This window comes from Trachypithecus francoisi, unplaced genomic scaffold, assembly GCF_009764315.1.
Source record: "Trachypithecus francoisi isolate TF-2019V2 unplaced genomic scaffold, Tfra_2.0 Lachesis_group9, whole genome shotgun sequence".
NCBI classification, from domain to species: domain Eukaryota; kingdom Metazoa; phylum Chordata; class Mammalia; order Primates; family Cercopithecidae; genus Trachypithecus; species Trachypithecus francoisi.
This window is the reverse complement of record NW_022681474.1, coordinates 3,841,521-3,984,134: the sequence shown is the minus strand read 5'-3', so window position 1 is coordinate 3,984,134 and position 142,614 is coordinate 3,841,521. Positions and strand designations below refer to the sequence as shown.

The window sequence follows — 142,614 nt, the reverse complement described above, 5'->3', positions numbered from 1 at the left end:
GCCATCCTCCTGCCTCAGCCTCCAGAGTAGCTGGGACTACAGGCACATGCCACCATGCCCGCCTTATGTTTTTTAATTGAATTTTTTTTTCTTTTGTAGAGACAGGGCCTCGCTTAGCTGCCCAAGCTGGTCTTGAACTCCTGGCTTCAAGTGATGCTCCCACTTTGGCCTCCCAAAGTGCTGGGATTACAGGTGTGAGCCACGGTGCCCAGCCTGAGCCTCAATTTTTGAAACCATGAGCTGGAAATTACAAGACCTGTCTCAGAGGCAGATTGTGAGGATTAGGTGGCCCCTTACAGTGCCTGGCAGAGCAAGGGCTCCAGGACAACAGCTTCTGGAACTGCATTCCCCAAAAGCCTGTGTTTTCTCCATCTGTGTGGGCAAGACCTAAGGCCTCCTGTCTCCCTCTCCGGTAAGAGGACCTGCAGGTGCCCAACCCTGCATCCCGCATTCATCATGAAAGGGAAAACAGGGAACGTTTTTCCATCGACATGCTGGAGTTTTGGACCTAAAACATTTAAAACTGCTCAAAATAGAATAGTATTTTAATAGTATGAGTCCAAATCACACTGAAGGAATTTTGAAGGCCACATTTTCAACTTTTTTTTTTTTTTTTGAGACGGAGTCTCGCTCTGTCACCCAAGCTGGAGTGCACTGGCCAGATCTCAGCTCACTGCAAGCTCCGCCTCCGGGTTCACGCCATTCTCCTGCCTCAGCCTCCCGAGTAGCTGGGACTACAGGCGCCCACCACCTCGCCCGGCTAGTTTTTTGTAGTTTTTAGTAGAGACGGGGTTTCACCGTGTTAGCCAGGATGGTCTCGATCTCCTGACCTTGTGATCCACCCGCCTCAGCCTCCCAAAGTGCTGGGATTACAGGCTTGAGCCACCGCGCCCGGCCTTACATTTTCAACTTTTAAATGCTTCTCCCCAAGCTGCCCACCAAGATAAACACATCTCTAGCAGAAGTGTGTGCTTCCAAGCTGTCACAGCCTGAAGTTTTCCCAGTACGTTCCTAAGGAAGTTTCATTTGCCAGGACCCAAGCCTAACACCTGTTTGCAGGGCTCAGCCAGGTGCCACCTGCAGGGCAATGGGCACAGCCTGCAGCACTTGAGCAGGGGTGATTTCCTTTTCACTAGGAAATGCCTTCCGAGGGTGCTGCCTCCCCAGTCCATCGGAGCAAACAGCCAGGAGAACTGAAAGAGCTGACTCTGTCCAACAAAGGCGACCTAAACTGGGGCCTCACGTCCAAGTTCACGTGCACCCAGCAAGTACCAGGTGATTTTCCTCAGGAGTATTACTATCTTGAAATTTGGAGAAAGACCAAATAAACAAATAAATAAATAAATAAACAGGGCTAGGTGCAGTGGCCCATGCCTATAATCCCAGCACTTTGGGAGACTGACATGGGCAGATTACTTGAGGTCAGGAGTTCCTGACCAGCCTGGCCAACATGATAAATCCCTGTCTCCACCCAAAATACAAAAAATTAGCTGGGCGTAGTGGTGCACACCTGTAATCCCAGCTACTCGGAAGGCTGAGACAGGAGAATCTCTTGAACTCGGAGGTGGAGTTTGTGGTGAGCCGAGATCATGCCACTGCACTCCAGCCCGGGCAACAGAACAAGATTCCGTCCCCATGAAAAAAAAAAAAAAAAAAAAAGGAAAAGAAGTAAACACACACGCACACATTCTCTAGTATACTGGTCTGATCCCCATTAAATGGTCCTAAGGATGTTTGGTGTGGGTGACCCTTGAGGGTACTTCATAGACAGCAAAATTAAATTCCACCCCGTGGGAGGCTGTGGCTCAAAGGCAGGGCATCCACTATCCGTGTCCCCAGCCGCACCATCCTCCACTGAACCCTGGTGCAGCCAGCACTTTCTGAGAGCAGACAGGAACCCTGTCTACTGAGGGGCTGAGGGCAGGAATGAAGTGTGCAGATTACCTGGCCAAAGACACTGGTCTCTCTGGGCCTTTTTTCCTTTAAGACAGAGTCTGGTTCTGTTGCCCAGGCTGGAGTGCAGTGGTGTGATCTCAGCTTACTGCAACCTCCGCCTCCAAGTTTCAAGCAATTCGCCTGCCTCAGCCTCCTGAGTAGCTCAGACTACAGGTGTGCACTACCACCCCTGGCTAATTTTTTTGTATTTTTAGTAGAGACGGGGTTTCGCCATGTTGGCCAGGGTATTCTCAAACTCCTGACCTCAAGTGATCCGCCCGCCTCAGCCCCCGAAAACTCTTGGCCTCCCTGGGCCTTTCCTACTCTTTATTTTTTGCTAGTAAACAAAAGACCAAGGCTTAGCAAAGAGCATACAAATAGGAGAAGCATAAAGCCACAAGAAAACCGTACAAAAATTTTCAGGGGATCTGATGTTTTTGGATGAGTTGGAGCCTGAAGATGGGCTGTAGATGTTAAGGCTGGGGGTGGGGTGAGAGGGTAGAAGGCAACGTGTTTTCTGAGTTCAGTTTTCCTGGTTTGCTTCTGCCAGTAAGTAAAGATGCTGAGTACATTGAATAGGTCAATGAAGGCCTTGATTTTCCAGGACGGAGAAGGACCTGGAGCCAGGACATTGACATGGATATAAGGCACCTGTGAGTGAGTTTGGAATCTGCCCAATATGATCCTACCAAGGAACTGAAGCCTAAGTTCTCGTGCTTAGATGGAGAACACAGACTGGCACGGTGATGCCCAAGTAGGAGGAGGGAGGGAAAGGAGTTTTATATCCACACAGTCAGCAAACAGTTGCCCCATCCCCACAGTCCCCAAGCCTATGGGAATAAGGGTATTCTGTCCCCTTCCACACCTTCCAAGTTCTGTGTAGCCATTTTTCTCCCTTCTTTTTTTTTGTGGGGGGGGATGGAGTTTCACTCTTGTTGCCCAGGCTGGAGTGAAGTGGCGCAATCTTGACTTACTGCAACCTCTGCCCCTGAATTCAAGTGATTATCCTGCCTCAGTCTGTGGAGTAGCTGGGATTACAGGCACGTGCCACTACACTCAGCTAATTTTTGTATTTTTAGTAGAGATGGGGTTTCGTCATGTTGCCCAGGCTGGTCTCGAACTCCTGACCTCAGATGATCCACCCGCCTCGGCCTCCCAAAGTGCTGGGATAACAGGCACGAGCCACTGTGCCTGGCCCTCCCTTCTTTTCAAGGCTCTCGTGGATATGAATTGAAAATAGACCTTCCCTTTCCTCCCTCCTCCAATTAAAAGTTCAATACCAGCCTGACCAACATGGAGAAACCCTGTCTTTACTAAATATACAAAAATTAGCTGAGAGCGTCTGTAATCCCAGCTACTCTGGAGGCTGAGGCAGGAGAATCGCTTGGACTTGGGAGGTGGAGGTTACAGTGAGCCAAGATAGCGCCACTGCATTCCAGCCTGGGCAACAGAGCAAGACTTTGTCTCAAACACACACACACACACACACACACAAAAAGTTGGGTAGAAGAAGAGAAAACAAACCATGTGATTTCTCCCCAAAGCGCCACCCTCCCTGAAGACACTGGCTGAAGAGCTCTTACCATCGTTTTGTTCCTCCACAAAGTTCTCAAATTCATTCCTTTGTTCCTCGTAATATTCTCTCCGCAGCTCATCAGCCCGAAGCTTCTGCCTGTTTTCCGCTGTGAAAGGAAAAGAAGCAAGAGTTGCCCCCCAGGAATGAGGACGTTTGGGGCACACACTTAGGGGAACACAGTCCGTCTGAGAAGTCACATCTGGTTGGGGGTGAGTGGTTTGTGGGGGGTTGTGGTTGGAGACTTCCCTGAAATTATTTACTCCTGCCATAGACTTTAAAACTTTAAGGTGATTGTCGGATCCAGCTGCCTCATTTGCAGGTGAGAAGATAGAGGCCCCAAAGAGTAAAATGATTGAGCTCTGCTGATAAAGCTGGTGGTGTGTCCAAGTATACCAGGCCACTAGGAAACCAGAAATCCTATGCTGAGAAATGAATTCCGTAAAGGAATAATCCAGCTTCATCTCACTACCATGCAACATTTTCAAACACTTATCACGGCCAGGATGTAGGCTAAGCACTGGAATTAAAAAGCCAAGTAAGAAAGATTCCATCCCTCCAGCCAAGTATGGTGGCTCACGCTTCTGAGCTTAGCTACCAGGGAGGCTAAAGCAGGAGGCTAAAGCAGGAGAGTTGCTGGAGGCCAGGAGTTCAAGGCCGCAATGAGCTGTGATCGCACTGCTGCACTCCACCCTAGGCAACAGAGCGAGACCCTGCCTCAAAAAATAAATAAACGAAACCCTTCCCTCTGCTTAAGAGACCTATAGTTCACTAAGGAGAAAGATATAAGACAAGTAGTTACCAAGCATTACAGCTGTTGGAATAAAAATTCCCGGTTGTCTGGAGGAACCAATATAAAGGTCTCTACTTCCCAGGTATTTCCCTCAATGCGAGCTTCAACTGCAGAAACCCAAGAGGCCAGGGAGGCCACGTCTAGGGCAAGAAGAACCGGTGCCTCAGCACGCCTCACAGTCTCACAGTGGGATTCCTCTCACACCAAATGGGGCAGACGGAGGTACTGTTTTTTTGCCCCATCAACTCTGATATGCAAGAGGAGGCTGGGGGGTGATGAAGGAAGCAGAGAAACTGGGGAAAGTCATGGTTCCCTATCCCCCTACCCACAGTACAGGGGTGCTGGGAGAAACAACGAAAAGTCTTTGCAAAATGATAATATTGGAAGCCATCTCAGGCCAGGCGCGGTGGCTCATGCCTGTAATCACAGCACTTTGACAGGCCAAGGCGGGCGGATCACCTGAGGTCAGGAGTTCAAGGCCAGCCTGGCCAACATGGCAAAACCCCATCTCTACTAAAAATACAAAAATTAGCTGGGTATGGTGGCAGGTGCCTGTAATCCCAGCTACTTGGGAGGCTGAGGCAGGAGAATTGCTTGAACCGAGGAAGTGGAGGTTGCGATCGCGCCACTGCACTCCAGCCTGGGCGACAGAGCAAGACTCTGTCTCAAAATAAACAAACAAACAAACAAACAGAAACCATCTCAAGTCCTCCTTGAAAGTAAGACGCTTACATTAATTAATGAATTATATAAATACTAGTTATTTCTGTTACTTTTTTATTATTTAAGTTAACTCAGATTAAAAATCAAGTTAGCTGTGAACTGGGCTTAGTACAGATTCCAGACGTCTGGAATGTTTCTTCCCAAACGTCTGCCGTTACCTACTTAGTTGTGAGAAACTTGAGTCTGTCAGGAGGGGTTGGTTATCCCATCCATACCCATGCCCCACCTCTCACTCGGCATCCACACATTTCTCAGAGGAGATTCAGGCTCAGAGACATGCATGACCTAACACAGGTCACACAGCAGGTTGGGGGAGAGCGAGGATACCAGGCTCCCACACGCCACTGCCGGCTCAGCTTCCCTCTTCCCATCCACTGTGGGTCCTGATGTTGCTCCAAGTGCCAGAAAGCCGCTGTGGGAGGTGCGGGGGCTTAGGGTTTAGGAAGCGGGTACTTAGTAAGTCACTGCCAATTCCTAAAGAAGCATTCTCTGTCCCCTGTGTACTCAGGACAGGAAACAATCTTCCCAAGTGGCCTTTTCAGAGGTGCCACAAACTGGAGCTTTGAGGTTATGAAGAGTAACAATTTAATCCTCAGGACAAGATAGTAATTTTATACTATGCGTCATTCTGTGCATTGTGTACGTTCCTTCTCAAGAACATGCATTCATCACACTCTCTTTTCACCCTGAAGTAACCTTCGCCTTTATCCCAGAGGCGTAGAGATGTCAGATGCCTGTCTCCTGGTTCCAAATTCAAGTTGATTGAAGTGTCTGTCACCTGCCCTTTATCCAACCTGAGGGATCGCTGGGCACTGCCCTCCTGCCATCCACAGAAGTTGACCGGGTGACAACAGAGGCGTTCACACATCTGGGTGTTCTCCAGGCTGTCCTGCACCTCCCACAACTAACAGACACACCGAGCTTCTGTTCCAGGTGAGGAACTTCAGGTTAAATGGTGTAGCTCATTGTTTGGAGTCAGCTTAAGGGGATAGAAGAGGCTGTGCGCGGTGGCTCATGCCTGTAATCTCAGCACTTTAGGAGGTCAGGAGTTCGAGACCAGCCTGGCCATCATGGCAAAATTCTGTCTCTACAAAAATACAAAAATTAGCCAGGCATGGTGGCAAGTGCCTGTCATCCCAGCTACATGGGAGGCTGAGGCAGGAGTATTACCCGAAGCTGGGAGGTGGAGGTTGCAATGAGCCAAGATCCTGCCATTGCACTCCAGCCTGGGTGACAGTGAGACTCCATCTCAAAAAAAAAAAAAAAAAAAGAGGACAGAAGCTATTTGCCTGGCCTAAAATCAGGCCTGTTTCTCCTGGAAGTCTGTCAGAAGATTCCTTCTCCAATTTTGACCAAGAACAGTCCAGCGTCCCTCCCAACCTTTCAGTGCTTCTTGACATTGACCAACTTTTAAATATCAAGTTTTATGCGGCCTGGAGGTTTTCCTAGCATTGTTATGCTTATCAAATTTTTTTTTTTTTAAAGAAATTTCATCTCCAAGCATTTCTATCTCTGTTCTTCCCATCATTTGAAAACAGTCCTGTTATTTTTACCAAGCAAATCACCTTGCTGAGTGCCGTGAAGAACACAAAGAGTTCATTCACGCACAGGCACGAGGAGGAAAGACTCAAGCCAGAGACTTGGGCGGTAGGGTCTGAGCTCAGCGTCTTAGAAGAAGCAGATTCAGGAGTAGAAACTCAAATGCCCTCAGGGGTTGACAGGTCAAGGGCATGAGGACCCTGAAGCCGGGACTCCACAGGCCCTACAGCAGGCTGTGCAGCAGACAGGCTCACCCCAGTGCACTGAAAATGAAAACTTAAAAAAAAACTCTGCTGGTTGAACACAGCTCTTTCAGAGGCTTGTAAATAAGGAAATTAGGACCAGAGGGAGGAAGTAGCCAAGGCCACTTAGCAGCACAGCTGTCCCCAAACCCATATTTCTCAGCACCCAGTGTCCTGTGCCTTCCCCTTGTGCGAAGCTGTTGCTTTGACACGAAGGTGTGCTGTGCCAGTACTCGCAAAGCCCACACTGATGTGTGGAGCTCCTCCAGACCGGAACATAGATTTCCCTCCCTACACCTTTCTGAAACCGAATGCATTTTATCCCTGTTAGGTGCATTTAATGTAGTAATTTAACATAGCCAAGAAGTGGGACAAGAGGACCTGTCTCCAAGTATCTTTGCAGACGTGGGGCCTCCTTACCCTGACAAAGTATTCAATCCAATGTACGACCTACGGTCAGGAAATAGGGTGTAATTTCTCCTTCAGAGCTGCAGTCCCTTTGAAACCCGAGGACCTGGGGTGAGCCCTGGGTGTCTGGTTGCATCCTACCGCCTGGCTGACTGTGGGAGAGGAGGAGCCGGGACGCGCAAGCAGAGGTGGTGATGGGGGGTCCCTCCAGCATCCTTACCATTGACCTCATCTCGGGGCTTGGGGGACCGCTTGCTGCGCCTCTTGAGGAAATTCGAGGCATCTGATTCCTGCATGAAAATCTTCTGTTTTGCATCTGAAACCCAGGAGAGGCCTGTTACCAGCAGCATGGGGATGCTGGGGCTGCTGCTTCACTGGCTGCACCTGCCCTGCCCCGTGGGTGGCCCCTGCACTCACCTTCACTCGCCTCTTCTTCCATCACCTGTGTGGTGCCCACAGATGCACCGGTTCCCTCTCTCAGCACTGCAGGACAAGGGCACAGAGTGAGGCTGCAGCGTCAGAGGGGAGCCCAGACCCTGAGCTGAGCCCCCATCCTGCTTTCCAGGCTAAGCGTCCTGCCAGGCCCTGGCAGGGGGCCCGTGGTGTCTCACATACCAGCTGCAGAGCCAGTCTCCCCAGAAACCCACCAAGCAAGTTAGCTTGGGTTTTTTTTGCTTTATTGTTTCTTTCTTTACTTTTTTTTTTCTGTATTACATTTGTGTTCTGCACACACACACACACACACACACACACCCCTTAACAATAAGCATACCCCTTTCTACCTGCATCTCCTGAGCAGCCCTACCTGTGCATGGGAAGGTCTCCCTTACCATGTAACTAATACCCTCTGCCTTGACGCTCCCGTACTCACTAGACAGGAGCACCACGGCGGAGAAGCAAGACAGCAGGAGGGCCTGTCTCCAAGTCATCTTTGCAGAGGTGGGGGCTCTGTCCAGGACCCACAGGGCAGACCAGGCGTCCTGCACCCTCCCAGGTCCTTACTTCTGAGGCAGGCAGCCCAGGCGAGAGGGAGGAGTGGGGAGGGAAGAGAGAGAGAGGCAGGAGGCTGGGATGCCAATAGGGGAGAGGAGGAGGGGGCCGGGCTGCCCTCTCTATTGGCTGCTCCTGGACAGAGCACCGGAGATGTTTTTGGCACCTGGCAAATGTCTCCAGAAGCAGAGCTTGTAGTTAGGGCCCTGGCTGAGACGGTCTTGGAGTGGCCTTTCCAATGTCCGTGTCTGGGGATCTGCTGCTGAGAAGGCTCGCCCTAACAGTCAGGGTTCCAGAGACCAAGGGCTGTGTCAAGGAGGTCCTGGCACCTGCTCCAGGGACATTAGTGCCCTGGTCCTCAGGGTTGAAGCATGGGTGGGGGTGAGGAGGAAGAGGGGATCAATGGAGTTTTGATCCAAATGTCAGGCAAGGAGGGCCCATAATGACTGAAACACCCACCAGGGCGACACACAGACGTGTGGGTCGTGCTGACAGCGACCAGAGAACAGCTAACCTGAGGCACTGCTCCCAGCTGATGCTCACTGACAAGCCAAACACAAACCCCTGGGGCCACGCGTCCCAGAGCCCTTTAAAGACAGCAAGACCAAGAGTCAATCACCTTCCTGCAGTGCCTCACGCCTGGAATCCCAGCACTTTGGGAGGCTGAGGCAGGCAGATCACCTGAGGTCAGGAGTTTGAGACCAGCCTGGCCAACGTGGTGAAACCCTGTCTCTATTAAAAAATACAAAAACAAAGGTTTTGCTTGAGGTCAGGCATCAGACTAGACTGGACAACATGATGAAACCCTGTCTCTGAGAATTTTTTTTTTTTTTTTTGAGATGGAGTCTCACTCTGTAGCCCAAGCTGCAGTGCAGTGGCACTATCTTGGCTCACTGCAACTTCTGCCTCCGGGGCTCAAGCAATTCTTGTGCCTCAGCCTCCCAAGTCGCTGGGACTCCTGACCTCAGGTGATCCACCCGCCTCAGCCTCCCAAGTGCTGGAATTATAGGTGTGAGCCACCATGCCCAGCGTCCTCATCCCTTTTTATGGCTGAACAATATTCCATTGTATGGATATACCACATGTTTATCCATTCATAAGGTGATGGACTTTGGGTTGCTTCTGTCCTTTGTCGATCATGGATAATGCTGATGTGCACATTTGTGTACAAGTATTTGTGTGGACATATGTTTTCACATCTACAATAGATATTTTCATTTCTAGAGTAGATATCTACAAGTGGAATTCCTGGGTCATGTGTAACTCTATTTACTATGTTGAGGAACTCTCACATTATATTTATTTATTTATTATTTATTTATTTATTTATTTTAGATGGAATCTCCCACTGTTTCCCAGGCTGGAGTGCAGTGGCAGGATCTCGGTTCGCTGCAACCTCCACCTCCCGGGTTCAAGCGATTCTCCTGCCTCAGCTTCCCTAGTAACTGTGATTACAGGTATGTGCCACCACACCTGGCTAATTTTTGTATTATTAGTAGAGTCGGGGTTTTGCCATGTTGGCCAGGCTAGTCTCGAACTCCTGACCTCAGGTGATGCGCCCACCATGGCCTCCCAAAGTGCTGGAATTACAGGCATAAGCCACCGCGCCTGGCCTCACATCATATTTAAAATGTTCATTAATTCACCCATCTCCTTCAGTGCTGTGGTATCTCTTTGAGGAGATGCTGCCATCTTGCTCATACCTAATATGGTGCTGGTACAGACCAGATGCTTCGTAAATGTTTGCTGAATTCATCAGCCAAAATACTCAGGTATGAAAGCATTGAAAGAAAACATTTATGAGCTCATTTCAATGGGCTCGTCATAAGAAAGCACACATCCAGGAGCCTGACATTTGCAAGTTTATGTATCACCGGGCTTAAGGTCTTTCTCAAGCAGAAGAGTGAAATTTGGGGTGCATTGTGAAGAACTGACTTAGATAACCAAGATGACCTTACCATTCTCCCTGGTCTGGCTAAACTTTAGAAGGCTTCTTCCCAACTGTAGGCCCCTGACCTCCCTTTTCTTGTCACAATCACTTTAGAAAACTTGGAATTGTAGCCAGGCATGGTGGCTCATGGGGGTAGTCTCAGCACTTTGGGAGGTCGAGGCAAGGAGGATTGCATGAGCTCAGAAGTTTGAGACCAGCCTGGGCAACATAGTAAGACCTCTTCTCTTATGAAAAATAGTGATTTTTTAAAATTAGCCGGGCATGATGGCATGCGCCTGTTGTCCCAGCTACCCGGGAGGCTGAGGTGGGAGGATCACCTGAGCCCAGAAGTTCGAGGCTGCAATGAGACCTGATTGCGCCACCACACTCCAGCCTGGGGGACAGAGTAAAACTCTGTCTAAAATAAAATAAAATAAAAAGAAAGAAAAAGAAAAAAGAAACTTGCCATTGCAAATTCTTTCTCTTACCCTTTGAAATATACGCAGCTTCTTTCAGCTTCACAAGCCAGTAAATGTCTTTCTCAAGGATCTACCTAAGGATAATTTTTTTTTTTTTTTGAGACAGGGTCTCACTCTATCACCCAGGTTGGCGTGCAGTGGTGTGATCACAACTCACTGCAGCCTCACCCTCCTTGAGGAGGTTCAAGTGATCCTCCCACTTCAGCCTCCTGAGGAGCTGGGACTACAGGCATGTGTCACCATACCCTGCTAATTTTGTGATATTTTGTAGAGACAAGCTCTCCCTATGTGGCCCAGGCTGGCCTTGAACTCCTGGGCTCAAGCAATCCTGCTGCCTCGGCCTCCCAAAGTGCTAGGATTACAGGCGTGCACCACCACAGGTGGCTGGGGTCATGTTTTGAAACGTAAACATTGAAGGAGGTAGCACCCTATCTCCTGATCTCTGTGGAAAGGTAAGGGCATAAATTCAGCAGACACCTTACTCTGAGTTGTGAAGACCAATTAGCAAACATAGTGGCCTATGATTACCTACTCCTGCAGCTCTTTAAACCACTCCAACTCCTTGATTCAGCATAATTGAGCCCAGGTTCTCTCCTCTATTGCACAACTCTTTTATTATTATTTTAAAAATAGAGACAGGGTCTCACTATGTTGCCCAGGCTGGTCTCGAACTCCTGGGCCCAAGCAATCCTCCTGCCTCGGCCTCCCTAAGTGCTGGGATTACAAGCGTGAGCCACCATGCCTGGCTGATTGCACAAGTCTTGAATGAAGCCTTTTGTGCCTGTTTAACTTTGTTGAGTGCTGACGATGGCATTGACTCAATACACCACTTGGTCTACCAGGAACTGAGGGCATAACTCACGTAAAGTTGAAATGACTCTTGGGGAGAGGTGTTCATGTAAATAAGGTCGCAGAGGATGCCACGGCCCACTTATAAATGTTAACCTGAAACAAACATTCAAAAGGCCATTAATATACCTCATATTATGAAGATATAGTTGGCTGGGCATGGTAGCTCATGCCTATAATTTCAGCACTGTGAGAGGCTGAGGTAGGAGGAATGCTCGAGCCCAGGAGTTTGAGATGAGCCTAGGCAACATAGGGAGACCCTGTCTCTACAAAAAATGTAAAAATTAACCAGGTGTAGGCCAGGCATAGTGGCTCACGCCTGGAATCCCAGCACTTTGGGAGGCCAAGGTGGATGGATCACCTGAGGTCGGGAGTTCGAGACCAGCCTGACTGACCAACATGGAGAAAACCCCATCTCTATTAAAAATACAAAATTAGCTGGGCGTGGTGGTGCATGCCTGTAATCCCAGTTACTCAGCAGGCTGAGGCAGGAGAATTGCTTTAACCCAGGAGATGAAGGTTGCAGTGAGCCGAGATCGCACTGTTGCACTCCATCCTGGCCAATAAGAGTAAAACTCCGTCTCAAAAAAAAAAAAAAAAATTAGCCAGGTGTGGTGGCATCTGTAGTCCCAGCTACTCCCGAGGCTGAGCAGGAAAGGATCACTCGAGGCTGGGGAGGTGAATGCTACAGGGACCTATGATTGCAACACTGCACTCCAGCCTGGGCAGCAAAGCAAGACCCTGTCTCAAATAATAAATAAATAATATATTTGCGTTATTTCATTTCACTTCATTCTCAGAGGACTAATGATGTCCCTGAGAGTCCCCCATTTGGTAGGGATGAAGTAAGGGTTGTACCAAAGGGCAAATTGTGATCTTGGAACCAGGGGACTGTCAGAACTCCGCCTCCAGGAGCCTCGTGGAGAATATAGATGAACATCCTTCCTCAGGTCTCAGGAGCAATAAGAAGGAAATGCTGTAGATATGATGTGAACGCCTGTGTGTTGGGCAAGAGAGTGACAGTTTTAAAAAAAGTTTTAACTCCTTTGACATCCCTCGGAGCTGACTATGTTGACACAGATGTGTGGAAAGTGAGAGTCCCGTGAGTCAGGACCACATTTCTGAATTTTTCTCTGGTTCCTTATTTCCCTGTGAAAGACCCAGTTCTCTAGTGCTGCGCCAGAGCATCCTGGAGCATCCAGAGAGCATTTCTCCTCTCGGGCCACAGAAATAGGACCTGTCTCCATAACAACGGTGTCTAGAAGTCCCCCCATGAGATTAAGTCTGACAGGAGCTGTCCACTTAGCAAATACCAGGTCTCCATCCAGACTGAATCAGCATCATGAGCCGAGTGTCCTGTTCCCAGCTTGACCAATGACTTCCTTGGGTCTATAGGGAAACTTGTAAACTCGCTGGCATATCACCATTGCCCCCCACATGCCACACAAGGAGGCCATAAAACATTTGTCCTCCCCCATCACAACTAGGATATAGAATGTGCTCGCTGAGAGGAGCTTTGAAAAATCTAGAACGGGACGTTGTACCACTGCAGGGAGTATTGCCATGAGATCCCCCACATCTGGGTTGAAATTCAGGAGGTGAGTGCTGTTGTGGCTATAAAGGTTATTAATATATTGAAGACTGGGCGCGGTGGTTCACGCCTATAATCCCAGCACTTTGTGGGGCTGAGACAGGTGGATCGCCTGAGGTCAGGAGTTCGAGACCTACCTGGCCAACATGGTGAAACCCCGTCTCTACTAAAAACACAAAAGTTAGCTGGGTGTGGTGGTGCAGACCTGTAATCCCAACTACTTGGGAGGCCGAGGCAGAAGAATTGCTTGAACCCGGGTGGCAAAGGTGGCAGTGAGCCAAGATTGCACCACTGCACTCCAACCTGGGCAACAGAGTGAGACTCTATCTCATAAATAAATAAATAAATAAAAGTAGGGTGGAGGAGAGTAAGCTAGTTATAAAAGGGGAGAGTAGGTGGCTCCGTTGTCCTGGAAGATCACCTGGAATGGATAGGATTTAATTGTCCTGAAAAAGATTCATGGAGCAGGTCTTGGGGAAAGAGCATAAAAATATCATTGGCTCTTTTACTCTTTGAGTGACAAAAAATAGCCTCACCCTTTGGGGGAGGGAGAGGGTCAGGAGGGTTGAGGAGGAGGAGGAGGGATGGAGAGGTGACTTCAGCCAGGGGTGAGGACCTTGGGCAGGTCTCCGCCAGGACTCACTGGGATGCTTGCCCATGGAACCGGAAGGAGCTCATCACTAAGACTGCTGACAGTCCGACACCTCAGGCTTGAGACTGTGAACTGGGAGTCGCCTGGGGCTTCTCTCTCCCCAAAGAAATGCAGTGAAAGTCTTTGCCCTGCAGCCCACGCTGTAACCACAGCAGAGGACCCAGCCCCCTCTATCTCACCTTCACCTCTGAGGCCTGCTTTGCCAACATGGCGGCCTGTGCCCTGGTGGCCTGAGTGTCTGGCTGCGACCCCCATACTTCCCCACTGCTCAGCAGCTTCTGGCCTTTCGACCCAAGAACCTGAATCACTGCCAATTTTCTGAGCTGCCCCAGGCCTGAGAGTGGTGCTCTGGCGCCCAGCTCTACTGGTCCACCACTGCCCTCATCTCCATTGCTTGGACGTAGACCCGTCAGGGACCTAAAGAGCATCTGGGCCCAGTGGGCCAGAGGCCCGCTCCTGAAGATGACACTCGAGGGTGAGAAGCCCACCCTAACGGCTCACGGCTCTAGGATATGAGGACTGGCCAGATGCAGTGGCTCACAGGAAGCTGAAGCAGGAGGATCACTTGAGCCCAGGAATCCAAAACCTACCTGAGCACCACAGTGAGACCACCCGTCTCTCCCTCCTGGTCTCTACAAAAAATTTAAAAATTAGCTGGGCACAGCAGCTCACACCTGTAATCCCAGCACTTTGGGAGGCTGAAGAGGGCAGATCGCTCACACACGGGAGTTCAAGACCAGCCTGGGTAACCAAGTGAGACCACATCTCTACAGAAAGTACAAAAATTAGCTGGGCGTGGTGGTGTACACCTGTAGTCCCAGCTACTTGGAAGGCGGAGCAGAGGATCACTTGAGTCTGGGGTGCAGAGGTTGCAGTGAGCTGTGATTTCACCATGGCACTCCAGTCTGGGTGATAGAGCCAGAACCTGTCTCAAAAATAAAAAAAAGAAAAGGAAAGGAAAAGAAAAAAAGGCCTGGCACGGTGGCTCATGCCTGTAATCCCAACACTTTGGGAGGCCAAGGCGGGTGGATCATGAGTTCAGGAGATCGAGACCATCCTGGATAACACGGTGAAACCCCGTCTCTACTAAAAAAAAATACAAAATATTAGCGGGCATGGTGGTGGGCGCCTGTAGTCCCAGCTACTCAGGAGGCTGAGGCAGGAGAATGGTGTGAACCTGGGAGGCGGAGCTTGCAGTGAGCTGAGATCGCACCATTGCACTTCACTTCAGCCTGGGCGACAGAGCCAGACTCTGTCTCAAAAAAAAAAAAAAAAAAATTAACTGGGAATGGTCACATGTACCTGTAGTCTTGGCTACTCAGGAGGCTGAGGCAGGAAGATCACTTGAGCCCAGGAGTTGAGGCAACAGGGAGTCATTTAGGCCACTGCACTCCAGCCTGGGCAATGGGGCAAGACCCTATCTCAAGCAAAAACAGACAAAACAAAAAGCAAAAACCACCAATGCCTGGGACCCAACCTGTAAAATTCTTACCCAACTTGTCTGGGATCTGGACATCAATTTTTGTTACAAACATTTGAGGTGATTGGAATGAACATCTAAGCTTGAAAACCACTGGTATAAATGTACACAGATATTCACAGACTCATCTGTTTTTTGATTAAAAATTACAGCCGGGCATGATGGCTCATGTCTATAATCCCAGCACTTTGGGAGGCCAAGGCCAGGGGATCACCTGAGATCAGGAGTTCAAGACCAGCCTAGCCAACGTGGTGAAACCCCGTCTCCAGTGAAAATGCAAAAAATTACCCAGGTGTGGTGGCGTGTGCCTGTAATCCCAGCTACTGGGGAGGCTGAGGCATGAGAATTGCTTGAACCTGGGAGCTGGAGGTTGCAGTGAGCCAAGATCGCACTACTGCACTCCAGCCTGGGCGACAGAGCAAGACTCCGTCTCAAAACAAGATAAAAGAAAAAATGCACATACATGCATTAAAAAAAAAAAAAAAAAAAACTTGCAGTAGGGATGATCTTTATTTTCTTCTTTTTTTTTTTTTTTTGAGACGGAATCTCGCTCTGTCACCAGACTGTAGTGCAGTGGCATGATCTCAGTGGACTGCAACCTCCACCCACGGGCTCAAGCGATTCTCCTGCCTCAGCCTCCCAAGTAGCTGGGACTACAGGCATGTGCCACCACTCCAGGCTAATTTTTGTGTTTTTAGTAGAGATGGGGTTTCAACATGTTGACCAGGCTGGTTTTGAACTCCTGACCTCAAGTAATCACCCACCTTAGCCTCCCAAAGTGCTGGGATTACAGGTGTGAGCCACCATGCCCGGCCATTTTATTTGTCATATTGTTAAGTTTTATGTAATTATCGTGCAGTTATTTTACAATTAGGAGAGAAAATAGCCAAAACAGATATTTAAGGAATTATACTGATCCTTCTAGATTCTGCTCAATTCTCTCTGCAGGAAGCTTCCTGAGGGCTCCAATGCTGCTGTCTCTCTCCTCTGAATTCCTCCTGGCTTGTGGTCACCCCAGGGAACGCAGCACTTCACTAGTAAGTGCTTGTACTTTGTTTTAGGTTGGTATCACACCATTTCCTAGCCTGGAAGGCAGGGACTGGCATACCTTTGCAGGAGGCAGGGCCTCCATACAGATGTGTTATTGATAACCCAGGCCTGAGCTGGCACCTGGAGAAGTGGCCATTTCTCTGATCAAAGGCTCTCTCTTTTTCTCTCTCTCTGGAGATGAAACACAGAGCTGCTTTCTGGTTTCACGATTAACTTTATAGGGAAATGAAAAGAAAAAAAAAAAAAAACGCATTGGCAAGGCCTGTGGAGGAAGTGTCGGCCCAGCTGGCTGGGGTCCCTGGCCGACCAGGAATCCAGTGAATGTATGGCTGTGTTCTGAGCACCTCACAGCCCTGGCAGCTCTGCCAGCGCTCAGCCAGGGCTGTGTCTAGGTACGGCTTGAGGTAGGCCCATGGAGCACAGGAACTGAGCCACCTCAGGAAGCCTGAGTTGAGGCTGAGCCACGCCAAAGGAGGCCAGGCACACAGGCCCCAGTCTCATCCTCCTCGTGGGGATGGCTTTGAAGGAGAGCCTTGTGAAGAGGCTCTGTTATGCTAAGTCCTAAAAGATGGGCTTGGAGAACCAAAAGAGCTGTAGAATGGCAAGTTTGACCCCTTCCTCCACTACCCTTCTACTAAATACCAAAATGTATCTTCCTGGGATGGAGTATCGTCCTATGTGAATTCCCAGTTGCTCCTCAGCCCTGGGGGATACATTAGAATGTCACTTCCCCAAGGTTTGGAGTGAGTAGTACAAGATGCTCCAAGGTGAAAGGGTTCCACGGTCAAAAAAATTTGGGAAATACTACAGAATCGATTCCCCTTTTCCCTACCAGAACCACACTGCACAGCCCTGTATTAAAGGCTCTGATGAGTCCTGCTGTTAGACAATCTGACAAGTCATGCAATTAGAAAATCTGTTTACTTTTGTTTTGAACTTCCCAAACTTTATTGACAATGCCATCTTTTATACAGAGGCCCCATTAACATCTCGGCCTATCTGAGGGAGATCTGAGTTGGTCATTTGGTGACAAGAAATTCTACATTCAGAATGGCCTTTAATTTAATTCAGTTTTCAGGACAAAGCATGTGTTAGTCTGTTCTCACAATGTAATACACACATACCTGAGACTAGGTAATTTATAAAGGAAAGAGGCTTAATGGACTCACAGTTCCCCATGGCTGGGGAGGCCTCACAATCATGGCAGAAGATGAAGGAAGAGCAAAGGAACGTCTTACATGGTGGCAGGCAAAAGAGCATGTGCAGGGGAACTGCGCTTTATAAAACCATCAGATCTCGTGAGACTTATTCATACCACAAGAACAGTATGGGGGAAACTGCCCTCATGATTCAGTTATCTCCACCTGGCCCTGCTCTTGACACTTCAAGGTGAGATTTGGGTGGGGACACAGCCAAACCATATCAAAGCATGATTTAATAGGTATTATAAAATTGAGTCTTTGCCCTCGAATAATAGACAGTCCAATCAGAGAGCAAATACTCACTGGGAACAGTGTTTTTTGTTTTTGTTTTTGTAGGTTTGTTTGAGATGGAGTTTCACTCCTGTCACCCAAGCTGGAGTGCAGTGGTGCAATCTCGGCTCACTGCAACCTCCGCCTCCTGGGTTCAAGCGATGCTCCTGCCTCAGCCTCCCAAGTATCTGGGATTACAGGCGCCTGCCAGCATGCCTGGCTAATTTTTGTATTTTTAGTAGAGACGGGGTTTCGCCATGTTGGCCAGGCTGGCCTTGAACTCCTGACCTCAGGTGATCCGCCCGCCTTGGCCTCCCAAAGTGCTGGGATGACAGGCGTGAGCTGCAGCACTCAGCCTGGGAGCAGCGTTTTTATAATGACAATGTAGTATACTGTAGGCACCAAAATCAACACAAAAAACTGTCTAAGGAAGAGAAAGGCAGGAAACCTGAGTGAGTTCTGGTGTAAATGCAGACTCAGGGATGAACTCAAAGTTCAAGGAAGGATGAACACAACGTGCCTCTGGAGTGAGACCAGCGATGCCTCTTAAACTAGGGCTATTGATCTGCTCTTTTTTTTTTTTTTGGAGACGGAGTCTGGCTTTGTGCCCAGGCTGGAGTGCAGTGGTGCGATCTCAGCTCACTGCAACCTCCGCCTTCTGGGTTCAGCGATGCTCCTGCCTCAGCCTCCCGAGTAGCTGGGATCACGGGCGTGTGCCACCATGCAAGCTAATTTTTATAGTTTTAGTACAGACGAGGTTTCACCACGTTGGCCAGGCTGATCTCGAACTCCTGACCTCGAGTGATCCGCCTGCCTCAGTCTCCCAAAGTGCTGGGATTACAGGGGTGACCCACCACACCCAGCCGGTCTGATCTTTAAAGAATGCAAAAAATCCAGGAAAAGAAGGCAAGATGTGGATATAGATATATAAAAGAAGAAAGGTCATCTCCCTCATGTGTCTGACTTGGAGTCAAATTGGAAAGATTGTAAATGCAAGTCCATTTATTCTGAGCAAAGGAAACTTCAGGAAAAAATGGCTTCTTGTCCCATGACCTAGTTAGACTTTGATTGGCACCTTTGTGAAAAACAGCCCAATTTACGGCACCACAAAGGCTGGTTGCTTTCCAGCGTAGGAGCTCAGCCATTGTTTTGTTTTTATTTGTTTTTTGGTTTTGCCAAAGGAAAAAAGGAATTGGCAACTCCAGAATCTTAATGTGTCTTAACAGCATGAGATTCTGGTAAAATTAGTGCAAATTTAACAAATTTTTTTTAGCCGTGTGCAGTGGCTCACGCCCATAAACCTAACACTTTGAAAGGCCAAGGTAGGCAGATCACTTGAGGTCAGGAGCTCAAGACCAGCCTGGCTAACATGGTGAAACCCCATCTCTACTAAAAATACAAACAAATTAGCTGAGTGTGGTGATGTGCACCTGTAGTCCCAGTTACTTGGGAGGTGGAGGCATGAGAATCGCTGGAACCCAGGAGATTGCAGTGAGCCAAGATTGCACCGTTGCACTCCACCCTGGGAGTGCAATGTCTCCAAAAAAAGAGAAGACTGTCTCAAAAGAAAAAAAAAAATTTTTTTTTTTTTAGAGACGGGGTCTCCCTATGTTGCCCAGGCTGGTCTTGAACTCCTAGTCTCAAGCAATCCCTCAGTCTTCCAAAATACTACAATTACAGGCAGGAGCCACTGCACTCAGCCTTATTGTAATTTTTAAAGAGAAAAGATAAAGGCCCTGAAATCCTTACCTGCACTTTTTGTCAGGGCTAGATACGGGCAGGGCAGTGACCGATGGACAGGGCAGAGAAGCAACCATAGACAGGCTGGGCAGGGGTGACACCGGTCTGTGAGACTCTGGACCTTCTGGCAATGGCTGGGGAGAGGGAAAGGCAGAGACTGGCTGTTGTAGGGTATGAAGGGGGTGGGGAGAGAACTTTCTAAGCCCAGAGTGAGCTGTCTGAGAAAAGTGATGAGAAGGGAGCTCGGGTAGGGACTGGTTGCCTACAAGGTCTCAGGATGCCATTACCACATTTGATTTCCTGTATAATCCCAAAGGACAATTATAACCATTTCAGAGATGAAAGAATTGTTGAGGGACCTCTTCTTTTCACTGGAATCCTGAACAAATTAAAGAATAAAGCAGAAAGAAGGATGAAGGTTAAAATGTCACCTTTTTACTCAAAAACTGACATGTGGACCAGGTATGGTGCTCACATCTGTAATCCTAACATTTCGGGAGGCCAAGGCAGGAGGATGACTTGAGCCCAGGAGTTCAAGACCAGCCTGGGCAACATGGCAAAACCCTGTCTCTGTAAATAAATAAATAAATAACTGGACATGGTGGTACATGCCTGAAGCAGCTGCTTGGGAGGCTAAGGTGGGAGCTCAAGGCTACAGTGCTTCGTGATCATGACATTGTGCTCCAGCCTGGGCAATGGAGTGAGACCCTGTCCAAAAAAAAAAAAAAACAGGCCAGGCACTTTGGGAGGCCAAGGCAGGCAGATCACTTGAGGCCAGGAGTTCGAGACCAGACTGGGCAACATGGTGAAACCCTGTCTCTACTAAAAATACAAAAATTAGCTGGGTGTCGTGGTGCATGCCTATAATCCCAGCTACTTAGGTGACTGAGGCACTAGAATTGCTTGAGATCAGGAGGTGGAGGTTGCAAGGATCTGAGATCATGCCACTGCACTCCAGCCGGGGCAACAGAGCAAGACTCTGTCTCAATTAAACAAACAAACAAATCAACAAAATGCTGGAGTTTGAGGAGCCAGCAAGGTGTTAGAGTTCCAGTTCCTCCACATCTTCACCAACAACTGATGATGTTGCTGTTTCTAGTTTAGCCAGTTGAATTGGGGTTAATGGTATTACATTATGGTTTTTGCATTTCTCCGATGATGAATAATACAAAGAAATGGACCCCTTATGTATGAAATACCTCCCCATTTATTTTTATCTTCTTTAATTTCTCTCTGGAATGTTTTATTCCTTTTTTAGGATTCTTTTTTTTTTTTTTTTTTTGAGACAGAGTCTCGCTCTGTCGCCCAGGCTGGAGTGCAGTGGCCGGATCTCAGCTCACTGCAAGCTCCGCCTCCTGGGTTCACGCCATTCTCCTGCCTCAGCCTCCCGGGTAGCTGGGACTACAGGCGCCCGCCACCTCGCCCGGCTAGTTTTTTGTATTTTTTAGTAGAGATGGGGTTTCACCGTGTTAGCCAGGATGGTCTCGATCTCCTGACCTTGTGATCCGCCCGCCTCAGCCTCCCAAAGTGCTGGGATTACAGGCTTGAGCCACCGCGCCCGGCTTTTTTAGGATTCTTATGGTCCATTTATTTGTATTTCTTTGTATAGTTTCTGTTCATCTTTTGTCCATTATTTATTGGGTTGTCTTTTTATTACAGATTTTCCATGTTCCTCCTACAACCCTTTGTCAGATGTAGGAATTGCAAAGAATTTTCTCTAGGTCTATAGCTTGCCTGCTCATTTTCTTAACTGTTTTTTAACAATCAGCAGTTCTGTATGTATTAGATTAGTGGGTTTTTAAAAAATTATTATTATTATTGAAGACAGGGTCTCACTCTGTCACCCAGGCTGGAGTGCAGTGGCATGATCTTGGCTCAATGCAACCTCCACCTCCCAGGCTCAAGTGATCCTCCCACCTTAGCTTCCCAAATAGCTGGGACTGTAGGTGCATGCCACCATGCCCTACTAATTTTTTGTATTTTTTGTAGAGATGGGGCTTTGCCATGTTTTCCAAGCTGGTCTTGAACTCCTGGACTCAAGCAATCTGCCCCCTTGGCCTCCCAAAATGCTGGGATTACAGGCATGAGCCACCACACCTGGTCTATAGTCTATTTTCTCATTTAAGTTTTATATTTAGATCTATGAGCCATGTTGAATTGATTTTTATGTATAGTATGAACTAGGGATCAAAGTGTTTTTTTTTTCTTGTGGATATTTAATTACTCCAGCACCATGTGACAAAAAAATTTCCTTTTTCCAAAAGATTGTTTTGATGCTTTTGTCAAAAATCAGTTGACCATACATTTGTGGGCTTTGAGGTTCCACTTTCTAAGGGCTCTATGCTCAGTCAAGGTCAGCTTGGAAATCAGACAAGGCCAGAGAAGGCCCACACAACACATCTCCAGGAGAGTAGGACTGGGAAGGTAACTGTTTCTTCCCCAAGTGGTGTGTGCTCTGAGATGGCCAACAAGGCCACTTCTTGGTCCCTGGAACTACTCCTTTGGCCTCAGTTCCATCGACCTGTTTGTTGCTCCTTATGTCAATATCACACTGTCTTGACTTCTTTAGTTTTATAGTAAGTCTTAAAATCAGGCGGTGTAAGACCTCTAATTTTGTTCTTCCTTCTGCTATTCTAGGTTCTTCTACACCTTTTTTTTTTTCTTTTGGAGGTAGAGTCTCGCTCTATCCCCCAGGCTGGAGTGCAGTGGCGCGATCTCAGCTCACTGCAAGCTCCGCCTGCCAGGTTCAAGCAATTCTCCTGCCTCAACCTCCTGAGTAACTGGGATTACAGGCGCCTGCCACCACGCCCGGCTAATTTTTTTGTATTTTCAGTCAAGATGTAGTTTTGCCATGTTGGCCAGGCTGGTCTCGAACTCCTGACCTCAGGTGATCCGTGCCTTGGCCTCCCAAAGTGCTGGGATTACAGGCGTGAGCCACCGTGCTCGGCCTCTTCTGCACGTCTAAAAAGACATATATTTTAGAAACAGTTTGGGGAGAATTATCATCTCTTCACTTACCACAGTGGTAAGTTTTCCAATCAATAAGTGTGAAATACCTACCCATTTATTTTGATCTTATTTAATTTCCCTCGAATGTTTTATCCTGTTTAGTGTTAGTCCTGCATATCTTTTGTTGGATTTATTCTTTAAGTATTTCACTTTTTCCTGAGTGAAATATTTACAAATTTTATTTTCCAACCATTTGTGGCTACCATGTAGAAATGCATTTATTTTTGCATATTGACCTTTTATCCTGCAGTCTTGCTAAATTCTCTTATTATTTGTAGTAGTTTTTTTGTAGGTGCTTTGGGATTTTCTACATATGTACACAATCATGTCATTTGTGAATAGAACGGTTTTCCTCCTTTCTTTCTAACCTGTGTGCTTTGGATTTATCTTCCCTTTTGCAACAGCTAAAGAATCTAATGCAATGCTGAATAGGAGTGAGAAGGCACTGTCTTGGGGAAAATGTTCATTCTCCCGTCACAAAGTATGATGTTAGCTGTTGATGTTTTGATGTTGATGTTTTGTAGATATCCTTTATCAGACAAGATAGTCTCCTCTTCCTAATGTGCTGAGAGACTTGTTTTTGTTGAATTTTGTCAAATGTTTTTACTGAATCTATTGACATAATCATACAATTCTTCTCTTTTCTTCTGTTAATGTAAAGAAGTACATGGATTGACTTTCAGATGTTAAACCAACCTTGTATTCCTGGTGTAAACCCTGCTTAGTTATGCTCAATTACTCTTATCATTTATCTCTGAATTCTGTGGCTTATATTTTGTTTAGAATTTTTGTATCTGTGTTCAAGAATATCGGCTTGTGGTTTTCTTGTAACATCTTCTATGGGTTTTGGCATTAGGGTAATTCTAGTCTCTAAATGAGTTGAGGAGTATTCCTCTACTCTATTTTTTCAAAGAGTTTATGTAAGATTTACTAGCCTCAAACTCTCAGGCTCCAGCAGTACTCCCCTTTCATCCTCCTGAGTAGGTGGGACTACAGGCATGTGTCATCATGTCTGGCTAATTTTTAAAAACATATTTTTTTAGAGCAGCATCACACTATGTTGCCCAAGCTGGTCTTGAACTCCTGGACTCAAGTGCTTCTCCTGCCCTGGCCTCCCAAAGTGCTGGGGTTACAGGCATCAGCCACCACACCCAGCCTTATTTCTTCTTTCAATGTTTGATAATATTTGCCCGTGAAGCCATCTGAACCTGGAGTTTTCTTTGTGGGAAGTTTTAAGTTACAGCTATAATTTCTTTAACAGATACAGGACTATTTGGATATTCTACTACAGCTTGTGAAAATTTCAGTCACTTGTATCTTTCAAATGATTTCATTTCATCTAAGTTATCAAATGTATTGGCATAAAGCTGCACATAGTCCTCTATGATTAACCTTTTTGTGTTTGCATGATGTGTATAAATGGCCCCTCTTTCCTTCCTAAGACTGAACATTTGTACTACTTTTTTATCTTCATCAGTCTTGCTAGGTGTTTATCAGCTTTATTAATCTTTTCAAAGAACCAACTTTTTCTGTCAGTCTTGTTTTCTGTTTAAATAAAGAACAAACTTTTGGCCAGGTGCAGTGGCTCACACCTGTAATCCCAGCACTTTGGGAGGCTGAGGTGGGTGGATTGCTTGAGGCCAGGAGTTGGACACCAGCCTGGGGAACATGGTGAAACCCCATTTCAACTAAAAATACAAAAATTAGTCAGGCATGGTGGTGCATGCTTGTAATCCCACCTACTCAGGAGGCTGAGGTGGGAAAATTGCTTGAACCTGCGAGGTGGAGGTTGCAGTGAGCCAAGATTGCGCCACTGTACTCCAGCCTGGGCGACAGAGCAAGACTCTGTTTCAAAAGAAAAAGAAAAAATTTTTGTTTCTATTGTTTTCACCCCCCGTTACTTGTCCATTTTCTATTCAATTGATTTATACACTTTTCTGTATTATTTCTTTTCTTTTACTTATTTTTGGCTTAATTTATCTTACTATTTTCTAGCTTCTTTTCCCTGTGATTTCTTTCACCCATGCTTTATTTAAAAGTATGTTGCTTAATTTTGTATGTTATGAAGCAAATTAAGTGTGTTATCAAGCAACAATAAGTGTGTTAAGTATATTAATTATGTATGTAATTTCCAAATTGAGTATGTTGCTTACTTTCCAAACTTGGGGACTTTTCAGACATCTTCTTGTGATAAATTTTATGGTCAAGTATGGTAAAAGTATGTGTCTTAGTCTGTTTTGTGCTGCTATAACAGAATACTACTGCCTGGGCAATTTACAATAAACAGAAATTAATTTCTCACAGTTCTGGAGGCTGGCAAGTCCAAGATCAAGGTGCTGTCATCTGGTGAGGGCCTTCTGCTGCTGGATCCCCTGGTGGGACAGCAGTAGAGCACGTGTGAGAGAGGGAAGGGGGCAAACCTATTCTTTTATAAGGTGTTTTCTCCTGCTGCAATAATGAACCCATTTCCTCAATAACAGCATTAATCCATTCATGAGGCAGAGCTCTTGTGACGTAATGACCTCTGAAAGGCCCCACCTCTCAACAGCATTGCACTGGGGATTTAGTTTCCAACACATGAAGTTTTGGGGGCACAAATCACATTTATCTTAATTTATCTTACTTTATTTATCTTAATTTACCTTAATTTATCTCACATAGCAGTATGATTTTAGTCCTTTGAAATTTATTGAGACTCGTTTTATGATCAGCATGTAGTGTCTCTTTTTTTTTTTTCTTTTCATTTTAAACAAGAAGTTTATTTAAACAGCAAGACGCTTGACTTGAAGGGAAAACTATCTAGGATTCTTTTTTGTTTCAGAGTCATTTATCCCTACTTAAAGACAGATTGCCCTACATGTAAAAGCTACGTACAAAAAGGTTATAAAATTGTTTTACAATGATAAATGAAAAACATTAAAATTCTCCAATTGAACAAGGTATGCAAGAATTTTTATGTTGTATTTCTGTTAAAACAGTGAGAGCAAAATAACTTACTGGAATATAAAGATAAGAGCTGAACGAGCATGCCACTAATGGAGAAAGGGGATATTTTTCACAGAATCAGTATTTTTCCCCATCCCGTCTCCACTTGATGTCAATCAAAACATACCATTGGCTGTTTAGTTTTAAAAAAATGCAATATGCCTGTGGACATACACCAGTTACTTTATGTACAATAAAGGAATGGGGAAGGGGGAAATGAAAGAATAGAGAAAACTATAGGGTAGTATTCAGGATGTGGTGGAACCAAATTGCAGTTTTCTATTGGAGAATGTAATCTTGGTCTTTAAAGAACAGAGTTCTGGAGTAAAGAAGCAGGTTCCCTTTTCGGTAGACACCTCCCGCCTGCTGTTGGAACAGATCAGTTGCATCTTCATCCTCCATTTCCAGCTGTGCAGGTGTGTCTGTTCCATTGATTGGTTGTCGTCGACTTGGAATCTGATCGGCTTCATTGACAATCCTTGTCGTTCACAATAGGCTTTCGTTAGTTTACTAAGTGGTATAAGCCTCTTAATCTTAAATTGCACCACAGAAACATCCTGCCTGCCACCTTCAAATTAATATGATCGTTGTTCTCAGTCTTGACTCCTTCCTTGGGCTTTTCGTTGGCCATGGCGAGCGCCGGAGTCCCCTCAGCTGCCACTTCACAAAAGAAGGACCAGGTCCGCACGAAACGAGCACACAAGCAGCACCAGGAGCGGCAGAAGAAGGAGCGTGGTGTCTCTTGATAAAGGGTTAGGTTCACTTGTTGCTGTTGTTGCTTTTTTTTTTTTTTTTAAGTGTACTCTGCAATTGTCGAGCATAATGTTCTTTGTTAATTGAATTAGATTAGCCTCTAAAAGCAAACAAACAATTCTGCTTCTTCTCAAACATGTTAAGTTGATACCTACAGTTTTGCTGTAAGTTTAAACAATTATAAATAATTTCAGGCATATTGTATACATCAATATTTTTAAGTAAAATTGCTACATTGCTCTTTTAAATGCATCAAATGGAATCCAAATACAATAGTAGGTTTATAGCCACCATCATCCATTTTTTATAAATACATGAACAGCTTCTTCTTTAACAGTTCAAAATTTGACATATTTTTTTCCCTTGCTCTGTGATCTCTTATTTCCCGTCCACTGGATGAAATATCAAGGGCCTTGCTGTTCCACTTCTTCCCAAAATATTTTCCTAATGTACTCAATGTTTAAGCTTGTAAGTCTGATTTATCACCTTGTCATACTTCTCTGCCAATACATGTTTTTTTTTCCTGAGGCCATAATTCCTAATGTTAGATGTTTTCTTTTGGAGTGAGTTGTCATTACAATTAATATTAGTGCATAACTCATCAAACAACCTAATGGTTATGTATTAAGTGACAAACAACAAATGATTATTTATCCACGTTAAGTAATCATTAGACGATCTTCATAAAATGAAGGTGGTTGTTTGTGAATTAAATTATACATCAGTGAACAGCTATTCCCTCTTACTAGATTGAAAGAAGACTCAGCAACAATATGCTTCCAATTTTTTTGTCTGATTTGAATAGAAGAGCTGAGGAAGCTTTTTCTCAGAAATAAGCAGATGGTGAGGCCAAAAAATTTGTTATAGCAATGTCACTCAATTCTTTGAAAGTTTTTTAGTTGTATTTCAAAGCCATATAGTGATCTATCATCAAATATTATTTACTTTCAGTAAAATTGAAAGAAGATCTAATAGACCTGTCAAATAATATAATGATATTCATTATTTGTATTATTTTATAATATCATATGTTATATAATTTTATATTATTAAATAAATAATATGATTAATAAGTATATTATTTTTAATATAATGTATATTATTTGATAGGTCTATTAGATCTTCTTTCAATTTTACTGAAAGCAAAGAATTGGAAACAACAAAGTTGGAAAAGGATTTGTTAACTGTTTGTTTTTGTTTTTTGAGACAGGGTCTCACTCAGTCACCTAGGCTGCAGTGCAGTGGTGCAATCACGGCTCACTAAAGCCTTGACTTCCCAGCCTCAAGTAATCCTTTCACCTCAGCCTTCTGAGTAGCTAGGACTACAGGCATGCACGACCACACCTGGGCAATGTTTTTAAAAAATTTATTAGAGGTGAGGTCTCGCTTCATTGCCAAGGCTGATCTTGAACTCCTGGCCTCAACTGATCCTTCCACCCCGGCCTCCCAAAGTGCTGGGATTACGGCATGAGTTACCGCGCCCAGCCCCTGTTAACTGTCATTAAAGTCATTTGTTTTCCCAGATTCTGGAAAATTAAACAAGGAGGATATCTTCAAGACTTCTAAAATTATTATCAAACACTTGCTAATAAAATATTCTTAACAATTTTTTTTTTTCTTTGAGACGGAGTCTCGCTCTGTCACTCAGGCTAGAGTGCAGTGGCACGATCTCGGCTCACTGCAGCCTCTTCCTTCTGGGTTCAAGCAATATTCATGCCTCAGCCTCCCAAATAGGTGGGATTACAGGCACCTGCCACCACGCCCTATTAATTTTTGCATTTTTAGTAGAGATGGGGTTTCACCATTTTGGCCAGGCTGGTCTCAAACTCCTGACCTCAGGTGATCTGCCCGCCTCGGCCTCCCAAAGTGCTGGGATTACAGGCATGAGTCACTGCGCCTGGCTCTTAACTAAAATTTTGTCGCAATTATGCTCTAAATATATTTTATCAAACACTGAAGCTGCATGTTTTGCTGATTACTTTAGAGGAAATCTTGTCACCTATAACCACGTTGTAAAGCCTTTTTATCTTCTCATCGTAAAGTCAAATCAGCCCACACTGACTTTCTGTCCTCAGAAGGCTGCCTTTATTTTTTAGACTAAATAAGTCTGTGAATACATCTCCTGTGACATCCATCTCACTTCTGACTTCTGAGATAAATGGGTAAGGCACAGAGCCCTGCAGTGAGTTTGTCTTTGAAATGAAATCAGATCTCTTGCCTGCAACTTTCCCCTGATGCTCTCTTTGCTTTGCTCTCACCAGACTTTATTCTGAAGCAGATACCCCTGAAGGTTTTTACTCCCTTGAGGAATGGACCTCAATAAGGTTCAGAAATTTAGGGGGCAATGCTTGCCTCTTTTTACAATTATTTTTATTGTGGTCAAATACACACAACCTAAAATTTACCATCTTGATCATTTTTTTTTTTTTCTTGACACAGAGTTTTACTTTGTTGCCCAGGCTGGAGTGCAGTGGCGCGATCATGGCTCACGTGAACCTCTGCTTCCCCGGCTCAAGCAATTCTCCTGCCTCAGCCTCCCGAATAGCTGGGACTACAGGTGCGTGTCCCCACACCCATGTAATTTTTGTATTTTTTTTTAAAGTAGAGATGGGGTTTCACCATGTTGGCCAGGCTGGTCTTGAACACCTGACCTCAGGCGATCTGCCTGTCCCGGCCTCCCACAGTACTGGGATTACAAGTGTGAGCCATGGCGCCTGGCCTTAATGATTTTCAAGTGGACAATTGGGTGGCTTTCAGTATATTCACATTGTGTTGGGCAACCACCACCACTGCCGCCACCACCACCACCATCCATCTCCAGAACTCTTTCATCTTACAAAACTGAAACTCTGCATGCATGAAACACTAACTCCCCTTTTTTTTTGAGACGGAGTCTCGCTCTGTCACCCAGGCTGGAGTGCAGTGGCGTGATCTTGGCTCACAGCAAGCTCCACCTCCCGGGTTCACGCCATTCTCCTGCCTCAGCCTCCCGAGTAGCTGGGACTGCAGGTGCCCACCACCAAGCTCGGCTAATTTTTTTGTATTTTTAGTAGAGACGGGGTTTCACCGTGTTAGCTAGGATGCTCTCGATCTCCTGACCTCGTGGTCTGCCTGCCTCAGCCTCCCAAAGTGCTGGGATTACAGGCATGTGCCCAGCCTACTAACTCCTCATTTCTCCGTCACCATTCTATTCTCTGTCCCCATTAATTTGACTAATATAGGGACCTCATATAATTGAAATCACACAGTAATTGTCCTTTTGTGTCTGGTTTACTTTGCTTAGCATAATGTTCTCAAGGATTATCATGTTGTAGCATGTGTCAGAATTTCCTTTCTTGACCAGGCACAGTGGCTCATGTCTGTGAATCCCAGCACCTTGGGAGGCTGAGACGGGAGGATCCCTTGAGCTCAGGAGTTTGAGACCAGCCTGAGCAACATGGCAAAAACTCATCTCTACAACAAATAAAAAACAACTAACCAGGTATGGTGATGCATGCCTGTGGTCCTAGCTACTCAAGAGGCTGATGTGGGAGGATCACTTGAGCCCAGGAGGTTGAGGCTGTGGTGAGCTGTGATTGAGTCACTGCACTCTAGCCTGGGTGTCAGAGCAAGACCTTATCTCAATTTTTTTTTTTTTTTTGAGACAGAGTCTCGCTCTGTTGCCCAGGCTGGACTGCAGTGGCCGGATCTCAGCGCACTGCAAGCTCCGCCTCCCGGGTTTACGCCATTCTCCTGCCTCAGCCTCCCGAGTAGCTGGGACTACAGGTGCCGCCACCTCGCCCGGCTAGTTTTTTGTATTTTTTAGTAGAGACGGGGTTTCACCATGTTAGCCAGGATGGTCTTGATCTCCTAACCTCGTGATCCACCCGTCTCGGCCTCCCAAAGTGCTGGGATTGCAGGCTTGAGCCACCGCGCCCGGCCTCAAATTTTTTTTTTAAAAGGTCACTTTTGTCTCTGCTTCCCTGAATGCATGTGCCTGGTTGAGGCTATCTCATTCATCTTGAGCCCTTCTGCAGCAGTTTTCCTGTGTTGCTTCTCATTCTTCTCTGTCATCATTCTACAAGCTATTGTCAGATTCATCTTTCTACAATGCAGCCAGGCACTGTGGCTGACACCTAAAATCCCAGCACTTTGGGAGGTTGAGGCAGGTAGATCACCTAAGGTCAAGAGTTTGAGACCAGCCTGACCAACATGGTGAAACCCTGTCTCTACTAAAAGTGCAAAATTAGCCGGGCGTAGTGGTGCATGCCCGTAATCCCAGCTACTTGGGAGACTGAGGCAGGAGAATTGCTTGAACCTGGGAGGCAGAGGTTGCTGTGAGCCGAGATCACGCCACTGCACTCCAGCCTGGGCAACAAGAGTTAAACTCCATCTCAGAAAATATATATATATATATTTCTTTCTTTCTTTTTTTTTTTTTCGAGATGGAGTCTCCATCTGTTGCCCAGGCTGGAGTGCAATGGTGTAATCTCGGCTCGCTGCAACCTCTGCCTCCCAGGTTCAAGTGATTCTCCTGCCTCAGCCTCCTGAGTAGCTGGGATTAGCGTGCATCACTACGCCTGGCTAATTTTTTTTGCATTTTTAGTAGAGATGGGGTTTCACCATGTTGGTCAGGCAGTTCTCAAACTCCTGACCTCATGATCCGCCTGCCTCGGCCTCCCAAAGTGCTGGGATTACAGGCGTGAGGCCCCACGCCTGGCAAAAACCGTCTTTCCACAATGCAAATTTGATCATATGACAAATACCACCTACAGTCTCCCAATGATGCACAACACCTTATACCCTCTTCTTTAACAACAGAGCTGAGATTCTGTCCAGTTCTCTGTCATCCACGTGCTTCAGAGACACCCGGACCCATCTCCTGGTTGGTCTTGATTGGCCAAGTCAGTCAAGGAAATCCCTTGCTAATCATTGACTTTGGAAGGGGTTTACAAGCTTGAGGCAGGGAGGAAGACTACGGTAGTAGAGGAGATTCTGGAAAAGGATTCTTAACTTTTAAAAAGAGCACAAGAAAAGGATCCCCAGTCCTTAAAAGGAGACACAAAGAAGGGATAGAATTTCTATTTTGCCTCTGGACGGTGTGTGGAGATGCAATGCCTGGAGCCACTACAGTCATTTTGTGATCATGAGAAGAATGATTGATCTGATGAAGACAGAATGTGCCCTACTCTGGGCTTCCAGTTATATGAGGTAATGCATTTTCTTTATTGGTTAAGCCTGCAGAGTCGACTTTTTCTGTTACCACCAAAAGCATCCTGAGTTATTTACCATTGAACATTTTTTTTTTCTTTTTTTGAAAACGAGTCTCACTCTGTTGCCCAGGCTGGAGTGCAGTGGCGTGATCTCAGCACAATGCAACCTCCACCTTCCAGGTTCAAGCAATTCTCCTGCGTTGGCCTCCCCAGTAGCTGGGATTACAGTTGTGTGCCATCACGCCTGGCTAAATTTTTTTATTTTTAGTAGAGACGGGGTTTCACCGTGTTGGCCAGGCTGTCGTCGAACTCCTGACCTCAGGTGATCCACCTGCCTTGACCTCCCAAAGTGCTGGGATTACAGGTGTGAGCCACTGTGCCCAAACTACCATTGAACACTAAATAAACTCCAAATTACTTTGCGTGGTGTAAAAGGACATTCATCATCCATCCCTGTTGACCTCTCCAGTTGTCTCTCCCACCGTCTCACCCTCTGTGCTCTGGACTAACACACTCTTGCCATGCTGTGTGGATTTACCCTTTCTTGACATTCTCTCTCTGGTGAGCAGCCCTCTACTCCCTTGCCTATTGGACAAACCCTTTCTAATTCTTCCAGATTATGACTGAGCACCCTCTTCTCCTCAATGCCTCTCCTGGTAGAAGTGACCTTCTCTTCCTTGTGTGTCCCAGCCCATTCTCTCCCTTTTGCCCTCACTTTTCCTTGTACATGACCCCACTTCTAGGTCCAGCCGCACTCCATGCACATAGATTTGTAGGACATTGCTCTCCCTCCGCTGCCCGCTTCTCCAGTAGACTCTGAGCTTCTTGGGAGCAAAGACTATGTCTTATTCAGTTCTGTTTCTCACAGGGGTGGTGATAGTGCCTGGAACATCATGGTCACTCAGTAAATATTTACTAAAGGGTATTGATGTGGAGAGCTTGGTTGAAAGCTGGGAGAAGTGGGAATGGTGGCCAGGCAACTCTGAGGGAACAGGGGCTGGAGTGCTGGTGAGAGGTGTGTGGTGTGAGTGTGTGCGCGCATGTATTGGCCGGCGTCTGGGTCTCTCTGTTGAGGGAATGCATGAAAGGGTGTCTGTGTGATGGTACAAGTGCTACCCAGTGGGTGAATGTGGGCTTGTGTGAGGCAAGTCTCCTGTGGAGGAGGTGTGAAAGGGGGGTTTGTTCCAGTGACTGGGGGCGTCTGTGAGACTGTTGGGAGTGAAATTCTGAGGACTGGATCAGAAGTGCAGAAGGAACACATGTAAACTTTTCTGATCACTAGAAATTTTGGTCTGCTTAAGCTCTTTTCCTAAAACCATATTTGCCATTTTTGAAGTCCTAGCTTCTAACCCTTTAATTCTTTTCATTCCTACTCAACCTGCCCATGTTTTCCACACCCCTTTTTAGTAACCAGAATGGAATGAGGCAGACTGTCCTAATCATAAGCAGATCAGCACCTATTATATATGAAACCCAGGGGGTTGGTTGGTTTGTTTGTTTGTTAGAGACAGGGTCTCACTTTGTCATCCAGGCTGGAGTGCTGTGGTGCAATCATGGCTCACTGGAGCCTCGACCTCCTGGGCTCAAGCGATCCTCCTGCTTCAGCCTCCGAATGTGCTGGGATTCCAAGTGTGAGCCACTGTGCCCTGCTCTAGATCCAATTTTAAGATCTTTTTTTTACCAAGTGAAGTCTGAATGGGCTTCTCGACATATGATAAGAACAAAAGAGAAAAATATCCAATACTCTTATTTACTCTGCAAAAGCACTCCATGAAGCCCTATTTTGTTTTATTTTATTTTATTTATTTATTTATTTATTTTTTTATTTTTATTTATTTATTTTTTTTTTTTGAGACGGAGTCTGGCTCTGTCGCCCAGGCTGGAGTGCAGTGGCCGGATCTCAGCTCACTGCAAGCTCCGCCTCCCGGGTTCACGCCATTCTCCTGCCTCAGCCTCCCAAGTAGCTGGGACCACAGGTGCCGCCACCTCGCCCAGCTAGTTTTTTGTATTTTTAGTAGAGACGGGGTTTCACCGTGTCAGCCAGGATGGTCTCGATCTCCTGACCTCGTGATCCGCCCGTCTCGGCCTCCCAAAGTGCTGGGATGACAGGCTTGAGCCACCGCGCCCGGCCGAAGCCCTGTTTTATAAATGAAGAAGTAAGATCTGGAGATGCTCAGTGACTGGCGTAGGAAGTACATAATGCAGCTGGGGTTTCACCTGAGGCCTGGCTGTGGGGAGCACTCAAGGGACTCTTCAAGGAGAGCTGGGGACTGAGTTTGGGGTTTGGTCCTTTTTTTTTTTTTTAATTGGCTCTGTCATTGGTCTAGGAAAAGACTGCAGACCAGGAAATGCAGGTTTCAGACTAGGAGAAGATTCTGCACATCATGTGGTGGAGAAAGCTGTGTTTCCTGGGGGGTTATCTGAAACTCAGGTGACCACACCCCAGGGGCAAGTCACAAAACCCCCCAGGATCAACGTTGGACTGTGTCCAGGAAGGAGCAAGAAATGAAGAGTGTGGCCAGGCGCGGGGGCTCATGCTTGTAATTCCAGCACTTTGGGAGGCCGAGGCGGGCGGATCACAAGGTCAGGAGATCGAGACCATCCTGGCTAACACGGTGAAACCCCGTCTCTACTAAAAAGTACAAAAAACTAGCCGGGCGAGGTGACGGGCGCCTGTAGTCCCAGCTACTGGGAGGCTGAGGCAGGAGAATGGCGTGAACCCGGGAGGCGGAGCTTGCAGTGAGCTGAGAACCGGCCACTGCACTCCAGCCTGGGCAACAACAACGAAGCTCCTTCAAAAAAAAGAAAGAGAGAGAGAGAGAGGAGAGAGAGAGAGAGAGAGAGAGAGAGAGAGAGAGAGAGAGAGAGCGAGAGAGAGAGAGAGGAGAGAGAGAGAGAGAGAGAGAGAGGAGAGAGAGAGAAGAGAGAGAGAGAGAGAGAGAGAAAGAAAGAAGGAAGGAAGGAAGGAAGGAAGGAAGGAAGAAGGAAGGAAGGAAAGAAAGAAAGAATAAATGAAGAGTGGGGGAAGGAAGACTGCTGACTGAGGAGAAGCCTGGCTTCTCAGAGAGTGGGAGAGGCTCTGTCCTGGCTCATCTTCATTTCCCCAGAGACTAATCTAAGAAGACTTTATGAGGTACTCACACAAGGCACAAAACAAAACTAACAGGAAAGATCCCCTTCTATGAATTTCAGAACTAACAGCTCAGGAAAACCAGAGACCTTTTCTCCTTGGGCTTGGAGTTCCCGTCATCCTTTTAACAATTTTATGTTCTTTGAAAAAAAAAATTGTGGTTAAATACACATAACATAAAATTTGGCATCTTAGCCACTTTTAGGTGTACAGTTCAGTGGCATCAAGCACATTCACACTGTCGTGCAATCATCACCACCATCCATCTCCGGACTCCAGAACACTTTCCATCCTGCAAATCCGAACCTCTTTCCCCATTCTTCCTCCCTCCTGCCCCTGAGAACCACCATCCTACTTTCTGTCTCTATGAATTTGACTACTTGAGGGACATCTGATCCATATAAGTAGAATCAGACCGTAATTATCCTTTTGCATCTGGCTTATTTCACTTAGCATAATGTCCTCAAGGATCATCATGTTTTAGCATGGATCAAAATTTCCCTTTTTTTTTTTCTTGTTTTAGACAGAGTCTTACTCTGTCACCCAGGCTGGAGTGCAGTGGTGCAATCTCGGCTCACTGCAACCTCTGTATCCCAGATGCAAGCGATTCTCCTACCTCAGCCTCCTGAGTTGCTGGGATTATAGGCACATGCCACCACACCCAGCTAATTTTTGTATTTTTAGTAGAGACGGGGGGGGTGGGGATTTCACCACGTTTGCCATCCTGGTCTCGAACTCCTGACCTCAGGCAATCCTCCCACCTCAGACTCCCAAAGTGCTGGGATTACAGGCGTGAGCCACCTGCTCTGATTTTTAAGGAACTGAGGCTAAGATAGACATTTCCTGTCGCATGTCTGCTGAAGTTCTACCAAGGAAGATAAACCACAGCTTGTGAATTTATTTGCAATTATAAGGAAAAAGCATTAGTAAGTGATCTGCGTGTGGCGTGATAGAAACACCCGCTCCAGAAATTAGAACTTCTGGATCTGCGAGCTTCATCTCTTACTCGAAGCAACTAAATTGTTCTTCAAAGAATATATAACCAGGCCAGGCACGGTGGCTCATGCCTGTAATCCCAGCACTTTGGGAGGCCAAGGCAGGCAGATCACTTGAGGTCAGGAGTTCAAAACCAACCTGGCCAACATGGTAAAACCCTGTCTCAACTAAAAATACAAAAAATTCGCTGGACATAGTGGTGGGTGCCTGTAATCCCAGCTACTTGGGAGTCTGAGGCAGGAGAATTGCTTGAACCCGGGAGATGGAGGTTGCAGTGAGCCACGATCACTCCACTGCACTCCAGGCTGACCAACAGAGTGAGACTCAGCCTCAAAAAAAAAAAAAAAAAAAAAAAAAAATATATATATAAAACCAAAAATGGAGCAAAACATACTTACCTTGCCTCACATTTGTGAAGATTAACAAGCATTACAACACTTTACAGCACTTATGGAATGCTTGCTTTACCATATGATCTCTTTTGATGTTCTGTCAACAAACTAGATGTTTTCACTTTTGATTAAAGATAAGCCTTGTTTCTTTGTTTCGTTGCAATCATGGCTCACTGCAACACCCACCTCCTGGGTTCTGGCGATTCTCGTGCCTCAGCCTCCCAAGTAGCTGGGATTACAGATGCGCACCATCACGCCCAGCTAATTTTTTGTATTTTCAGTAGAGACAGGGGATCACCATGTTGGCCAGGCTGGTCTTGAACTCCTGGCCTCAACTAATCTACCCACCTCAGCCTCCCAAAGTGCTGGCATTACAGGCATGAGCCACCATGCCCAGCTAAACCTTGTTACTTCCGTTTTTCAAACAAGCACTCTGAGACCCAGAGAAGTCAAGTAATTTACCCGAGAGCGCACAGCTGGTTAGTATGAGAGCCAGGAATTAAGCGCAGGTTTGTCTGACCTCAAGCTCACCATTGCTCCACTGTATTGTTCAGCCTGTCTGATTAGGTAATACAGGAAGGGATGTTCGGCTCCATAAAGCATAGTAAGATGTACCCTGGGAGCTGAAAACACTGTTAACTACATTTTTCCTAAGAAAACCTGTGTTCTTTGAGGCCTTTTGTTCTGGAAATAAAGCACAAAAATCAGTGACTCAGGGGGACAAAAGTTGGGCTTTTTAATTTCTGTTCTATTGGCCTGCAATTCCCTGAACCCCCTTTTTCCACTAGAGAGATTTCCAAACTCCATCCTTGCCACAATTTTATAGATAGAGGTGGGGTAGATAGAGGGGGGGATAGATAGAGAGGGGCTGGCAGGAGGGATTACCCTTGCCATGATGTTTCAAGTTGTCTCAAGCCCATGAGAAAGGCTGACTCTCTCTCTTATAAGAGGTATAGACTGTATCAAGGAATAGCAACTTTACCAAGAAAAAGGGATTAGAATATTGGAACAATGAAGACATGTTAATACAACTGTACTCATGCTTGGATAGGCATTACCAACAATAGAAGAAGTAAGTCTGAAGATCCCAAACCTTCAACGACTGCTCAAAAGTCCCAAAGTGTCATTGCAGCACTATTCACAATAGCAAAGATGCAGAACCAATCCAGGAGTTCATCAGCAGTGGATTGGATAAGGAAAATGTGGTACATATACACCATGGAATACTATACAGCCACAAAAAAGAACTAAATCATGTTCTTTGCAGCAACATGGATGCAGCTGGAGGCCATTATCCTAAAGGAATTAACCCAAGAACAGAAAAACAAACACCACCCACGTGTTCTCACTTATAAATAGGAGCTAAGTATTGGTCACACATGGGCATAAAGATGTGAACACTAGACACTGGGGACTCCTAGAGGAGGAGAGGGAGGAAGGGGAGCAAGGGCTTAAAAACTACCTCCTGAGTACTATGCTCAGTACCTGGGTGATGGGATCAATTGCACCCCAAACATCAGCATCATGGAAATATATCAAACCTGCACATGTACACCCTGAATCTAAAATAAAAGTTGAAATTTAAAAATTTAAAGAAAAGGCTGGGCGTGGTGGCTCACACTTGGAATCCCAGCACTTCGGGAGGTCAAGGCAGGCAGATCACAAGGTTGGGAGATCGAGACCATCCTGGCCAAAATGGTTAAACCCTGTTTCTACTAAAAATACAAAAATTAGCTGGGCATGGTGGTGCGTGCCTGTGATCCCAGCTACTCAGGAGGCTGAAGCAGGAGAATCACTTGAACCAGGCAGTCAGAGGTTGCCGTGAGCTGAAATTGCACCACTACACTCCATCCAGCCTGGTGACAGAACGAGATTCCATCTCAAAAAAAAAAAAAAAAAATTTAAAGAAAAATCCAAGGTGTGTGTTATGAACTGTGTCCCCCAAATTACAAGTCCCTAGTACCTCAGAATGTGATATAAGTGAAGAGAGCATCTTCAAAGAGGTAATTAAGGTAAATTAAAGTCACTGGATGTATTTGTTCATTCTCACACTACTATAAAGAAATACCTTGAGACTGGGTGAGGTGCCTCACACCTGTAATTCCAGCACTTTGGGAGGCCGAAGCAGGTGGATCACCTGAGGTCAGGAGTTCAAGCCCAGCCTGACCAACATGATGAAACCCTATGTCTACTAAAAATACACAAAACTAGCTAGACATAGTGGCGGGCGCCTGTAATCCCAGCTACTCGGGAGTCTGAGGCAGGAGAATCGCTTGAACCCAGTAGGTGGAGGTTGCAGTGAGCCGAGATCGTGCCACTGCACTCCAGTCTGGGTGACAGAGTGAGACTTCATCTCAAAAAAAAAAAAAAGAAAAGAAAAGAAATACCTGAGACTGGGTAATTTATAAAGAAAAGAGGTTTAATTGTCTCACAATTCCGCAGGCTGTACAGAAATCATAGTGACATCTGCTTTCAGGGAGGCTTTAAGGAGCTTTTACTCATGGTGGAAGGGCAAATTAGTAATAGAAAGTTCACATGGTTGGCCAGGCCCAGTGGCTCATGCCTGGAATCCCAGCACTTTGGGAGGCTGAGGTGAGCAGATCACTTGTGGTCGGGAGTTCACAACAAGCCTGGCTAACATGGTGAAACTCCGTCTCCACTAAAAATACAAAAATTAGCCGGGCATCGTGGCAGACAACTGTAAACCCAGCTACTCGGGAGGCTGAGGTAGGAGAATCACTTGGGCCTGGGAGGCGGAGGTTGCAGTGAGCAACCTCACTTGGGTAACAGAGCGAGACTCTGTCTCAAAAACAAAAACAAAAACAAAAAAAAACCGATTCACGTGGTAAAAGCAGGAACAAGAGGGAGGGTGAGGTGCTTTAAACAATCAGATCTCACGAGAACTCACTCACTGTCACAAGAACAGCACCAAGAAGATGGAGCTAAACCATTCGTGAATTTGGCCTCCATGATCCAATCGCCTTTCACCAGGCCCATCTCCGACACTGGGGATTACAATTCAACATGAGATTTGGTGGGTGCACAGATCCAAACCATATCACTGGGATAGGCCCTAATCCAATATGACTGATATCCTATAAGAAGAGGAAATTTGGACCCAGACACAGAGGAAAGAGGATGTGAAGACACTGAGAGGAGACAGCCATCTACAAACCCAGGAGAGAGGCCTCAGAAGGAATCCACGCTGCCAACACCTTGATCCTGGATTTCCAGCCTCCAGAAAGGTGAGAAAAGAAATGTCTGTTGTTAAAGCTACTCAGTCTGCGGTATTTCTTATGGCAGCCTGAGCCAGCTCCTACAGTGTGAGTCATGAACTAGACTAGTGGACTTCACACTTTTTGACTACACCCAACAGTAACAAATTTATTTTGCATCGTGATCCCAGATAAGCATGCACGTTGGAAACCGAAGCATCACTTTCTCTTACGATGTGCAAGCCTGTCTCATCTTCTGCATGTTTTTATTTTATTCTATTTTGTTCTTTTTTTCACAACTGACCCTGTGACTCACTAAATTATTATCAACAATGGGTCACCACCGGGTGGGTCCCAGAGTTTGACCTAACAGCAGGTGATGAGTCTGTGTCATGTAGGAACCGAGACAGGGCGACAGGCAAGGACTGGGGAAGTGGACGTTTGCTCAGGGAAGTCTCCCTTCTCCTGGAGCAGTGACCTTCATCACAGCCCTTCCCTTCTTTCTTTTCAGAATTGATTTTGCCCTCTCCATGCAGCTAAACTATGAAATTCAGGTGTGTGGGTCAATGTTTGGTGCACCTGTATTGTGGTGGACATGGTATTTGGGGCTATCTTCTTCCTATTAGTAACCTGATCTTGCTTTGGGGCAATCTTGTTTCCTCTGATGTGTGATTTTGTGGGAGGTGGTGGCATATTCTCACCCATATTCCCTCTCCCCACCTCTGCGGCCACGAGCAGGCAGCATGTGGCTCACACTGCCTGAAAGAGCCTGTCGCCGGGCGCGGTGGCTCAAGCCTGTAATCCCAGCACTTTGGGAGGCCGAGACGGGCGGATCACGAGGTCAGGAGATCGAGACCATCCTGGCTAACATGGTGAAACCCCGTCTCTACTAAAAAATACAAAAAACTAGCCGGGCGAGGTGGCGGGCGCCTGTGGTCCCAGCTACTCGGGAGGCTGAGGCAGGAGAATGGCATAAACCCGGGAGGCAGAGCTTGCAGTGAGCTGAGATATGGCCACTGCACTCCAGCCTGGGCGACAGAGCGAGACTCCGTCTCAAAAAAAAAAAAAAGCCTGTCCCCGGTGCTTTGGCTCCAAATCAGGAGCCCCAGGGACAGGGGTGGGGGTAGAGGTCACTCTCATCCCCAAAGCCACTGGCCTAGCCTGCCCCCCAGTGCCACACATAGCACGTCCCTGAGCCCCAGAGAGCCTGCTGACACCACATCTGTTTTCTCTTTCTCATGGTCAAGGGCAATTTCTGTTGTTTGCAACCGAGATTCTGACTGCTACCGATAGGTACATTTAAATGGAATCCTTGAAAATATCAACATCTCCCACCACATGCCAAAGTAGGTCCTTTGTGGGTTGCAAGTTACACTAGAGAAATCTGGTGGGGTGTTGGGGTGGGCTTAACATGTTGCCCTAAACTTAATCTAGATCAAACACTGGCCACATCAAGAAAACAAAATGAACAGCTGCATATCACAGGTAAGCAAGCTCTGTTCTCTGTACCGAGGAGGGGAGGATAGCAGACACTTCCTGCCCGCCTCTCAGAAGCAGCAAGGTGCGAGGCCCCCAAAGCATCGCTCCAGAGGTGCAAGGTGCCTCTTGCCAAGGGAAAAGGCACTTGTTGGCTTTCCTGAATTTGTGCATTCATCTAGAGTGCAGTGGGCAAACCAGTGCCTCCAAGCCACATCTGGCGGGACGCCTGTTTTTGTAAATAGAGCTTTATTGGGTCCCAGCCACACTTGTTGGATTACATGTTGTCTCTGGCTGCCTTCCTGCCCCCACGGCAGAGTTGAGCAGCTGCCTCAGAGACGGCCCAGCTGCAAAGCTGAAAATATTTACTATCTGGCTCTCGACAGGAAAAAGGTTGTGTCCTCTGACGGAGGGCAGAAATACCCAAATAGGCTGGGAGACAGTGTGGCCTGTCCTCCTGGGTATCCAGCCCCCATATCACTCCTAATTTCTTCCTGTCCATTATTTTAATTTAAATTTTTATTTTAGCTTCTAAATGAGTAGTAAATTTCATGTGGTTCAAATCAAAATGAAGTCAATGTAAAAAGCCCTGCTTCTTCGCCTCTCTAAACAAACACCGTGTTCCAAGAAATGCCAAGCCTGAAGAAGAATGAAGGTAAGTCTGAAATCTTCAGAGGCCCAAGGAAGACTCTGGAATCTCTTGGAGCAAATATCAACCTCCCAGACCAGAGCATTATTGTCTCTGAATGACTGTGACTTTCCAGAGATGCTGGGCCAGGGGATAGCCAGTTTTGGAACGCTTTAAGAAGTGCTATACGAGCTTAGTAACAATGCACACTGAGAGTGCACCTCAAGCCCAGATCTTGGTTTCCAGCAGTTTCCAATAAATAGAACCAGGGCTCCTTGGAGAAATTATAGGACAAAGGGCAGGAAGATACAGGATAATTGTGGAGCACCTTATAGTGCCAGAAAGTAAAGAAATAATGAAAATAGAATAAAATAATAAAAAAGCAAAAACCGTGTAGGTTGCTCATGCCTGTAATCCCAGCACTTTGGGAGGCTGAGGCAGGAGGATTGCTTGAGCCCAGAAGTTTGAGACCAGCCTGGGCAACATAGCGAGACCCCATCTCTACAAATAAAATTAGCCAGGCAGGATGGTGCTGTTATCAACTGGAGTGCCACATTCCTCTGCTCATGGTATCTGACTGATGGTCCCTCTGTTACATATTTTGAACATCATCAGGTACAAAGCCTTGGCTTTTTCTCCCCCTCCCTTCCAGGACACTTAACAGTGGCCTTCAATGGGCTTCAGACTTGACATCAGGTGGCTTCAGGCTTGAAATGACTGAGATGGAAAAATAAGCTAAATATCTCCAGACATTCTGGCTACATACGGCTAGCTGAAATCTGTTCTTTGGCGTTTTTACCATAAGGTGTACTTTCGGGCCTAAGAGTCCAGCATTCAGCAAGCCGGCCACAGAACGCCCATAGTGATATGAAAAATTCTGTATCTCATTATGATCAAATAAATGCAAATTATAATTATTATGTATACCACTTTTCTATTGGACAGTAAAAAATAAGGCCAGGCATGGTGGCTCACAGCTGTAATCTCAGCACTTCGGGAGGCAGAGGTGGGAGGATTGCTGGAGGTCAAAAGTTTGAGACCAGGCTACACAAAAGGTAAGACTCCATCTCTAAAAACACAAAAAAATTTTGCTGGGTGCAGTGACTCACGCCTGTAATCCCAGCACTTTGGGGGGCCGAGGCAGGCGGATCATCAGGTCAGGAGATTGAGACCATCCTGGCTGACACGGTGAAACCCCGTCTCTACTAAAAATACAAAAAATTAGCTGGGCGTGGTGGTGGGCGCCATAGTCTCAGCTACTCAGGAGGCTGAGGCAGGAGAATCGCTTGAACCCTGGAGGCAGAGGTTGCAGTGAGCCAAGATCGCATCACTGCACTCCAGCCTGGGTGCAGAGCAAGACTCTGTCTCAAAAAAAAACAAAACAAACAAACAAAAATCCCCCCAAAAAAACAAAGAAAAAAGAGTGGTGGAGGGGGAGGCTCCAAGCGCACGAAAGGAGCAAAGGCCTCTAGTTTTCCCAAGCTATTAGTCTCAAAATTCACAGAAGAGAATCCTTGTAATTTGTTTTGTTTTGTGATTTGTTTGAGCACCTTATAAAGCCGTTTTAGACTAGACTCTGGTGAAATGGACATGAGCCCAGGACGAATCCCCTCCCACCTCCCCTCAGTCTGATGAAATCTGTGGAATTCCTTCCCCGACTCTTCATTTTCCAGCCAACCCTGACTCCCACCTTTCACAGGGCGGGTCCGCATGGACAGTCTGAGGCACCCTACCTCATCCTGGCATCTGGTCCCACTTCATAGAGTAGGTGCTTGGATATTTTAGCCAGGCGTGGTGGCTCACGACTATAATCCCAACATTTTGGGAGGCCGAGGTGGGTGGATCACTTGAGGCCAGGAGTTTCAGACCAGCCTGGCCAACATGGTGAAACCTTGTCTCTAGTAAAAATATAAAAATTGGCTGTGTATGGCGGCGTACACCTTTAGTCTCAGCTACTCGGGAGGCTGAGGCGGGAAAATCACTAGAACCTGGGAGGCAGAGATTGTGGTGAGCCGAGATCGCACCACAGCACTCCAGCCTTGGTGACACAGCAAGACCGTGTCTCAAAAAAAATTAAAAAAAAAAAAAAAAACCAGCCGGGCGCGGTGGCTCAAGCCTGTAATCCCAGCACTTTGGGAGGCCGAGACGGGCGGATCACGAGGTCAGGAGATCGAGACCATCCTGGCTAACACGGTGAAACCCCGTCTCTACTAAAAATACAAAAAACTAGCCGGGCGAGGTGGCGGGCGCCTGTAGTCCCAGCTACTCAGGAGGCTGAGGCGGGAGAATGGCGAGAACCCGGGAGGCGGAGCTTGCAGTGAGCTGAGATCTGGCCACTGCACTCCAGCCTGGGCAACAGAGCAAGACTCCGTCTCAAAAAAAAAAAAAAAAAAAAAAAGAGTGGATGCTTGGATATTTCTTACATGCACTAACAGACCAAAGGGACATGGATCAGATGGGAAATGAATGTTTCCTGATGGGGGCCAGTTGGTTTTCACTCACAAATGCACACGGGAAATAACCAGTTGCTCTTCAATATTCCTACTGAAGTTTAGTTTTTCATATTTACTTTAAATTTGAAACAATTTAGAGTTTATTCCATCACAAAGCAGGGCTCCCCACCTGTTGTTTACACAGGTATTCCTTAATTACATTTTATTTCCAATCATCCCATAATCTAATTTCCTTAGAGCCTGTCAGTGATCTGCCTTCTCCAGTTCCCAGGGGGAGCTGAGCGTAAATTGGCTGTCCTCACAAAGAAAACAGCACACATGGCAACACTAGATTTAGGAAAACTTGTGCGTAGCAAAATTTCGAGAAAGGTACTCTTATTTCTTTCTTACTAAAGCCCTAACTAAAAATTTGTAAAAATAAGGACCATGTCTCCTTGCTGCCCTCAGCTGGTACCGAAAATATGGTGCTGTCTTGAAATAAGTTTGTTCAGTCCATGCTCACTCCAAATCCAGCAAAAGTGTCTAAAAATTTCCCTATAGCTTGAAGGACGTTAGGCTTCATTCATAAATGTGAAAGGTTTCCAGCAGCCCTACCCAATAAGATACATCAAATGAAGTCACCCTTGTCTTCATTCTTTTTACTTATTTATTTATTTATTTATTTTTTGGGACAGTGTCTTGCTCTGTCACCCAAGCTGGAGTACAGTGGTGCGATCTCAGCTCACTGCAACCTCCGCCTCCCAGGTTCAAGTGATTCTTCTGCCTCAGCCTCCTGAGTAGCTGGGATTACAGGCACATGCCACCACGCTCAGCTATTTTTTTTTTTTTTTTTTTTTGTATTTTTGGTAGAGCTGGGGTTTTGCCATGTTGGCCAGGCTGGTCTTGAACTCCTGACCTCAGGTAATCCACCCACCTCGGCCTTCCAAAGTGCTAGGATTACAGGCGTGAGCCACCGCGCCCGGCCCCGGTCTTCATTCTTTAAGAACGGAGGAAAAGACTGGAAAGAACGAGTCTCCTTGTTAAGGGGATGGTTGGGTTGAAGAAATCACAGAAGAAAGCCCTTGTCTGAGCAGGAATATTCATCTTTATTTGGACTCCATGACACCCTTCCTATGCCCTTCACTTAATGTGAATGTATTATACATTGTTCCAGATTTGGGGGGAAAAAATCTCTTATGACATAAAATTGATAGGGAATGGGTTTACCAGAAAGGGCATACAAAACACACATACCCTAAGCTCCAAATGATTCACTTCTGCTTGGGTAAAGAGCTAATTGAATGAAAGAAATTAATTTAACACTTAAATTATACACCAATCATCTTTATTGGCTACAAACCTAAATTAGTTTTTCTTAAAATAGTAATATTTCACTTTTACTTTTTTTATTTCCATTAAAGCAACACCATTGTGCTGCAAAACTAACTCTATGCAATTAAGTACCTGATACATGTTTTCTGCTTTTAACAAGTGATAGAAAAGGTTATATCATCTCATTAAGAAAACATTTTCCTTAGACATTTTGTTTGATTTTGGTTTTCTGTTGAAAGAGTTACAGCAGATGGCTATTTCAAAGATTGGTTCTTTCTCCTTTCACAAGTCGAGCTCGAATCATCCAAATATCCTGGAAATAATACCAAACAGAGTGAGTTTATGGAACACTTCAATCTGCCCTCCATTTACCTTCAATTTCACCATAAGACAAAGTTGATTTCTAGCCTCTGTGAAAGGTTAAATAGGTTAAATAGGGAAACTAATCCCTGTAATAGTTATATTGATTAGTAAACAAAACAACTCAAATTAAGCTACTTAATCAACTCTTTTTGAAGAATTTTTTGGGGACACAATCTCACCCCATTGCCTCGGCTGGAGTGCAGAGGCTCACTGCAACCTCTACCACCTGGGTTCAAGTGACTTTCCTGCCTCAGCCTTCTGAGTAGCTGGGATTACAGGTGTGCACAACGATGCCCTGCTAACTTTTTGTATTTTTAGTAGAGACAGGGTTTCACTATGTTGGCCAGACTGGTCTCAAACTCCTGGCCTCAAGTGATCTGTCCGTCTCAGCCTCCCAAAGCCTCCCAAGTGCTGGGATTACAGGTATGAGCCACCACTCCTGGTCGACTTAATCAACTTCTAAAACAGTGTTAACTAAATTAAATCAGTGGTTACCCCAGCTGCTGTCAGTCCTGTTTTATTCAGGATATTTGTTGGTGCCAGGTAGCATAACTGGGTCGATGTCATGTCTGGTTACAGAACAAACAGTTCACTGCCATTTTTCTGCTTACTATTTTTTTTTTTTTTTGAGACAGAGTTTTGCTCTTATTGCCCAGGCTGGAGTGCAAGGGCACCATCTTGGCTCACTGCAAACTCTGCCTGCTGGATTCAAGTGATCCTCCTGCCTTAGCCTCCCAAGTAGCTGGGATTAGAGGCATGCACCACCACACCTAGCTAATTTCGTATTTTTAGTAGAGACAGGGTTTCACTATGTTGGTCAGGCTGGTCTCAAACTCCTGACCTCAGGTGATCCGCCTGTCTCAGCCTCCCCAAGTGCTGGGATTACAGGCGTGAGCCACTGCACCCGGCCTGACTACTCTCATGTTACTCGTCTGAGCCATTCTGAGTGTTCTGTTCCTGATGAGATGATAATAGTGAACATGGTATCAAGGATTACTGCTTTGTTTGGTGGGTTTTTTTTTCCCGCTTTGACCTTAATAAAATAATTTAGATGTTCTTATTTCTTGGTTCTTGTTTATTTTTGAGCAAACAGCAAGGTATGGTGGAAAGAATAATTTTCAAATTTGTCCTGACTCTGAAATCAAGCTTTGTCACTTAGATAGCTTAGATCAACCTCTGGGACTTGTTTTCTTGTCACTGATAGCATGGAGCTTATACTGACTGCCCCAATGGGTTTTGGTGAAGAAAATAAGAAAATGAATATGAATGTGCTTTTATACTTTACCGAGAACTACGTAGCAGAGGTTACTACTGTTATTCTAAATATAACTTACAGAGTAATTAAGCTAAACGTGGGAGGTATTCATTTAGCAAGAACCTTGACAAACCTCAAACATAATGTATATATATTTGTTCTCCCTTAAAATTTAGGATGTTAGCTCAAAGCTCCAGTTGACAAAATGTATAGGCATTTTAGGTACTGAACAAAAAGAGAGGAAGGACAAGAATTTCTAGGACCTGCAAATGCAAAATCAGAGCATTTTCAGAGATGGGACACATTTCCAGGTTCTAAAGGGAGAAACAAGATTCCTTTTTTTTTTTTTTTTTTTGACAGTCTCTCTCTGTCGCCCAGGCTGGAGTGCAATGGCGTGATCTCGGCTCACTGCAAGCTTCTGGGTTCAAGCCATTCTCCTGCCTCAGCCTCCCAAGTAGCTGGGACTACAGACGCCCGCCACCACACCCGGCTAATTTTTTGTATTTTTGGTAGAGACAGAGTTTCACCATGTTAGCCAGGATAATCTTGATCTCCTGACCTCGTGATCTGCCCGCCTCGGCCTTCCAAAGTGCTGGGATTACAGGCGTGAGCCACCGCACCCGGCCAGAAGCAAGATTCCTGAGCTGCAAAGGTATTTCAGAAGATGATTTCCGATGGCATGGTAGCATGGCACTGGTGCACAGGGACCTACAACTGGCTGAGGAGCCCGCAGTTATCACTGCACTCAGTCTATCTGGGGGCGTGCATGCATTTATGATGATCTAATGCAAATTTAAAAAACAGAATCAGGCCGGGCGCGGTGGCTCAAGCCTGTCATCCCAGCACTTTGGGAGGCCAAGATGGGCGGATCACGAGGTCAGGAGATCGAGACCATCCAGGCTAACACAGTGAAACCCCGTCTCTACTAAAAATACAAAAAACTAGCCGGGCGAGGTGGCGGGCGCCTGTAGTCCCAGCTACTCCGGAGGCTGAGGCAGGAGAATAGCGTGAACCCGGGAGGCAGAGCTTGCAGTGAACTGAGATCCGGCCACTGCACTCCAGCCTGGGTGACACACCACTATGCCCTGGCTAACTTATTTATTTATTTTTTTGTAGAGATAGAGTCTTACTGTGTTGCTCAGGCTCAAATTATTTGTTTTTAACCCATGGATATTCAGTACTGCTGATCATTATAGACAGATTATCAATCAAGGCAAATAACAAGCATATTAACTTTGTAGGATATGCACATTTCAACCTCTGAACCAAGAAGCTGATTCTGTTTTTTCTTTTTCTTTTTTTTTTTTTTTTTTTTTTGAGACGGAGTCTTGCTCTGTTGCCAGGCTGGAGTACAGTGGCACGATCTCAGCTCACTACAACCTCCAATTCCCTGGTTCAAGTGATTCTTCTGCCTCAGCCTCCCAAGTACCTGGGATTACAGGCATGCGCCACCAGACCCAGCTAATTTTTGTATTTTTAGTAGAGATGGGGTTTCACCATGTTGACCAGGAAGGTCTCATCTCCTGACCTCATGATCTGCCTGCCTTGGCCTCCCAAAGTGCTGGGATTATAGGCGTGAGCCACCGCGCCCGGCCATAAATACTCTATTCTATACTCATGAACATGGCCTATGATTGGATCCCAAACCTATAACTTCCGTTCTATCCCTTCAGAGGGCTCTTTTTTTTTTTTTTTTTTTTTTTTTTGAGACAGGGTCTCACTCAGTCACCAGGCTGGAATGCAGTAGTGCAATCACACCTCACTGCAGCCTTGACCTCAAGCTCAAGTGAGCCTTTCAACTCAGACTTCTGAGCAGCTGGGACTACAGCTATGCTCCACCCCACTTGACTAATTTTTATTTTTATTTCTTTTTCAGTAGAGATGGAGTCTCAGTGTTTCTCAGGCTGGTCTCCAACTCCTGCGCTCAAATGATTCCCCTGCTTTGGCTTCCCAAAGTGTTGGGATTACAGGCATGAGCCACCATGCCCTGCCGGAAGGCAAGGTTTTGTCTTTCATTTTCTCTCATCTAAATCTGTGGTTCTGCTTTCCTTCACTGCCCTGTGTGAAACAGGATGGCCTGTACATCTTTGGACAGCCCAAAGACACAAAGAAGCAGCAGGAAGTTCTCAAGTCTCCTGCACGGGGACACAAGTGTAAATGGAAATTCCATTGTCATTTTTGGTGGGGGCTCAGCCATGCCCCTAAAATGAATCTAAACCCAAACACTATATACTGTCCAATAAATTAGGTATGAGAATGATGAAGCATCTGAAGAAAAGAAACACCTGAGGTTTTTACCTTGCTGTTGTATACACACATACCTTCAAGTCTGTGCTGTTTTCAGCTCCATAGAATTTGTTTGCTATCCCTACAACTTCCTTCTCAATGTTTTCTTGACTGGTGCCCTTCACATCGATGTAGTGGCAATCGGCACTGGCGAAATGGCAGGAAATTGCCTGTGCAAAGTGAACAAATTGATATTGGAGAAAAACATCCCATTAATAACAGCGACCAAGCAGGGAGTCTTTCTTTTAGAAAGTCAATTATTTCACTCAGTGTTTTGATTTCTAAATGGAAAGTCAGGTCCATTGCGTCCTGTGTCAATCTCTTTGTAACTAAGCCTCTCTTTGTTTCCAGCTAAAAGTTAATTGAGACATTTCAAAAGATCATTAATCAGATGTGACATTTATTTTTGAAAAGTATATACAGGAGAGGGAATGGAATTATGTCAGCAAGAGGTCTCTAGTTTTTTTTTTAGCATTTGATTTTCCTAATGAATGGATATCCGAAAGTCTTAAAAAGGACTTCACTCCATGGCAGTTTATCTCAAAAGTTAGTTACCTGGTCCAATTTGGGATGGATTGTTATTTCAGTGGCAATAGATTATGAAAAGAACTAGGCCGGGCGCGGTGGCTCACACCTGTAATCCCAGCACTTTGGGAAGCCGAGACGGGCGGATCATGAGGTCAGGAGATCGAGACCATCCTGGCTAACACGGTGAAACCCCGTCTCTACTAAAAAATACCAAAAACTAGCTGGGTGAGGTGGCGGGCGCCTGTAGTCCCAGCTACTCAGGAGGCTGAGGCAGGAGAACGGTGTGAACCCGGGAGGCGGAGCTTGCAATGAGCTGAGGTCCGGCCACTGCACTGCACTCCAGCCTGGGCCACAGAGTGAGACTTCGTCTCAAAAAAAAAAAAAAAAAAAAAAAAAAAAAGAACTAAAAATACTTGAGAAAGAAAATAATGCAGATGTCTTCTCTCAAATCAAAAGGACATTTAAAAGCCAATATCATTGACATATATTACCCTTCTTGCTTCCTTCTGAGGGTAAGGATGAAATTACTTGGTTCTCCCTATTTTAGAAAAAGTTATAAACAGATCTAAGATCCAAGGCAATCGTTAAAACTTACTTTTTTTGTCACAAGTGATCACACTTGTCAGAAAGACTTTCTACTTTGCCCTAAACAACAAATGTCTAGAGAGTGGCGTCACAAACCCCATTACCTCGTAAGCCCTGGTGCCATACGGCACTGTAACAGAGCCCAAGGCAAAGGGAAAACATGCACCCCTATATCTGTATCTTTATGTAATTATAGTAATATTTTTCCAGAACATTAAAGTCATTAAGCCTGGGCATGGTGGCTCATGCCTGTAAGTCCAGTACTCTGGGAGGCCAAGGCAGGAGGATCACTTGAGGCCAGGAGTTCAAGACCAGCCTGGGCAACATAGCAAGACCATGTCTGTACAAAAAATGAAAAAATAAAATTAGCCAGGTGTGGTGGTGCATGTCTGTTAGTCCCAGCTTCTCAAGAGGTTGAGGTGGGAGGATGGCTTGAGCCATCACACACACCTCAAGAGTTCCAAGCTGCAGTGAGCTATGACTGCGCCACTGCACTCCAGCCTGGGCAAAAGAGCGAGATGCTGTCTCAAATAAATATATAAATAAATAATAACAAATTTTAAAATAAAGGCATTAAAAAAATTGGGCCAGGCAAGGTGGCACACATCTGTCATCCTAGCACTTTGGGAGGCCAAGGCGAGAAGATCACTCGAGGCTAGGAGTTCAAGACCAGACTGGCCAACATGGTGAAACCCCATCTCTACTAAAAAATACAAAAATTAGCTGGATGTGGTGGCGTGTGCCTGTAGTCTCAGCTACTCAGGAGGCTGAGGCAGGAGAATCGCTTGAACCTGGGAGGCCGAGGTTGCTGTGAGCTGAGATTGCATCACTGTACTCCAGCCTGGGCAACAGAGCGAGGCTCCATCTCAAAAAAAAAAAAAAAAAAAAAATGGAAAATTGCAAAGTCAATATATTAAAACTCACAACATGATTTGCGTCATTGTGCCTGCACCTCCCTACTTGCACAGCTCTGAAGGTTGCACTAGTGTGGGGTCTAATACTGTCTTTTGGCATTGTGCGCAGCCAATACATTGGGTATTTTGCATTAACTTTGATTTTTTTTTTTTTTTTTTTGAGACGGAGTCTTGCTCTATGGCCCAGGCTGGAGTGCAATGGCACAATCTCGGCTCACTGTAAGCTCCGCCTCCCAGGTTCACGCCATTCTCCTGCCTCAGCCTCCCAAGTAGTTGGGGCTACAGGCGCCCGCCACCACGCCTGGCTAATTGTTTTTTTTTGTATTTTTTAAAAGAGACAGGGTTTCACCATGTTAACCAAGATGGTCTTGATCTCCTGACCTTGTGACCCACCTGCCTCGGCCTCCCAAAGTGCTGGGATTACAGGTGTGAGCCACTGTGCCCGGCCTAATTTCGATTTTTTAAAATTTCACATTAAAATATTACTAAACTCGATTGCAGAGGTTTTTTTTGGCATGCCCTTAAATTTTACCCTTGAGGAGAGTGCCCCAACTTGTCCCACCCTAATCCTGACCCTGATGAGGCTGGTGGAAATATGAATGAATGGAAGACGAAATTTGGCCCCTAACCCGTGGCTTCGGGAGACAACAGTGAATTTTTTTTTTTTTTTTAATAGAAGCAGGGTCTCGCCATGTTGCCCAGGCTGGTCTAGAACTCTTGCCCCCAAGTGATCCTCCCACCTCAGCCTCCCAAAGTGCTGGGATTACAGGCATGAGCCACTGCACCTGGCTTTCATAATCAATATTGACAAGGTTAGGATCCTGAGGTCACCTGGCTTCTTACTGATAAGAGCCCAAAAAGATCAAGGTAAGCAAATATATTTCCTGGTAAATAAATAGGACTAAAGTCCAGGTTGGTTAAAAGTCACAAATCTTGGCCGGGCGCGGTGGCTCACGCCTGTAATTCCAGCACTTTGGGAGGCCGAGACAGGCGGATCACGAGGTCAGGAGATTGAGACCATCCTGGCTAACACAGTGAAACCCCGTCTCTACTAAAAATACAAAAAATTAGCCGGGCGCGGTGGCGGGCGCCTGTAGTCCCAGCTACTCGGGAGGCTGAGGCAGGAGAATGGCGTGAACCCAGGAGGCGGGGCTTGCAGTGAGCTGAGATCCGGCCACTGCGCTCCAGCCTGGGCGACAGAGCGAGACTCCGTCTCAAAAAAAAAAAAAAAAAAAATCACAAATCTTTAAAATGTTAATGCAATTACATTAAAATTTTATTCAATTAATTTGAATTAAATGAATTAAATGCAAGTGTTGTTTCTAACCCACGCATCTGCAGCAGGTGCGGCAACGTGAATGCTCACCTTCCGGAATCCCTGGGTTTTGTTCTGACCAGACCCATGGATGAGCAAAGGATGGAAGAAAACGGTGTCTCCCTTCTCCATCACCAGGTGCACGCGAGCGTTGTTTTCCTCGTAGTCCTGGATCCCATGGAACATTTTGTTAACTCCCCCCTAGAACAAGAAGCAAGCCAAGTCTACGTTTGAGGGGGTACCATAATTAAAAACATTGTCAGTGGTTCATCAGGGAAAGCAACCATCAGGGAAAGAAATGTCTAAATTAAATGCTTACTTTTTTCAGTACACAAAAGCCTCTCAGCTATCTGGTTTTTAAGAGTTACATGTTGGCCGGGCACGGTGGCTCACGCCTGTAATCCCATCTCTTTGGGAGGCCAAGTTGGGAGAATTGCTTATGCTCAGGAGTTCAAGATGAGCCTGTGCAACATGGCAAAACCCCATTTCTACAAAAACTGCAAAAATTAACCCGGTCTGGTAGTGCAAGCCTGTGGTCCCAGCTACTCAGGAGGCTGAGGTGGGAGGATCGATGGAGCCAAGAGGGGGAGGTTGCAGTGAGCCAAGATCACACCACTGCCCTTCAGCCTGGACAACAGAGCAAGACTCTGTCTCAGAAAATAATAGTAATAAAAAAAAAGAAGTCACATGTTGATATTAAAATCACTGATATTTTTGGAGCAAATGAACAATGTGGAATTTCCACCTGCCCTTCATGACTGCATTATACATGAAGAGCTAGCTTAGTTTTACCTTTTGTGGTCAATGCAGGCAACCAGCTATCTCTTAGGCATTTCCCGCCTAAATCTGTAAGTGTTCTCAGCGTGTTCTCCTCCTCACCAGAACTTTAAATAAATCCTTCATCTCATACTCAGGAGTGTCTCTGAGAAGCTATTTCCCCAAAATAGAGGGGAGAAAATGCTCAATGTTTCTGAGCTCAAAGACACTTATGTCACATCCAGAATAATGAAAGAATAGCAAATTAAAACACTGTGTTTGTTTGTAACTATTTCCCAAATTAGTTACTGCTTTAGGTAATGGGGTTATGTTTTATTAAAGAAATTGACGTGAGAAGCACCTTATGAGTCAGAATAAGGAAAGCAGACCATTCCTGTTCCTAAGAGCATCCTCAGTTCCTTTTGGTAATGACTACATCCCTCTTAGACAGTGCTGAGACTCTGACCCAGAGCCCTTCTCTCCTGGCTAGGGTGAATGTGTGACCCACACTAAACTAATCATACCTCCCACTCTGCATCTGAGCAGGGTAGCTGAGACTCCACACGCTCTTGAAGCCCTGCAAACCTTTCCCTTTGCATTCCATCAGCCAAAGCCCACTGCAGTTGCGTGCACCAAACTTTATCTAAACCTTAGCTTCACTGATGAGTTTCAAATGAAATGGTTTTATATTAGGATCCAGACACTCAAATATTTTCATTTGACACTAATTATTGATGCAAGAAATCTGAGACGTTCTATTATTATTATTATTATTATTATTACTATTACTATTATTATCATTGAGATGGAGTCTTGCTCTGTCACCCAAGCTGGAGGGCAGTGGTGCGATCTCAGCTCACTGCAACCTCCATCTCCCAGGTTCAGGCAATTCTCCTACCTCAGCCTCCCAAGTAGCTGGGACTACAGGCACTCACCACCAAGCCTGGCTAATTTTTGTATTTTTTGTAGAAACAGGGTTTCACCATGTTGGCCAGGCTGGTCTCAAACTCCTGACCTCAAGTGATCTGCCCAACGCGGACTCCCAAAGTGCTGGGATTACAGGCGTGAGTCACTGTGTCCAGACGAGGACAGGATTCTTAAACCATGTTCCTCATTTCCTATCGAACTACAATTCGTTCTCTGTGCTTTAACAATGGGGGCTCTTTCCGTTCACAGCATCATGGGTTTCCAGGATCTTTTCTTTTTTTCTTTTTTTGAGACAGAGTTTCGCTTTGTTGCCCAGGCTGGAGTGCAGTGGCATGATCTCGCCTCACTGCAACCTCCACCTCCCGGGTTCAAGCTATTCTCCTGCCTCAGCCTCCCAAGTAGCTGGGACTACAGGCGGGCACCACCACGCTAGGCTAATTTTGTATTTTTAGTAGAGACAAGGTTTCACCATGTTGGTCATGCTGGTCTCGAACTCCCGACCTCAGGTGATCCACCCACCTTGGCCTCCCAAAGTGCTAGGATTACAGGCATGAGCCACTGCGCCTGGCCCATGATCTTTTCTTTTTCTTTTGATTACAGGAACTTGCTCGGTCACCGAGGCTGCAGTGCAGTGGCACCAGCATAGCTCACTGCAGCCTTGAACTCCTGGGCTCAAGTGATCCTCCTGCCTCAGCCTCCCAACTAGCTGGGACTACACACATGCACCACCATGCCCAGCTAATTATTATTATTATTACTAGAGATGAGACCTCACTATGTTGCCCAGGCTGGTCGTGAACTTCTGGGCTCAAGCGATCCTCCCACCTTGGCTCCCACAGGATCTTCTCACCTTAGACCTAATGTGTTAATAGTCATCTCTCTGGTTTCTTCACTTCTAGACTCCTATACCTGCAGTGCGTCTTGCACCAGACCATGACATTATTGTCCTTGAAGAGCCGATTTGATCCCATCACTCATGAGCTCAAATGCATTTAACAGTTCCAAGCATCAACAGCCGAATGGATGAACAAACCGTGGTTCATGGTGCAGCCATGCAGTGGAATACTACTCAGCAATGGAAGGGAAAGAACTATTTTTGGCCAGGTGCGGTGGCTCACACTTGTGATCCCAGCACTTTGGTAGGCTGAGGAGGGTGGATCACATGGTCAGGAGATCGAGACCATTCTAGCCAACATGGTGAAGCCTCATCTCTAATAAAAATATAAAAATTAGCTGGGCGTGGTGGCTTGTGCCTGTGGTCCCAGCTACTCAGGAAGCTGAGGCAGGAGAATTGCTTGAACCAGGGAGTTGGACGTTGCGGTGAGCCGAGATCGCGCCACTGCATTCCAGCCTGGCGACAGAGTGAGACTCCATCTCAAAAAAAACAAAAACAACTACTGTCATACACAACAGCATCAACGAACCTCAAAATCACCATGCTGAGTGAAAGAAGCCAGACTGGAACAAAAAAATCTATGCTGTGTAATTACATGTCTATGACATTTTAGAAAATGCAAACTAATCTGTAGTAACAGAAAGCAGCTCAGTGGTTGCCTAGAGCAGGGAGAAGGATGGAGTATCTTGATTGTGGTGATTTCACAGGTATGTGTGTGTGGAAAATGACCAAATTATACATGCAAAATATGTACAATTTACATGACAATTATACCTCAATAAAACTGTTTTTTTTTTTTTTTTGAGACGGAGTCTCACTGTGTCGCCCAGGCTGGAGTGCAGTGGCCGGACCTCAGCTCACTGCAAGCTCCGCCTCCCGGGTTTACGCCATTCTCCTGCCTCAGCCTCCCGAGTAGCTGGGACTACAGGCGCCCGCCACCACGCCCGGCTAGTTTTTTGTATTTTTTAGTAGAGACGGGGTTTCACTGTGTTAGCCAGGATGGTCTCGATCTCCTGACCTCGTGATCCGCCCGTCTCGGCCTCCCAAAGTGCTGGGATTACAGGCTTGAGCCACCGCGCCCGGCCTTTTTTTTTTTTTTTAATTAAAAGCTGTTCAACTGGACGTGGTGGCTCACACCTGTAATCCCAGCACTTTGGGAGGCCGAGTGGGCAGATCACGAGGTCAAGAGATTAAGACCATCCTGGCCAAGACGGTGAAACTCCGTCTCTACTAAAAATACAAAAATTAGCCAGGCATGGTGGCTCGTGCCTGTAGTCCCAGCTACTCGGGAGGTTGAGGCAGGAGAATCACTTGAACCCGGGAGGCAGAGGTTACAGTGAGCCAAGATCGCGCCACTGCACTCCAGCCTGGCGACAGAGTAAGACTCATTCTCAAAAAAAAAAAAAAAAAAGCTAAAAAGAAAAAAGGTCGGCCGGGCGCGGTGGCTCAAGCCTGTAATCCCAGCACTTTGGGAGGCCGAGACGGGCGGATCACGAGGTCAGGAGATCGAGACCATCCTAGCTAACACGGTGAAACCCCGTCTCTACTAAAAATACAAAAAAAAAAAAAAAAAAAAAAAAGAAAAAAGGTCTTCAATCTTCCTAAAAAGTGTGAACTAAAAAGTTCCCATTCTCCCCCAAATAAACTGCAGACTTGTTAGTATAACAGTCTTTTCTTTTTTTTTTTTGAGACGGAGTCTCGCTCTGTCGCCCAGGCTGGAGTGCTGTGGCCGGATCTCAGCTCACTGCAAGCTCCGCCTCCCGGGTTTACGCCATTCTCCTGCCTCAGCCTCCCGAGTAGCTGGGACTACAGGTGCCCGCCACCTCACCCGGCTAATTTTTTGTATTTTTAGTAGAGACGGGGTTTCACCGTGTTAGCCAGGATGGTCTCGATCTCCTGACCTCGTGATCCGCCCGTCTCGGCCTCCCAAAGTGCTGGGATTACAGGCTTGAGCCACCGCGCCCGGCCAGTATAACAGTCTTTTCTAATCTGGTCCTAATGTACCTTTTTGGGCTCACCTCCTCTGCCGCTCCCCAAAATACACCCCCAGCCTCCAACCCATCTAGACTGCGAGCTCCCTGGGTCCTTCTCAGTTTTTGGTCAGGTTCAGGCTTGCCCTTGATCTTTTGCCTTCCCATGTAGACTCTTCCCTATGGGACATTGTACCCTGTCCTGCAAGACTCAGGTCAAACACCAGCCTCCCCAGATCCTTTGCTGGTCTCTCAGTTGAAAGGAGACAATCTCTCCTTCCTTACTCTAAGAGCCATCAGTTAGTGAGTAAGACTGGCTTGGTGCCTACCACACACATCTGGGGTCGAAGGGTTTATGTCTTACCTCTGCAGCTAGGCTTTACAATCTCGGATCCTATACAGTAGCTACCCAAGCACCCCACCTTGGCTGGCTTTCAAACACGTGTTGAGGCCAGGTACAGTGGCTCATGACTTTAGTCCCAGCACTTTGGGAGGCTGAGGTGAATGATCACCTGAGGTCAGGAGTTCGAGACCAGCCTGGCTAACATGGCAAAACCCCGTCTCTACTAAAAATACAAAAATTAGCTGGGCGTGGTGGTGCACACCTGTAGTCCCAGCTACTGGGGAGACTGAGGCAGGAGGATGGCTTGAACCTGGGAGGTGGAGGTTGCAGAGTTGAACAAGACACTGTCTCAAAAAAAAAGAAGCGGGGGGGGGAGGTTTTTGAAAAAAATAGGTGTGATGAATGGTTTCTCTGACATCCTTGAACTTTCTCTGATCCTCACTGCAAATCTTAGGACAGTGTTTTGCTCAGAAAGGAAATGCCATCTCATTTGTAAGCTCTTTAGAGATACTGATGTGAAACAGAAACCGCGAAGGAGATTCGGATCAAGACTCAGCCGCCGGGCAGACCTACCTCCCACTTGGGGTAATCGTGCGGCTTCAGGGAACCCTTGTGTGTTCCTGGGAGCACAACCAGACAACCATTGTTCCGGTCGATGTGCTCCATTGCCGTCCAGGCACAAACGATGAGATTGCTGGGCCTGAAGGGGAAATAGTGCAGGTCCTGGTGCAGGGGATGACGGGACGTCTTCTTGCCTGAAAAGAAAATCTGCTATTAAAGGATGCTCAAGGCCAGGTGCAGTGGCTCACGCCTGTAACCCCAGCACTTTGGGAGACTGAGGCAAATGGATTGCTTGAGCCTGGGAGTTCAAAACTATCCCGAGAAACATAGTCAGACTCCGTTTCTACAGGAAAAAAAAAACAAAAAACTAACTGGGCATGGTGGCATGCACCTGTAGTCGCAGCTACTTGGGAGGCTGAGGTGGGTGTATCACCTGAGCCTGGAGGTGGAGGCTGCAGGAAGCTGTGATTGTATCGCTGCGTTATAGCCTGGGTGACAGAGAGCAAGTCCCTGTCTCAAAAATAAAACAAAAAAAGAAAAACAAAAAATGCTCGTCTCAGAATTCTTATCCTTTGCCTGAAAAAACAATGACCTGTCCTCATAAGAACCAAACAAATGAAATAATGCTAGAGAAAATCAGCCCCTTGGCCGGGCGCGGTGGCTCAAGCCTGTCATCCCAGCACTTTGGGAGGCCGAGACGGGCGGATCGCGAGGTCAGGAGATCGTAGACCATCCTGGCTAACACGGTGAAACCCCGTCTCTACTAAAAACTACAAAAAACTAGCCGGGCGAGGTGGCGTCGCCTGTAGTCCCAGCTACTCGGGAGGCTGAGGCAGGAGAATGGCGGGAACCCGGGAGGCGGAGCTTGCAGTGAGCTGAGACCTGGCCACAGCACTCCAGCCTGGGTGACAGAGCAAGACTCCATCTCAAAAAAAAAAAAAAAGAAAATCAGCCCCGGAGAGATAAACACCAAATTGAAAATCAACACAGTGGCTCCACACCTTCAAGCCCTGCACTCCCTTCTTCTGGGTTGCTGGTAGCTCAGTATGTATGCACACTATTTTCCAGCAAGTGGTACAACATCATCATCTCTGTTGTGCTTTATTCGTTTGCCACTCTGGATTGGGCACGGCATCTAGCATGTAGTAAAGTGTTCAAAAACCAGTTGCATTAATTACATTGAAGAGAGTGATATGGAGTCAAGTTTGAAATCCCCTTTGAAGTGGCTGATGTCAAAAAAAGTTCTAGGCTGCATGTGGTGGCTCACACCTGTAATCCCAGCACTTTGGGAGGCTGAGGCAGACAGATCTCTTGAGGTCAGGAGTTTGAGACCAGCCTGGCCAACATGGTAAAACCTCATCTCTACAAAAATACAAAAATTAGCCGGGCATGGTGGTGCACACCTGTAGTCCCAGCTACTTGGAAGGCTGAGGGCTGAGGCAGGAGAATCGCTTGAACCCCAGGTTGCAGTGAGCTGAGATTGAGGCACTGCACTCCAGCCTGGGCAACAGAGCAAATCTCCATCGGAAAAAAAAAAAAAAAAATTCTCTAAGAGGTCCTCACTCCCACGACTATAGTCATTCAGTGCCATGTCCATTCAGAGTGCTCATGACCACAGTGACATTTTCCCCTGGTTTGCTCCCTGAGCCTGGCTCCCGAACACCTGATCTCTGCAGGGATGGGGACCTGGTAATGCTAAGCCGCCTTCTATCACATAAACCCCTCCCGGTGATCAGAAGGAAGAAGAGGCAGAAAGGATAGGGGACTATCTCATGGCTGATTTCTACTGCAGGCACAGAGGAATTCCCCAGTGTGGTCCACGTGATCTGCACTAGAATCTCTGGACTTGAACTCCTGGGCTCAAGCCATCCTCCGCACTCAGCCTTCTGAGTAGTTGGGACCGCAGGTGCACATTCACGCCCAGCTTGGGGAAGGTTATTAAAATACAGAAACCTGGGTTATATTTCTGCCAGTGAGGTCTTAGATTCTACATTTTAGCAAGCACAAGACCAGGCGCAGTGGCTCACACCTGTAATCCCAGCACTCTGGGAGCCCAAGGCGGGTGGATCATCTGAAGTCAGGAGTTTGAGACCAGCCTGACCAACATGGCGAAACCCTGTCTCTACTAAAAATACAAAAATTAGCCAGGCTTGGTGGCACGTGCCTGTAATCCCAGCTACTTGGGAGACTGAGGCAGGAGAATCAAGAATCGTTTGAAACTGAGAGGTGGAGGTTGCAGTGAGCCGAGATCACGCCATTGCACTCCAGTCTAGGCAACAAGAGCAAAACTTCATCTCAAAAAAAAAAAAAAAGACAACTATGGTTTGTGACTCATAGTAACAATTTTAATTGTGTTAGTAATAATAATGTCTTCCTATAAGGAATGTAAGAATCCATACTATCACAGCTAAAAAGAGCTGATCAAGCTTAGAGACACTGAATGGCAGGAACCTTTGATATATGAAGAGTTATGTCCGTTAAACTGTATTTTTTGGGGAGCCAGACATCTGAAAATTCAGCAACAGTCCTTCAGTTAATATCTGAAATCATTACCACATTTCACTGTTGTTATAGTGTAAGTTATTTTAAGACTTACTCATCCAAAGTTTGACAGTTATAGACATGATTATAGTTAGACATCAGCTATTATTTTATTATTTCATTTTGTTTTATTTTATTTATTTTTTAGAGATGGGTTCTCACTTTGTCACCCAGGCTGGAATGCATGCCATTATAGGTTCACTGCAGCCTTCAACTCATGGGCTCAAGTGATCCTCCCACTTCAGCCTTCCAATAGCAGGGACTACAAGTGCACACCACCATGCCTGGATATTCGTTAATTCTATTTTTAGAGACAGAGTCTCACTATGTTGCCCAGGCCACTCTCAAACTCCTGGCCTCAGAGATCTTCCTCCCTCAGTCTCCTAAAATGCTGGGATTACAGGCATGAGTTACTGCACCCAGCCAACCGTACACATTTTAATGAAACCTTTTTTTTTCTGCTTCTCCCTTACAATTACCAGAATCTGGAGGTTTGTTTATCAACATTGTGTGCATGGCCATGATATTAGGTCCAGTGAAGCACTCCACATATTTCAGAATCTAAGAAAACAAACAAACAAAAACAAACCTTGTGGGAAATCAGAAGTATTAGCAACTGGTACAAAGTGCAGCAGCTATCCACACAAGAACCAAGAAGTCAATAGTTTAAGAACCAAGTGATATTTCACAACTCTGCAAACAAAGTATCAATAACCCAGCCACTGGAAATCATTCTAAATCTATAACACGGAATTAAATGGGCTTTTTCTGGGCTAGCTGGGAATGAAATCATTTTTTTTTTTTTTCTACAAGAAAGATGGGAGCTTTGACGAGATATCAATACAGATTTCTTGCCAACCCAAGCCGCAGAGGGTTACCCAGTGGGAAGGCAGCTTCCTCTTCCTCGCTGGAGCCTCTGCATATGAAGATTCCCATACAATTTGCAGCTGTCATGAGTAGCCCGGAAGAAAGCAGAACAGTGGCTTGGAGGACATTTGACAATCAGGGACGCTTGGCACTTGACAACTCATTACTGGGAACCAGGAGGTGACGGGAAACAGGGAAGCAAGAGTGAACAGGCAAAGCAGATCCCAGGTGTTAGATGAAACATGTTAAACCAGTAATGACATGGGTCCCAGTGGCCGAGGGACACCGCATTATGAAGAAAAGGCTAGCATGGGAACCCATGACAGGGAGAGCTGGTTTAGTCATGGGGCCTGGGAGCTGGGCTGCTGCTGCCTTGTGCACAGAACCCAGCAACGGACTGGGGAAAAGCAGAAACGGCTCAACACTGAGGTCCGGCGCAGTAGCTCACACCTGTAATTCCAGCACATTGGGCAGCTGAGGCGGGTGGATCACTTGAGGTCATGAGTTCAAGACCAGCCTGGCCAATATGGTGAAACCGCATCTCTACTAAAAATACAAGAATTCGCCAGGCATGGTGGCGCGTGCCTGTAATCCCAGCTACTTGGGAAGCTGAGACAGGAGAATCACTTGAACCCGGGAGGCGGAGGTTGCAGTGAGGCAAGATCACACCACTGCACTCCAGCCTGAGCAGCAAGAGTGAGACTCCATCTCAAAAAAAAAAAAAAAAAAAAAAAAAAAGCCCATGATACTCAAATTTTGATTCCACACAAAAAAAAGACTCCAAAAAATGAGCCACTTTCCACTGCTTCCTCACTATTTGATCTCTTGTGTATAAGGAATATTGGCAATTTGATTATGAAACCCTGGAAAGGTTATTAAAACCCTAGGAGTCAGGTACACACTTGCTTTTTATAAAGCCTGGTAGTTTTTGGCATTCACCGAGGCTGGGATTTTCTAAACCCCAGCCATTCAAGAGCCATCTTCACAACTTCTGACATAACTTGTACTGTTATTTAGCCAATGATCTCCCTACCCTTAGTTAACTCACTTCTTTTTTTTATTTTTTACTTTCATTTTTATTTTCTTGAGATGGAGTCTTGCTCTGTCGCCTAGGCTGGAGTGCAATGGTGTGATCTCGGCTCACTGCAACCTCCACCTCCCGGGTTTAAGCGATTCTCCTGCCTCAGCCTACCGAGTAGCTGGGATTACAGGCGTCCACCACCACACCCAGCTAATTTTTGTATTTTTAGTAGAGACGGGGCTTCACCAGGTTGGTCAGGCTGGTCTCAAACTTCTGACCTTGTGATCTGCCCACCTCAGCATCCCAAAGTGCTGGGATTACAGGCGTGAGCCACTGTGCCCGGCAGTTAGCTCACTTCTTATACTCAATCTTTTTTTTTTTTTTTCTTCTTTTTTTCCAATTCAGACAGTAGTCTCGCTATGTTGCCCAGACAGGTCTTGAACTCCTGACCTCAAGTGATTCTCCTGCTTCAGCCTCCCAAAGTGTCACTACAACTGGCCTTTTTATTTAATCTTGTCCTAATTAACAACATTCTTGAAATCATGAGTTTGGTAAACCGTTGAGTTTTTTCCAATACATTTAAAAATAAATATCTAACTATTAAAATAATTTATACCTCCTAAAATCATGGCACAGACCATCAGATACTGGTCCCACTCTTTAGAAATGTAGGAAATTGGCCAGGCTCAGTGGCTCATGCCTGTAATCCCAGCACTAAGGTGGATGGATCACGAGGTCAGAAGTTCGAGACCAGCGTGAGCAACATGGTGAAACCCCGTCTCTACTAAAAATACAAAAATTAGCTGGGTGTGGTGGCAGGTACCTGTAAACTTAGCTACTTGGGAGGCTGAGGCAGGAGAATCACTCGAACCTGGGAGGCAGAGGTTGCAGTGAGCAGAGATTGCACAACTGCACTCCAGCATGGGCAACAGAGTGAGACTCTGTCTCCAGGAAAGAAAAGAAAATAAAACCCACTGATTTTACTCAATTCAACTCCTTTCCATATCCACCTCTAAGAGCAGTGATTCCTGGGCTCAAGCGATCCACCTGCCTCGGCCTCCCAGAGTGCTCGGATTACAGGAGTGAGCCACTGCGCCCGGCCAAATCAGTGGGTTTTACAGGCGGGCAGACACGCTGGCAATTAAACAGAAGCAAAGCCAGGGTGGTCTCTGACCTCAGGGAGAGTGCAGTATCTGAAGAGCTCCTTATCTTCCTGGAAATCCTGGACCTTCGTGGTCATCTTCTCACTTGGAGCATATTCCGATTTCGAAATGGTCACATCTCTCATTACTACTAATCCTAATGGTTTCACCTCCTTTCTGCAGATTTTTTCAAACTCATTCCTAGAAAATTTAATTTGCAAATGATGTCGTTACCACTGGCTCCAAGCACCTGCCCTGCCCTCTTCTGTGGAAAGGGTTGCAGACTTGAGGGGTGGTTTCTCTGCACTAAGTCGGCCTCCAGGTTGAGGTCCGGATGGGAATGCCTCCCATTCCAATGAAAAGCAGGAGAAACTGTCAGCCTAGAATCCACTACCAGAATTAAATCATTCCCTAGTTTAGCATACCGGTAGGGAAATCTTTTTATGATTTGGTTACATTGTAAATAATAATAGCAAACACTTCTGTAACACTTACCATGTGCCCAGCTCTATTCAAAGTGCTTTCCATATATTTCACCTTTAGTCGTAACAACACTAGGACATAAGCACTATTATTATCCCCATTTTACAGATGAGGAAACAGAGGCATGGGATGTGAAGTAAATTGCCCCAGGACACATAATATTAAGTGGTGGAGCTGAGACTGAAGCCCAGGCGTGGTGGCTCCCGACCATAATCCCAGCAACTGAGGAGGGTGAGGCCAGGAGTTCAAGACCAGTCTGGGCAACATAGTGAGACTCCCTGTCTCTAAAAACAAAGAAATAAAAAATTAGCCGGGTATGGTGGTGCACACCTGTGGTCCCAGCTACTCAGGACGCTGAGGCAGGAGGATCACCTGAGCCCAGGAACTTGAGGCTGCAGTGAGCTATGATTGCACCACTGCACTCTAGCCTACACAACAGAGTGAGGCCCTTTCTCAATAACAACAAAAAAAGTCAGTCTGGCACCAGAGCCCGTGCTTCTAAACACTTCCCAACAAACCAACTCATTAAAAAACATCTGTAAAGGCAGGAGTGAATCCACCTTGTATTCTCATTACATGCACACAATACATACTTTTGTAAAATAACAAATAGTGTTACTGTACCGAAAGCGTTGAATATCGGCATCAGGTACAAGATTTTTGATTACAAGAAACCCATTTTCTTCATAAAATTTTCTCTGTTCCAGGGTTAGAACATTATTATCCAGAGTATACCTAAAGGAGAAAAAGAATCCTAAAATAAGTTAAATTTTTTAATTACTGGCTAGGCACAATGGCTCACACCAGTATTCCTAGCACTTTGGGAGGCTGAGGCAAGTGGATCACTTGAGGTCAGGAGTTTGAGACCAGCCCAGGCAACATGATGAAAACCCGTCTCTACCAAAAAAATACTGGTTGTGCCACTCCACTCCAGCTTGGGTGACAGAGTGAGACCCTGTCTCAAAAAAAAAAAAAAATTTAAATGACTTCCTAAAAATATGTATCAAGAACCTGAGGCTAGGCGTGGGGGCTCACGCCTGTAATCCCAACACTTTGGGAGGCCGAGGCGGGTGGATCGCCTAAGGTCAGGAGTTTGAGACCAGCCTGACCAACATGGTGAAAACCGATCTCTACTAAAAATACAAAGTTTAGCCAGGCATGGTGGTGGGCATCTGTAATCCCAGCCACTCGGGAGGCTGAGGCAGGAAAATTGCTTGAACCTGGGAGGCGGAGGTTGCAATGAGCTGTGATCATGCCACTGCCCTCCAGCCTGGGCGACAGAGCAAGACTCCGTCTCAGAAACAACAACAACAACAACAACAACAAAAAACAAGAACCTAAGAAACGGTTCATGCTCTTCAATCCAGCATTTCTAAGACCAAGGAAATAATCTGAAAACTTAAGCTTTATGTTCAAAATGTTAACTATGGTCACCAAAAAAAGTACTTGAGTAAGCCGGGCACAGTGGCTCATGCCTGCAATCCCAGCTCTTTGGGAGGCTGAGGCAGGTGGATCACCTGAGGTTGGGAGTTCGAGACCAGCCTGACTAACATGATGAAACTCTATCTCTACTAAAAATACAAAAATTAGCGTGCCTGTAATCCCAGCTACTCAGAAGGTCGAGGCAGGAGAATCGCTAGAACCCAGAAAGTGGAGCTTGCAGTGAGCTGAGATCATACCAGTGCACTCCAGCCTGGGTGACAGAGCAAGACTCCATCTCAGAAAAAAAAAAAGTGCATTAGTGGAAGAAAAATTAACTACTGACACTATGTTCACTCAGTGGAATATGACTCAGACATTAAAAATTGAGGCCATATAATAGTGTGGACGGCGGGCATGGTGGCTCAAGCCTGTAATCCTAGCACTTTGGGAGGCTGAGGCAGGCGGATCACGAGGTCAGGAGATCGAGACCATCCTGGCTAACACGGTGAAACCTGTCTCCACCAAAAATACAAAAAATTAGCCGGGCGTGGTGGCAGGCGCCTGTAGTCCAGCTACTGTGGAAGCTGAGGAAGGAGAATGGCATTAACCCAGGAGGCAGAGCTTGCAGTGAACCAAGATCGCACCCCTGCACTCCAGCCTGGGCTACAGAGCCAGATTCTGTCTTAAAATAAAATAAAATAAAATATGAACTATGCTTATTATATAATAAAATATTATTACAATTATGTAAAACCAAGACACTATATGAAAAAAAAAAGCCTGCAAAGAAATATGCCGAAGCAATTTTTAACAGTGATTACCTTTAGTAATGGAATTAGGGATGATTTTTAAAAATTCCTTCTATTAGGCTGGGCGCGGTGGCTCACGCCTGTAATCCCAGCACTTTGGGAGGGCAAGGCCGGCGGATCACAAGATCAGGAGATCGAGACCACAGTGAAACCCCTTCTCTACTACAAATACAAAAACTTAGCCGGGCATGGTGGTGGGCGCCTGTAGTCCCAGCTACTCAGGAGGCTGAGGCAGGAGAATGGTGAGAACTCAGGAGGTGGAGCTTGCAGTGAGCCGAGATCGCACCACTGCACTCCAGCCTGGGCGACAGAGTGAGACTCGGTCTCAAAAAAAAAAAAAATTCTTTCTATTTCTCTGATGTTTCTGTAATGAATACATTTGATTTTTCAGATGAGAAACAAATTCAATAAATTTTATATTTTTAACTGTCCAGTTGATGCACTACAAGAAGTAACAAAATCCAAATACATGTACAGCATACCCATAAACTGAAATCACCCAACCTAGTCCTTAAGATTGGAATTGTGGTTGTATGAGAATATTTAGGAAGGTCAAGATCTTCCCCTTTAAAGGTGATTTAAGATAAACCAAAGATGCTAGTTAATATGTCCATATAACCAAATTACAAGCTTAGCTTTTTCTTTTTTTTTTTTTTTTGAGATGGAGCCTGGCTCTGTCACCCAGGCTGGAGTGCAGTGGTGTGATATCAGCTCACTGTAACCTTGATCCCCCCCCGGATTCAAGCAATTCTCCAGCTTCAACCTCCTGAGTAGCTGGGATTATAGGTGCACACCACCATGCCCAGCTAATTTTTGTATTTTTGTAGAGGTGGGGGGTTTCATGACGTTGTCCAGGCTGGTCTCGAACTCCTGACCTCAAGTGATCCACCCGCGTTGGCCTCCCAAAGTGCTGGGATTACAGGCATGAGCCACCATGCCCGGCCACAAGTTAATTTAAATATGATGTGTAATAACTGAATTTCTAAAAGTCAGATTATAAGGCTGGTGTGATGGCTCAGGCCTGTAATCCCAGCACTTTGGGAGGCCAAGGCAGGAGGATTGCTTTAGCCCAGGAGTTCAAGACCAACCTGGGCAACATAGGAAGGGCCCATCTTTATTAGAAATAAATAAATGTCAGATTATATGTTTTCCGATATTTTTCCTTCTTTCTGAATCTTGAAATACATACAGAAAATTAGTCAGTCTTCAAAATTTTCCACAATTGTACTAATTAGAATAAATCCTGGAAACAGGATTTGTATAATAAAATTCTAATCAGGTAACACGTGGTATATTATATCATCATTACCACTCATGAAACTTTTATATACATAATAGATTTCAAAATTAAAACTTAAACTACTTACTGGAATTGTTGAGGATGGAAACTGGCAGAGGAAATAGTCCCTGTAGTGGGATGAACTACCTAGGACGTGAATTAAGGCAAATAAAGTAAAATACAGAAGGCCAGGTGCGGTGGCTCATGCCTATAATTCCAGCACTTTGGGAGGCTGAGGCAGGCCGATCACTTGAGCTCAGGAGTTGGAGACCAGCCTGGCCAACACGGTGAAACCCCATCTCTACTAAAAACACAAATTAGGCCGGGAGCGGTGGCTCACGTTTGTAATCCTAGCACTTTGGGAGGACGAGGCGGGTGGATCACCTGAGGTCAGGAGTTTGAGACCAGCCTGACCAATATGCTGAAACCCCATCTCTACTAAAAATACAAAAATTAGCCAGGGATGGTGGCGTTCATCTATAATCCCACCTACTCGGGGGGCTGAGGCAGGAGAATCGCTTGAACCTGGGAGGCGGAGATTGCAGTGAGCCAAGATCACACCACTGCCCTCCAGCCTGGACAACAGAGAGACTCCATTTCAGGAAAAAAAAAAAAATACTACTACTACTACTAAGAAGAAGAATACAAATTACACTCGGGAGGCTGAGGCAGGGGAATCGCTTGAACCCAGGAGGCGGAGGTTGCAGTGGGCCGACATCGCGGCACTGCACTCCAGCCTGGCCACAGAGCAGGACTCTGTCTCAAAATAAAAGCAATAATAATAATAACAACAATAATAATACAAATTCGCCTGGCGTCGTGCCGCAACCCTGTAGTCCCAGCTACTTGGGAGGCTGAGGTGGGAGGATCTCTTGAGTCCAAGAGTGAGCCGAGATGGCACCAGTACTGCACTGCAGCCTGCGTGACAGAGTCCCTATTTCAAAAAAAAAAACCCAAAAAAGCAAAACTCTAGAAATTCCTTTTAAAGATCTCTTTTCTATCCGGTAACTGCAAGCAGTTGACATAGAATTGCATTGTTTCTTTAGCTTAATCGGTTACTTTCGGAATGTCACTCTCATCAATCAACGTGTTATCCTTTCTTTCTCTCTGTTTCTCTCTTCTGGAGCGCACTGGCCTTCACGGCTCACTGTAACCTTGGAGTCCTGGCCTTGGCCTCCAGAAGAGCTGGGACAAATAGGCAAGGCCTCTGTCCCCGCGCCAGTCCTCACCCTCTGTCCTTCCCTAAATAGTGTCTTTATATAACTCGGTGGCCATAGTCCAGCAGGGAGGCCGCCCTGGGCAACGCCTGCCTGGCCAGCTCCTGCCCGGAAGGGCACCGGCCTCTACCCTCCGGAGGGGGCTGGGTCACCGCCTGCCTGGGCCCCTTCCAGGCAACCTGCGCGCCTGTGCACCGTGCGCCTGTGACTGGACATCTCTGGGTGTCTGGACAGCTGCGGGAGTCACGTGCAGCCGGTGAAAGGACATCTCCACCAAGCAAGGAGCACAGGCCTCCAGGGATCCCGGAGAGCAGCGCGACGCGGCAAGTGCACCGCGCCCAGGGCGGCCGCGTGTGTCCTCGGGGGACGCAGCCTCCTCCCGGCTCCCCGGTTCCGGGAAGAGACGCGACCCAGGCGGGGACCCGGCGCGGGGCGAGGAGGCGCCGGGGCTGGGATGCGTGCGACCCCGAGGCCTCCACTCGGACTCGGGCCACCACTCAGGCCGCGGCGCCGGCGCCAGGTCCAGCCCGACACCCGCGCAGCTCAAAGGATACAACGGCCCCGGCCGAGGGGCGGCCGAGGTGGCCCAGTACGATCTGCAGGCGGGCGGCTGCGCGGGACTGCTCCATGGCGGCGGCGCGAGGACCCCCCCCCACTCCCGGCCTCGGCCGCATTTAGCTCCGCCCGCGGCTCCGCCTCCAGGCGCGGTCCGGGGCAAGACGCAGGCGGGGTTAGGGGCGGCGCCACCTCGCGGGCTGGGCTGCTGGGGCGCCCTAGTCCTCTAGGGTCCGCGCGCCGGGCAACCGCGCGGGGCTGACGTGCTCCCCACGCCATGATCCTTTCGTCCTTTCTTTTCTTTCTTTCTTTCTTTTTTTTTTTTTTTTTTTTTTTTTTTTTGAGGCGGAGTCTCGCTCTGTCGCCCGGACTGGAGTGCAGTGGCCAGATCTCAGCTCACTGCAAGCTCCGCCTCCCGGGTTCACGCCATTCTCCTGCCTCAGCCTCCCGAGTAGCTGGGACTACAGGCGCCCGCCACCTCGCCCGGCTAATTTTTTTTTGTATTTTTAGTAGAGACGGGGTTTCACCGTGTTAGCCAGGATGGTCTCGATCTCCTGACCTCGTGATCCGCCCGTCTCGGTCTTTCTTTTTAAAAAGAGACAAGATTTTGCTCTGTCGCCCAGGCTGGTGTGCAGTGCCCAATCATAGCTCACTGCAGCCTTGAACTCTTGGGCTAATTATAATTTTTTGTAGAGATGGGGTCTCCCTACATTGCCCAGGTGCGTCTCAAACTCCTCCCCGCCTCCTGCCTCGACCTCCCAAAGTGCTGGGACTACAGGCGTGAGTCATCGCCCCTGCCCCGCACCCTGTTTCTATTCCATCACCAGGACCCTCCCTGCCTCCCGGAGGCTCGGGGACCCAGTGACCAGGCCAAGGTCACCCAGTGACAAGTGGCTGGGCCAGGACCTCACTCATGCTCCTAATGTCATGGCTTCCATCTATTTCACCCCACGTGGTAAAATAGATGGAAGCCATGACGTGGCTGCTCCTTCCACTGACAGCTGAAAGAATAAAATCTCCGATTTAAACAAAAAGTTTGCCAGGCACGGTGGCTCCTGCCTGTAATCCCAGCACTTTGGGAGGCCAAGGTGGGCGGATCACAGGGTCAGGAGTTCAAGACCAGCCTGGCCAACTTGGTGAAACCTTGTCTCTACTAAAGATACAAAAATTAGCTGGGTGTTGTGGCGCACACCTGTAATCCCAGCTGCTGGGGAGGCTGAAGCAAGAGAATCGCTTGCAACCGGGAGATGGAGAAGGACGGGGCAAGACTCTGTCTCTAAAACAAACAAACAAACAGGTTTTTAGCCGGATGGGGTGTCTCACGCCCGTAACCCCAACACTTTGGGAGGCCGAGGCAGGAGGATCGCTTGAGTGCAGGATTGCTAGAGATCAAGACCCACCTAGGTAACATAGTGAGAACACCCGATCTACAAAAAATTAGCCAGGCATGGTGGCAGGCACCTGTAATCCCAGCTACTCGGGAGGCTGAGGCAGGAGAATGGTGTGAACCCGGGAGGTGGAGCTTGCAGTGAGCCGAGATCCAGCCATTGCACGCCAGCCTGGGTGACAGAGCAAGACTCAGTCTCAAAAAAAAAAAAAAAAAAAATTCCAGACATTGTGTGAGGAAGCAAAACTTTCTGTTAGCTGTTGCATGTGATTTGTTTTTCTAAGACCACCAGGGCGGGCACAAAAGAACCAGCGACTAGGCAAGTGTAGGAGCAAAACTGCAAATTTATTTTGGTCACCTAAGGTGTGGGGAAGAGGTCTGTCGGCCTCCGGCAAAGAAGGCCGACAGAGTCCCCCGGTGGGGCTCTGGGACGGAGTTTCCACAATCCCGACATCCCGACAGGAGTGGGGCTGTGAGAAGGCCGCCCATGGCGTCCCTCCGGAGCAGCTTTTCTAGGAGTGGGAGGGCGATAGGCGGGGCACGGGCGTGTCGGGGGCGTTCCACAGGTGCGACCAGGTAAATCTTGGTCTCTTCGGATTGACGTCACCTGGCGCATGTCCAGTTGGTCTGCACCTTCCCGCGTCGCCGGCTGCATTTTCGCACGCATGGGAAAAGTTGGTGAAGAAGAACCCGGAAGTGCACCATCTTGCCTCCGTTCGTCCAAACATTCCAACCTTTTATTGGTAATAGTGATAAGGGGCGCCGTGGTCTGTCTGGCTACTTCCTGCTGTTAAGGGGCGTCGTTAAGGTCGGGGCCCATGGTTGGCATTTGAACATACGCGTGAAGAATAAAATAAGGCACAGTATTAGTATAGGAATGAGGAATGGAAGCATTTGTTGGAATAGGGGCAAAACCCAGAAGGAAGGTCCCAGCAAGGTTGAGGAGTATGAGATAGTTAAGAAAATTTAGGCCGGGCGCGGTGGCTCAAGCCTGTAATCCCAGCACTTTGGGAGGCCGAGACGGGCGGATCACGAGGTCAGGAGATCGAGACCATCCTGGCTAACACGGTGAAACCCCGTCTCTACTAAAAATACAAAAACTAGCCGGGCGAGGTGGCGGGCGCCTGTAGTCCCAGCTACTCAGGAGGCTGAGGCAGGAGAATGGCGTGAAGCCGGGAGGCGGAGCTTGCAGTGAGCTGAGATCCGGCCACTGCACTCCAGTCCGGGTGACAGAGCGAGACTCCGCCTCAAAAACAAAAAACAAAAAACAAAAAAAAAAAAAAAAAAAAGAAAATTTAGTAAGTTTGAGGTGAGTGGGGGAAAGCCAAACTGATTTCCACTGATTGCTTTCGGTAGGGGCCCTTTTTAGCTGGGAATGAGGAACGAGTGCGCAGAGTAGTTGTTGGCCAGGCAGCAATTAAGGAGTGGAGTTTTTGTGGAGTGGATGGCTTTCCGCTTACTCCTACTACAGAGATATTGGATGGAAGGCTAGGTCCAGAGAAGGACGGCAAAACAGAATAGGTAGCCTCGCTGTTGATTAAAAAATTGATTGTCTTACCCGCTACCAGGAGAGTTACCCGCGGCTCGGCGAGGGTGATGGGGGGTCCCCGAGTCTCGGCACCTTCAGTTGTTGTCGTCGTCCAGATGTGGGAGCTGGAAGGAGCTCCCAGGATCCTGGGAAAGGGGGTCACGTGGAGACGCAGCACCTGTTCTCAGGGTGGGGCAATGAGACTTCCAGTGTCCTCCCTGCTGGCAAGCAGGGCAGGGGGTTGCTGGTGGACGAGGTTAGGACATTCACTGGCCCAATGTCCTGATGCCTTGCACTTATAGCAAGGCTGCTTTGGGGCTCGGGGACCTTGAGGACATCTGTTGGCATAGTGTCCTGCCTTGCCGCACTTATAGCAGGCTCCTTTCGTAGCCGTGGAGTCTGCGGAGTGTGTACTCTCTGGCCTGGGGTTACGACTGGGCTGTAAAGCCGCTGCTAGGAGCTGTAACTTCTGTTTGAGGCGAGCCTGCCGTCTCCTCTCTGGAGTTATAGACCTTAAAGGCTAATTTAACCAGGTCTTGTATTGGTGTCTGAGGACCATCCTCTACCTTTTGAAGTTTTTTACGAATGTCAGGAGCTGATTGAGAAATGAAATAAGACGCCAAAATGGTGGCCCCTGTGGGGAGGCCGGATCTAAGCGGTTATACTGGGTTAGAACCTCAGTCAGTTTAGGGTAGAGGTTAGGATAACCTGGAGGTTATGCCACGTTAGGTCATAGGCCTGACAAAGGTATCTAAATTCCTTTATGTATATGGTAGGATTAGCTGAGAAATCACCTAAACGCTTCTCAATTTTGGAAAGATCGGCCAGTGAAAAAGGGACATGTACTCTGACTACCCCCTCCGCCCCAGCCACCTCTCGCAAAGGCGCTAACACTGTAGGAGGGTGTGGGCAGAGATAGGGGACTCAAGACAGCCAGTTGGGGGCCCGGAAGGAGGCACGGGACCGAGTGGATTACTAGTAGATAAGGAGGAGGAAGGCGGAGTCTGGATGGGGGGAGGAGGAGGAGTCTGGGCAGGAAGGGAGGGGGTGGAGAGAGGGGGGAGAGAAGGAGGAGTATAGGGACGAGAGCGTAAGGCCCAAAAGCCTTGTATGTAATTAATTTCGGACCACTTGCCTAGCCGCTGGCAGAAATTGCTGAGGTCGATCACGCCACAGTGGAAAGGAAAATTAACCGCTTCTTCCTAAGGTCTTGTTCGAGCTGTAAGGTTTTCAAATTGGCTAGGAGGCACCCCAAGGGGGTGCTCTTTGGAAATTTGGACTGGGGGGTTTCCCGTTTGTTTCCTCTTTACTTACACAATGGACACATTGGAAATGGAAGTGGATCTCTGCCTGGCTTCAAAGCGTCCTTTGGAACCAGCAGAGACAGACTGGAGGCTCATGGAGCCAAAGTGGAGATTACCTTCAGGCGGACGTCTCCATCCTGAACGGGTCTCCCGAGCCACGTGGTGGCTCCAAATGGACCTCGGACCTGCACAGGATTTCTGGCCGAGGGAGGTAAAGAGGAGACAAGGGCACTTACCCCAGAGAGGCTGGTGCTCTTTGGAAATTTGGACTGGGGGTTTCCCGTTTGTTTCCTCTTTACTTACACAATGGACACAATGGAAATGGAAGTGGATCTCTGCCTGGCTTCAAAGCGTCCTTTGGAACCAGCAGAGGCAGACTGGAGGCTCATGGAGGCTCATGGAGCATGTAGCCCCCAGTCACGCTCCCCACGCTTGCTCGATCTATCACGACCCTTTCATGTAGACCCCTTAGAATTGTAAGCCCTTCAAAGGGCCAAGAATTTCTTTTTCAGGGAGCTTGGTTTTTGGAGACTCAAGTCTGCCGAAGTTCCCAGCCTAATAAAGCCTCTTCCTTCTTTAATCCCGTGTCTGAGGAGTTTTGTCTGTGGCCCGTCCTGCAACAAGAGGATCACCTGAGCCCGGGAGTTTGAGGTTGCAGTGAGCCCAGATGGTGCCTCTGCACTCCAGCCTGGCCGACAGAGTGAGGCCCTGTCCAAAAAACACAAAAACAAAAAACAAGCAAAACTCCAAAACAGCAACAACAAAGTTTTGAAAATAAAAAATAAAAAAAAAAAAGCTAAGATTCATCCCTAAAAGTCACATGTGCCATTCAAAAGGGGTATTTCATTTAGTGGGACTCCAGCCCATAATATCATAAACAGTTCGGTTGGTCATTAAAAAAAAAAAGTGAATAAAATAAATGACCTCCAAAAAAGTCTGATGCACACAGCCCAGTATGGTGTAAATTTCTTAGAGAACTCCAGCACCTCTTTGTAAGATTTTTCTATTCCATAACTAAGAATATTGACATAGCATCTCATTGTTTTACTGTCTCATTTTTTCATTGATTTTTTTTTCTTTTTTAGCTTAAGAGTTACTTCCAGAACGTCGCAGCACACGTTATCACTGCTTGCATGAGATGTTTATAGAATTTGGTGACAATGTCGCAGTCCAGGAGGGAGGCCCGCAGCCAGCATCACCAGCCCCTTCCCGTTTGCGCAGGCGGGGAGGAAAACGGCAGCGCCAGGGCTTCCCCTGGTGGTCCCTCCCGCTTTCTCGGGATTCGCCCGCCCCAGGGTCTCAGGCCAGCAGAAGGACCCGGGAGGCCTCAGCAGCTCCGGACCTCATCTGCCCCACTTCGGCATCCCGCGCAGGAATGTGACCCTGTAGGAGTGACCCGCAGCTCTCAAGGACCCAGCAGTTTGTCACGGTTTGAACGGAAAAGCGGGACCTGGGGCGGGCGCAGGTGCAGGGTCCTCCTCTTTCTGCCCGTGGGAACCCCCATTTCCGGGTGGGTACCGGCGAGGCGACGTCTCCTTACTGCCCTCGCCTGGTGAGATGTGGGCACTGCTGCCAGGAGAAAAAAAAACAAGATGTGAATTCAGTTCATCACCCTTCCCTTGTTTATTAAAGATTGGGGACCCTGGCCAGGCGCGGTGGCTCACGCCTGTAATCCCAGCACTTTGGGAGGCCGAAGCGGGCAGATCACGAGGTCAGGAGATCGAGACCATCCTGGTTAACACGGTGAAGCCCTGTCTCTACTAAAAATACAAAAAACTAGCCGGGCGAGGTGGCGGGCGCCTGTAGTCTCGGCTACTCGGGAGGCTGAAGCAGGAGAATGGCGTAAACCCGGGAGGCGGAGCTTGCAGTGAGCCGAGATCCCGCCACTGCACTCCAGCTTGGGCGGCAGAGCGAGACTCTGTCTCAAAAAAAAAAAAAAAAAAAAAGATGAGGCCCTTTACCCGCACTGACAGTGATTGGTTTTCCTGACCAACAAAGAAATTCGAATGAGATGAAGCTACTTACACCTGTGTTTCTACTGTTCCTTTAAAATTCTCTAATTTCACAGCTGTGTGAAAATCCCTGCCATCTCTCCCACAAGGCATTTATACAAGCATGTATTCAGATGTATTTAAATTTATGCTTTTTTTTTTTTTTTTTTTAAAGACAGAGTCTGACTCTGTTGCCCAGACTGGAGTGCGGTGGCGCGATGTCGGCTCACTGCAACCTTTGCCTCCCGGGTTCAAGAGATTCTCCTGACTCAGCTTCCTGAGTAGCTGGGATCACAGGCACACCACCAAGCTGAGCTATTTTTAGTAGAGCTGGAGTTTCACCATTTTGGCCAGGCTGGTCTCGAAGTCATGACCTCAAGTGATCCACCCGCCTCGCAGCCTTCCAAAGTGCTGGGATTACAGGCGTGAGCCACCGTACCCGGCCCAAACTGATGCTTTTTACCGAGAGATGAAGGAAATTCTTAAATGCTCACAATTGTTATCAGCCTTTTTAAAATTAGAGGGATGCTGGGTTTAACATTTTTCATTTAAGATCCCACGGAGAATTAAAACAATTTCTCCGTAGGTAAAGAGGTAATTTGATGAATGTTACTAGTTTTCTTTCAAATAGCTATTTGGATTATTGGAAAATTCCCTAAGTAGACACCTTTAATAATTTTGTTATTAAAATAAAACTATTTTAGAACAATTGAAGCAGAACATTAATGGAATGTAAACATTATCACAAGAATGAAAATTTTTTTCCCCTTTGATATTAGATATTTATTCATTTCTTATTAAAGCTGGCCTTTTGAAGAGTACTTCAAAATTAGCTTTTCTTCCCTGTTCAAGCAATGTGCTTGGTTACTTACATATTGAAAGTAACCTTTCAGGCAATGAGTTTGAGACACAATTTTCAAAATGATCCAAGGAATAGTTTTCCTCATATATATAAATTAAATGATTTGTTAAATAATAGCCATATTTGAAGAGCTAAGTAAAATGTCTGAATTTTTAAATCTTGGATTAAATTGTTAAAACTGACTGGGGGAAGTGGATCACGCCTGTAATCCCAACACTTTGGAAGGCTGAGACGGGTTGATCACCTGCGGTCAGGAGCTCGAGACCTGTCTGGCACACATGTTAAAACCCCGTCTCTACTAAAAATGCAACAACAACAAAAAATTAGCTGGGCGTAGTCGTGCATGCCTGTAATCCCAGCTACTCGGGAGGCTGGGGCAGGAGAATCGCTTGAACCCGGAAAGCGGAGGTTGCGGTGAGCCTAGATCGCGCCACTGCACTCCAGCTTGGGCAACACGAGTGAAACGCTGTCTTTAACAAACAAACAAACAAACACAAAAACAAAAACCAGAAAACAAACACAAAAACAAAAACCAGCCGGGCGCGGTGGCTCAAGCCTGTAATCCCAGCACTTGGGAGGCTGAGACGGGCGGATCACGAGGTCAGGAGATCGAGACCATCCTGGCGAACACGGTGAAACCCCGTCTCTACTAAAAATACAAAAACTAGCGGGCGAGGCGGCGGGCGCCTGTAGTCCCAGCTACTCGGAGGCTGAGGCAGGAGAATGGCGTAAACCCGGGAGGCGGAGCTTGCAGTGAGCTGAGATCCGGCCACTGCACTCCAGTCCGGGCGACAGAGCGAGACTCCACTCGGAAAAAAAAAAAAAAAAAAAAAAAAAAAAAAAAAAAACCAGAAAACATACAACAACAAACGAAAACCCAAGAAAATTAGCTGGGCGTGGCGCACCTGTAGTCCTAGCTACTTGAGAGGTTGATGTGGGAGAATCGCTTGAGCCCAGGAGGCCTAGGTTGCAGTGAGCTGATATCGTGCCACTGCACTCCAGCCTGGGCGATAGAGCAAGACCACGTTTCAAAAACAAAATGATATAATAAATAAATAAATAAATAGTTCAAGCTAGGCATGGTGGCTCCCACCTATAATGTCAGCACTTTGGCAAGTCGAGGCACAGGATTGCTTGAAGCAAGAGGCTGGAGACCAGCCTGGGCAACATAGCAAGACTTTGCCTCTACAAAAAATTTTAAAAAGAAATAGCTGGGTGCAGTGGTGCACCTGTAGTCCTAGCTACTCCAGAGGCTGAGGCAGGAGGATTGCTTGAGCTCAGGGTTCCAGGCTGCAGTGAGCCATGATCCCTTACTGTACTCCAGCCTGAGTGTAGAGTGAGATCCTCTCTCTAAAATTTGTTTAAAAAAAATTTTAAAGTTAGCTGGGCGCGGTGGCTCACGACTGTAATCCCAGCACTTTGGGAGGCCGAGGCAGGCGGATCACAAGGTTAGGAGTTCGAGACCAGCCTGGCCAATATGGTGAAACCCTGGCTCTACTAAAAAAATACAAAAATTAGCCAGGCGTGGTGGTGGGTGCCTGTGATCCCAGCTACTCAGGAGGCTGAGGCAGGAGAATCGCTTGAACCCAGGAGGCAAAAGTTGCAGTGAGGTGAGATTGCACCACTGCATTCCAGTCTGGGCAACAGAGAGAGACTCTAATCATAATAATAATAATAATAATAATAATAATAAGTGGTTCAAGTATTGTACACACTTAAGAAAATGTCATTATATGAACAAAAAATTATCTGCAATCAACTCCAGATTCAAAAACTCTGAGAATTAATATGACTGTAGGTCAGGTCATTTGGTTACAAGTTTTAACATTCATTTAGAATATAGTGGCTCACACCTGTAGTCCCAGCACTTTCAGAGGCCTGCAAGGCAGAAGGATCATTTCAGGCCAGGAGTTCAAAACTAGCCTGGGAAACATAGCAAGACTCCATTTCTGCAAAAAGTTTAAAAATTAGTCAGGTGTGTAGGCCGGGTGGGGTAGCTCACACCTGGAATCCCAGCACTTTGGGAGGCCAAGGTGGACGGATCACCTAAGGTCAGGAGTTCAAGACCAGCCTGGCCAACATAGTAAAACCCTGTCTCTACTAAAAATACAGAAACTAGCTGGGCATGGTGGCACATGCCTGTAGTCCTGGCTACTCGGGAGGCTCAGGCAGGAGAATCACTTGAACCCGGGAAGCGGAGGTTGCAGTGAGCCAAGATCACGCCACTGTACTCCAGCTTGGGCGACAGAGTGAGACTTCATCTCAAAATAAATAAATAAATAAATAAATAAATAAAATTAGCCAGGTGTGGTGGTATGCAACTATAGTCCCAGCTATTAGGGAGGCTGACGTGAGAGAATCTCCGGCTTTTCTCCAAGCCCATTTCTGATGTCAGCCATAATGAAAACAAGTCTAAAGAATGGAGACATCTGTGGTGCAAAGAAGTATCTCGTCTTCCAACCTAAATTAGAAACTAAAAAATATAGGTGTGTAAATCTGGGAGAAGAGGAAAGAATAAAATGATCACTCGTGGAATTATTTGGATTGAGAACTATCTAGAGGCCCAGGGTAAATGATCTAGCATGAAATAAGCACAAATCAACCGGCAAACCGCTGCACAATCACTGGGTACCTAAGTTGTACCCAGCTGTCTAAAAGAAACAGAGAAACATAGAAACATAGGAGGGGGTGCAGCAATGATCCATGTGAGCAGAGGGAAAGGCAGTGCCTTGCCCAGGCTCTAAACAACACAGGCCAGGGAACAGGGCAGCAGGTACAGGAAGAGAGAGGGCTAAGGCATGTTAGGGTGAAGGAGGGCAGGAAGGAAGGAAATATGGAAAGAAATCACACACACACACTCATACACACACATATATATACACGCACACACGCAAACACACATGCACACATGCACGCACACACATGTTCCTTTCAAGAGTCAGTTCACCATGGATATGAATGGAACATGTGCGTGCGTGCAGGGAGGCTGGAATCAGAGATACTGCTTGAGAGGAAAGGGGAGGTGCTGTTTTAATTCTAAGTTGTCCAAAATGTAGAAAGAAAGAAAATTCTCATTGAAAACTTATATTTCCATGGCCCTTTTTTTTTTTTTTTTTTTTTGAGATGGAGTCTCGCTTTGTCGCCCAGGCTGGAGTGCAGTGGCTGGATCTCAGCTCACTGCAAGCTCCGCCTCTCCGGTTTACGCCATTCTCCTGCCTCAGCCTCCCGAGTAGCTGGGACTACAGACGCCCGCCACTTCGCCCGGCTAGTTTTTTTTTGTATTTTTTTAGTAGAGACGGGGTTTCACCGTGTTAGCCAGGATGGTCTCGATCTCCCGACCTCGTGATCCGCCCGTCTCGGTCTCGGCCTCCCAAAGTGCTGGGATTACAGGCTTGAGCCACCGCGCCCGGCCTCCATGGCCCTTTATGTATACTTTTGTTTTTATTTGCGATGGAGTTTCACTCTTGTTGCCCAGGCTGCAGTGCAATGGTACAATCTTGGCCCACCACAACCTCTGCCTCCCAGGTTCAAGCAACTCTCCTGCCTCAGCCTCCCAAGCAGCTGGGATTACAGGCATGTGCCATCATGCCTGTCTAATTTTATATTTTTAGTAGAGACAGGGTTTCTCCATGTTGGTCAGGCTGGTCTCGAACCACCGACCTCAGGTGATCTGCCCGCCGTGGCCTCCCAAAGTGCTGGGATTTATGTATACTTTCATGTTGGTGTTAATCATTTCATGTTGGCACTACAGAAAAGTTGATTCCGCCACAGTCTGCCTGGTAGGCCAGGCTTGCTTTGTGCACAAAGCTTGGCAGCCTGCGGTGAACTGACCTTCCTCCCCGCTGGCCTCCGCTTGGTATGGCTGTGTGATCATATTAATTTGGCCAGGTATTGTGGCTCAGGCCTGCAATCCCAGCACTTTGGGAAGCCAAGGTGGGAGGATCTCTTGAAGCCAGGAGTTTGAGACCATCTTGGGAAACATGGCAAGACCCCATCTCTTTGAAAAAGAGCTAAGAAACTAGCCATACGTGATGGTGGTGTACCTGTAGTCCCGGGTACTCAGGAGATTGAGGCGGGAGGATAACTTGAGCCCAGGAAGCGGAGGCTACAGTGAGCCATGATCACCCCACTGCACTCCCGACTGCGCAACAGAGTGGGACCTTGTCTCAAAACAATTTTTAAAAATCATATTAGTTTACATTATATATTACATATATATTTAAATGACCCAATGTTTGGTGATCAATAATAATACACATACATTGTAGAAAATTTTAACAAAATAGGGAAAAAAAACCCTAAAATGCACTCATGTGACTGCTCTTTGCAAGAAAACTTTTGTTAAAATTCAATCTATTTTTTCCCATTCACATTTAGTTGAACTATACACATTTTATACAGGTATATACATATATATGTATATATGTTTTCAAACTTAATATCACACTGAATACACTACATTGCATCTTTTTTTGTATAACACGTTTATTTTAGTCCAGGAGTGGTGGCTTACACCTGTAATTCCAGCACTTTGGGAGGCTGAGGTGGGCGGATCACCTGAGGTGGGAGTTCAAGACCAGCCTCACCAAACATAGAGAAACCCCATCTCTACTAAAAATACAAAATTAGCTGGGCGTGGTGGCGCAATGCCTGTAATCCTAGCTACTTGGGAGGCTGAGGCAGGAGAATTGCTTGAACTCAGAAGATGGAGGTTGCAGTGAGCCAAGATCGCGCTATTGCACTCCAGCCTGGGTGACAAGAGCAAAGTTCTGTCTCAAAAAAAAGAAAAAATACAAGGAAAAAAAAACCCTAAAATTAACTCGTGTGGCTGCTCTTCACAACAACAACATTGTTACGATTCAATGTATTTTTTTCCATTCACATTTAGTTGAAAAATATACATTTAATACAGGTACATGCATACATATGTATGTATTTCTTCAAAGTTGGTATCACACTGAGTAGACTACATTGCATCTTTTTTTGGTATAAAACATTTAATTGGTCTTCGTGGAGAATTAGATGTATCACCACAGTATTATAACTGAGCCATTCATTTTGTAGCTTCATCAACATTAACTGGTTTGCTTTCATGGCACTGCTAAGAAATCAGGTCTTTTTGCAGAAGTTCAAGAGAAAGGCCTTTTGAGAAATGTGGAAGTTCCTCTTGTACACTTACAAAAGCTTTGTTTACTCTGCTAACTTTTTCATCATTCCTAATGTTTATCTTAAGATCAGTGGTAATTGGTTTTGCTCTGTTTTTAGCCTTAAAGCTTTTTTGGCTGGCTGTGCGAGATACATTCCTGGACTTCTGCCCTCTTAATTTCTTCTTGGCCATTGTCAGGAATTCAATACTTCTTAAGCTCCAGGTGATGCTGCATCTTTTTTTCACCTTAGATTTTTGCATATTTTACCATGAATACATAGTCTCCAAAAATGTGACTTTTGAGGCAGAATTATAAATATATATATATTTTCTTTCTTTCTTTTTTTTTTTTTTGAGACAGAGTCTCATTTAAAAAAATGCTGGATGTTGGCTGGGCGCGGTGGCTCATCCCTGCAATCCCAGCACTTTGGGAAGCCGAGGCGGATGGATCACTTGAAGTCGAGATCGAGACCATCCCGGCTAACACAGTGAAACCTCTATTAAAAATGCAAAAAATTAGCCGGGCGTGGTGGTGGGTGCCTGTAGTCCCAGCTACTCAGGAGGCTGAGGCAGGAGAATAGTGTGAACCCAGGAGGTGGAGCTTGCAGTGAGCCGAGATTGTGCCACTGCACTCCAGCGTCGGTGACAGAGCCAGACTCCGTCTCAAAAAAAAAAAAAAAAAAAAAAAAAATTAGCCAGACATGGTGGTGTGCGCCTGTAGTCCCAGTTACTTGGGAGTCTGAGGCAGGAGAACGGCTTGAACCTGGGAGGCAGAGGTTACAGTGAGCCAAGATTGCATCAGTGCATTCCAGCCTGGGTGATAGAGCGAGACCCTGTCTCAAAACAAAACAAACAACAACAACCAAAACTGCTGGGTGTGGCGGGTCACACCTGTAATCCCAACACTTGGGGAGGCCAGAGTGGGAGGATCACTTGAGCCCAGGATTTCAAGACTAGCCTGGGAAACAAAGTGAGACCCCCCTCTCTACAAGATGTTTTTTTTTAATTAGCCAGGCCTGGTGGTGTGCCTGTAGGCATAGCCAGTAGGGAAGCTGAGGTGGGAAGATCTTTTGAGCCTGGAAGTTCAAAGCCGCGGTAAGCCATGATCATGCCACTGCACTCCAGCCTGGGAGACAGAATGAGACTGTCTCAATAAATAGATACTTACATACATACATAAATACATAAATTGGACTCATACTGCATATACAGTTGTTTTTCAAAACTCATTATTACATTGTGAATATTTCCCTATTATTAAATGCCGTAAGACCTGATTTTTTTTTTTTTTCTTTTGAGACACAGTTTCATTCTGTCGCCCAGGTTGGAGGGCAGTGGCATTATGTGAGCTCACGGCAACCTCAGCCTCCAGAGTTCAAGCGATTTTTGTGCTTCAGCCTCCCGAGTAGCCGGGATTACAGGTGTGCACCACTACGCCTGGCTAATTTTTGTATCATTAGTAGCGACGGAGTTTTGCCATGTTGGCCAGGCTGGTCTCGAACTCCTGACCTCAGGTGATCTGCCTGCCTCAGCCTCCCAAAGTGCTGGGATTACAGGCATGAGTCACTGCGCCCCGCCTAAGACCTGATTTTTGATGACTTCATAGCATTCGAGACTGGATTTTCCTATACTCATTGAACCAACACCCTATTACTATATGTAAGTTTGTTTTCTTTTCCTGTCTTTTTTTGCTTACAGTTGTAAATAATTTGATGAATATGCTGATTTTCATTGTTGGGTAGTTCCGTGGGTATTTCTTTAGGATAAATTATTTGACATAGAATTGCTAGTCAAAGGCTATCAAACATTTTAATATTGCCAAACAAGTCTCAAAATGCTGTTATCAACGAGCATTGATAATAAAACCTGAGGCCTTACCCTTTTTTTTTTTGAGACCGAGTTTTGCTCTTGTTGCCCAAGCTGGAGTACAATGGTGCGATATCAGCTCACTGCAACCTCCGCCTCCCGGGTCCAAACGATTCTTCTGCTTCAGCCTCCTGAGTAGCTGGGATTACAAGCATACACCACCATGCCCAGCTAATTTTGTATTTTTAGTAGAGACGGGGTTGCTCCATGTTGGTCAGGCTGGTCTCAAACTCCCAACCTCAAGTGATCCACCAGCCTTGGCCTCCCAAAGTGCTAGGATTACAGGCGTGAGCCACCGTGCCTGGCTGCCTTACCCTTTTTTATTTATTTATTTATTATTTATTTATTTATTTATTTTTGAGACGGAGTCTCGCTCTGTCGCCCAGGCTGGAGTGCAGTGGCCGGATCTCAGCTCACTGCAAGCTCCCCCTCCCGGGTTCACGCCATTCTCCTGCCTCAGCCTCCGAGTAGCTGGGACTACAGGCGCCCGCCACCTCGCCCGGCTAGTTTTTGTATTTTTAGTAGAGACGGGGTTTCACCGTGTTAGCCAGGATGGTCTCGATCTCCTGACCTCGTGATCTGCCCGTCTCGGCCTCCCAAAGTGCTGGGATTACAGGCTTGAGCCACCGCGCCCGGCCTATTTATTTTTTTTTGAGACGGAGTCTTGCTCTGTCGCCCAGGCTAGAGTGCAGTGGCACGAACTCTGCTTTACTGAATGAAGACCTTGTGTAATCCATCCGCTCCCGTCCTCATTCAGGACAGAGATTTAAGCATAGATAAGAGGATATTCCCATGCTTCCCTTTTAACAGGACGTCGGTGATTTTCATTGTGCCCCTTGGCATATTTCATGACTATGATTCATATGTGGATTCTTAATGAGAAAAATTTACAAATTACTGTTCAAAGTAAATTATGGTGTCTATGCAACCACTACCTAAGCTAGAGGAAAAGGGTGGGCTGGGTGTGGAAGTGAGCAACTCAAGGATATATACACACACACACATATATACAAAAACACACACGCAGACACGACAGGTATCTGAAGCGTTGGTGTCTCCGCTTGCTCTGTTACCTAAAACTCAAGTGCAGCACAGTATAGCTATTCTGGCCTCTATACAATTAAAACTAAGATTGAGAACTCAGATATAACTCTTTTAAAGGGAGTGCTAAATTCAGACTGAAAATGGCTGCCTCATTCATCTATAAACAGAACAATTTAAAACACATGTATTCATTATAAAGCATGCAGAACTTGGAAGACTATAATCTACTATTTTTAAAGACTGAGCCAAAAGTACATATTGCTTATACAATATTTCAATTTTTCTTGGACTGAAACACAATAAATACCTCAACACAGCCTGTGCAAATAAGCAGCTTCAATATTCCTTCACAGATTATTCCTAGTGCCTGAATGACTGACTCCACCATGATCCAGCTGCCTCAGGTTGTATTCACTAATTCTATGCATTCTAACAGTCTGTATTTTTGGATGCAACTATACTATAGGATTTACAGAAAACAAATCAGTATACCAAGATAAATACACTTCAGTGTTAAGTTTTACAGTGCTACCAGAGGGGCCGGGCGCGGGGGCTCACGCCTGGAATCCCAGCACTTTGGGAGGCCGAGGCAGGCAGATCCCGAGGTCAGGAGATCGAGACCATCCTGGCTAACACGGTGAAACCTCGTCTCTACTAAAAAATATAAAAAATTAGCCGGGCGTGGTGGCAAGTGCCTGTAGTCTCAGCTACTCAGGAGGCTGAGGCAGGAGAAGGGTGTGAACCCGGGAGGTGGAGATTGTAGTGAGCCGAGTTTGCGCCACTGCACTCCAGCATGGGTGACAGAGTGAGACTCTATCTCAAATAAAATAAAATAAAATAAAATAAAATAAAAAAGGACTACCAGAAATACCAGAAAGTCAAATCGACTGCTTACTGTCCACCGATTTTTTTTTTTTTTTTTTTTTTTTTTTTTTTTTTTTTTTGAGACGGAGTCTTGCTCTGCCGCCCAGGCTGGAGTGCAGTGGCCGGATCTCAGCTCACTGCAAGCTCCGCCTCCGGGTTCACGCCATTCTCCTGTCTCAGCCTCCCGAGTAGCTGGGACTACAGGCGCCCGCCTCGTCGCCCGGCTAGTTTTTTGTATTTTTAGTAGAAACGGGGTTTCACCGTATTAGCCAGGATGGTCTCGATCTCCTGACCTCGTGATCCGCCGTCTCGGCCTCCAAAGTGCTGGGATTACAGGCTTGAGCCACCGCGCCCGGCCCACCGATTTTTTTAATTTTATTTTTTGTAGAGATGAGGTCTCACTATATTGCTTAGGCTGGTCTCGAACTCCTGTGCTCAAGTGAGCCTCCTGTCTCAGCTCCCCAAAGTGCTAGGATTATAGACACAAGCCACCGTGTCTGGCCTGTCTACTGACTTTTAAAATGTTCTACATAGATTTTGCCAAGAACTCCAATATTCAATGACAATCATTTCGGTCTTCATGGAGCTTTTTTTTTTTTTTTTTTTTGAGGCGGAGTCTCGCTCTGTCGCCCAGGCTGGAGTGCAGTGGCCGGATCTCAGCTCACTGCAAGCTCCGCCTCCCGGGTTCCCGCCATTCTCCTGCCTCAGCCTCCTGAGCAGCTGGGACTACAGTCGCCCGCCACCTCGCCCGGCTAGTTTTTTTTTTGTATTTTTAGTAGAGACGAGGTTTCACCGTGTTAGCCAGGATGGTCTCGATCTCCTGACCTCGTGATCCGCCCGTCTCGGCCTCCCAAAGTGCTGGGATGACAGGCTTGAGCCACCGCGCCCGGCCTGGAGCTTTCAAAATACAGGTCTTTCTGCTTCTTTGCTGCGCCATAGCTCAGATGTGGGAAGTAAACAGAATGGTCAAGATTTGGCCAGAATGGTTAAGAGAATGGTTGAGGAAAAAATTCCTGCAAAATATGTTGCAAAAGGCTGGGCATGGTGTCTCACACCTGGAACCCCAGCACTTTGGGAGGCCGAGGCGGGTGGATCGTTTGAACTCAGTTCGAGACCAACATGCCAAAACCCTGTCTCTACTAAAAATACAAAAATTAGCCAGGTTTGGTGGCGTGTGCCTGTAATCCAGCTACTCGGGAGGCTGAGGCCGGAGAATCACTGAACTTGGGAGGCAGAGGTTGCAGTGAGCTGAGATCATGCCACTGCACTCCAGCCTGGCTGACAGAGTGAGACTCCGCCTCAAAAAAAACACAGAAGTTGCAAAACCAGGTCCTCTTACTTTCCCTGCCTTCCTCTGCAACATTCCTTTTGACATCAGTGGTTCTCAAACTTTTTTGGCCATAGCCACGTGGGGTCCTTATGTAAGACATTCCTCAAGTCCCACACCCCGGAAATTCTGATTCTGTGAGTCTGAAAAACCAGGGGCAAGAATGTCGCCTTCTAACACCCCAGGTGATTCTAACACAGGTGTATCTGGGCCACTATGCAATACTGGTTTTTGTTTGTTTGTTGAGACTGAGTCTCAAAGAGCTTGTTTTTGAGACTGAGCCTTTGTCGCCCAAGCTGGAGTGCAGTGGTGACTGCAGGTTGCTCACTGCAACCTCTGTCTCCCAGGTTCAAGCCATTCTTGTGCCTCAGCCTCCCCAGTAGCTGGGAATACAGGTGCGCGCCACCAAACCCAGCTAAATTTTGTATTTTTAGTAGAGATGGGGTTTCACCCTGTTGGCCAGGCTGGTCTTCTTTGGACCTCTGCTCATCTGCCCACCTTGGCCTTCCAAAGTGCTGAGATTACACGTGTGAGCCACCATGCCCAGCCAACACTGCTTTAAAGACAAATTCTTCCTCGGGATCATAAGACTTACATGGATCTCTAAGTACCCAACATTTTCTCTTTATACATAGCAATCTTCAAAGATTATTTCCGTAAGTACATACTCCACTTATCTCCCTCCTCTCAATAGGCCTGCCACTGAGGAAAACACCAGCTCTCAGGGCACAGGGCACAGGCTACACTGAAGTTCAGACTTAGTCGCTATTAAGAAAAAAAAAAAAAAGAAAAAGCTCAACAGTAGGTTGATCTTACTCAGAGGTTTCCAACACATTTTATTTTGCAGACCACTGGTTTGTAGCTTTTGAGGACCAACATCCGTATATCAATTCCTATAAAATGTCCAATCAATTTCAGTTCCGTAGCAGGCTCTTCCAAACTGCACACCATGCTTATGGCTGGAGGTCCAGTTACACATGCATAAAGGCTGCCCTGCCCGCTGGTTCCCGGAGGAGGTCGCGTCCGAGTTAAAGCCTCTTCCAAGAGCTTGATCTTCCCAGGGGTCATTTCCTTTGGCAAGAAGTCAGTTTACATGTGCGGCTTTGATGCCTGTGAGCAGGAAGCACCAGAAACATGCAGGATGTGCTGCTTTTTCTCTCATGAAGGTGGGCACTTGAGAATCCAGTGCCCTTGTGCTTAATGACAGGAATCCCTCCTCATTGCTCAGTAGGTTAAAATATAAGGAAGCCTCCACTTTACGAAACACAGATAACACCTTTTTAGATTGCCTATTTATTCTAGAACTACAAAATTTAATTCAAGAAAATATAGGTCCCATGAAAGACTTAAAAGTTTTATAAAACTAAAATCTAGTTTTTCCCGATAAATTGTACTTTAGGCAAAACCCTCCCAATGCTTCTAAAATAATACTAAAAGGGGCATCTGATTATACAAGAGCAATTTAAAAAATTAAATATTTATTTGAATAACAAGTTTTAAGTTCGAGCTGCAATGTTGGCAATGCAGGTTTTTAACACAGATCACAAAAAGCGTGCACAAAAAAGTACTGGCACAAAGGACAAAATAATGCTAAGAATTAGGCTAAACAGCTGCTGATTTTCAGAAAACAAAAGGCCTGAAATCACTATACAAAATATAAAATGTATTAAACACTACCATCCACAGAACAGTCTTTATTATTGATTATATTTAAAAATTATTTGCGTAATTATATATTGAATTGTAAATGAGTATTATACATGAACCTCCATTCGGAAGGCAATTCCTTATAGCACTATAGAACATCTAATTACATTGCAAAAAGTATCCTTTTTTGCTATCGATAAAACAGTTAATGATATTACTGTAAATATCAGGAAGGCTACAAAAAAAGAAATAAGATTTCTTTTTTGTCTTCAAAGGGTTTTCCATGCAGTGAAGAAGCACTTGCCGTGTTGAACTGAATGCACTACTGGAGAATGTTCTGGTCCAAGATGCTCTTGAGAGACAAGACTAGGCTTTTCAAATCAAACACTCAAAGGAATCATGCAACCCTCTTATGACTGGGATACCGCCATGTGCAACTTACCAATGCTGTCTCTCCAGAAAACCATTCAAGACGCTTAAAAAAAAAAATCGGACTTATATGATAAATATACATAAAATGAAGACACCAACTGCTATTTGACATGACTACTGGTAATGTCTGTGCTAGGTGAAAGCACCTTTAAAAAGAGCCTATGCGGCAAGAGATAAGTGTCTAAAGATTCAAAATGAATCAACAGTATTGGATAACAATATAATTCTCAACTCAGAAGCTGCCTCAAGATTAGGTGCATCTTCAGTTAATGTAACAGGAAAAAAAGGCAATGGATTTTATTTTATTAATTGTATCCACTTACAAACAGACCTAAGGTCACCCCGATGTGTAGACACAATGAGATTTTTGTTGTTTATAGTCTTTAATTGAAGTGATAAGGGAAATAGATCTATTTAAAATCAAAACCAAACAGCTATTTCTGTCTAGATTAAGAGGTGGCCCCAGGTGTGGGATTCACATTTTGAGTGGCCACTTGTGGTGCGACCTCGATGATCCGGGGTTTGTCTATGATTCTGGCTGTGCGGTTGCCCTTCTCTACAATCCCAATAATCCATGCTTGGTGGCCTTCACCGTATTTGGGGGACTTTATCTCTGCACAGAACCGAGCTGCTTGCTCACGTGGTAAACAGATCAGAAGGCCGCCTGGCAAAAGAAAACAAGGATGACTGTTAGTGTTGACACGACAGCAGCTTCTCTGCCTCTACTGCTTCTGCAGAGACCCAACTTCCATCAGCAACTTGCTGCCGCCTATATGCAAGTAGAAGCTTTTTTTTTTTGAGACAGGGTCTCACTCTGTGGTCCAAGCTGGAGTGTGGTGGTACAATCACAGCTCACTGCAGCCTCAATGTCCTGGCTCACGTGACCCTCCCACTTCAGCTTTGCCAGCAGCTGAGATTTTTTGTAGAGATGAGGTTTCACTGTGTTGCCCAGACTGGTCTAAAACTCCTGGACTCAAGCAATCCCCCTGCCTTGGCCTCTCAAAGTGCTGAGATTACAGGAATGAACCACCACACCCAGCCTAAGAGGTCTGTTCTGTGATGTAATTAAGCAATTGCTAGTAAACTCTTAACACACACACACATAATACACCCCAACCTTCAACTGTGAAAATGATCTGTTTGTGAACCACATAGCACTGTGTAGGGGTAAGGTGTTCAGGGCATCCATGAGCCATGTGGGAGCTACTCTTTCCATGCTACACTGAAACATATATTGACAAACAAAAGGGAACTTCTGAGTCTCTACATCGACTCTCTCATTTTACTGAGAATGCTTTTTTGTATTTTTAGGAAATTTAAGACTCATGATACAGTATATGCCCCAAAGTATCCAGGTTCCAGTCCTGACTCTGGCATTATATCCAAAAGACAAATGTTTAAATACATTAAAATAAACCTTGGTTGCTCTTTCCAGTAGCGAGGCCAGAAAAGTTTTAATTTTTCCAAGTAGACATAAGAGGATGAGGAAAAACTGTAGTCTACTTCTACAAAATGTAAAAATCTTGTGGCTGGGCGCGGTGGCTCACATGTGTAATCCCAGCACTTTGGGAGGCCGAGGTGGGTGGATCACCTGAGGTCAGGAGTTAGTTCGAGAGCAGCCCGGCCAACATGGTAAAACTCTGTCTCTAAATTAGCTGGGCATGACGGCGTACTCCTGTAATCCTAACTCCTCTGGAGGCTGAGGCAAGAGAATCACTTGAACCAGGGAGGCGGAGGGTGCAGTGAGTTGAGATTGCGCCATTGCACTCCAGCCTCCTGGGCGACAAAAGCGAAACTCCATCATAAATAAAATAAAATAAAATAAAAACTTGTTATTTCTGAAGAAAGGAAACACATCGAAATGGCTGGTAACATTCATCAATTCATTCAGTTTCCATTCAGTGCCCAATTATGTGGCAGACACTATCCTGGCCAGACCCTGAACCAGCAGGGGAAAAACCCCTGCCCTTTTGGAGCTTACTTCTAGAAAATGGTTTGTTTTTTTAAACGGGAGGCTGAAGGGTCCTCTGTAAAGGCGGTGAGAGGCCTGGCAGAGTCCTGAAGGCCCCTCGCCACTGTATAGGTCAACGTGACCAGGGCTTTGTGGTCTCAGCACTGTGGTCCCTTGCCCCTGGCCTACTATGGAATCTCCCAGGGAGCCTTCCCAGATACTGAGGCCCAGGCCCGCCCGTTTTTGGGAGGCTGGGGCTAGGCATGTGTATTTTTCTTTTTTTTTTTTTTTTGAGACAGAGTCTCACTCTGGCTGGACTGCAGTGGGGCAGTCTCGGCTCACTGCAACCTGTGCCTCCCAGGTTCAAGCGATTGTCCTGCCTTAGCCTCTGGAGTAGCTGGGATTACAAGGCGCACACCAACATCACCCGCTAATTTTTGTATTTTTAGTAGAGACGGGGTTTCACCATGTTGGCCAGGCTGGTCTCCAACTCCTGACCTCGGCCTCCCAAAGTGCTGGAATTACAGGCGTGAGCCACCAGGCCTGGCAGGCATATGTATATTTAAAATCCCAAGGTAATTCCACTCTTTTGCAGGGTAGAAAACTGAGTTCTAGAGGAAAGGAAACAGAAAAAGAAACCGAAACTGAAAAAAAGGTGGGAAAAAAATAGGGAGACTTAAAAGCTGAAACAGTGAAGGTAAAAGGAACACAGGGGGCAAAAGAAAAATGGCACTTCAGGAGGATGCACCGTCTGGCTCCAGCTAGAGCCGTGGGAGCGGGAATGAAGGATGGCGAGCCTGTAGGCCTGTGGGTGGTGGCCTCAGTAGGCCATGCTGGAGTATCTGCCATGATGAAGAAGAGGACGTCCCACAAGTTCTGGACAGATGTGGTCACCAAATTAATGAGGAAACAAAAGGAGCTTAAGTTTAGAAAAATGACAAGGGATATAAAAAACTCCCTAGGAGTCAAAAACTACTGGGGCGTATGGTGTCAGACCTACACTGCTATCTGATAGCTCTCTCAGCCTACGCTTGCTCCATCTCCCATTTATCCTCCATTTATGTTTCCTCTAATAAATTACTGCATATCTTCAAAAAAAAAAAGCACTTTAAAGACATAATATCCTATTGTATTCTTTTTTATTCTATATCATTCTCTTTTCTTTTTCTTTTTTTTGAGGCAGAATCTTGCTCTGTCGCCCAGGTTGGAGTGTAGTGGCACAATCTCGGCTCACTGCAACCTGTCTCCTGGGTTCAAGTAATTCTCCAGGCTCAGCCTCCCAAGCAGCTGGGATTAAAGACATGTGCCTAATTTTTTGTGTGTTTATAGTGGAGATGGGGTTTCACCATGTTGGCCAGACTGGTCTTGAACTCCTGACCTCACCTGATGTGCCCGCCTCAGCCTCCTGAGGTGCTAGGATTACAGGCAAGAGCCACCACACCCGGCCCCTTTTTTTCTATATCATTCTTAAAACAACGTTAGATAATTTTCAAGGGAAAAAATATCACCTGTTCAAAGTAACCTATGGGTATTACAGTTAATATAAATGCGAAGCTTTCAGTAAAAACTGAATGCTGACTAATTTTCCTCATTGCCATATTCTTGCATCAAAAAGAACACAGGACACTCAACTTCGGCAAGGCTGCTGGATCCTCCCAGGATGGCGGGGACCAGACCCACTGGGAGGAGGAAAGGCACCAGCTGCTACGGAGGCTGAGGTCGGCAGCACGGACCTTGAACAGAGTCGGGACCCACTCGGAGTGGGAGTGCTGCTTTCTCGCCGAGCCTTCGGATAGCCTCACTATTTAGTCCTCAGAAGCGCCCAGCATCCTGTACCTGAGGTCTCCGGGCAGGTCCCGTGCATGAGGCCGAACATGTTTCCGCAGGCCTTGCTCACTGCAGCCATCTTGGCCAGCACCGGGAGGTTGTGGATTACAAATGACACCTCGTTCCTCTGCTGCTTGGCCAGGTTCTGCGCATGGCCCAAAATCCCGAAGCCCGTGATGTCAGTGGCCGCGTGGGCATTGAACGTGTGCATAAGTCCTGCAGCTGGGAGAGAGAGGGGTGACTCTGAGAAAAAACACCTTTCCTCAACTCAAAAATCTTACATCCACAATTGATCCGCAACTTCCTTCCTTGTCAGGGAGATAACAAATCGGAATAATGAAAACTCAAAGTTGTAAAATCAACCAAAGACATAATGAAATCCGAAAGTTCTTATTTCAGTTTGAACGACCTGAAAACTATTGGAAGCTTCAATCAATAGTAATTTTCCAGTAAACTAAAAAAACTATGCAGAGGGATGATGATCTCAGTGGAAGGTAAACCTACCAAGACCATCTGAAAACCAAATACCAGCACTTGTTTCTTTTTTTTTTTTGAGATGGAGTCTTGCTCTGTCATCCAGGCTGAGGTGCTGTGGTGAGATCTCGACTCACTGCAACCTCCGCCTCAAGTGCTCAAGTGATTCTCCTGCCTCAGCCTCCTGAATAGGTGGGACTACAGGTGCACAACACCACGCCCAGCTTTTAGACAGGGCTTCACCATATTGGCCAGGCTGGTCTTGAAATCCTGACCTCATGATCCGCCGGCTCCGGCCACCCAAAGTGCTAGGATTACAGATGTGAGCCACCACACCCGGCCAAGACCAGCACTTTTTAAGGCCTCACTCAATATCAAGGTACTCCTGCTAGAGATGAATTGCGTGAAAGTTTATTTTTTAAAAAATGTTCTTTTTTAAGAGACAGAGTCTTGCTCTATTGCCCAGGCTGGAGTGCAGAGGCATGATCATAACTCACTGCAGCCTCCTCCTCTTGGGCTCAGGCAGTCCTCCTCCTGCCTCAGCCTCCCAAAGTGCTGGGATTACAAGTGTACAAGTCACTGCACCCGACCTATTATTTAATAGACTTTATTTTTTGAAGCAGTTTTGCGTTTAGAAAGAAATTAAGTAGCAAGTAACAGGAAGCTGCTATTACCCTTCGCCCCAGGTTTCGCCTATATTAACATGTTGCATTAGCGTAGTGTATTTGATAAGTCAGTACTAATACATGACTATTAACTAAAGTCATAGAGGACACTAGGGTTCACCCTTTGCTGTCAATTCTACATATCCAACATTATAGTATCACACAGAGAACTTTCATTGCCCTAAAAATCCTCAGTGCTCCACCTGATCCCCTTCCTCTCCGATAACCTCTGGCCACCACTGATCTTTTCTCCATCTCTACAGTTTTGCCTTTTCCATAGTGTCATACAGTTGGGATCTTCTGCATGGAGCTTTTTCAGACTGGCTTCTTTCACTTCGTAATATGCACTTAAGATTCCTCCACATCTTTTCATGGCTTGATAGCTCTTTTCTTTTTACTGCTCAATAATATTCCATACTACAGATACACTACAGTTTGTTTATCCATTCACCCACTCACCCACTGAAGAAATGAATGGCTGCTTCCAGGTTTTGGCAATTATGAACAATGCTGCTACGAAGACTTGTCTGCAGGCTTTTGTGTGAATGTAAGTTTTCAACTTTGAGTGATTATCAAGGAGCACAATCGTTGCATCATATAATAACATATTTAGTTTCCAAGTGGCTGTGCCAGTTTTCAGTCCTGACAGCAATGGATGCGAGTTCCTTCCTGTTTCTCTACACCCTTGCCAGCAGTTGGTATTGTCAGTGCTTTTGGTTTTTTTATGAGACAGGGTCTCACTTTGTCACCCAGGCTGGAGTGCAGTAGTGCGATTACAGCCCACTGCAGCCTCAACTTCCTGGGCTCAAGTGATCCTCCCACCTCAGCTTCCCAAGTAGCTGGGGCTAAGGCGCAAGCCACCATGCCCAGCTAATTTTCTGTATTTTTCTGGTAGAGACGGGGTTTCATCATGTTGCCCAGGCTATTCTCAGTGTTTTGGATTTCAGCCATTCTAATAGGTATGTAGAGGCATCTCAATCATTGCTTTAATCTACAGTTCCCTATTGACGTACGACGCTGAGGTTTCCTTTTATGCTTACTTGCCATGTGTGTATCTTCTTTTGTGGTGTCTGTCAAGGTCTTTGGGCCATGTTTAAATTGAGTTGTTTTTTGTTATTGAGTTTTAAGAGTGCTTTGTGTATTTTTGGATACCCGACCTCGAACAGGTATGTTTGGCAAAATTTTCTCCCAGTGTGTGGCTTGTCTTTTCATCCCCTTAACAGTGTTTTTCACAGAGCAGAAGTTTTTTATATTAATGAAGCCAAACTTACCAATTTTTTCTTTAACAGATAGTGCTTTTGGTGTTATAAAGTCATCACCAAACCCAAAGCCACCTAAATCTTCTCTGATGTTATCCTTCCAGTTTTATATTGTGTTTTATTTAGGTTTACGAGTCATCAATATGGTCTGGCTCTGTGTCCCCACCCAAATCTCATCTCAAATTGTAATCCCCACATGTCAAGAGAGGGACCTGGTGGGAGGTGACTGAATCATGGGGCGGTTTCCCTCATGCTGTTCTCGTCAGGGTGAATGAATTCTCACGAGATTTGATGGTTTTCTAAGTGGCAGCTTCCCCTGCTCTTCCCTGTCCTGCTGCCTCATGAAGAAGGTGCCTGTTTCCCCTTCACTATCCGCCATGACTGTAAGTTTCCTGAGGCCTCCCCCACGTGAAACTGTGAGTCAATTAAACCTCTTTCCTTTATAAATTACCCAGTCAGCCGGGCATGGTAGCTCATGCCTGTTATCCCAGCACTTTGGGAAGCCAAGGTGGGTGGATCACCTGAGGTCAGGAGTTCAAGACCAGCCCGGCCAACATGGTGAAACCCTGTCTCTACTAAAAATACAAAAATTAGCTGGGTGTGGTGGCGGGCACCTGTAATCCCAGCTACTCGGGAGGCTGAGGCAGGAGAATGGCATAAACCCAGGAGGCGGAGCTTGCAGTGAGCTGAGATCCGGCCACTGCACTCCAGCCTGGGCGACAGAGCGAGACTCTGTCTCAAAAAAAAAAAAAAATAAAAATAAATAAATTACCCAGTCTTGGCTATTTATAGCAGTGTGAAAATACACTAAACACTCATTTTGAGTTAATCTTTATGAAAGATATAAGATCTGTATCCAGAATAATTTTTTTCATGTGAATGTCCACTTGTTCCAGCACCATTTAGTGAAAAGACTCAAGGCCTGGTGCAGTGACTCAAACGCCTGTAATCCCAGCACTTTGGGAGGCTGAGGAGGGTGGATCACCTGAGGTCAGGAGTTCAAGACCAGCCTGGCCAACATAGTGAAACCCCGTCTCTACCAAAAATACAAAAATCCACCGGGCATGGTGATCCATGCCTGTAGTCCCAGCTACTGGGAAGGCTGAGGCAAGAGAACTGCTTGAACCTGGTAGGTGGTGGTTGCAGTGAGCCAAGATCATGCCAATGCACTCCAGCCTGGGTGACAGAGTTAGATTCTGTCTCAAAAAAAAAGTTTACTAGGATATATAATATGAGAAACATTAGTCATGTCAAAAGAATGAAAGCAGGCACTCCAAATACATATACTAACCACTTATATAGTGAAAACTTACACTAACCACTACTTTAAAACAATAGTAAACCACCAGCCAAACATGAAAAAAGTCCTGGAAGAATACATAAAAATGCTAGCAGGAGCTGTTTTGGGTAGATGGACTATGGACAACTTTTTTCTATACTATTTTCCATTTTCTAAAAACTTTTCTATAATAAGCATGTAATTCTTTTATAGTAGAAGAAATGTATAAAATAAATGGGAAGAGAAGACATATTCAAAAACGCTTTTTAAACACAGCGTGCCATTGTAAACTGTGGTGAACACTTCAGAAGACAGTTTGGCACTATCCATAAAAGCTGAGCCAGTACTGATCTCTTACACGTGCATCAGAGGGCTGGGCCTAGGAAGTCCATAGCAGTCACCCCAGTGTAAAAACAGGAGAGCAGAGAAGGTAGTGGAAAAATCATACAGCAGTCAAAAGGAATCTACTGCAGCTACATACAACAAGGAGACTCTCAGGAACAATGGTGGATAAAAACAAGTTAAAAAAATGTAAAACTAATTTACCGCTTAAGAACACAAGGGCTGTGCAATAAAAACATTCTAAAATGCAAGAAAATAAACACAAAATTCAGTGGTTACCCCTAAGCAGGAATGCAGGGGATGGGTGGGAGTGGGAGCACCTTTAGGCTTCCAAGGTCATGTTCTGGAAATAGCTCCAGTATATTCAACTTTCTATATTTCCATTCTGAATGGTTTGCTTCCAAATCTTACATAGGTAACCCACACAAATGCTTTCTAGAAACAGTCCCTCTGGTATGTCAGAGGCTAGGACTTCCTTCTTTATCATAAAGCACTGTAAGTCAGGGACCATCTGTAGTGATCCATGGAACACCAATCTGGTACCAGGGGAAGACGATCTGTAGTCACTGGCCAAAAAACTGGCCACCTACCCTGAGACAGTATGTGGCCAACAAAGCCTAAGACATTTACTATCTTGGACCCCTGGGACCGAAGCGCCCTTCCCGCCTGTCATACCTGTCCTGTTGAGCCTCGCCATGTTCATCATTGCCTCCTGGTAGGCCAGCTCTACGTCTTCTTGGGTGACCACGAGTTTGATCTTATTCCATTTCTCAGGCTAGTAATAGGAACATAAGTGAGGGAGAGAAAGAGAGGAAAATGTCATTAATCTTTACTTCCAGCCACTGAGAAAAACAGCAACTTTTTCCTTATTTAACTTCTAGGGACTTTAACTCAGAAAACTGAACTTTCCAACTCTGGTTTTTCCATGAATAGTATTTTAGGTGTCCATTAGACCTGTCAGTATGGCGTCTTTTCTGTTCTCATCCCACGTTTCTGTAATCAAATGCTGTGATTTATTGGGTATGTGTAGCCTAGCAGGACACAGAGCAGCACTGCTGTAGACGCAGTGTAGTGTCCTGCTAGTGGAGAAGGGCTCCCCCATCCCTGACACTCCCTGCCTCGCCTGCTTCCAGCTCCCTGCTAGCTCAGGCCTGGGAGGTGGGGCTGGAAGGCGCCTCTGTGCAACATCTCCACAATGGCCTTCCGCTCTGCTCCCCACCACAGGGGGAGGAGGGAAAAATCAGCTAAAGAAAGCAGCAGCCTTAGAGAATTTTTCTACCCTGCTACATCAAGCTAAGATATACCAGGCTGATGAAAGACGTGCAATTATTGATTATTCTCTTTCAACTGTTTCTCAGGACTGGTAGTTTCAGATGATAGTTGTAGAAATTAAATGCACCATGATATGTGAGAATATACCCCGATCTTATTAATTTGTGAGTTGTTATGGCAATGAAGAAAACCAATCTTAAAGTATGATTATAGCTCACTGGAAAAATGACTCAGGAGACGTATCTTCATTCTAGATAGATTCATTCTCCACAAGAGACTTATTTATCAAAATGTTCTGAGTTACTAATCAGTTTCAAAAGACAAAACTACCAAACAAAAACAACCAAAAACCACATAAAACAATTTAAACTGTCGTCAGGCAAGATGGCTCACACCTGTAATCCCAACACTTTGGGAGGCCGAGGCGGATGGGTCACCTGAGGTTGTGAGTTCAAGACCACGCTGACCAACATGGAGAAACCCCATCTCTACTAAAAATGCAAAAATTAGCTGGGTGTGGTGGCCTGTAATCCCAGCTGCTCGGGAGGCTGAGGCAGGAAAATCGCTTGAACCCAGGAGGCGGAGGTTGCAGTGAGCCGGAGATCGTGCCACTGCATTCCAGCCTAGACAACAAGAGCAAAACTCCATCTCAAAAAAAAAAAAAAAAAAAAATTAAACTGTCAATAACCCTGGCTTTATTTATACCCCAAACACCACGCCTTCCACACATTATCCTCCATATTATTTCTTAGTCATGTTTAAGACATGAAAGACGAAGCTATCTCAGGGCCAAGTAAACAAAGCTAACCCCCTGCCGAGCTAATTCTCTATAGAAATATCTTAAAGCTCCAGGCTGGGGCTTACCTACTGCAATCAAGCATTCAATATGCAAAACTGTTATCTAAAGAATATGAACAATTCCTAGGATTTCTTTAAGGACTTGACTGACATTAACTCCCTGGATATGAAACTAAAAAACCTCACTTCCCAAGTTCTCCAACAAAAATTACCTACAAACGTCCCATTCTCCTCCCTCCCAGCACAGCAGTGGTTTACTCACAATGTCCAGCCACTGGTGCACAGCCACTGCCACCTGTGTCCCCAGGGGTTTTGTTAACACCAGCACATCCCCCGGCACTGCATTGTCTGGCCTGAAGAAAAAAGAAAAACGGCACGTTCTAGTCAAACTAACCAAGGAGATGAGCTCATCGCTATTAACACAAGAGAAGGAATATTCTGTCAGAAATAGATTTGCCTTTGCATTTCCTTAAACTGAAGCCAACCACCAGCATGTATGGGACAGAGCCTTCCAACCTGCTACTGAGGCTATTGCTGGAACAAAACATTCAGCCGTCAGGCTGGGTGCAGTGGCTCATGTCTGTCATCCCGGCACTTTTGAGAGGTCAAGGTGGGTGGGTCGCTTGAGCCCAGGAGTTCAGGACCAGCCTGGGCAACACAACAAGGCCCCCATTTCAAAAACAATAAGTTTTTTTAAAAAAAGGAATGAAAACATTTAGCCTTCAAAAGTTTCATCAGGTCCAGATCTCCCCTCGACCACACACGAGTTGTGTGTGTCATTTTCGCTACAGACCCACCAGCATTCGAAAGCTTCTGAAACAGAGAGTGCTTCTTTATGACCACTGATATCCTAGAGACTCACGATGGATTGTTCGGCCCAGGGGTTTGGTGGATTTGCTGGCGATCTGTGGGTCTAATGTCTTGGTGATTTCTGCCACCAGGTTCTCAAACTCAGACTGACCGACTGTGAGTTTCCTACCTGGCACCCAGATGCCTCGGTGGTCCCTTAGAGACAGAAGGCAATACTAAAAAGGCACCTCTGAAAGATGGTAGCTGGCGCCCCCAATGAAACATCTACCGGATTTGCATCCACACTACCAGGAAGCAGGTCTGAGAGTTGCGCCTTTCACAGCTTCAGGAGCTGAGCACATAATCGTTCCATTCCCCGATGCTGGCCTCCTCCAGTACTCACCCAAATCGACGAAAACAAAGCCAGGGCCGCAGATTTCAATGCCAACACCCAGCTCCCCAGCTCAACCTACACCATTTGTATCCTCTCAGCTTTGAAAAATAGAAATCTGTGACTATGCAAGAAACTGGTTTTCCAGAAACCAGACCTGAAGACATAAATGTCTTTGTCTTTGAATTCAGACTCAGTTGTACAATAAAGCTGATCTAAAAAAATTTTTTTTATTACACTTTAAGTTCTAGGGTACACATACACAACATGCAGGTTTGATGCATAGGTATACATGTGCCATACTGGTTTGCTGCACCCATCAACTCGTCATTTACACTAGGTATATCTCCTAATGCTATCCCTCCCCCAGCCCCACATCCCCTGACAGACCCCGGTGTGTGATGTTCCCCTTCCTGTGTCCAAGTGATCTCATTGTTCAATTCCCACCTCTGAGTGAGAACATGTGGTGTTTTGTTTTCTGTTCTTGTGAGAGTTTGCTTAGACCGATGGTTTCCAGCTTCATCCATCTCCCTGCAAAGGACATGAACTCATCCTTTTCTATGGCTACATAGTATTCCTTGGTGTATATGTGCCACATTTTCTTAATCCAGTCTATCATTGATGGACATCTGAGTTGGTTCCAAGTCTTTGCTATTGTGAATAGTGCTGCAACAAACATATGTGTGCATGTGTCTTTATAGTAGCATGATTTATAATCCTTTGGGTATATACCCAGTAATGGGATCGCTGGGTCAAATGGTATTTCTAGTTCTAGATCTCTCTTTTTTGTTTGTTTTTTAGACCAAGTTTCACTCTGTCACCCAGGCTGGAGTACAGCGGCATGATCTGGGTTCACTGCAACCTCCGCCTCCTGGGTTCAAAAGACTCCTCAGTCTCCTGAGTAGCTGGGATTACAGGCACCTACCATCATGCTCGGCTAATTTTTTGTATTTTTAGTAGAGACCGGGTTTCACCACGTTGGCCAGGCTGGTCTTGAACTGGCCCGCTTCGGCCTCCCAAAGTGCTGGGATTACAGGCGTGAGCCACCATGCCCGGCCAACAAGACTGAATTTTTTTTTTTTTTCTTTTTTGAGACAAAGTCTGGCTCTGTCACCCAGGCTGGAGTGCAGTGGTGCGATCCTGGCTCACTGCAACCTCCACCTCCCGGGTTCACACCATTATCCTGCCTCAGCCTCTCCAGTAGCTGGGACTACAGGCGCCCGCCACCTCGCCCGGCTAATTTTTTGTATCTTTAGTAGAAACGGAGTTTCACCGTGTTTGCCAGGATGGTCTCAATCTCCTGACCTTGTGATCCGCCTGCCTCGGCCTCCCAAAGTGCTGGGATTACAGGCTTGAGCCACCGCGCCCGGCCTAAGACTGACTTTTCTTAACAAGACATCCAATGTGGAAAGTGACAACTTGGTTAGGAGAGAAACTTCTCCAAAGAAGATACACAAATGGGTGGTAAGCACACGGAAAGATGCTCAGCCTCATCTGTCATCAGGCAGACACAGATCAAAACCACAAAGACATTCCACTTCATACCCACCAGACTGGCTAGAATCCAAAAGACAGACAGGAAAACAAGTACTGAAGGGGTCGTAGACAAATTGGAATCCTCATACATGGCTGCTGGGAATGTAAAATGGCACAGCCATGTTGGAGACCAGTCTGATGATTCCTCAAGTTATATATAATTACCACACGAGTCAATTCTTAGGTATACACCCAAGAGAACTAGAACATGTCTACACAAAAACTTACACATGAATGTTCATGGCAGCATCATTCACAATAGGCAGAAACAACCCAAAGGTCCGTCACCTGAGGAATGGCAAAATAAATCAGGGTCCATCCATGCAATGGATTAGACAGCCATGCAAAGGAATGCAATGCTGACTCACGCTACAACACGAATGGACCTGGAAAACATTCCGCTACGGGAAAGAAGCCAGATACAACATGGCATGCGGCATGATTCCATTTCTGTAAAATGTCCAGAACAGGCAAATCCCTACAGACAAAAGCACATTCTTCATTGCCAGAGGATGGGAGCAAGAGGGAACTGGGAGTGAGCTACAGGGCTTATTTTTGGGGTGACGAAAACATTCTGGAATTGGATAGTGATGACAGGTACACAACCTGTCAATACTAAAAACCAACACACTGTGTACTTCAAAATGCTGAAATCTATGTTATGTGAAATTCTGTATGTGAATTATATTTCAATTAAAAAAACTAAAATGCAGGCCAGGTGCAGTGGCTCACGCCTGTCATCCCAGCACTTTGGGAGGCTGAGGCGGGCGGATCACAAGGTCAGGAGATCAAGACCATCCTGGCTAACACGGTGAAATCCCGTCACTTCTACAAACACAAAAAATTAGCCAGGCGCAGTGGCGGGCGCCTGTAATCCCAGCTACTCGGGAGGCTGAGGCAGGAGAATGATGTGAACCCGGGAGGCGGAGCTTGCAGTGAGCCGAGATTGCGCCACTGCACTCCAGCCTGGGCGACACAGTGAGACCCCATCTCAAAAAAAAAAACAAAAAAAATGCTAATACTACACTAAGTGACAGAATCCAGGATGGGGCAGGAGACTGAATAGTGACAGCCAAGGAAGATGGGGTTTCTTGAGGTAATGGTTGTACAACTCTGAATACACTCCAAACCACCGACTCTAAATGGGTGAATTGTACAGTATGCAAATTATATCTTAATACATCTATTTTTTTTTTTTTTTGAGACGGAGTTTCGCTCTTGTTTCCCAGGCTAGAGTGCAATGGCGCGATCTTGGCTCACTGCAGCCTCCGCCTCCTGGGTTCAAGCGATTCTCCTGCCTCAGCCTCCCAAGTAGCTGAGATTACAGGCATGTGCCACCACGCCCGGCTAATTTTGTATTTTTAGTAGAGATGGGGTTTCTCCATGTTGGTTAGGCTGGTGTCAAACTCCCGACCTCAGGTGATCCACCCGCCTTGGCCTCCCAAAATGCCGGGATTACAGGCGTGAGCACCATGCCCAGCCTTTTTTTTTTTCCTTTTTGAGACAGAATCTCATTCTGTTGTCCAAGCTAGAGTGCAAGGGCACCATCTTGGCTCACTGCAGCCTCCACCCCTGGGGTTCAAGAGATTCTCCTGCCTCAGCCTCCAGAGTAGCTGGAACTGCAGGCTTGCACCACTATGCCTGGCTAATTCTTGTATTTTTAGTAGGGACAGGGTTTCACCATATTGCCAGGCTGGCCTCAAACTCCTGACCTCAAGTGATCTGCCCGCCTCAGCCTACCAAAGTCTGGGACTGTATGCGTAAGCCACCGCACCCAACCTTAATCCATCCATTTTTAAAAAGAGAGGACACAGAGAGAAGAACAGGTCAGGTGGTATGAAACAAAAATCAACTTACATGATAAATTCATTGGGCTGACAGACAGTGGTAGCAACTCCTCCCAGGACAATCCAGGGGTTTAGTACTGTTTGGCCGCCCGTTACAGACGTTCCTGCTTCCTCAGCTGCGTCTTTAAAACCTTGGATAATCAGAGGCATCACTTTATCCCTTTCCTAGGGTTGAAAAAGGTACAAATAAAAAGTCAAAGAACTCTGTTGAAAACCCAGAAAAGAAGGTTTTTACACTTACAGTTTTTAAAAAGAACCATAAAATCCTAAAAGAAGTCCTGAAAGTTTAGACAGGACAAGTTGTTAACCAAAGCTAGGGGCCAGGCATAATTGCTCACACCTGTAATCCCAGCACTTTGGGAGGCCGAGGTGGGCAGAGAGCTTGAGCCCAGGAGTTTAAGACCAGCCTGGGCAACACAGCCAGACCCCTTCTCTACAAAACATGTAAAAATTGCTGGGTGACTGGGCGTGGTGGCTCACGCCTGTATTCCCAGCACTTTGGGAGGCCGAGGTGGGCAGATCACCTGAGGTCAGGAGTTCGAGACCAGCCTGGCCAACATGGTGAAACCCCGTCTCTACTAAAAAATACAAAAAACTAGCCGGGCGAGGTGGCGGGCGCCTGTAGTCCCAGCTACTCGGCAGGCTGAGGCAGGAGAATGGCGTAAACCCGGGAGGCGGAGCTTGCGGTGAGCTGAGATCCGGCCACTGCACTCCAGCCTGGGCGACAGAGCGAGACTCCGTCTCAAAAAAAAAAAAAAAAAAAAAAAAAAATTGCTGGGTGTGGTGGCATGTGCCTGTGGTCCCAGCTATTCTGGAGGCTAAGCTGGGAAGATGTCTTGAGCCCGGGAGGCTGAGGCTGCTGCAGTGAGCTCTCATCACACCACTGCACTCCAATCTGGGCAACAAAGGGAGATCCTGTCTCAAAAACAAACAAAAACAAAAGCTAGAAAATATTCCACATTGTAATCATTTTATGCAATGCTGGAAGATATTCTAGACAACATTGTAAATAAAGCCCAGACACCGACGCTGTGACTCAGTGCACAGGACCAGCCCTAGGTCTGATGATTGCTGGAAGCCAGTGTCCAGTGCTCCTTGAGAATCCCAACACTGGCTTCTTAAGCACAGGTCTCCTGCCCTGGAGTAGGCATCCATCCTACCAAGGATTGGCTGCAGGCTATGAGTAACACACACTGGCAGAGCTGTGCCAAGACCACCATGCACCACTGATGACCACAGCCCATGTTCGAGGGCAGGAAAGGGCCTACTGGAAACTCAAGTTTCTCTAAGGCAGGACAAACTGTTGGGGCTTTTTGGGACAAAAACAAGTGCCTGTCTATCTAAGCAGGAATTCATCTCTGGTTCAAAGAACAGGTTCAGGCAGCAAGGGCACAGAATGCTAGGCGATGACACAGAGGTGTGAGCACATGGTGGCCCTAGCCCCTGTTACCATCTACGTCCATGACATCCCCAGCCACAGCAGAGGGAGTACCCTCTAAGTGCCACGTGTCCCACATCTGTAAGGCTGTGCCTGATTCACACTGAGGCACCATTACTATGGATGAAACTTTATTTTAAAAAACACACAGGTTGGGCATGGTGGCTCATGCCTATAATCCCAGCACTTTGGGAGGCCGAGGTGGGCAGATCACCTGAGGTCAGGAGTTTGAGACCAGCCTGACCAACATGGTGAAACCCCATCTCTACTGAAAATACAAAAATTAGCCAGGCGTGGTAGCATGCAACTGTAATCCCAGCCACTCGGGAGGCTGAGGCAGGAGAATCGCTTGAACCTGGGAGGTGGAGGTTGCAGTGAGCTGCGATCGCGCCACTGTACTCCAGCCTGGGTGACAGAGTGAGACTCCGTCTCAAAAAAACAAAACACACACACAAATGTCTTCAGTCAGGCATGGTGTCTCATGCCTGCAATTCTAGCATTTTGGGATGCCAGGATGGGTGGATCACCTGAGGTCAGGAGTTCGAGAACAGCCTGGCCAATGTGGTGAAACTCCATCTCTAATAAAAATACAAAAAATTAGCCAGGTGTGTTGGTACGCGCCTGTAATCCCAGCTACTTGGGAAGCTGAGGCAGGAGAACTGCTTGAACCCAGGAAGTGGTTGTAGCGGAATGAGATTGCACCACTGTACTCTAGCCTGGGTGACAGAGCAAGACTCTCGTCTCAAAAAAAAAAAAAAGGCTTGGTTTCAGTCTACCAGGAAGAGAGAAAGGGAGCAGGTGGCAGAAGTGAAGAGATGAACAGGCCAGGCTCACTCATTTTAATTTACTGGTAACTGCCAAAAAGTGGAAAGCCAGAAGGAGTGCAGGGAGCCATATGGCCTGGGCTCCTCGTTTTCCAGATGGGAAACCAAGTCTAACCAAGGCCAGAGATGCCACCAGGACAACACTGACCAGACAGCAGCTGGGTGGCTCCTACTTACCCTGTCGGTCATTTTATTACTGACTCCAAGGAGCATCAGCATATTGTCACATTCCGTGACCCCCATTGCGTAGAGGTCACTGAGGACATTGGCACATGCTATCCTGCCCTGGGAAGAGAGGGAAACGTGAGAAAGGACAACCGGGAACTTTCCATCTGCAGAAACTGAGTGAGCCATGGAGCGGACTCCACAGAGAACTTGGGGACTTTCCAGGAGTGGCAGCTACTGGGATGGGGTCCTCAGTTTCTATGATTTGCAGACTGGCGACCTTTCCTGCATCACAGAGTCACCAGGCCATTTGTTTTTTCTCAGACATTCCTGTTACCGCCTCTTTCTTGTGCAGAACAAAGAATGTACCAGTTTTTCTCCATTCTAAATTTTAGAAGTCCTCAATTTATTTAGATGGGGAAGGGGTGTATGTGCAGGGAATGAGGAGAAGCAAGGTTAGAAATGACACTGTGGGGAAGAGCTACGGAGTAAAAAAGCCTGCAAACAACTCTCCTAAAGAAAAGCTGGAAACAGCTATGTATCCCAAACAGATTCTAAAAATGGCTGGCTTTAGTGGTTATAGAGAAGGAGACAGTCTTTGTGCACTTGGATTAAGAAATGTTTGCAGCTTAAGCTGGGTGTGATAGCTCACGCCTATAATCCCAGCAATTTGGGAGGCCGAATTAGGTGGATTACTTGAGGCCAGGAGTTAAAGACCAGCCTGGCCAACATGGCAAAACACTGTTCCTACTAAAAATTCAAAAATCAGCTGGGCATGGTGGCACACACCTGTAGTCCCAGCTATTTGGCAGGCTGAGGCATGAGAATCGCTTGAACCTGGGAGGTGGAGGTTGCAGTGAGCTGAGATCATGCCACTGCACTCTAGCCTGGGCAACAGAGCAAGACTCTGTCAATAAACAAACAAACAATAAGAAAACAAAAAACAAAAAAACTGTGTAGTTTCAAGGTTGTATGAGATAAACAGAAAAATCATCTTAAACAAATAAAAAAATACCCAGGGCTGAAGTCATATTGTTTTCAAAAAAAAAAAAAAAAGAGAAGCATTTCCCAGTAATGTCATTTTATTAGGAACTTTAAAATGCAATTCAACAGAAATGTGGTAATGAAGATTTTTTTATTGCCACTGGAGATTTAAAGTTAAGTTGCCCTTATCTAAAGTTTTATATTTTATAGATAGTAAAGAGAAAACACAAATTTTCCTTCTGACATAAGGATAATCAAACTCCCAAGTGTTATCATTTCCAATGGCTGTTTAATTGATTGCTTTATGTTTTCTTATACATTCCTGGAAGCCAGCAATGCAGCTCAACAACCGTCTGTGACTGCACTTTCAGTATCATCAAGCCAGTCCACAAGGTCAACAGGTGGTCTACAACTTGGACAAGCCAATTGCTAGTTAGGGGGCGGTGATTTAGTGCCCCTTCTGTTCTGGGTGCTCTCATTTTAGGAGACGCTGGAGAATACTGGATTCTGGTTTTAGCCATCCCTGCCACCTGGTCAGGTGGGACCTAGGCTGTGGCTTATCTGCCCAGTCTCAAGAGTATTGCTCCAAAGGAGAAAACAGATGGATGTGCAGAAGGAATACAGGTTTCCAATAATCTGGTATTTGCCACTGGTACCTGAGGGAGAACACTCCCCACGTGGCTGCCTCATGATAAAGTCCCTACAGTGTAGCCTGATCCCACTGTCCTTGCCACACACAAAGAACACCTGGCATTTTATAGCAAACCAGATATTCCCAGTCTCTCCACTGGCTCCTCCTGGGTGGGAGGGAATTGGGGTTAAAGGTTGGGTGGATCAAAGGGTGGCTGGCTGCAACTATGCAGTGAACAACTGGGGAACACAGCTCAGCAGTACATCATCAGTGGCTAGGAACTTTAACTCAGTGGTCATAAACCTACTACGCACAGCGGCACATCACACGGTGGTAGGTGTGCAGGTGGCTGGGTTGAGTGAATTAACCAGATATCAGAATTAATGTTTGAGACATCTAATTGTGATGAGATACTAGCTCCTTGATTTCTTGAAGGAAACATTTAGGATCAGTCCTATTACAGAGGACAGTAACATCCCCCGCCTAAAACACAGGGGTGATGGAAGTTACCAAAGTCAAAGACGGGACAGTGCAAGAAAGAAGAAAACGACAAAAGCTTTAGTCCATTGACACACTACTAAACAAGAGGTGTTCTTACGCACAGCATGTACTCAGGTGCAACAGCAGCAGAGGGCCTTCCCTGCTTCCTCTCTAATTGCTTTACGCCCAGTGCCATGTGTGGGCAGGGGACAGGCCTGACTTCAGCGACTGCAGGAGCCTGAGCAGGGTGGGGCAGTATAGTTGGGATGTAACAGAAATAAAACCAAAACCCCACAGATACATACAAAATCCCAGCCACAACCCAAACTAAACGAATAAGCCCTTCCAGTCACAAAAACACATCAGCTCATGCTTACCATCATGTAAGGGTCGTCTACGATCGGGTAAATGTAATCTGTGGTTTGAACCAAGGAAAGCCCACCGTGCCTCAAAGGAATGACACAAGTATCCATTCCAATGCCTGTGGAGATGGAAGTTATTAGCATCCAAAAATAAAACGGGAAAGCCATTTCATTTTATACCACCAGTACACTGAACAGGAAGAGCTCATAAGATACTTATGGAAACTGCAGGCTGCCAATGAAGCCATGTGTTTCCTATCAAGAAGCGTAACTGAAATAAACGTGAAACATATCCAGCTTAGGATGGAAAATACCAATGAAAATGTTACTCATCAAGATGCAACTCCAATATGGCACAGTTTTAAAACCTTAATGATGCCTTGAATAAAAATCTTTTTCACTGTATGATTTTTATTATATTATTTTACTGTATTACTGTAGCATGTGACTGGTACCATATGCAATTTCTTTGAAGATGAGAATCCTATAAATGGAGCTGGGGTTATCTTAATTATAGTTATTTTAAGTACATCTTTAGCCATTATCATATTGACCCATCAGAAAATCTGTAAAATATTTTTACACTGAAAAATGCTATTACTACTTTTACATTCTAGTTAAAATTGAAAATGACACACACAGATTAAATGAAAAGGACAAATCCCAATCGACAATTCCAATGAAATTTCCAATCAAGCATGTATACAAACACTCTGGCGTCTATGTCAGAGTAGTCAAGACTACCAGTAGTAGTCAAGATAAGCTACTCCTTGTCTTGGAGACAAGGCTGTACTCCTTTAAACATTACCTGTAACGCAGGCATTTTACAAACTCAGACTAGCATTCCCACCAAGAAAGCTGAACACAGTGAGCAGCCCTACACCCCTCAGAAGGACACTCTTCTGGCCTCTTCTGAGGACAGCTGTTCCTTGGTATCGTGGGGGACTGGTTCCAGGACTCCCACAGACACCAAAATCCACAGATGCTCAAAACCCCCTGATTTGAAATGTCCCAATATTTGCATATAACCTACGCACATCTTCTCACATACCTCCTGAAATCATCTCTAGATCACCTATGATACCTAATATCATGTAAATGCAATGTAAATATTTGTTATACTGTATTGTTTAGGGAATAATGACAAGACCAAAAAAAAAAAAGAATTCTGTACATGTTCAGACACAACCATCCATTTTTTTTTCCGCTGCATATTTTCAGTCTGTGGTTGGTTGAATCCCCCCATGAGGATTCCACAGACACAGAGGGGGCCGCTGTACTTCTACTTTGCAGTCCAACAGCCAAAAGCAGGGAAAAAGCCAGAATTAGGACAAAAGGAAAAAATTATGTGCTTGAATCTACCCTATAAATTCAGAATTTCTTTTTTTTTTTTGAGACGGAGTCTCGCTCTGTCGCCCAGGCTGGAGTGCAGTGGCCGGATCTCAGCTCACTGCAAGCTCCGCCTCCCGGGTTCCCGCCATTCTCCTGCCTCAGCCTCAACGTAGCTGGGACTACAGGCGCCCGCCACCTCGCCCGGCTAGTTTTTTTTGTATTTTTAGTAGAGACGGGGTTTCACTGTGTTAGCCAGGATGGTCTCGATCTCCCCACCTCGTGATCCGCCCGTCTCGGCCTCCCAAAGCGCTGGGACCACAGGCTTGAGCCACCGCGCCCGGCCCAAATTCAGAATTTCAAACAAGTATAAATCAAATTTGAATCGCACTAAAACGACCTTTAATACTCTGTGTAAGTGAAAGAGCCGGGAAGCACTGCCTCAGTCGGTCTCACCACAGCAGCAGACCTCACAGAGGCGGGTCATGGAGGCACCAGATCTTTCCTGCCGCAAAAATGAAATTGCACTGAATAAAAAGCCATAGGCTGTGAAGACTGGCTGATTTTTTTTTTTTTTTTTTTTTTGAGACGGAGTCTCGCTCTGTCACCCAGGCTGGAGTGCAGTGGCCGGATCTTAGCTCACAGCAAGCTCTGCCTCCCGGGTTTACACCATTCTCCTGCCTCAGCCTCCCAAGTAGCTGGGACTACAGGCGGCCGCCACCTCGCCCAGCTAGTTTTTTTGTATTTTTTAGTAGAGACGGGGTTTCACCGTGTTAGCCAGGATGGTCTCGATCTCCTGACCTCGAGATCCGCCCGTCTCGGACTCCCAAAGTGCTGGGATTACAGGCTTGAGCCACCGCGCCTGGCGACTGGCTGATTTTTTATTACACTAGATGACTAAGCAGAAACTCTTGCTGAAAGACCTCGCTTAGGGAATGGAGAACTGAAGCTCAGAATGGCAAGTTTCAACCATTTCAGGCACTGGATCAGTTTTCATTTGTCAGAGGAGAATGTGTGCGATAATTCACGTAAACAGCCCCTGGGCACAACCTCTCAGAAATTCCTCTCACCACACTCTTTAGCACCTTTATATAGAAGTACCACTCTTTAACTCAATGGATTCTCCCTAAATGGTAATTCCGACAACTGGTTATTCTGAGTATATTACTATTTACTTTGGAAAACAGTAAGAGGCAGTTTTCTTTCAGACTTCCATTTAAACTGGAGGACTACTGAAAGAGACACTAAATCCTTGCTGAATGACAGCGTTAAATGTTAATTTGAATAATCTTAAATTTCAATTAACTATATTTGATTTGTAAAGCACTTTATTTCTAAATTTAGCAGGTCCTTTGATCAGAGCAACTGGGGACTCTCGAGCACGACTGCAGGGCTGAAAAGCAGCTCCGTTATCCACGGTTTCTCTTTCACACCTGTGCCACCACAGTCTACTAGAATAGGGTCTAGTGCTGTCCAATGTGGTGTGGCACGCAGAGGGTTGGCTGCGTGCGCATCTGACAAAGAGGTGCTGTAAGTATACAACAGGCACCTGATTTTAAACACCTAGTACCAAAAACCAACACCTCATTATAATGTTTTATATACACATATTGAAAAGACATTTTTTCGGCCAGGCGCAGTGGCTCACGCCTGTAATGCCAGCACTATGGGAGGCTGAGGTGGGCGGATCATGAGGTCAGGAGATCGAGACCATGCTGGCTAACATGGTAAAACCCCGTCTCTACTAAAAATACAAAAAATTAGCCAGGTTTGGTGGCGGGCACCTGTAGTCCCAGCTACTCGGGAGGCTGAGGTGGGAGAATGGCCTGAACCCGAGAAGTGGAGCTTGCAGTGAGCCGAGATCGCACCACTGCACTCCAGCCTGGCCCACAGAGCGAGACTACATCTCAAAAAAAAAAAAAGACAAGACATTTTATTTTTATATATTGTGTTAAATAACATAGATTATAATTAATTCCACCTGATTCTTGTTATCAGGTTTTTAAAAATATGACGACTATAAATTTGAAAATTACACATGTGGTTTGCATTGATATTTTTGGACAGCACTGGTCTATAGTGATTGCTTTAGAAATCACCAACCACATTTCAAGGAAGGAAGAGAGAAGGGGTGAGCCTGAGATGCCCACAGGCCTTGAAAAACTAGGGTTTCAAATGGCAAGAGAGAGGGACGGTCCAGAGGGAAGGTGACTGGGAACAGAGGCAAATGCCGCAGGGTCGGGGAAGCGTTAAATACGAGACTGGGCAGTTTCGGTTTAATGACCAGGAGGCAATAGGCAATCCTGCTGGAAGGTTTTCAGCAATACTGACCTCCTCTATCAGAAAGACAACCCAAGGCATCATCACTGCCACCCACCCCCACCCGCCCGCACCCTCCCGGCAACAGCAGCAATCCTAACTTGATAGCTCTTAGGTACCAGGCAACAGATGTCTCAAGTTCTAAGGCACACTTCTTTTAACATTTCTTAGGATACATTTAGTAATTGTGTATACATTTAAAAGCTATTTTGGTTAACCCTTCAATTAACACCATTTCTGAAGCCAGATAACATGACATTCAATTAGAAAAAAGTTAAAAACATAAAGAGACTGGCCACGGGGGCTCACGCCTTTAATCCCAGCACTTTGGGAGGCCGAGGTGGGTGGATCACTTAGAGTCAGGAGTTCCAGAGCAACCTGGCCAACATGGTGAAACCCTATCTCTATTAAAAATACAAAAAAATTAGCTGGGTGTGGTGGTGCGTGCCTGTTATTCCAGCTACTTGGAGGGAGGTTGAGGCATGAGAATTGTCTGAACCTTGGAGGCAGAGGTTGCAGTGAGCTGAGAGTGTACCACTGTACTCAAACCTGGGTGATGGAGTTAGACTCTGTCTCAAGAAAAAAAAAAAAGTTAAAAACATATACAGCTGGGCGCAGTGGCTCACGCCTGTAATCCTAGCATTTTGGCAGGCTGAGGTGGGTGGATAATCTGAGCTCAGGAGTTTGAGACCAGCCTGGCCAACACGGTGAAACCCCATCTCTACTAAAAACACAAAAAAGTTTAGCCAGGCGTGGTGGCATGCGCCTGTAGTCCCAGCTACCTGGGAGGTGGAGGCAGGAGAACTGCTTGAACCCGGGAAGTGGAGGTTGCAGTGAGCCGAGATTGTGCCACTGCACTCCAGCCTGGGTGACAGAGTGAGACTTCATCTCAAAAAAAAAAAAAGGGACAAAAACCCCACATACATACCATATATACGTGTGTACAGAGTGTATACACATACATGTATTATGCATATAAGTACAGATATACATGGCACACCTACACACATTTTTGGTATAACAATGCAAAACAGTAATTTTTTTTTGTTTTTTTGAGGCAAGGTCTCCCTCTGTCACCTAGGCTGCAGTACAGTGGTGTGACCTCAGCTCACTGTAGCCTCTGCCTCCTGAGCTCAAGGGATTCTCCCAGCTCCTTGGGAGGCTGAGGTGGAACTACAGGCGCACAACAGCAGGCCCAGCTAACTTTTGTATTTTTAGTAGAGACAGGTTTCGCCACGTTGCCCAGGCTGGTCTTGAACTCCTGACCTCAAGTGATCCGCCCGCCTTGGCCTCCCAAAGTGCTGGGATTACAGGCATGAGCCACTGCACCCAACCCCAAACAGAAATTATTATTTTATAGATTAGGAAGCTGAGGCTCAGGAGGGCTGGGTGACATTCACGACGTAATATGAGTGACAGTATGTGACTGTGCCAGAGGAAGTTATAAATAGTAATTCTTACTTTATCCCGTAATGTTTTAATTTCATTGGTTTTCGAGCATTAAGTATTAATAGCTTTTTTTCTTGACAGTTATCTAACAGCTTCCTCAGTATATTCTGATTTCTCGACAGATAAGCCCACATCAAATCCTGCAGCCCATGTGGCATTTCTCCAAAATCCGACCATCCGCTGGGCGGCAGGAACTGTTTTCTTTTTTTTTTTGAGGCGGAGTCTCGCTCTGTCGCCCAGGCTGGAGTGCAGTGGCCGGATCTCAGCTCACTGCAAGCTCCGCCTCCCGGGTTCACGCCATTCTCCTGCCTCAGCCTCCCGAGTAGCTGGGACTACAGGCGCCCGTCGCCTCGCCCGGCTAGTTTTTTGTATTTTTTAGCAGAGACGGGGTTTCACCGTGTTAGCCAGGATGGTCTCGATCTCCTGACCTCGTGATCCGCCCGTCTCGGCTTCCCAAAGTGCTGGGATGACAGGCGTGAGACACCGCACCCGGCCGAGGAACTGTTTTCAAACTGAGCTCCTGAAAGTCCTGCAGGTCACCAGGGACTGGGGTGTAACATTTCTTCCCTTTCAACCAGAGCAAGTCTGCTTTTATCTGCTTTCTCTGTCTGGGAGGAAAGGAGGCCCCAGGCTCATAACCAGTGAACTTTACAAAATAATAGCCAAAAAGAAATGAAATGAAAACCTTGGCTGGGTGTGGTGGCTTACGCCTGTAATCCCAGCATTTTGGGAGGCTGAGGCAGGCGGATCCCCTGAGGTCAGGAGTTCGAGACCAGCCCAGCCAACACACTGAAACTCCGTCTCTACTAAAAAGACAAAAATCAGCCAGGTGTGGTGGCGGGCCCCTATAATCCCAGCTACTCAGGAGGTTGAGGCAGGAGAATCGCTTGAACCCGGGAGGCGGAGGTTGCAGTGAGCCAAGATCGCGCCACTGCACTCCAGCCTGGGCGACAGAGTGAGACTCCATTTCATTTTTTTTTTTTTTTTTTTTGAGATGGAGTCTCGCTCTGTCGCCGGGGCTGGAGTGCAGTGGCCGGATCTCAGCTCACTGCAAGCTCCGCCTCCCGGGTTCACGCCATTCTCCTGCCTCAGCCTCCCGAGTAGCTGGGACTACAGGCGCCCGCCACCTCGCCCGGCTAGTTTTTTGTATTTTTTAGTAGAGACGGGGTTTCACAGTGTTAGCCAGGATGGTCTCGATCTCCTGACCTCGTGATCCGCCCGTCTCGGCCTCCCAAAGTGCTGGGATTACAGGCTTGAGCCACCGCGCCCGGCCGAGACTCCATTTCAAAAAAAAAGCAAGAAAACTGAGCAAGTCACACAGTAATTACAGAACATCCAAACCTCCAAAACTATGCGTCGAACACAAGTGATCACAGTCTTGTACCATGTACTTAATAAACTGCACAAGAAACATGAATAAACGATACCCCAGGAGCCCAGAATCTGTCTCTAAGCTCCGTGTTTGGGAAAAGTGAAATCACTCATGACATCAGGAATTTAGCAAAGAAAAAGACATTGCCCTGGTTCCAGAAGACAAGCTGGGGTCAAGAACAGATCCATCCAGTCCTGGGTCTGGAGCCGTCCCACCTCCTCCCTGCAACACAATTTTCACCCAATGCATCCTGCAGACAACCCCAATGCTCTCCTGACACAGTCACTGCCATCCAAGTACAGTAAAAAAAGTTTTATTTATTAAAAAAGTTTTGTTACATTACAGTAAAAAAGTTGTCACTGTAATATAACAATCTCAATTGCATACTCCATAATTTACAAACTGTCAAGAGTACCCTCTTTATGCGTTTCAAGTACTTTCTCTATATAAGTTACAAGAACTTATATAGTAACATAGTTATCATTGATTGCTCTTCTAATCCTGCTCACAAAAACTCAAAAAAAATAAAAGGGGGGCACAATGTACACCATTTGGGTGATGGCCACACTAAAAGCCCAGTCTTCACCATTATGTAATATATTCACGTAACAAAACTGCATGTGTATTCCCCGAATCTATAAAAGCAAAAAAATTAATAAAAAATAAATAGGCAACATGGGAGGCGAGAAATCTGGTTTTTGACTCACTGATTGGATTGCAGACCATCAAACAAACACTGGGTTACCTACCAAGCCTTGGCATAACAGCTCCCAGAAACTGCTCATCTTCTTGGAAGTGGTTCTCTTGTAAAGATTCCAGCAATTTTTGCAGGACATCTTGGGGCACTTTGCAGCCTGTGCCCTTCAGTTCAGTGAATCTGGTTAGCCGGAAGCTTTTGTCCAATTCGTAACTTTCCGGGTTAAAGGACTCCCGCGTAGACATGGTTCTTGGGCCCCGCTCTATCACAGCTCAGCCCCTCCCCTCCCTCTGCGCGTTGGCTGGGTTCTTTATGGATCCACCTGGGTGTCACCAAAACACAAAGATGCCATGAAAAGAATTCCTACGGGAACCTGCCAGCAAATCAAGTGAATACATGACAGGGAAAAGTAAACGTGACAAGGGCTGAAATCATCAAGACCACTTATATTCATCACAGCAGAGCATATGACAAAACAGATCTTTTCATAAAGGGACGATGTCAGCACGGACATCTATCTACGCAAGACCTGACATCTGGACTGTGGTTTTAACTGTGGCAAGAGGGCCAGCCTGCAGGTTCACATGACACTGCGCCACCTTGAACAGCAAGTCCCAAAGGTTCTTCTAGGACTCAGCATTAGAACAGCACCTCTGGGCACTTCATATGTCAACCTGGAAGCACTGTGGTTTAGAAAGCGGCAGTCCTCACTAAAGTGACTTTTCTGGAAAATCTTTTGGTATCTTTTGCTTTATCATAAAGAAAAATGAAACGCTCAATACAAACTTGGCAGAAAAGGACATTAACGTAAATGCACTGGACAAAATTCTTCACGATGTTAAATCCTAATTTTAGAAAAACACGTTTTCCCTCTGAGCCCAAAGAATACACAACAAAAGGCTGGGCGTGGTGGCTCATGCCTATAATCCCGGCACTTTGGGAGATCAAGGTGGGTGGATCACTTCAAGTCAGGAGACCAGCCTGGGCAACATGGCGACACCCTGTCTCTACTAAAAGTACAAAAATTAGCCGAAGGTGGTGGTGTGCGCCTGTAATCCCAGCTACTTGGGAGGCTGAGGCAAGAGAATCGCTTGAACCTGGGAAGCAGAGGTTGCCGTGAGCTGAGATCGAGCCACTGCACTCCAGCCTGGGCAACAGACTCCGTCTCAAAAAAACAAACAAACAAATAAAATATACAATGCAATCCAAAACTAATAGGAGTCCTCTACAAAGGGCACAACTTAAAAACTGCAATGGCGGCCGGGCGCGGTGGCTCAAGCCTGTAATCCCAGCACTTTGGGAGGCCGAGACGGGCGGATCACGAGGTCAGGAGATCGAGACCATCCTGGCTAATACGGTGAAACCCCGTCTCTACTAAAAAATACAAAAAAAAACTAGCCGGGCGAGGTGGCGGGCGCCTGTAGTCCCAGCTACTCGGGAGGCTGAGGCGAGAGAATGGCGTAAACCCGGGAGGCGGAGCTTGCAGTGAGCTGAGATCCGGCCACTGCACTCCAGCCTGGGCGACAGAGCGAGACTCCGTCTCAAACAAACAAACAAACAAAAAACTGCAATGGCACTTTAACACAACAAGGTCTGTGTTCTTCAGGAGAATGCTTGAAAAGTTCTCTGAAGTTTTCATGCAGTGCTATTTCCTAGAAAGCAAACACGTAGCCCAGCAAACTAGTACACACATCACTGACAAAATATGCTACTCCTCATTATCATTTCATTGCAAAACCTTAACAATCAATTAAGCCATACTAAATCACCATCATTTCGGCCCTGTGTACCACCGTTAGGTTTCTGGAACAAGTACTCCTACATTTTTTAGCCTTTGGGGCTAAAGGAAAAAACAACATGTGTTCCTCGAGTTTACAAACCTCCAGACAGATACTTTATTGGGACTAGAATTACAGACACCCCAAGTTTTAAGGTCAGTTTCCCCTATAAAATTTATGATTAAGAACATAACTCCCATTTATAGAGTTTTCCATCCCTTGGGACGCACATCGCTCATATAAATCTCAAGAAACCCGAGTTTGGGCAGTAATCCAAACCGTCTTCACAAAAACACGGTTTGAGATGAGTAATGATTTCGGTGGGAAACGTAACAACTGAACAGGACTCAGCCTTCCAACACGATCCCAAGAAGCCTCCCTGCCCAAAAAGAGCAGGCGCTGGCCGCCAAGTGACAGAGAACAGAATTTTGAAGCCATCTTAAAGTTGGGGGAAAGTTTGAATACCACTTTGACTTGGAAGGCGTTTCAACAAAAACAACAAAGTCCTTTCCTCAAAAAAACACCTCGCATTTAACACAGCCTCACCCCTACCAGAAAAAAAAAAAAAAAAAGAGAAAGAAAGAAAAAATCCAACTCACGAGGCATCCAGTTATTTTCCTACCTCCCACCTGTATTCCTCTCCCGGCTCCCAAAAAGGTGGGGAGGAAAATTGTGGAGAGATCACTTCCTTTTAAAACACGATCTTCTCAGAGTTTTAAGGGGGGGGAGTTTAAAACACCTTGTATCAGGAGGGCGCTCAGATTTAAAATTAGAAATGGTCCGAAGGACACAAATCAGCCTCACATCCTAATGAAAAGGTACTAGATTCTTACATTTTTGGAGGGTATGGGAAGGAGGAGGCGTGCTGGGGGACATGTGCAGTGATTAAGGCACCAGGGGGATCCATTTGCATTAATAAGGGACGGTGTCCCGCGACCCCGCAGCCACATGTTTACGCCTTTAAAACAATGGCATGAATATTTAAAGCAACGTTTAGCCCTTTCCTTCCCGGGCACGTTTCCAGTTTGTTTTTTTTTTTTTCCTCCTCCAACGAGCGTGCGGAGCCGGGGAGCCGGTGAGCGGGGTGGGCCCAGCGCGCTGCCCCGCCAGCCCCGGACCTACCTCCCCGCCGGCCCCGCACAATGGGGCGCGCTCTCCAGGACGCCCGCGTTGGAGGCGGCCGGGGCGGGGAGCAGGGAGCCCGGGGACACCTTCGGGCTCAGGCCCTCGCCGCCGCCTCGGAAGGCCCAGCAGGCCCGGGCTGCGGGCGGGCGGCGGGGCGGAGGCGGCCGCTCGGGGCCTTGGCCGGGCCATCCCTGTTCGGGACGGCGGGAAGCGGCGGGAAGCGCGCGCGCAGCCCAGGAGCCGGGGAGGACGCCTGGACCCACCCGCCCCGGGTCGACGGGGCCCGCGCGGTGAGAGGGGGAGGCGGGGAGGCCCCGGAGGCGCCCGGGACCCCGGGCCGGCCGCTCCCGCCGCGCGCACGGGCCGCCGCCGTCGCCGCGCAAAAATGTCGGCGGGCGAAAAAATTAACCCCTGCGTGGCCGCCGCCGCCCTCCCCTCCGCTCCTCCCCGCCCTCCCTCCCTCCTTCCCCGGCCCCGCGCGGCGGCGGCGGCGGCGGCGCGGGCGGCGCTTCTTTTTTAAAGCGGCCCCACCAAGCCCGGCGCTGCCCCTCTCCAGGCAGGGCTGGCGGGGCCGGCGGCGCGCGGCTCCCCGGCGGTCCCGGGCGGCCCGGAGGGGGATTTGCAACGGCCGCCGCGGGCCTGCGGACCCGGATTCCCCTTTAAGCCTGCGCCTCCCCCCCGCGCCGGGCCCGCCGCTTACCGGCTCGCTTTGCGCCCTCCGCCTCCTCCCGAAAACGGGCCGCGGGCTGCTCCCACAATGCACCGGGCGCGGCCGGGCTCCCTTAAGCGTCGCCTGAATAAAAATGCCGCGCTCGGCGGCGGCGGCTGCGGCGGGGGCCCGGGCCCGCGCCTGAGCGCCGCGGGGGCTCGCCTGGCTCGGCGCGGCCCTGCGGGAGCCGGGCCGCCGCGCTCCCGCCGGCTGGGCGCGCGGGGGTCCTTTAAGGCCGGCCACCTCCCTTTAAGAGGCGGCCCGGGCTGCTGGGTGGTGGCGTGCGGCCCGGGAAGGGGGCGGGGGCGCCGTGCAGGCCCGAGCGCGGCAATGATTGGTCTCGGGGGAGGGGTGGGGGGTTGCAAACCCGAGGAGCGGTGGCATCCGTTGCATGATGCAAAAAAGGATTGATTTCAAAAGTTGCGAGTTGCATTGGCAGCCGCCCTTGGCGCCCGGGCCACCTTTTTCCCGGGCCCCGCGGCAAGGGCCGGGAACGCTTCCGCCACCTGGCCGGGTTCGACCGCGCGGCGCTCTGCGGGGCGCTGTACCTGCTCCCCGATTGCGCAGCGGAGCGTCCTGGAAGACAATGGCCAAGGGAACAATTTGCACAGGAGGCTAGGAGCCCAGCAAAAGCCGCCTGGGCGCCAGGGAGAGAGGTTTTTTGAAAACAAACGGCGCGTTAGATGCTTGGGGACTCCCAGCATCTGTCCTTCCTATTGTTTAGCTCGGCTCCGGAGTTCACGGGAGCCTCGTGAAATGTGGAGACGTCCTGCAAAGTTTCTTGAACACTTCATGTGCATGGTAGGAAGTCTAGGAAAAAGGTTTACGGTTCCCCCGCTGGTCGCATTGTTTGTCCTGCACATGTTCGAGCGAACATGGCAGCCGCAATTCTGGATGTGTTCGTATTGGCATCGAGCGGGGAGCTTCACGTCGTGAAATAACTTTTTTCCGGGCTTTCGAGTTTCTAAAGCATTGCTGATGAAAATAAAGCAAATGCTTTCAGATATCGTTTAGGGCTTCCCTCTAAAACAGCAGTGTGCAGGAATGCCGATCCAACTTTTCTAGGGAGTAGGTCAGCATTTTCCAAATGTATTTGGGAGCAGAAATGTTTTGGGTCACTGGACCTTACTTTACGTGGCACGGCAGGTTGGCACGTTACGCAGATGCGCTTTTCGTTCTTAACATTTCCGCTTGCCAGTTGCTCCGGGTTTTAATCTGGGGCTGGATGCAGAAGTGATGCTACCTCGAAGACAGGCTGCTCCTGTCTTTGTGTCCTTTCTTCATACCCTGCAGTAAGTTTGCAAAGAACGTGTTAGCCTGCATTCTTTTATTTATTTTTATTTATTTATTTATTTTGAGACCGAGTCCCGCTCTGTCGCCAGGCTGGAGTGCAGTGGCGCGATCTCGGCTAACTGCAACCTCCGCCTGCGGGGTTCAAGTGATTCTCCTGCTTCAGCCTCCCCAGTAGCTGGGATTACAGGCGCCCACCACTGGAGGATGGCTTCTCCCAGAGGGGAAGACAGGGTCACAGTTCTCATTAAGAGGGTATTATACCAGTCAAGCCCGGAGATGTACTTGAACTGAAAGCAAGGGGAATGCAGCCCAGGGAAAGGATTTGGTGTGATTTAGCTCGTAGGAAGGAGAGGAAGAAGGATAAGATGACCCCCAGGTTTCCAGTTTGCGGGGGTGAGGTGGGGGAGGGAATGAGGAGGGATGCTAATAATTGATCTAAGAAGTGCTGAAAGGCAAACAAGTTTCGAGGTGAGTTCGGCTTTGGAAAGGTTAAATCTCAGGTCTGCCGGATGGTGTGGGGGTGGGGCTCAGAGTTGCAAATCTCAGGTCTGCCGGATATTCCAGACCAAAGTTAATAGGCAAACAGGTCCGGAATTTGGGGCTCAGAGATGCAAATCTGGGTTCCATCAGCATGTCAATGGTGTTCGAAGCCTCCGTGATAGGTGAGATTAACCCCGGAGGGAGAGCTCAGGAAAAAAGTGAAAGCGACCTTGGACAGAAGTGGGAGACCTTGGACAGAGCTCGGCAGAACTAGGAAATCAAGTAGCTGGGCGGGACAGAGGCTGATCCCCGCTGTGTCGGTGGGAGGCCCCCATCCTCAGAACCAGCTCTTCCTCCCCGCCTCCACCCACCACGAGCTCACTGGGAAGCATTTCTCTGCCGCAAAGGCCCTGCCACAGATGCCTTGCTTCATCCAGGGCCACACTACAGCCTTGGCCCAGATCATCTGGCAGAGTCATGCGTCCTTTTCTTTGCCAGTGATGAAAACTTCTTCGTTGGGTACTGCTTTGAGCTAGTCCTATGCTCCCCCCAACTCCCGGGCTCACCAGAACCCCATTCTAGGGAGCCATCCCCGTTTTATTCTCAGGCTCTGCTGGTTCCGTCCGAGAGATGGTTCTCCTGGGTTGCAATGCCTGACTGGGGCTTATTAAAAATACCAGTTTACCGCTGAGCAGGGTAGCTCATGCCTGTAACCCCAGGGCTTTGGGAGGCCAGGGCAGGAGGATCACTTGAGACCAGGAGGTTGAGACCAGCCTGGGCAACATAATGAAACCGCGTCTCTACAGAAAATTTTAAAAGTAGCCACGTGTGATGGCACCTGCCTATAGTTCTACCTACCTGAGAGGCCGAGGTAGATCATTTTGAACCCAGTAGTTCAAGGCTACATTGAGCTGTGATCACACCACTACACTCTAGCCTGAGTAACATACAAGACCCTGTCTCAAACAAAGCAGAGCAAAACAAAAAGAACTAATTTACCAGCCTCACTCGAAAGATTACAGCTAGCAGATACAATGGGTTGAATTTTGTCCCTCACGAAAGGTGTGTTGAAACCCTGACTGGCCCCCATACCTGTGAATGTGGCCTTACTTGGAAATAAAATATTTGCAGATTTAATCAAGGTAAGATGAAGTCATACTCAATTGTGATATGCCGTAAATCCTACGGCCCATGTTCTTAGAAGAACAGGAATATTTGGGCTAGGCGAGGTGGCTTATGCCTGTAATCTCAGCACTTTGCCGGGCCGAGGTGGGCAGATCACTTGAGGCCAGGAGTTTGAGACCAGCTTGGCCAACATGGTGAAACAAAAATTAGCTGGGCGTGGCGGCACACGCCTGTAATCCCAGCTTCTCAAGAGGCTGAGGCAGGAGAATTGATTGAACCCAGGAGGCGGAGGTTGCAGTGAGCTGGGATCATGCCACTGCACTCCAGCCTGGGTTACAGAGCAAGATGTCTCAAAAAAAAAAAAAGAAAGAAAGAAAGAAAGAAAAGAAAAGGAAGATTTGGGGACAGCGACACAGAAGGGACCCAGGGAAGATGGCCATGCATGTGAAGACCGAGACAGGTTGGAGCAATGCAGCTGCAAGCTACAGCAGAGGTTGCTGTCAGCACCAGAAGCTGGGAGAGGCAAGGAGGAATTCTTCCCTAGAGCCTTCGGAGGGAGCGTAGCCCTGCTGACACCTTGGCTTCCCACTAACAGCCTCCAGGATTTAAACTCCCCAGCTTGCGGTCCTTTGTTATGGCAGCCGTGGGAAAAGACCAGCAGGTCGGAGGTGTATGTGGTAGGGAAGGGATGCTAAGAATCCCCATTTTTCCAGGCTCCCTGGCTGATTCTGATGCTTTTGAAGAACACTGACCTAAGAATTCCACTTCCTCTGAAACCCAGAGGGACTAAAGGCTGCCTGTTCTGTACCCCACATGCTGCTCACCCCAAAGCAGCAAAGCAGCTCCAGTGACATCACCTTCCTGTCACCTGCCCTTCTCATTCAGGGCTCATGCCGTCCAGCACTGCCACCGTCTGCTGCCAGAAGTGTCACTCCCCTGTATGGTTTGAATTATGCCCATTCAAAAGTGGCCCCTGCTCTGTCATCCCGGGGGATGGAGAGGGTCCATTCTCAGGAATGGCACGTGCTAGATGATGGATGTGAACATCTGATGACCTTGACCTTAACTCCACTTTAGACACCCATTCTCATGGCCGTGCTGTGAACCTTCTCTACCCTCGAAATCTTTCATTTTTGATTCGTTTAGAGATGAGCTCTCATTATGTTGCCCAAGCTGGTCTCCAACCTCTGGGCTCAAGCAATCCTCCCACCTCAGCCTCCTGAGTAGCTGGGATTACTACATGCTTAGCTAACCCTGAAAATCTTAAACACCAACACCCTCTCCCCCTTCCCTGAGTCCTCTCCTTTCTTTACATCTGACACCCACACTCTAACTTCATGAGGGCCGCCAGTCTCCTGAAGTGGTTCATTTTCATTCTGTTCAGCTTGGACCCCCTGAGGTTAGTTCTGCAGCCTCATCTCCCCTCAACCCTCTTCATTGACCATTTTCCCCCCCAAATGTCCAAACTTAAGCCCCTCTACCTGCCTTCCTTGTCCTTCCACTGGGCTGGAGAAAACTCAGAACTTAGACATCCTGCCATGATGAGCATGTCATTCCCCAGTGCCAGCCGGTCTTTTCTGACAGCTCAAAAATCCTTGAGTATGTTATTCCTGATGTTCATTATTCTCCCCAAGGGCTGGTTCACACTTTGCTGCCTTCGAGAGCAGATGCACCTTACAGAAAAAATTCATGTCCTCAGAGGAAACCCTGTAATTCCCACACCTTTCCCTGGCCCTACTATACTCCTCTGACCTCCAGGGTCAGTGTCTCAGAGACAGGACTGCCCTCTGTCTGTCCCAGGCTGGTCCCTGCCTGTACCCTGACTTCCACCTCTCTAAAAATAGCTAACCTTTGTTGAGGATTCACTACATACCCCACTGCACAGTGTTTTAAAGCATTGACTCAGAATTCTCCCCATTCTGAGGTAGGTACTACTATATGTTTTCCTTTCATGGAGATGGGAACCAGGGTTCAGGCTAAATAAGTAATTTATCCAAGGTCACTGTCTTAGTTTGGGCTCCCCCAAAGTAGACCTGGAGACAAGGATTAGGGCTAAGGAAGTTAGTTAACTTAGGAGGTGATCCTAGGAAACATAAGGAGGAAATGGAAGGGAGAAAGCCGGAAGGAATGTTAAAGAGTGGCTTACTGCCGCGATCACCTGGGACTCCACCCTGTTGAGGCTGATCTGAGAAACGGTATGGAACACCCCCTGGGGCAGGCAGACGAATGACACACTCCAGTATGCCTATGTCCCAATCCCCAGAGCCTGTGACTATGTTATGTTACAAGGCAAAGAGGAATTTCAGTTGCAGATGGAATTGAATGCACTGATCAGAGCCAAGTGTTGTAGCTCATGCCTCTACTCCCTGCTACTCAGGAGGCTGAGGCTGGCAGATTATTTGAGCCCAGGAATTCAAGGACGCAGTGAGGTATGATTGCACCACTGCACTCCAGCCTGGGTGACAGAGACGCTGTCTCTTAAAATAATTAAAGAAAAATTTGCTCATCATTTGAGCTTAAAATAGGGTGGTTATCTTAGATAATCTAGGTGGATCCAAGGTAATCACAAGCCTTCTGAAAAGCAGAAGAGGGAATAGAGAGACGGAGAGATGGGAGCGTGAGAAGGAATTAGGCTGACATTGCTGGCTTTGAAGATGGAGGAAGGGGCCACAAACTGAGGAAAACAGGTGCCGCCTAGAATATTGAAAAGACAAGGAAGCAGGTTCTCCTCTAAAGCCTCTAGAAGAGAGTACATCTAGCTGATACCTTGATCTTAGCTTAATGAGATCCATGTCAGACTTCTGGTGCACAGAACTTCAGATCATAATTCAAGCTGTTACAGGAAAGGGGCTGTGATCCAGACCCCAAGAGAGGAATCTTGGATCTCACAGAAGAAATAATTCAGGGTGAGCCGGGCGCGGTGGCACGCGCCTATAATCCCATCACTTTGGGAGGCCAAGGCGAGTGGATCACCTGAGGTCGGGAGTTCGAGACCAGCCTGACCAACATGGTGAATTCCTGTCTCTACTGAAAATACAAAAATTAGCCAGGTGTAGTGGCGGGTGCCTGTAATCCCAGTACTCGGGAGGCAGAGGGAGGAGAATCGCTTGAATCCAGGAGGTGGAGGTTGCAGTGAACCAAGATCGCGACACTGCACTCCAGCCTGGGTGACAGAGCGAGACTCCATCTCAAAAAAAAAAAAAAGAAAGAAAGAAAGAAAGAATCAATTCAGGGCAAGTCCACAGTGCAAAGCAAAAGAGCAAAAGCAAGTTTATTTTATTTTATTTGTGTATTTTTTCAAAACGAGTTTATTAAGCGAGTAAAGGAGTAGAAGAATGGCTACTCCATACACAGAACAGACTTGGGGGCTGCTGGTGGCCCATTTTTATGGTTCTTTCTGGATGATATGCTAAACAAGGGGTGGATTATTCGTGTCTCCCTTTTCAGACCATATAGGGTAACTTCCTGTATTGCCGTGACATTTGTAAACTGTCATGGCGCTGGTGGGAGTGTAGCAGTGAGGACAACCAGAGGTCACTCTCGTCACCATCTTGGTTTTGGTGGATTTGGGCTGGCTTCTCTATTGCAACCTGTTTTATCAGCAAGATCTTTATGGCCTGTATCTTGTGCTGACCTCCTATCTCATCCTGTGACTTTGAACGCCTTAACCATCTGGGAATGCAGCCCACTAGGTCTTAGCCTCATTTTACCCAGCTCCCATTCAAGATGGAGTTGATCGGATTCAAATGCCTCTGACAAAGCCACAATGTTTGTGATCATTTGTCACAACAGCAATAGCAACAAATCTGTCCCCTTAAACTCATGCTACTGGCAGGAAAAGAAGCCATGGCTTTATCCACTGACTCCTGTCCTTTGGTGGTTAAGGGTTGTCCCTGCATGTTAACTCCCCAGAACTCCCTGCATGTCCTCTCACTGGACTGGACAGGACTTAGAACTACAGGGCCAGCAGAGCTGCCCTGGAGTGCTGGGCAGGCAGGTGATTGAGGTGGGATACTGTCAGCGGGCTGGCCCCTGCAGCTTCAGGTAAGGTCAGTGAGTCAGATGTCAATGGCGCAGGCAGTGCTACCACATTTCCCAGCTGTAAGTAGTAAAGCCAGGATTTGAGCTTGGGCTACGTCTGGAGCCCATGCACCCAGCCTCCAGCATTCGCTATTCCCACTCTTCCGCTTGAAATTTTCAGGCAGGGCGCAGTGGCTCACGCCTGTAATCCCAGCACTTTGGGAGGCTGAGGCAGGTGGATCACCTGAGGTCAGGAGTTCAAGACCAGCCTGGTCAACATGGCAAAACCCCGTCTCTACTAAAAATACAAAAAAAAATAAGCTGGGTGTGGTGGCAGGTGCCTGTAATCCCAGCTACTCGGGAGGCTGAGACAGGACAATCACTTGAACCCAGGAGGTGGAGGTAGCAGTGAGTCGAGATCATGCCAGTGCACTCCAGCCTAGGCGACAGAGTGAGACTCCATCAAAAAAAAAAAAAAAAAAGGAAAAGAAAAGAAATTAGCCAGGCTGGTGGGCACCTATAATCCCAGCTACTGGCGAGGCTGAGGCAAGAGAATTCTTGAACCTGGGAGGCGGAGGCTGCAATGAACCAAGATCACGCCAATCCACTCCAGCTGGGGTGACAGAGCAAGACTCCATCTCAAACACACACACACACACACGCACGCACACACACACACGCACACACAATTAAAATTTTTATCACCTGTTTCTTTATACTTTTTTTTTTTTTTTTTTGAGATGGAGTCTCACTCTGTTGCCCAGACTGGAGTGCAGTGGCACGATCTCGGCTCACTGTAACCTCCACCTACCGGATTCAAGCAATTCTCTGCCTCAGCCTCCCGAGTAGTTGGGATTACAGGCGCCTGCCACCATGCCTGGATTATTATTATTTTTTTTTTTTTTAATTTTTAATAGAGATGGGGTTTCACCATTCTTGGCCAGACTAGTCTTGAACTCCAGACCTCATGATTCACCTACCTCAGCCTCCCAAAGTGCTGAGATTACTGGCGTGAGCCACTGCGCCCGGCCACACCTGGCTAATTTTTGTATTTTTAGTACAGCCTGGGTTTCACTGTGTTGGCCAGGCCGGTCTACAATTCCTGACCTCATGATCCACCTGCCTCGGCCTCCCAAAGTGCTGGGATACAGGCGTGAGCCACTATGCCTGGCCTCTTTTTACTTTTTAAAATGGGGCCACTTGAACTCTTAAGATGACATGTGGTCACATCCACTTTCTAGTGGACAACACTGCCTTAAAGGATTCGCGGTCCCCAGAGCCCCAGACACAGGTACTTACATGAGTATTCCACAAACACTTCATATTCAGCATGTTGCAGACCAAAATAAATATTTTCCTTCCCACTCTCCGCCTCCCATCACTCCCCACTATGTACTCTCTTGGCTTCTGGACAATCTCCTGTGTTGCACGTGCTGGAACCCTGGCCCTTATACTCAACTCCTCCCTCTCTTTCCAGTCCCTATTCCGAGTCAATTCTACCACCTTGATATTCCCCATCTGTCATCCCCACTGTTGTGAACTTAGCCTCATTTACAGTTTCTTGCTGTTTTGCTCATTTCCATCAGCCCAAAGTGCTCCATGTGGCTGGAATGACATTTATCAAAGGCAAACCTGATCATGTCCTTTCCTTGCTTAAAACCGCGCAATAGCTCCCATCGCCTGTGGCTCCATTTCTCAAAGTCTGGTCTTCATTCGTGGGTGTGCATGGATGAGTTAAGTAGGACATGGAAGAATATTTTATTTTTGTAGTTAGGGGTATTCATTTCAACACCCACTAGAAGGATTTAACTGAAACATAAAACCTGTGATTTCATGGACATTATTGTTCAGAACAAAAGTGAGTCAATTTAAATAAAAGTTTAAAGAAACAATAGCATAGGCTAAAGTAATAGCACTGACCAAGTAAATAATAGCTACAGGATAAATTTCAGACTCCTTAATATGGTAAAAAACAAACCAAACAAAAAAAAAAACTCTTTGTAACCAAGCCTCCTCCCTCTCTCCCTCCCTCCTTCTCTCCCTCCCTCCCTCCCTCCCTCCTTTCCTTCCTTCCTTCCTTCCTTCCTTCCTTCCTTCCTTCCTTCCTTCCTTCCTTCCTTCTTTCCTTCCTTCTTTCCTTTCTCTCTTTCCCTCTCCCCTCCCCTCCCCTCCTTTCCTTTTTGGCAAGTCTCACTCTGTTACCCAGGTTGGAATGTCGTGGCATGATCTCAGCTCACTGCAACCTCCGCCTCCTGGGTCCAAGCAATTCTCCTGCCTCAGTCTCCCGAGTAGCTGAGATTACAGATGCCCACCACCACGCCTGGCTAATTTTCATATTTTTAGTAGAGACAGGGTTTAGCCATGTTGGCCAGGCTGGTCTCAAACTCCTGACCTCAGGTGATCCGCCCGCCTTGGCCTCCCAAAGTGCTGGGATTACAGGCATGAGCCACCGTGCCTGGCCTACTTTTCTTTATTTTTTGAGACAGGGTCTGGCTCTGTCACCCAGGTCGGAATGCAGTGGTGTCACCATATAGCTCACTACAGCCTTAAACTTCTGGGCTTGAAAGATCCTCCTGCCTCGGCCTCCCAAAGTGCAGAAATTACAGGTGTGAGCCACCGCAGCCAGCCTTCTACTTTTCTTTTCTAATCTAATCTACCCTCTTCAGCCCTACAGCCACATTGAGTGGCTTCCAGATCTCCGGGCTCACTTCTTTTTCTTCATGAAGTGTCTCAGCAAGTAGCATTTCTTCACCTGCTCTCCCTCTTCCACCCTCCTCACTCCTGGTGAAAATGGATGATCACTAAACTTGCGAGATTCAGCTCCAAGAGTCTCCTCTCTGAAGGGTTCTCTAGATACTCTAGGAAGAGTGAACACCCTATTCTTGGTAGACAGAGTAATAATCCCTGAAGATATCCTCATCCTCATCTCCAGAACCTGTGAATGAATATAGTACCTTCTGTGGCAAAAAGGGCTTTGCAGATGTGATTAAACTAACAATCTTGAGATAGGAGACTATCCCAGATTATCCAGGTGAGCTCAGTGTCATCACAAGGGACACAGGAGGGTCTATAAGAAACGGATTCTCGACCGGGCGCGGTGGCTCAAGCCTGTAATCCCAGCACTTTGGGAGGCCGAGACGGGCGGATCACGAGGTCAGGAGATCGAGACCATCCTGGCTAACACGGTGAAACCCCGTCTCTACTAAAAAATACAAAAAAAAAACTAGCCGGGCGAGGTGGCGGGCGCCTGTAGTCCCAGCTACTCCGGAGGCTGAGGCCGGAGAACGGCGTAAACCCGGGGGGCGGAGCTTGCAGTGAGCTGAGATCCGGCCACTGCACTCCAGCCTGGACGACAGAGCGAGACTCCGTCTCAAAAAAAAAAAAAAAAAAAAAGAAACGGATTCTCCCCTGAAGTCTCCAGAAGACACAGAGCTCTGCCCACCCATTTTTATTTTTATGTATGTATGTATGTATGTATGTATTTGTTTGTTTTTTTGAGACGGAGTCTCCCTCTATTGCCCAGGCTGGAGTGCTGTGGCACCATCTTGGCTCACTGCAACCTCTGCCTCCTGGGTTCAAGAGATTCTCCCACCTCAGTCTCCCGAGTAGGGATTACATGCCTGGGATTACAGGCATGCGACACCATGCCCAACTAATTTTTGTATGTTTAGTAGAGACAGGGTTTCACCATGTTGACTTGGTTTCACCAAGCCAGTCTTGAACTCCTTACCTCAGGTGATCTGCCTGCCTCGGCCTCCCAAAGTGCTGGGATTATAGGTGTGAGCCACTGCACCTGGCCTGTTTTTATTTATTTATTTATTTTTTACTATTTATTTATTTATTTTGAGACAGAGTGTCGCTCTTATTGTCCAGGCTGGAGTGCAATGTGTGATCTTGGCTCACTGCAACCTCTGCCTCCTGGGTGCAAGTGATTCTCCTGCCTCAGCCTCCCAAGTAGCTGGGATTACAAGTGGCTGCCACAATGCCTGGCTAATTTTTTATATTTTTAGTAGAGACGGGGGTTTTTCCATGTTGGCCAGGCTGGCCTCGAACTCCTGACCTCAGGTGATCCACCCGCCTCGGCCTCCCAAAATGCTGGGATTACAGGCACGAGTCACCGTGCCCGGCTTGCCCACCCATTTTAGACTTCTGGGCTCCAGAACTGTAAGGTAATAGATTTACATTGTTTTAATGGATTTAATAAGCCACCACTAAATTTGTGGCTTATTCGTTAGAAAAGTCAAAGGAAATGAATACCTGATTCCCTGCACCACCCTATCTGTCGTACAGTCCTCGTCATGGAACCTGTCCAGCTGACTTGCGATGATATTCCCTGTACCTAGCCTGTCCTCCAAAAACCCCGTCAAACCATGAGTGTCTTGCAGAAACTGTCTGGAATGACTTTGCCCCCCCAGTGCCTAGCACATTGGTTGAAATCTGCTAGGGATGGCAGGAACGTGACATTCTGGAATTTGGTGACAAAGACAATTTCAAGAAGGGAAGAATATCTGACATTGCCGAAGCTACAGAAATTAAAGTAAGATAAGGAATTGAAAATAGATCATTGGATTGAAGAGAACCCTAGTGGCCTTGGGCTGGTTCCTTCCCCAGGACCACCCCACTCCCTGTAGACCTGGCTTTGCAGCTCTAGAATTGTCTGTCAGCAGGGCTTAGGGCCAGGGAACAAGTGTCAGAAGGTAGGTGTCTAAGGGGAGCAGAAATTCAGATCCAGAACCAGGAGGTTCCAGGGTAATAGATTCAGGACTAAAGAAAGCTGGAGAACCAGGAAGGCCAGATGGGGGCCCTGGTAGGTCAGATGGGAAAGTGACACAGCCTGGACTATATCCCAAAGTAGGGCCTGGGGCCACCCACTGTGGATGCCCTGGAAGCCAGCATTTTCTTGTAGGCTGATTCTGTAAAGGAGCAAGACCATTAAGGCAAATTTTAGGTTGCATTTTGGTCTTTTGGAGCCCTCTCTGTTTTCCCCTAGGCCCCTGACTGGGGTTATTTATTTATTTATTTAATTTTTTTAGAGATGGAATCTCGCTCTGTTGGCCAGGCTGGAGTGCAGTGGCACAATCTCGGTTCACTGCAACCTCTGCCTCCCAGGTTCAAGCAATTCTCCTGCCTCAGCCTCCCGAGTAGCTGGGATTACAGGTGCGTGCCACCACACCCAGCTAATTGTTTTTATTTTTTATTTTTAGTAGAGATGGGGTTTCACTGTGTTAGCCAGGATGATCTCGATCTCCTGACCTCATGATCCGCCTGCCTTAGCCTCCCAAAGTGCTGGGATTACAGGCAGGAACCACTGTGCCCGGACTTGCCTGGGGTTATTCTTGTAACTGCGTAGCTTTCTAGATCAATTAAACTCTTTCAAAAGCAAGGGTTTTGGATCCCTGTCTGTATAAGACAAACTGGGCTGGATGCAGTGGTTCATGACTTAATCCCAGCACTTTTTGAGAGGCTGGAGTGGGAGGATAGCTTGAGCCCAAGGTGCAGAGAGCTATGATCTTGCCACTGCGCTCCAGACCGGGAAACAGAGTGAGATCCTGTCTCTGAAAATAAAAATAAAAAAAGAGAAACTGGTCCTGTTTTTCCATGCTGTGAAATTTCCAAGTGACCCAAATCCCGACAAAAATGGATACAGCTGAAAGACCAATAAAGTTTTTTTCTTGAACAACAGAAATAAGCTTTCTCCCTACTTCCTTTTTTTTTTTTTTTTTTTTTTTTGAGATGGAGTCTCATTCTTGTCACTCAGTCACCCAGGCTGGAGTGCAATGGCGTGATCTTGGCTCACCATAACCTCCACCTCCTGGGTTCAAGCGATTCTCCTGCCTCAGCCTGTTGAGTAGCTAAGATTACAGGCGTGAGCCACCATGCCTGGCTAATTTTTTTAGATGGGGTTGGTTTCTCCATGTTGGTCAAGCTTGTCTCAAACTCCTGACCTCAGGTGATTCGCCCACCTTAGTCTCCCAAAGTGCTGGTATTACAGGCGTGAGTCGCCGCACCCGGCCTCTCTCTCCTTCTATGTATAATTTCTCTTTGTCCACTACTCTTGCCTAGAAAGTCAGGTTAACAATAAGCCTTAGCACTGAGCAACTACTAGTTTCTAGGCACCGGGCTGGGTACTGGGATCCCATGAACATTGGAATCCAAATCAGCGGACGGGAGTCGCGGAAATACGAAGTGCTAAGTGGAGACTCTGCAGGGTTTTGTTTCGTTTTACTTTTAAGGGGAGAGGACGGAATCTGTGAACTTTCTGAAATGATGAGCAAAATTGTGTCTCCTTGTCATTTCTGGGAAGAGAGCTCCTTCCTTCCACCAGCTCCTTGGAGGGCTCTGTGACTCCCAGCCTAAGTATGGTGGTAAGTACTGTGGGAACAGCATTTGCATTTCAGGGAGACCTTTGAAATATAGGGAGGACATTACTATTCCGTTAACTCATTCATGCTACAGTAATTTCAATAATCATCATTCCTTTGCATCAGTGGCCTTTACGATCTTTGGTAGAACAATAGCTTTTTTTGACAAAAACAAAAAAAGGTCACAAGAGCTGGGTGCAGTGGCTCACACCTGAAATCCCAGCACTTTGGGAGGCCAAGGCAGGAGGATTGCTTGAGCCCAGGAGTTCGAGACCAGTCTGGGCAACGTGGCAAAATGCCATCTCTAAAAAATTTTTTTTAAATGGCTGGGCGTGGTGACTCACGCCTGTAATCCCAGCACTTTGCAAGGCCAAGACAGGTGAATCACGAGGTCAGGAGTTTGAGACCAGCTTGGCCAACATAGTGAAACCTCGTCTCTACTAAAAATACAAAAAATTAGCTGGGCGTGGTGGCGAGCACCTGTAATTCCATCTACTCGGGAGGCTGAGGCAGGAGAATCACTTGAACATGGGAGACAGAGGTTGCAGTGAGCCGAGATCACGCCATTGCACTCCAGCCTGGGAGACAAGAATAAAACTCCATCCACCCCCCCCAAAAAAAAAAATTGCTGGGCGTGGTGCCGCATGGCTGTGGTCCTAACTACTCAGGATACTGAAGTGGGAGGATGGCTTGAGTCCCAGGAGGTTGAGGTTGTAGTGAGCTGTGATAATGCCACTGCACTCCAGCCTGGGTGACAGAGTGAGACCCTGTCCCCCCAAAACAAAATAAAAAAAAAAGACAAAAAAGGTCACAAGGAATTTAAGTCATGGTCTTGGCACTTTTGTGTTTGATTACAGAAGGAGTGAATTAATGATTTCATGCCTTCATTAAATAAAGAACATGCCATAGAGTCCACCATAGTTTAGAAACCCCCTCAGCCTCCAGGTGTCTGAGTGGCGCTGCTGTCCCCTCTCCCAAGGCTGCTACCCATATGGCGCGCTGTAGTTAGGCTCAGAAAAGATCTCAGACCACTGCGCGGTGGCAGAACTGAGGCAGGACACAGGACTCGAACTCAGTCTGGACAGCAACCCAAGGGGGCATCTACGCGAATGACAATGGCCGGGAACACACCCCCATGCGATGCGGTGAGGGGAGGATGCGCCACTGAAATACAATCAATCGGAAGATGCTTTCTGAGATTCTAGCTCTGCAGCTCCCTGAATGTAGCCATATTCCACCAAAATCCCACTGTGCCTGCCATGGTGTTTGTCCAGTGAATTCTGCATTTTTTAACCCTCCCCAAATGATTCCTTTTGTGTATAAAATGAAGATTTCCTTGTACCCAGAGAATATCAAAGATTACAAAATTAGTGTTTCTTGGCTGGGTGTGGTGGCTTACACCTGTAATCCCAGCACTTTGGGAGGCCGAGGTGGGCAGATCACTTGAGGTCAGGAGTTTGAGACCAGCCTGGCAAACATGGTGAAACCCCATCTCTCCTAAAAGTACAAAAATTAGCCTGAGATGGTGGTGTGTGCCTGTAATCCCACCCACTCAGGAGACTGAGGCAGGAGAATCGCCTGAACCTGGGAGGCGGAGGTTGCAGTGAGCCGAGATCACACCACTGCACTCCAGTCTGGGTGACGGAGTGAGGCTCCGTCTAAAAAAATAAAAATAAAAATAAAAATTATTGTTTCCCCCTTTTTTGATAGGTGAAAGATAACATTGAAAAACACATGGCCGCCGGGCGCGGTGGCTCAAGCCTGTAATCCCAGCACTTTGGGAGGCCGAGACGGGCGGATCACGAGGTCAGGAGATCGAGACCATCCTGGCTACACGGTGAAACCCCGTCTCTACTAAAAATACAAAAACTAGCCGGGCGAGGTGGCAGGCGCCTGTAGTCCCAGCTACTCAGGAGGCTGAGGCAGGAGAATGGTGTGAACCCGGGAGGCGGAACTTGCAGTGAGCTGAGATCCGGCCACTGCACTCCAGTCCCGGCGACAGAGTGAGACTCCACCTCAAAAAAAAAAAAAAAAAACACATGGTTTATTTTCTTTCATTGCATTTTCATGCCCCCCACCCCCCACCCCGTCCTGCCTCCACTAATTAAAGTGAGTGAAGTCTTGCACACCACTTCAGAAAATGCAGATGCCCCTCTTCTAAATGAGATCTTGGTAGCCACCCACTTCTGGTTATTATCTAAGTCCAAGTCCTTTTTTTTTTTGAGACAGGGTCTCATTCTGTGGCCCAGGATGGAGTGCAGTGGCACCATCATAGCTCCCTGCAGTCTTGAACTCCTGGGATCAAGTGATCCTCTCACCTCAGCCTCCTGAGCAGCTGGAACTACAGTTGCATGCCACCATGCCCAGCTATACTTAAAAAAAAATTCTGTAAAGATGGAGTCTTGCTTTGTCACCCAGGCTGATCTCGAACTCCTGGGCTCAAGCAATTCTCCCGCCTTCGTCTCCCTAAATGCTGGGATTATAGGTGTGAGCCACCGTGCCCAGCTTAAATGAAGAGTCGTGATCACGTTGATTTACATGCATCGTCCACATCTTTCTTTCTTTCCTTCCTTCCTTCCTTCCTTCCTTCCTCTCTCTCTCTCTCTCTCTTTCTTTATTTTTCTTTCTTTCTTTCTCTCTTGTGAGGCAGAGTCTTGCTCCATCATTCAGGCTACAGTGCAGTGGCACGATCTCAGCTCACTGCAACCTTACTCTCTTGGTTTCAAGCAATTCTCCCACCTCAGCCTCCCGAGTAGCTGGGACTACAGGCATGGGCCACCACACCCGGCTAATTTTTGTATTTTTAATAGAGACAAGGTTTCACCATGTTGACCTGGTCTCGAACTCCTGGCTTCATGTGATCCTCCATCCTCTGCCTCCCAAAGGGCTAGGGTTACACGCGTGACTATGCACCTAGCCTCTTCACATTTTTCAGAATGAGATTGTGATAGGGTCTTCTTTGTCCCCCAGAGTTTACGACTATTTGCATGTGGTTATAGTGTATTGAATGTGATTGTTAGAATCCAACTCCCCGCTCGTATTTATTGGATGGGGGGGGGAAGAAACAGGGAAAAGGAAGAGAGAGATGCAGAGAAAACAGATTGACAAGTATGGGAGGGGGGAGGGGAAGGGATAGCATTAGGAGAAATACCTAATGTAAATGACAAGTTACCGGGTGCAGCACACCAACATGGCACATGTATACATATGTAACAAACCTGCACATTGTGCACATGTACCCTAGAACTTACAGTATAATTAAAAAAAAAAAAAAAGACAAGTATATGTGGATGTATGTTTCAGGCTGACTTCCTGCTCTAAGAAGTTGTTGAATAAAAATGGAATCCAGAACTAAGTCCTCAGTTAACTAGAGTTCACTGTTCTCCAAGCCAGGGAGCAGCGATTTCTCCACATTCTTTGTTTCCAATGTTTAATCCATGGCAGACTTTACCCTTTGCCCCATGATTACCGTCTTCCTTAATTATTTCCTCTGCTTAGAGGCCACTTGGGAAAAGAATTACAAAGTGAGTTCATCCCACCCAACTGTGACTGTCCTTGTCGGACCCTTTCTCTGTGAGCGGTGTCGCCAGCCCTTGTGCTGAGCATGGTTCAGGAGTAGGCTCTGCTTCAGAGACTCCATACTCAAGGCTGTGTACAGACAGGATGCATGATGAGGATAAGAGGGGCCAGGCACGGTGGCTCACCCCTGTAATCCCAGTACTTTGGGAGGCCAAGGAGGGCGGATCACTTGAGGCCATGAGTTTGAGACTAGCCTGGCCAACATGGTGAACCCCCATCTCTACAAAAAAATACAAAAGTTAGCCGGGCCTGGTGGCAGGTGCCTGTAATCCCAGCTACTCAGGAGGCTGAGGCAGGAGAATTTCTTTCTTTTTTTTTTTTTTTCAGACAAAGTCTCACTCTTGTCACCCAGGCTGGAGTGCAATGGCGCGATCTTGGCTCACTGCAACCTCCACCTCGTGGGTACATGCCATTCTCCTGCCTCAGCCTCCCGAGTAGCTGGGATTACAGGTGCCTGCCACCACGCCTGGCTAATTTTTGTATTTTAAGTAGAGACAGGGTTTTACCATGTTGGCCAGGCTGGTCTCAAACTCCTGACCTCAGGTGATCCGCCCACCTCGGCCTCCCAAAGTGCTGGGATTATAGGCGTGAGCCACCTCGCCCGGCAGAGGCAGGAGAATTTCTTGAACCCGGGAGGTGGAGGTTGCAGTGAGCTGAGATCCGGCCACCGCTGTTTAGCCTCAGTGACAGAATGAACCCTGTCTCAAAAAAAAAAAAAAAAAAAAGAAGAAAGATGAGGATAATAAATAAATAATGGTAGAAGTAAAAAATAGGTTTCAACTCTCTCAGAGCTCCCACATCTGGATTGCAGGGACCATTTCTCATTTTGGATGTCATTCAGGTTTGACCTCCTTTGCTGGAATTTCTCTGAGCACAGCCAGTCCTCCGTCCTGTGAGGTGCTCTGTTTTCTTTAAAGAGAGCGAGGAGAATGTTTCCATTTCGATGCTTGGCAGGGGGGTCCAAGCAGCAGATGGATTGTTGTACTTGAGCGTGAAGATCCTTTCCACGCTGAAGATTCTGTGATTCATTTGGCGTGGGGGGTGGGGGCACCCCTAACCATTTGTTGGTGGTAATTTCCTCGGCCCAGTCTGGCTTCTTGTTGATTCTGCTTTTCTGAATATTACTCAAATCCATCCACATTTGTCCTTCTCCACAAATTTAACTTTCATTCACATTCCATTTGTCTAAATGACCGACAGCGGTCTCCTAACTGAAGTCTTGGCTTCCCTACTCTGTACCTACCCTCTGACACCTCTGCCCCAAGTTACCATCTTGAAGCAGAGCTCAGATAAAGCCACACCCATCTGAAAACCTGGAGGTGCCCGGCCCTAATCCTTTTTTTTCTTTTCTTTTTTGAGGTGGAGTCTTGCTGTGTCACACGGGCTGGAGAGAAGTGGCCCAATCTCAGCTCACTGCAACCTCCGCCTCCTGGGTTCAAGTGATTCTCCTGCCTCAGCCTCCCAAGTGGCTGGGATCACAGGTGCGCACCACCATACCCGACTTATTTTTGCATTTTTAATAGAGATGGGGTTTCGCCATATTGGCCAGGCTTGTCTCAAACTCCTGACCTCAAGTGATCCACCTGCCTCAGCCTCCCAAAGTGTTGGGATTAGAGGCGTGAGCCACTGTGCCCAGCCTTTTTTTGCTTTTTTCTTTTTTGAAGCAGGGTCTTGCTCTGTCACCCAGGCTGGAGTGCAGTGGCACAATCTTGGCTCATTACAACCTCCACCTCCTGGGTTCAAGCAATTCTCATGCCTCAGCCTCCCAAGCAGCTGGAATTACAGACATGCACCACCATGCCCAGCTAATTTTTTCTATTTTCAGTAGGATCAGGGTTTCACCATGTTGGTCAGACTGGTCTCGAACTGCCCCCATCCTTCAAGCCCAAGTAAGCAAGCTTGGCCTGTGGTGAAGTACATGTCCACCCCATTGTCATTAACCCGTTGTCAAGACCCCAAGACCCCTCCACCTGGCTGGTGAAAGAAAGTCCTGCCTTTTGCAATGCCTTCCGCTCTGAAATTCCTGGAAATGCGGTGGTGCTTCCATGTCCCGAAAATCAAACTTAGTTATGGCTCACCAATACTCTCGTTCTCACCCTTCAAATGTGGAAGGTGGGCTGGGTGCAGTGGTTTCTGCCTGTAATCGCAGTACTTTGGGAGGCCGAGGCGGGTGGATCACCTGAGGTTAGGAGTTTGAGACCAGCCTGACCAACATGGTGAAACTGCGTCTCTACTAAAAATACAAAAATTTGCCGGCCGGGCGTGGTGGCTCAAGCCTGTAATCCCAGCACTTTGGGAGGCCGAGACGGGTGGATCACGAGGTCAGGAGATCGAGACCATCCTGGCTAACACAGTGAAACCCCGTCTCTACTAAAAAAAATACAAAAAACTAGCCGGGTGAGGTGACAGGCGCCTATATAGTCCCAGCTACTTGGGAGGCTGAGGCAGGAGAATGGCATAAACCCGGGAGGCGGAGCTTGCAGTGAGCTGAGATCCGGCCACTGCACTCCAGCCTGGGCGACAGAGCGAGACTCCGTCTCAACAAAAAATAAAAAATAAAAATACAAAAATTAGCTGGGCGTGGTTGCATCCACCTGTAATCCCAGCTACTTAGGAGACTGAGGCAGGAGAATCATTTGAACCCGGGAGGTGGAGGTTGCCGAAAGTTGAGATTGTGCCACTGCACTCCAGCCTGGGCGACAGAGTGAGACTGTCTCAAAAAAAAAAAAAAGAAAAGAAATGTGAAAGGTGAGTGCCAGAGACTCAAAGAGGTCAAGAACAACCAGCATCTCTTCCAGTTTTTTGAGATTTTGAGCTTTAATTAATCAATTAATTATTTTTAGAGAAAGGGTCTTGTTCTGTTGCCCAGGCTGGGTGCAGTGGTGCAATCATAATCCATTGTGATCTCAGAATCCTTCCTTCACTCAAGTGGTCCTCCTGTCTCAGCCTCCTGAGGAGCTGGGACTACAGGTGCACACCTCCTTACCTAGCTAAATTATTTTTGTTTTTCTTAATAGAGACAGGGTCTCTTTGTGTTGCTTAGTTGCATAAGTCTCAAACTTCTGGCCTCAAATGGTCCTCCTCCCTTTTTAATTAAAAAAAATTCAAAATGCCAACAATTGGGCCGGGCACGGTGGCTCACGCCTGTAATCCCAGCACTTTGGGAGGCCGAGGCTGGCGGATCACGAGGTCAGGAGATCAAGACTATCCTGGCTAACATGGTGAAACCCTGTCTCTCCTAAAAACACAAAAAATTAGCCAGGCGTGGTGGCGGGCACCTATAGTCCCAGCTACTTGGGAGGCTGACAGAAGAATGGCGTGAACCCGGGAGACAGAGGTTGCAGTGAGCCGAGATCACGCCACTGCACTCCAGCCTGGGCGACAGAGAGAGACTCCGTCTCAAAAAAAAATAAAAAAAAAAGGGCAAAGATTACAAACATAAGCAGTATAGTTAAAGTGTATATGTCTAATAATTTAGTGCTTTTCACACACACACACAAATCAGTGAAATATAATTATGCTATTTACAAGATAATTAGGAGTCTTACAATAAAAGTACACCTTTAGCATTTCTAAAAGTATGAGACTTTGACTTCAGAGCGAGGATTTCTTTCTTTTCTTTTTTTGTGAGACAGAGTCTCAAAAAGAGTACAGTGGCAACATCTCGGCTCACTTGCAAATTCTGCCTCCCAGGTTCAAGCGATTCTCCTGCCTTAGCCTCCCGAGTAGCTGGGATTACAGACGTGCACCACTACACCCAGTTAATTTTTGTATTTTTAGTGGAGACAGGGTTTCACCATGTTGGTCAGACTGGGCTCAAACTCCTGACTTCAGGTGATCCGCCTGCCTCAGCCTCTCAAAGTGCTGGAATTAAAGGCTTGAGCCACTGCACTAGGCCTGAGAAAGATTTCTTAAACAAGATACAAAAAGCACAAATCAGGGCCGGGTGCGGTGGCTCAAGCCTGTAATCCCAGCACTTTGGGAGGCCGAGACGGATGGATCACGAGGTCAGGAGATCGAGACCATCCTGGCTAACACGGTGAAACCCCGTCTCTACTAAAAAAATACAAAAAAACTAGCCAGGCGAGGTGGCGGGCGCCTGTTATCCCAGTTACTTAGGAGGCTGAGGCAGGAGAATGGCGTAAACCCGGGAGGCGGAGCTTGCAGTGAGCTGAGATCCAGCCACTGCACTCCAGCCTGGGCGACAGAGCGAGACTCCGTCTCAAAAAAAAAAAAAAAAAAAAGATTAAAAAAAAAAAAGCACAAATCAGAAGTAAAATTTTTGATAAACTTGACTCTATTAAAGCTTACAATTTTTGTATAATAAAGAGATACTTAAACCACATTAAAAACAAGCCAGACCAGGCACCATGGCTGAAGCCTGTAATCCCAGCACTTTGGGAGGCCAATGTGGGCAGATCATTAGAGCTCAGGATTTCGAGGTCAGCCTGGGAAACATGGTGAAACCCATCTCTACAAAAAAATGCAGAAAACAGCCAGGCATGGTAGTGCACGCCTGTAGTTCCAGCTACTGGGGAGGTTGAAATGGGAAGATCACTGGAGCTCAAAAGTGAAGGCTGCAGTGAGCCAAGATTATATCACTGCACTCCAGCTTGGGTGACAGAGCAAGGCCCTGTCTCAAAAAAAAAAAGACAAGCCACAGAATGAGAGTAGATAGTCACACCGCAAATAACCAACAAAAGAGGAACACTTTCTAGAATACGTAAAGAACTAAAAATCAATAAAAAATATATCCAATCAAAAAATGACAAAGTTATGAACAGGGAATTCACATAAGAAGCCATCTAAGTTGCTAATAAATACATGAGGCCGGGTGCGGTGGCTCGTGCCTGTAATCCCAGCACATTGGGAGGTGGGGGTAGGGTGTGGATCACCTGAGGTCGGTAGTTCAAGACCAGCCTGACCCACATGGAGAAACCCCATCTCTACTAAACATACAAGATTAGCCAGACGTGGTGGCGCGTGCCTTTCGTAATCCCAGCTACTTGGGAGGCTGAGGCAGGAGAATCACTTGAAGCTGAGAGGCAGAGGTTGCAGTGAGCTGAGATTGTGCCATTGGACTCCAGTCTGGGTGACAAGAGTGAAACCCCGTCTCAAAAAATAATAATAATAAAATAATAGATAAAATAAATAAATAAATACATGAAAAGATGCTCAACCTCACCAGTAATCAGGAGAATGCAAGTTAAAACTAGATATCACTTTACAGCCACCACACTGGCAAAAATTAAGTCCAGTGAGTCTTGACCACATATTGTGAGGAACATGGGGAAATCAGAGCTCTCTTATGCTTAGGGCAGGACTGTAAATTAGTAAAGCTGTTTTGGGGGGCAATTGGATACTTTCTAGTAAAGGTGAAGACACATATATCCTCTGATTCATTAGTGCCACTCGTAGGTGGATGTTTGTGCACAGAGATGCATGCAAGGATGTTTGTAATAGCAAAAAATCTGAAATAAATTTGCATTCAAAAAGGAGAAGGCTGGGCATGGTGGCTCACGCCTGTAATCCCAGCTCTTTGGGAGGCCAAGGCTGGCGGATCACTTGAGATCAGGAGTTCAAGACCAGCCTGACCATCATGGAGAAACCCCGTCTCTACTAAAAACACAAAATTAGCCTGGTGTGGTGGTGTATACCTGTAATCCCAGCTACTCGGGAGGCTGAGGCAAGAGAATTGCTTGAACCTGGGAGGCAGAGATTGCGATGAGCCAAGATCATGCCACTACACTTCAGCCCGGGCAACAAGAACGAAACTCAAAAAAAAAAAAAAAAACTAAAAAAAAAAAATTAAAAAATAAAAAGGAGTAGAAAAAATAAATGTTGCACATTCATATAACAGAATAGTAGATAGCAGTTAAAATTATGAAGCAACTCTAAATGTATCAGCATAAAGGAATCTTAAAACAATGTTAAGGAAGCTGTTTAATGAGTTTGGAGTTTCAGTTTAGGATGATGAAAAAGTGCTGGAGATGGGTGATGGTGATGGTAGCACAACAGTGTGAATGTACTTAATGCTACTGAACTGTACACTTAACATAGTTAAAATGGTAATTTTTCTTTCTTTTCTTTCTTTTTTTTTTTTTTGAGATGGAGTTTCACTCTCGTTGCCTAGGCTGGAGTGCAGTGGCGTGATCTTGGCTCACTGCAACCTCTGCCTCCCAGGTTCAAGTGATTCTCCTGCCTCAGCCTCCCGAGTAGCTGGGATTACAGGTGTGCACCACCACACCAGGCTAATTTTGTATTTTTAGTAGAGACGGAGTTTCTCCATGTTGGTCAGGCTGGTCTCAAACTCCCAACCTCAGGTGATCTGCCTGCCTCGGCCTCCCAAAGTGCTGGGATAACACGCATGAACCACCATGCCCGGCCTAAAATGGTAAATTTTATGCTGTGTGTATTTTACTATAATAAAAAAGCATAGTGTTAAGTGAACAGAACAAGTGCAAGATAAAATGCATTATAATATGCCGTTCGTGAAATTTGAAAACACTGAATAATACTACTACTACATACTTACTGAATGTGTTTACCTATGACCAGAATGAGAAGGAGTCACATAAAATGCTGGATATTCTGACTTCTGGGAGGGAGGGGAGAAAAGCCAGAAGTGGAGGTTATGCTTGAAGTCTATAACTTTTTATTTTTATTTATTTATTTATTTTTTTGAGACAATGTCTCGCTGTGTCACCCAGGCTGGAGTGCAGTGGCACGATCTTGGCTCACTGCAACCTCCCTCTCCTGGGTTCAAGCGATTCTCTTGCCTCAGCCTCCCGAGCAGCTGGGACCACAGACGCCCGCCACCATGCCCAGCTAATTTTTGTGTTTTTGTGTAGAGATGTGGTTTTGCCATGTTGGTCAGGCTGCTTGAACTCCTGACCGCAGGTGATTTGCCCGTGTTAGTCTCCCAAAATGCTGGGGTTACAGGCGTGAACCACTGCACCTAGTCTACATTTTATTTTATTTTTTTTAAATGAGAAAGGCTAAGCGCCCATGCCTCTAATCCCAGTAGTTTGGGAGGCTGAGTTGGGAGGATTGCTTGAGCTCAGGAGTTCAAGACCAACCTGGGCCAACACAGGAAGACCCCATCATTATTGAAAAAAAAAAAAAAAGGCCGGTCATGGTGGCTCACGCCTGTAATCCCAGCACTTTAGGAGGCTGAGGCGGGTGGATCACAAGATCAGGAGATCGAGACCATCCTGGCGAACACGGTGAAACCCTGTTTCTACT

At 46.8% G+C, this 142,614-nt stretch overlaps 3 protein-coding genes and 2 pseudogenes across 8 annotated transcripts in view; all 5 read right to left on the bottom strand.

The window, feature by feature from the left end:
• The window catches only part of UCMA (upper zone of growth plate and cartilage matrix associated), a 13,565-nt gene extending 5,317 nt beyond the window's left edge, over positions 1–8,248 (bottom strand). Inside the window, exons 1-4 of the mRNA XM_033208693.1 lie at positions 8,085–8,248; positions 7,631–7,696; positions 7,434–7,529; positions 3,519–3,617 (exon numbers count right to left, since the gene is read on the bottom strand). Coding sequence (XP_033064584.1) covers positions 3,519–3,617; positions 7,434–7,529; positions 7,631–7,696; positions 8,085–8,142 — 319 coding nt within the window. The 5' untranslated portion in view covers positions 8,143–8,248. The remainder of the gene's footprint in view (positions 1–3,518; positions 3,618–7,433; positions 7,530–7,630; positions 7,697–8,084) is intronic.
• Positions 8,249–25,629: 17,381 nt separating this feature from the next.
• Positions 25,630–26,907, bottom strand: LOC117082354 (annotated as a pseudogene).
• A 17,833-nt stretch (positions 26,908–44,740) lies between these two features.
• Positions 44,741–69,182, bottom strand: PHYH (phytanoyl-CoA 2-hydroxylase). 3 transcript variants are annotated; one of them, XM_033208350.1, is made up of 9 exons: positions 69,020–69,182; positions 67,337–67,395; positions 64,363–64,473; positions 63,288–63,456; positions 60,705–60,786; positions 57,697–57,878; positions 52,284–52,433; positions 48,926–49,060; positions 44,741–45,299 (listed from the first exon to the last, which is right to left on the bottom strand). In XM_033208350.1, the coding sequence occupies exons 1-9, from the start codon at positions 69,137–69,139 to the stop codon at positions 45,246–45,248; spliced, it is 1,062 nt and encodes a 353-aa protein (XP_033064241.1). In that variant the 5' UTR covers positions 69,140–69,182; the 3' UTR covers positions 44,741–45,245. The 3 variants fall into 3 exon arrangements, with proteins under 3 accessions (XP_033064241.1, XP_033064240.1, XP_033064242.1); XM_033208349.1 differs by having other exon boundaries at positions 44,742–45,299; positions 60,699–60,786; XM_033208351.1 differs by lacking the exons at positions 67,337–67,395; positions 69,020–69,182 and adding an exon at positions 68,645–68,996 and having other exon boundaries at positions 44,742–45,299; positions 60,699–60,786.
• Positions 69,183–81,130: 11,948 nt separating this feature from the next.
• LOC117081978 lies at positions 81,131–81,474 on the bottom strand (annotated as a pseudogene).
• Positions 81,475–87,157: 5,683 nt separating this feature from the next.
• SEPHS1 (selenophosphate synthetase 1) lies at positions 87,158–118,801 on the bottom strand. Of its 4 annotated transcripts, none has more exons than XM_033208345.1 (9): positions 118,502–118,801; positions 114,951–115,220; positions 107,748–107,851; positions 105,288–105,395; positions 102,859–103,013; positions 98,548–98,638; positions 96,891–96,990; positions 92,206–92,418; positions 87,158–89,082 (listed from the first exon to the last, which is right to left on the bottom strand). In XM_033208345.1, exons 2-9 carry the CDS (start codon positions 115,141–115,143, stop codon positions 88,868–88,870), a joined length of 1,179 nt encoding a protein of 392 aa, XP_033064236.1. In that variant the 5' UTR covers positions 115,144–115,220; positions 118,502–118,801; the 3' UTR covers positions 87,158–88,867. The 4 variants fall into 4 exon arrangements, with proteins under 4 accessions (XP_033064236.1, XP_033064239.1, XP_033064237.1 ...); XM_033208346.1 differs by lacking the exon at positions 118,502–118,801 and adding an exon at positions 117,799–117,935 and having other exon boundaries at positions 88,701–89,082; XM_033208348.1 differs by lacking the exon at positions 114,951–115,220 and having other exon boundaries at positions 118,502–118,800.
• Positions 118,802–142,614: the final 23,813 nt, after the last annotated feature.

Bases quoted from the DNA above. Each gene is read 5' to 3' on its own strand.
- PHYH (XM_033208349.1), bottom strand. From the start codon at position 69,139: ATGCGGCCGAGGCCGGGAGTGGGGGGGGGTCCTCGCGCCGCCGCCATG. The intron at 60,787-63,287 runs GTCAGAGACCAC...TTGTTTTCTTAG, and splicing joins GATACTGCACTCTCCCTGAG to ATTCTGAAATATGTGGAGTG. The intron at 57,879-60,698 runs GTAAGGGAGAAG...TTTTCTTTTCAG, and splicing joins ACCTCCAGATTCTGGTAATT to GCAAGAAGACGTCCCGTCAT.
- SEPHS1 (XM_033208345.1), bottom strand. From the start codon at position 115,143: ATGTCTACGCGGGAGTCCTTTAACCCGGAAAGTTACGAATTGGACAAA. The intron at 107,852-114,950 runs GTAGGTAACCCA...CCATCTCCACAG, and splicing joins AGCTGTTATGCCAAGGCTTG to GCATTGGAATGGATACTTGT. The intron at 105,396-107,747 runs GTAAGCATGAGC...CTCTCTTCCCAG, and splicing joins TAGACGACCCTTACATGATG to GGCAGGATAGCATGTGCCAA.